The sequence below is a fragment of the Leucopleurus acutus genome, assembly GCF_964270905.1.
Source record: "Leucopleurus acutus genome assembly, chromosome: 1".
NCBI classification, from domain to species: Eukaryota; Metazoa; Chordata; class Mammalia; order Artiodactyla; family Delphinidae; genus Leucopleurus; species Leucopleurus acutus.
Window position 1 is genome coordinate 59,289,459 of NC_139142.1, and position 144,179 is coordinate 59,433,637.

The window sequence follows — 144,179 nt, forward strand, 5'->3', positions numbered from 1 at the left end:
AACTAATTATGTTCCTTTATTCTGGAATCCCAAAGTATTTTAGACCAGTCAGTCCATATCAAGTCTTCTTGCCTTCCACCATGCTCTCATCCAATGCTCTCCTTGCCTCCTCTACGATTCTGCCTCTCAGTTTATTACCACTCTCTCTACTAATGTTTGTTTGCCTTCCCCTCTCTCCTTCTCTTCTGTCTTAAGCCAAAACAAGTCTCCCCTATCCCAGGGCAAACAAAAAAATTTTACTTGATTGGAGCATTCTACATCACTCCTCTTTCGTTGCTCTTCTTTCTTTCACTTTCCAACTTGAAAAAATAGTCTATTTCCCCCTGAAATCTGGCTTTTAACACCAAATGTAATGATGCTTTTATAACCCTCATTCTACTTATTATTTTACCCAGGCATTTCACACAGATCCTTTCTATTTAGCCTTTTTTCTAAGCCTATTTAGCCTATTTTCTGTACGTAAATAGTATAATATTTATTACCTATACTTAATTGCCTTTCCTTTCATAATCATACTAATGTGCCAGATGACTAATAATAGAACACAAACATGAGTTAGAGAGACATTCTAAAGATACTGAGTCCAAAGCTCAAAATGACACACTGCCTCAATACAGTTACCTTACAGTAAATCTCAACATTCCCCACTAAAAACAGTAAATATCTTACAAATGAAGAGAAAAACAAGAAGAAAAAAAAACTGCATAGGAAATCAGTGAATGAACTAAGAAGATTCAAATTCTGAAATTTACCATTAGACAATATCCTGGTTTTCTTTAAAATACAGTGAACTTTGACTTTTAAGAGTATTAATTTGTTGCTTTGGGTCGTTCATGTCTATTTGCAAGAAAGAGAACACATTTTTGGTTAAGAAAAATGAATGGGAAAGACCCATATAAAGCATTAGTTTTGAGCCTCAAAGCTATCGGCAGAAGTAAAGAAACTAACTAATGGAGCCATATTTATAAAAAAAAACTAGCTGATTTTATTATTATCAATGCCAAACAAGTCTTTAAATCAATTAATATTTATTTAATTAAGCATAAAGTTACTTTCACATTTGTCTACAACCATAGTAAATACAGTTCTTGGAATAAAGACACAGCCTTTGGAGTTCAAATTATCCCCAACTGCAAGATTACATATATAAAACTCTCATTATTATTTATGTGATAGTGGATGTGTTAAATTAAAATAATTATACTATCTAGAATAAAATAAGATGGAAATAATTTACTCATAGGATTCATATTTAAATCATCTTTATTTACAAAATACTATCCTGAGAATTATAATTCCATTAAGCTTCAATTTGAGCAAAAATATAATCACTTAAGTAACAGCAGTTACTTAAACTGAAAATGAGAGAGAAGTCAAAATTACTTTTGAGGAAGACCCAACAATATTGTCAAGTTTCTTGCTGTGGTTCTGGATGTTCAGTAGTAGGCTCATTTGAGGGCGGAATCAGCCCTGATGGGAACTCACTTCTACTTTCAGGATGCGGGGGTGGAGGGAAAAATCCAGCTCTTGGGGGAAGATAATGAGGAAAACCTCTTGGTGGATAGACATTTCTCACTGTTCAAAGAGATTGGTAAAAGACATTTTTTAACTTTCAGCACCTGTACTGCAGCCCCAGTAAATCATTAGCTTATAACTGCTAGTACCTATCTTTATTTTCAAAAGTTGACACCAGAATAATTACCTGATCTAACAAATGAATTTTTACAACATTGAGCAACACATATTCTGTTCAACTACATGCGATTAAAGGGAATATCATTAATCTAGGTGCAACTTTTTTGTCCTATGAAAATCTAACATCTTAACACTTTTTGAAAAGGAGAACAATTATTTCAAAATCTAGTAAAACTTACTCTAAAAAAAGCTTTCATGTAATATAATTTTCACGAGACTTAAAACTCAAGTCTAATTTGATACTACCCTAAAATATTTCCAATTATATCAAAAACTGTCTTTAAATTTCCCAATTAAAATTCATTTTAATTCACCTTAAACTTTAAAAATAGAGGTGGAATGAGGGAAGGAATGACTATATTAGGCAAATGATAGGCTTTTTCCTAGTGTTTGGTAACCCTGTATTTATTCTGCTGAAACCTATAGTTCTAAATGGCAATGCATAGACATAAAAGCAATAACTATTTCGTTTTTCGTATGTGAGGCTATAAGGAATTTCAATAAATTCAACAATTAGTCCAAACATGATAAACACATTTTAGGTTTTAAACAAATAAGACTGCATGGGAGCTACTTATGAAAAAAAGATTTTAAAAAATACTTTAGCCAGTGATTTTAATGCAAAAATATAAATTGAAATTACTTTTACTAATTGACAGAGTACCCAATTTCTATCAAATAAGATACAAACAATTTTAGTCTTAACATAAGACTGCTGCAAAGAGCCAGTGATTTTCTTGATTACTGAATCATAGAAATAATTCCACATTATTAAGATGAATCAAGTTGAAGCCTCATTACTGATGAGGCCTCATTACTGATGGCTGGCTATCTTCCCAATCTGGAAATGTAATGGCACACTCACAGAAGCTGAGAAAAATTTTCCTCCACTGTATTACTACATGAATAGAAAGTAAAATTAATATTTCTGATCTACTCTATAAGACATATATTAAGCTTAAAAAAAAGCATACTTGCAAATAGAGGAGGTGCTGGGCCAGGGAAATCCCTTGGTGGAAAATAATCGCGGGAAGCTCCGTACATGCTTCCTGGAGGAGGTGGAGGAAAAGGAGGACCCCTTCTAATGAAAGGGCCCCTTGTACCCATTGGAAACAATGGGCCTCTGATTGGAGGGTGAGGTGGGGGAACCAAGCCAGGGCCAGGTGCTTCATTTTCAATGGGATGAGATGAATCAGGCACGTTTAAATTCTACAGCAAATTGACAAATGGCAGTCATTAAACAACAGCAAAATTTGCAATAGTTTTCCTGAAAAGCTTAGGCTTAGAAGAAAGCATCTAGGCACCTAGGCAGAAAGCAGTCTATGATATCCTAAAAGGCTCCAGAGAAATATTCGGTTTTCTACATCAGATGAATTTTAGCTATCATGAATATTTTATTAACTCAAAAGAAAACAGCTTTAACCAACAAAGTAATAATCTGGCTAAAGATAAAACATAAGAATAGTCCAAGAGTACCAAAATATACATTTCTTTTATCAAGCATATACTGAGAAAAAGAAATGATGCTTATGTTAATATTTCCAAGGTGACCAAAAACCAAGACTGTAAGCGCAGTAAACAGAAAACATACTTTAAAACATTAAAATAAAAATCCAAGGGGGAAAATTCAAGTTCTTGTTTAACTATATAAACTAAATCAAACCTCAAGTTTGTACCTTGTACTTTATCACCATAGGGTACAATCCAGAAAGGAAATAGCTACAATGTTAAGTACGAAGTATATTTGTGGAAAATAAAAAAGCTTTTAATCAAAAACTAGATGGCTAGCTAAATTTCTATTCTAGTAAACCAAGAGATTAGAAAGATCCTGAATACATGGATAAAATTCCACTTTCAATACTTACTCCAAGATCATCTTTGCTATCATTTCTACTGGATTCCATTTCTGAAGACACTGGCCCATCTAGACATAAAAGTTAAACCGTGAAAAATACATGATTTATCGCTCCATTCTTAGATCAAGAGATCACAAAGGACACTGACAACCAGCTTGACACCAGCATCCTGTATTAGGGCCACAAGAACAGCTTGAGGTCCCTGGAAATTTTGGCAGACTCACGAGTTCTGCAAAGGCATGTGACTGTGGTTTCCCTATCCTGTGCCTAGGCAATCCTGAAAGGAGCATCATTAAGGAAGCTTCCACGAGGTAGCATCCCTCTCCCTCCCTCCTTCCTTCATATTTCTCCTGCCTTCCTTCTTTCCTTTCTTCCTTCATTTTTCTCCCGCCTTACTTCTTTCCTTTCCTTTCTTCCTCCCTTCTTCCCTCTCATCTTTCCTTCCTTATTCCTCCATCATGTAACACAGACTAACAATTGGATTAGCCACTGTTTCAAAATAAATGTTTCTGGACTTTATCATCAAGAACTGCTCAGGCTCTAAGAACATAAATTCAAACAACCCTCTCTCGGACCACGACCACCTATCCTCTCCTAGCCTTCTCATTTAGTTACTCCCGCTATACCTGTCCTTGGATTTCACTGAACCTTCCAGTCCTCTGATCTCTCAGTTTCCTCCTTTCTTCATTTCCTTCCCTAATTAACAGACTTCAAACTCCATCACTAACAGCCCGTCACTAGTGTCCTTATCCTATTGGCCATTTTTCACATGTGCTTGACAACATTCAGCCCTGGATTAATTCAACTCTCTGCTTCCACTCTGCCTATACCTGAGCCACTTAGCACTTGTGGGGGGTAAACTACACCACAGAGCCATGTAGACTGTCTCCACTCCAGGCTGGCAGACCTCCAGCCACATTTCCAGCTGCCTATTGCCTAGCCTTCCTTCTGCATCTTCTAAGCCAGTTTTCCCTTCAATTTGAAAGCTCCATTCTCCTCAAACCTACTATACCAGTCACTTAGAAACTCCCTTAACTTTTTGTAGTCAAACATATCAGTGTATCAGCCACTATATTCCTATGATCTTACTTCCTATTATCATGGGAAAGGATTCTTCTAGACAATCTAAGACCCTGATTCTGTACTCAGAGTCCCCCTCCTCCAGCTTCCACAGGGATCTTCCTCTCTCTGTTGCCTCCCTCCACCCTTTCGGCTAGACCCATCCTATCAGCAGGTCTCTCCCAACTACTATTTTAAAATAAGACAGAAAAAGAGAAGCACCTCCTTACAGCTAGCTCTCCCCTTCACAGTGAAAAACTGTTCTATATATATTATTCAGAATGCCTCCCATTTTGTCCTCACTGTAGTGCAATCTAGGTGCAACATCCACTGCTCCACTGAAGTTACTTCCCCCAAGATAGAAAAGTCTCTTTTTTTGCTAAATTAAAATAGAACTTTTAGTCCTCATTTAATTTGTTTGTTTGTTTTTTGGCTGTACGCGGGCCTCTCACTGTTGTGGCCTCTCCCGTTGCGGAGCACAGGCTCCAGACGCGCAGGCTCAGCGGCCATGGCTCACGGGCCCAGCCGCTCCACGGCATGTGGTATCTTCCCGGACCGGGGCACGAACCTGTGTCCCCTGCATCGGCAGGCGGATTCTCAACCACTGCGCCACCAGGGAAGCCCCCTCATTTAATTTTATTTCTCACCATCGTTGACTACTCCCTCCCTCTTTAAGTCCTCTCAGCCTTCAACTACTGGGATGGCACCCTCTCTACCTCTCCTTTCTAGCTGCTCCTTCTCAGTCCCCTCGGTGGGCTCCACTGCTCCTCAGTGGTGTCTCCTCAGAGTTCCACCCTCAGCCTTACTCTCTTCTCATTCTTGCCTTGAGAAATCTCATCCACTCCTACAGCTTTAATTTGATGTATATCACTACAGACTTCCAGACGTATAATTCAGATCTAGATATTTCCCCCAGGACTTCAGAGCTTGAAATGCCTACTTGAATAGTAGTGCAGGTGTATCACAGGTGCAGCTAAGTCTGTAAGTTCAAAATGTAACTTATAATCTTTCCTGTCAAATGTTCTGCTGCTCCTTGTTCCTTGTCTCCGAACAATGAATGGTCCAAGTGCCCTAGCCAAGAACCTGAGCATCAGCCAAGACTCCTCCTCTTCCTTCACTACCACATGCCTTCAATCTTAAGTCCTCCCAATTCTATCTTTTCTGTGTCTGTTCACATCTATCTGCTCTGCTAAGTCACCACCATCAACCCTGTAGACTTGTCACAGTCCCCTAAAAAGTTACCCTCCTGGGCTTCCCTGGTGGTGCAGTGGTTGAGAGTCCGCCTGCCGATGCAGGCAGGGGACACGGGTTCGTGCCCCGGTCCGGGAGGATCCCGCATGCCGCGGAGCAGCTGGGCCCGTGAGCCATGGCTGCTGAGCCTGTGCGTCCGGAGCCTGTGCTCCACAACGGGAGAGGCCACAGCAGTGAGAGGCCCGCGTACCGAGAAAAAAAAAAAAAAAAAAAAAGTTACCCTCCTTCCAACCTTTAACCGCACCCTCCAATCTATTCCCCATAATGTAACCAGAGCAATTTCTCTAAAATGCAGATCTGATCTGATTATTTCTCTGTTAAAAGTCCTTTAATGTGTTCCTATTATCCTGCAAATAAGTCCAATATTTCTGAACAGGTTTGCAGGTCCTTGAAAACTTTATGCACTGCTTACCTCTTCACTACTTGTTTCAATATTCCCTGACGTGCACCTTCCACTCCATGTTGCAGCCATAATTTGAGGCATTCTTAATTCTAAGTCTTTAAAGATGCTATTCTTTCCTCCCAAAACATTATCAACATCACTTTGGCCCAGCTAATTTCTCCTTTAATTCTCAGCTTATACATCACTTCCTCCAAAAAGATTTTCTTGACAATCCCTCATTCAAAATACCGCCACCTAGGGCTTCCCTGGTGGTGCAGTGGTTGAGAATCCGCCTGCCAATGCAGGAGACACGGGTTCGATCCCTGGTCTGGGAAGATCCCTCATGCCGCGGAGCAACTAAGCCCGTGTGCCACAACTACTGAGCCTGTGCTCTAGAGCCCGTGAGCCACAACTACTGAGCCTACATGCCACAACTACTGAAGCCCACACGCCTAAAGCCCATGCTCTGTAACGAGAAGCCACCACAATGAGAAGCCCACACACTGCAACGAAAAGTAGCCCCCGCTCGCGCAACTAGAGAAAAGCCCGTGTGCAGCAGCGAAGACCCAACACAGCCAAAAAACAAATAAAATAAATTTATAAAAAAACAAAAATACCACTACCTCTCATCTGGGTTAGTGGCTAGTGGCCCATATGCTCCCATAACATTTTGCACTCATTACTTTTGTCACTATATAGTGCAACTGCCTACAGACCTTTACTAGACCTCAAGGTATAAGGAATGCTGACCTATTCACCACTGAAATACAGCAGCTACCATAGTGCCTATCATACAGTAAGCATTCTATAGGTATTTGGTGCATCAATGGCAGGGTTGATGCACTAAATTGATCCACTACCCTCTCATTTCAGTATAGGGATCAAGACAATGGCTCTGGAGTCATACAGACATGGGATCAAATCCTGGCTCTAATACCTCCTACCTGAGACCGTGAGCACCTTTTTGAGCTTTGGTTTCTTCATCTGTAAAATCAGGATAATAGCATCTACTTTATAGGTTCATTGTGAAGATTAAATGAGATAATTCATTTCATTCAATAAACATTTACTGAGCACTAGTGCTAAGTTAATGTATCAACCTATCTCTCACCACTCTCCTTCATGTAAATACCATAAACTGATAAACCAATAATAACATATTACATATATAGAAATTTTTCTATTTACAAAATACTTCCACACACATTAACTCATTTAACCCTCTTAAGATCTTGTATCAGGGGATTAATAGCTCAGTTTTACAGCCATTCTCCATCAATAACTCATGCTCTTTTGTTTTTGCTTATACTGTTCATTATTACTAGCACAGACCCTTACCTCTTAACTAATTTTTCAAATTCCCTCAAAAGCAGCTCAAATGCCACCTCCTTCATGGAGTTTTCCTTTATCCTTCAACTATATGGGAGCTCTCCCTTTCTGTGAACATAACATATTCTCTCATAGGACTTACTATTCTAACCAGTATTAGTTAAGCATATATATTTGTCCTTCTCTCCTATTTAATTATTAGCTTCTTACAGCTAAAAACTATACTTTACTGTAATTATATTATCTACCACGTCATGCAGGCTACCTTCCAAACAGAAAGCACTTTAAAATTATTTGCTAAATTGGATACTGTTCTATTACAAAAAAAAATGGACATGTGAAAAATTTTAAATAGCATTAGTTTAGAAACAGATGTTCAACCATACATGTACTTTCATTCCATTAAGCTTGAATTAACGAGGGAAAACAATTTCAAAAGCCAAACAATTAGAAATAATTAACTTAATTATAATAACAGAAAAACAGGCCACAGGTCTGCTTTTTTGCCTTATTATTCAGAGAAGAATGAGTTTCTAAAATAATACATGTTTCAACTGGATAAATGCCTCCCCAAAATATATACCCTTTCCTGAAGAAACCTTCAACTCATAAATTTTAATTTTCTACTAACTTTTAATCTTTTTATTTCCTTAATGTTATGTACTTCTAATAGATTCACTGGATATATATATTTCCCAACTTCAATGGGTTGCTGTGAAGTGGTTTAAGAAAAAGAGCCCCTGACAAATAGTTGATTGCTCAGTAAAATTTAAATCTACCTAAGCATGAAAGGTTTAAACAAGGTATTTGATTAACCCATCAACAGAGTATGCACTCAAATTATTTTTCTGGTAGACTGTAACATATCCATTCACACCAGCCTAATTTCCCTAATTACTAAACAGGATATATGTCAGTGGACTGGAAAAACTAGAAAATTAGTCACGGAACACAGTAAAATTTACCATCTTGGGTTCATATAGTAAACTCATTACAATGGTACCCAAACCAACCACCAACACATGTGCAGATGCCATGGATGCGTACAAAATAACAAGAAACATAAAACCAGGAAGTTCTCAGGAAAGAGACTGTGGCCTTAAGAGCTAAGCAGAGATCACAATTATATTAGTCCTTTATGCAGCTTCCAGTTCTTTAGTATGCCACCATTATTAAAAAACACATGCACACAAGTATTTCTTACCCGTTTTATCCAAAGATGGCATATTAAAACTTCTGAGTTCTGCTGGTCCAGAAAGTCTACCAGAATTAGAATAAAATCTGTCTTGCCTTTGTGGAGGAAGAACTGGATCAGGATACGGTTGGCCTAGAAAACACATTTTTAAAATATCTTCATTACAATAAAAATAAATCGAGTTTCCTTAAGTTTCATATAATGAATGTAGATATTTTTCTTGCTTTCTAAAAGACTGACACAGGGACTTCCCTGGTGGTGTAATGGTTAAGAATCCACCTGCCAATGCCCGGGACAGGGGCTTGAGCCCTGGTCTGGGAAGATCCCACGTGCCGCGGAGCAACTAAGCCCGTGAGCCACAACTACTGAGGCCTGCACGCCTAGAGCCCGTGCTCTGCAACGAGAAGCCACAGCAATGAGAAGCCCGCGCACCGCAACCAAGAGTAGCCCCCAATCGCCGCAACTAGAGAAAGCCAGCGTGCAGCAACAAGGACCCAACGCAGCCAAAAATAAATAAATAAATTTTAAAATAAATAAAAGACTGACATATTCTGGGTAGATAACAGTGGACAATTTTAGGAAAATTACACACTTTACTAAAGGCAATAACTTTGCTTTTGCAGTAAACACAAGTATAAATGCTACCCTGGAGTTTGATAGATTCCATTATTATGTGTAAATTAGAATATATGAATAGAATTTAGTTACATATATTAACTTTCAATTTTAATAACAGTGGAAGGAAGCAGATACATCAATATATCAAAAAAGGCTTTGAGAAGCTAGCTACTAGCAAAGAAAGAAAAAACAGAATATGCTGTAAACATAGCAAGAAATTTAGCAGAACTGACAACGATAAAAGAAATGGTCACCAAAGCAGAAAGAGTTATCATTGAGGTCATCAAGTGATCAAATTTTCAGCAACTTCAACATTTTGGAATTTAGCATCCCTCCAAGACTAAAGGGAAAGATCTCTGACTCAAAAGAGGAATGGAAGGTTCACAATACTCAGATTAAGGATATCTGGAGAGACACAAATTTAGGCACAGACTCTGAGGTGCTTCTACAGCCAGACTCCTTTGTCATTTACAATGACAAACTGGTAATAATTCATGGGTCTTTGTGGAACTCATCATTCTTGAAAAAATATAGGTAGTCTATCTCATCTCCGATAGGTGATGGTAGACTTTGATAGATTAAGTAGGCATTTGCCAATCTCCAAAAATATGGCAAAGGACAAAGGGGATAAACTGTGTGACTCTCCCCCACCCTAACAGATACAGACAGATGGCCTCAAACTACCTTCCATGACTGTCTCAGGCTGTGGTTCATAATGTGAACTCCATACAATGTTGGATATGTCACTTGTCATCTGACTCAGCCACATGGGACCTTATTGACACATCTTTCCCGCACAAAGCGAAGGATACCACCTGGCAACAACTAGAGTCAATGAAGAGAATTATATTTAATGAGCTCTCAAGGGTCAAGGGATGTGACTTAGAAGAGGAAGATCCAGATAGTCTTGAAGGCTCATTTCCTCCCCCTTTCAGAGCTGTCTCAATGGTCTGAATGAATTAGCCCAGTGGAAGAAAAGGCCAATAACAACCACTGAGATCTAAACTGAATTTTCCCTTTCTACTTTAAACATGGGATTAATTAAATGGCAGAGCTGGGCAAGGGGATAAGGATAAGATGGGGAAACCTGAAAACTTCCCAACTCTTTCTCAATCAGCTCTCAAGATACCATATCATTATTTTGCTTCTAAAATACATCCCCACAATATCAATAACCTCAGAAATACAAAATTTTGCTACAAGTATTATATTTTATCAATCATATGTCCACATTGCCCTCCTCTGGGATAATTAAATCTACCAGCTCCTATTATGTGCCAGGCATTAGTGATACAAAGTTGGTTTTGATACAGTCTGTGCCCTTATGGTGACAGAAACAAATAAATTAATGCCTTAAATAAAAGGGCATACAAATAATATGAGAGATGGCCTATCTAATTCTGATTAGAGGAGTCAGAAATGATATCACAGAGGAGGTAAAGCTTGCCCTGAAAGAAAAATAAGGAAGGATGAACAAGTAAACAATGGTATTCTGGTCAAATTCAAATACACATATACATGTATATGTACATGTATACACACACACACACACACACACACACACACATTTAATGTAATAAGATAAAACTATGTAGAAAGCATATGACTAATCAAAGACTAAAATACAAATAAGGACATGAATGGTTCCCTTCTTTTTTGCCTTTTTACCTTTGTTTCCTACCACCCTTCTAAGAAAAGAGCTGATTAAAAAGAAATAATGGGAGAAGGAAAAAAATCAGAGAAAAAATGAATAAAAGAGTGGGAAGGAATGTACAGTGCATTGTGAAGCAATTTCGTAAACTAAAAATCAGAAAAAAATTCAAGATGTCTAGTTCAAACAGAAGTGTTATTCATCTCTTTTCATTCCAAAACAAGTCTTGGATTGCAACAGTTCCTTGGGTAACTATTTAATAATTTGGGGGTCTATCACATAACAAGAACATCAGCATGGTTGAGAAGAGAATTATAAAGATGGATAAAGAGTTTGAATTTTTTTTAATTCAATACTGTTTGCTCATCAAGTACAATAAGCATCTTCACATAGAATGTGAAGAAATAGTTTAATCTAATGATTAAGGAATTTAAAAGGAATGGAAAGCAAAATTTCCAGGAAGTAGTTGATAAAAGCATTGATATGGATAGGTTATGGCTCTGGAATAAAGAGACCGATGGTACAGAGAAAATGTCTAAGAAACAGACCTATGCAAATATGGACATTTAAGATAAAAGTGATATTTCAAATTGATATACCAATATACAGTATTAAAACAACTGTCTATCCAATGGGGAAAAAAATAACTCTCCAACTAAACATTAAAACAAAAATAAAATCCAGACTAAAGGCTTAAAAATCAAAACAAAATTTTAAATATTTAGAAGAAAACAGAGAATTTTTTTTAATCTAAAGATAAGTCTTAAAGAAAACAAAAATTCCATAAAAATAAATTAACTTACCTATAACAAAATTTGAAAACTTGTTTTTTGATGTATAACAATAACATACATAATAATAAACTAAGAAAATATTTGCAAAATATAAAAGATTAGTATCCAAAGGATACTAAGAATTCCTATTAAGCAACAGGGAAATGGATCAGGCAATTTACAGGAGGAAATACAAATGATCAATAAATATGAAAAGAGGCTCAAGCTTACTAATAATAAAAGAACTACAAAAAATAATCAAAGAAAGAAAAATGAGAAAACTTTTAACTCAAGTGGCTGGAAATATTCAAAAAAGTTTTACATCAGGTATTGAAGCAATAGCTACTCTCAAATTCTTCACACATAACTACTCTTGAGGCCAAAGGGCAACATTTATTAAAACCGAAACTACACATATCTTACTTCCCAGCAATTTCATTAACTGGACTCATCTCTAAAGAACACATGTGTAAAACAAAAAGTGTTAATTGCAGCATTGTTAGTAATGGTGAAACACTGGAAACACCGTATATGTTCATCAGAGGAGATTGGATAAGACTGGATAAATATATTGTGGTATATTCATATATTTATTTATACAGCAATTAAAATAATAAACTTTATATTAAAATGGAAAGAATTCAAGAATATATGCTGATAAAAACTTGATAAAATAGAAAAATACTTTTTAAAAAAATCATATATAGACTGTAACTTTACACACATTAAACTCATGAGTGGTTGTCTCTGGGAAAGAAGGAACGTAATGACCTTCGGAAAGGAAATAGAATAGACTTCAACTGATATAGTGTGCTATTTATTTTTATGTTTTATGTACCCATTCTCTCTCTCCCCCTCTCCCTCCCTCTCTCTCTCTCTCACACACACACACACACAGCTACACATATATATATATACATATATATATATATATGAAACAAATATTAATATGTAAATTCTGGGAGGTGATATACAGTATTTTGCTATATTATCTATGTTTTTGTTTCTTAATCTGTAAAATGGGAATAACACTCTTAAGATTATGCAAATGATTAATTAAAGCACTTAACATAACATCTGGCACAAAGTAAGCACCCCAAAGTAACTGTAATGATAAATTAAATTTTTTATGATTATAAACTATATTAAAACATAGTATTGACTAGTCTCTTTCAAATCTAGGACCATAAGCTTCAAGTAGGTATTCAACATTGCTCTGTAATCATACCACATTTCACTGACATTTAAGCAGCTTCACTCTCCTAAATGGCTACTCTGTATCTTTTTCTCCCTCCAAATCTCTGACAATCCCCTCCTCTCCTATCCCAAGTTAATGATCTTGCATATCAAGAAACTTGATGCAGGGACTTCCCTGGTGGCGCAGTGGTTAAGAATCCACCTGCCAGTTCGGGGGACACGGGTTCAATCCCTGGACCAGGAAGATACCACATGCCGCAGAGGAACTAAGCCCGTACGCCACAACTACTGAGCCCGCGTGCCACAACTACTGAAGCCTATGCGGCTAGAGCCTGTGCTCCTCAACAAGAAAAGCCACCGCAATGAGAAGGCCACGCACTGCAACGAACAGTAGCCCCCGCTGGCCACAACTAGAGAAAGCCCACATGCAACAATGAAGACCCAATGCAGCCAAAAATAAATAAATAAATAAATTTATTTATTAAAAAAAAAGTACAAGGAGGGGAAGTGACATAATTCACCTTTAATGCATATCTCTCTACATTAAGTAGCACAAGATCTGCTGAGAATTAAGATTCTCATTCTTCTCTATTAACTTCTCTATTCCTAGAAAAGGAGGCTGTGAGGCTAGATAGAGGAACAGAAGGACACTGAAGTCAGAGCACTGAAAGATCAAGAGGGGCACTGAGAGGTCAAGAATACCAAAGGGTGAAAAAATGATAAAAACTGAAACTTTTTTCATTAAAGTATCTGTGGTTTTCTTATTTTTTTTTTAACTTAAAATTCTAACAAAATAAAGTATTTACATGAACTTAGACACAATTACTATCTTTCTTGTTAGATTCATGAATATATTAATGATTAATACCCACACTACATATTATTTGTAGATATAATTCTCAAGAATCAGTTAAAAGACTAAAAGCCAAGAATCCTGCAGATTCATACCCTGACAGTCAAAAAACTATCCTTTAAATTCTAGCATTACTTTTCTTATTTGAATTATTTGTTATTAGTATTGTTGAAACATAGTTACTAATTACAGTTTATAAAAAGCATAAGAATATTTTGATATGCATGCCTCTTAAAATGTATTAGTAACTACTAAATATGGGAGTTAAGAGATCGTATTTTAAGACTTTCTAAAAACTTGCTTAAATTATTACTCTTCAAGATTGCTTACTATGCACAGCTTTGTAAATAAGAGCAAGTACAAAGAAAACAAGGCAATTTACTTAAGTGGAACTAAACAGAAAAATCATACATTCCTTTCTTCCAAAAGGTAATTTTAATATCTAAGAAATTATGTTACCCCAATATATTTTTAAAAAGATAGTTATATAATAAGTGAAAACACATTATAAAAGTATAACCCCTCTGGGTAGACTGCATTCATGACCTCAATTCTTCACCCTTCCTTGTATCCTTGTTCTTAAGAGGTAGAATATATATCCTGCCCAATGGTTCCAAATTCTGTCATGTGACTTGCTTTGCCAATCAAATGTTAGCTACTGTGATTCAAAGAGAGGTTTTAAAAAGCACTTTCATGTGTTTGCTTTTCTACTCCTGAACTTCAACAGGATGAGAACCGCACAGAATAAAGTTCCACTTCTTACGGAATGAAACACTGAGCAAGGTAAGTCACACTGATTAAATTTTTGTTGCAGTCCAATATTTATTAAGAATTTATAATGGGCTTGTTATTTCCAGAACATTTTCCTGTTAAAATTCTAATTCTGATTACTTATGATATGTGAATATTAACTTATTTATATTATTTATCAAGAACATTTTTTCTGCTTTAATTGTAAAGATTTCTATCTAAATTCATAAGATGAATAAAAATAATCAGAAAACTGTCCCTTAATCTGAATGCTGGTTTATAGGTGTGCTCAAATTGTGAAATAATCATCAGGTTAATATGCTTTAAAACACCTGCACTTTACTATATGTGTATTGTATCCAGATAAGAAGGTTTTTTTTTAACTTTTGATTTTAAAATAAAGATTCCCAGAGAGCTGCAAAAATAATACAGAAAGTTCCTGCATACCCTTTACCCAGTTTCCCCAAATGTTTACATCTTTCACAAATATAGAGCAATATAATAACCAGGAAACTAACGTTGGTCCTATGACTAACATGTATAGTTCTTGCCATTTTATCACATGTGTAGATTTGTGAAACCACTACCACACTCAAGATACAGAACTATTCCATTACCAAAAAGATCTCTCCATGCTACCCTTTAGTCACATCCACTCTCCTCCCCCTTCCATCCCTAACTCATGGCATCCACTAATCTGTTTTCTAGTTCTATGATTTTGTCATTTCAAGGATGTTATATACATGAAATCATATAATATGTGACCTTCTGAGATTTTTTTTTTAGTCAACATAATGCCCTTGAGATCTATTCAAATTATTGCATGTATCAATAGTTCATTTCTAGCTTGATTCCACCAATGTCAGAGAACACACTATATGATTTCAATTCTTTTAAATTTGTTAAGGTTTGTTTCATGGCACAGGATATGATCAATCTTGGGGCTTGAAAAGCATGTCTATTCTGATGATGATTTATCTGATCCATAGTATTTTTGAGGATTTTTTTGGTGGTTGCCCTAGGTATTAACATAACTTATCACTGCTTACTGGTGTCAACATTTACCGATTTGATTAAATTGTAGCTTGACCTAGAACAGGAAATCTCCCAATAAGAAGTTTTTAAGAATTGAAAAAGGTATGTTCATCAATTAGGTTTAGAAAAGAATGTGTAAATAGTCTTTGGTTTTACTAACATTGCATATTACAATATGCTATTTGGTCTACCAACTAGATTGAACATTATCTAACAAATTCAGCATTAACCATTAATACCTAACTAAATTTTCTTTTTTTTTTTTTTTTTTTCCGGTACGCGGGCCTCTCACTGTTGTGGCCTCTCCCGTTGCAGAGAACGCGCAGGCTCAGCGGCCATGGCTCACGGGCCCAGCTGCTCCACGGCATGTGGGATCTTCCCGGACCGGGGCACGAACCCGTGTCCCCTGCATCGGCAGGAGGACTCTCAACCACTGTGCCACCAGGGAAGCCCTACCTAACTAAATTTTCTACTACTCAGATAAACAGATTACACAGATCACTCAGTTCATCTCTCTCACTGATATAAGGACTGAGGTCCAAAGAGATAAAACAAGTTTCAAAACACATAAAACGATTAAAAAGAGTGAAGATTAGAAACCAAATTTCTTAATTTCCAGTCCAAATACTTTTTCACCTGAACCATTCTTGCTCTACAACATGCACTCTAAATTATAAACACATAAAAGAATGTTAGATGAACATATACATTACACTGCAGAATTTTGGAAGAAAAGATGATTAAAACCTATATTGGTCTATTAAAAGATTGATTTGAAGCTAAAAATAGTGAAAATAAAATGTTGATTACTTGAAGAAACTAGATCTATACTGCTAACAAAACTTCTAAGTAATAAAAATATCTGAAATGTAATATACAGGAAAAAGACAAGCTAGAGTATATCTTTTTTGACTATATAAGGTAAGAACATTCCCCCCACCCCGAAGTATTTAACAGTGCAAAAACAAATGATTCCTTGGAATTATAGAATCATTTAAAATTATTTCTGCTTACTCTTCTTAAGTAAAGAAAAAATTTTTTAATTTTGGCCAGGTACTAACATGTTAAGGGAATATATGAATTTTACAAAGTATGCTTAATAGGACTAAATTACAGAAAATCTGAAACAACTATGGAGGCCACATCTTTCAGAAATTTAGTTATTCTCGTTGTCATTATTTTTTAACACAAGTGTTTTAAATTAAAATATTTTAAAATTTAAGAAAAATCTTAAAGACACAATTATTACTGGAAAGCAGGACTCTTCATGAGTCCTGATAATTCAACATAATATAAAATGTAGGTAGGGGGAGATTAGATTATTGCCATCTCTTATTTTATGCAAGTCCACATTTTAGAGCTGAGAAAACAGTGACAGGTAAAATGAAAAACTCAAGATTATACAAAAAATTAACATCAGTGTTATGATAAAAACCTAGGTCTCCTCCTTCCTTATTCAGTGTTCTAATTTACCAATTAGCTAAGAGTAACACAAAATAAAAGAATCAACCCAGAAACCTGTTCAGTGACTATTTAGATGAAATAGGGATGTACTGAGGGCAAACACAGAATATTTTTATAATTTTACTCTAGGTGAAAACAGGGCTAATAGCTAAATACATTTATCAGCATTGCTCCAATTCAAGTAGAATCTTAGGAGTCATTTAATCCCACTCATTCGTAAAGTATAAGACAGTCTCTAAAATTCCTTCGCTCTTTCTGTAGAGTTATCCTATTTCATTAAGATTAGCACTGGCACAGGTGCCCCTGTGTTAAACCAAATGGATCAGTTACATTATTTGGAAACACTCTCTATCGAATGGATATATATCTCTTCTATGAAGACGTTAATTCAGAAGCTCACGATTTTGAATTTTCAGTTAGACTTTGAAAATAATGGATACCAGGTTCCACTTCTAGCATGGCAGATTCAGAAGCTCACAATTTTGAATTTTCAGTTAGACTCTGAAAATAATGGATACCAGGTTCCATTTCTAGCATGGCAGAGTAAGCTCATAACAGACTGACCCTCCTACATATAATAAGTCCAGACAATTTACAAAAAATAACTACCTGAAGTGTAGTTACTATAGAAAACAGTATCAAAGTTCCTCAAAAAATTAAAAATAGAACTACCATATGATCCAGGAATTCCACTTCTGGGTATTTATCCCAAAAAAAACCAAAAACACTAACTTGAAAAGATATCTGCATCCCCATATTCACTGCAGCATTATTTACAATAGCCAAGACATGGAAACAACTTAAGAATTCATTGATGGATGAATGGATAAAGAAAATGTATATACACATACAAACAATGGAATATTATTCAGCCATAAAAAAGAAGGAAATCTTGCCATATGTGAAAACATGAATGGACCTCGAGGGCATTATGCTACGTGAAATACAAATCCTGCATGATCACACTTACATGTGGAATCTGAAAAACCAAAAACCAAACTCATAGAAAAAGAGATTCGATTTGTGGTTACCGGAGGTGGGGGGAGAGAGAAGGGAAACTGGGTGAAGGGGATCAAAAGGTACAAACCACCAGTCATAAAATAAATAAGTACTAGGGATGTAATGTACAACATGATGACCGTAGTTAACACTGCTGTATGATACATAGGAAAATTGTTAAGACAATAAATACTAAGAGTTCCCATCACGAGGGAAAAAATTTTTTTTTCCTTTTTTTTGGCTGAGTCACGGGGCTTGTGGTATCTTAGTTCCCCGACCAGGAATCAAACCCAGGCCCCGGGAATGAAACCACCGAGTCCTAACCACTGGACTGCCAGGGAATTCCCAAACTTTTTTCTTTTATTTTGTATCTATATGAGATGATGGATGTCACTAAACTTATTATGGTAGGTAATCATTTCACGATGTGTGTAAGGCAACTCATTGTGCGGTACACCTTAAACTTACACAGTGCTGTGTGTCAATTATGTATCTCAATAAAACTGGAAAAAATCAAAAAATTTAAAAATAATGAAATAAATAGCTGAAGACTCAGGACCACGAACAAAAGTAGGCAGATTTGGGAAAGGAGTGGGAACTTGAAAGAAGGGACCCATATGGGGTGAGTTTTCCTTTATAGTTTAGCCTGAAAGCAGACCACAGTCAAACTATAGCACAGAGCAGTCAAAATTCACAGAACTTTCTGGCTTGAAAAACCAAAGGACAGAGCTCATGAGAGCCAGAGAAGTGGAACCTAAAATTCTGAGTTTTCTGCCCAAGTCTATTGCTGACCCCTGAACCACACACATGTGAGGCAAACTTAACCAGTTTTCAGCAAAGGCTAAAAACTGAACTGATATTTGAGCTGCTACCCACCACAGGAGAGAATAAGTCTACAGTTTCACCAACTTAATTGTCTTGTAACACAAAACAAACAACAGTCTTCAGAGGAATACGGTAGAATCCAGAACCTCCACAATGTCTATAATACAATCCAAAATTAATATACAAAGAAACAGAAAAATGTGACCCATTCTTAAAGGGAAAATACAATCAATAGAGGCCATCCTCAAGATGACCTTGATGTTAGAATGACCATACAAGGACTTTAAAGCAGATATTGGGGTTTAAAAAATACTTATAGTGATTTTTAAAAAGTAAGAAATTTCAGCAAAGAAATCAAAACTTAAAAAAAAAAAGGAAATTCTAGAACTGAAAAATACAATATCTAAAATAAAATTGTACTGGATGGGCTTAACAGCAGAATGGAAGTGACAGAGGGAAGAGTCACTAAACTTGAAGACAGATCAAAAGAAATTATTCAACTGAAAAAAGAAGGGAAAAAAATTGGAAACAAAATGAAAAGAGACTCAGAGACCTGGGACAACACTGAAATGTCTGAAAAATTACAGGTTTCAGGCAGTTTTTAAAGGACATGTAAAATTTGTTCCAATTTTATGGATAACAGTCACTACTATTTGAGCTCTAGTCTCAGCTCCTCACCTGGCTGTTTTAACCTAAGATTGTTAGCTTATCTCTTCAGGGACTCAATGCCCTTCTCCATTTAGTAAGGGCACTGAATAGATTAGTGGTTCTTAAATTTAGCTAATCCTCAGAACCTCCTAGGGAGTTTTTTAGAAATACAGAGCTTACCTCCAGAGTTCATGTTCAGAAGGTGTAATATAAATCAACTATACTTCAATAAAATTTACCCAAAAAAAGGGTGTAATGAGGTGAAACCCAGGTATTTGCATTTTTTTTTGAAGTTCCCTAGATTATTTCTGATGATAAGCCAAGTTTGAGAATCACTACACTGGATAATACTTGGGGAGGTAGGCAGAGCATGTGACAGGGACTCTTGGTACTGACAGCTTGTAAATTCTCAAAAGGAATGTCCTCTACAAAGATATACAGAAATATGATATCCAACAAAACCTTGAAATCAAGTTCCTTAAGAAAGGGGCTGTAGTTTATTAATCTTTATTTTTATCACAGCTAAACTTTAAAATGAAAGTTACTCAAGAAAAAGTCCTTGAAAAAAGGATGTTCTATGCCACCTGCTAACAGATTCTTAAGTTTTTAAGTCATAGCATATATATTTCTAAATATAAAAACAATAAGAAAAAATATTCAGCTTTCTGTGAATTATTGGGGTATTCATTCATTCAACAAATATTTACTGGGCAAGTACTATAGGTCCAGCATTGTTCTAGGTGCTAGAGATACAGCAGTGAACTACAGTGACACAAATCTCTGTCTTTATGAAGCTGATATTCGAGTGATATCAAGCCGAGGAAAGTGATATCAAACCAAAGGAGGTACCACTTCATAGAACATACACACTATCAAAGCAAAGGCTAATTCTTGGAATTAAAGGTTTTTTTATCACAGTATTCTTACCTCCAACTCCTCAGGAAACAATCTGAACTAGTATACTTTTTTAATTGTAACTAATTTATACAAAGCAGGCACAGTTCATTTTACATAACAGTGTCTGTCCGTGAAACACTATGCATAAATAAAAGATTAGCAAGCTGAGTAATTTAAACTACATCCCTTGAGAAAGTAGGGGAGATTTTAGTTCTATCAGGAGAACAGCAGTTATTGCCTTACTTCAGGATGTTCTACTGTGAGTCTTCTGGTAAATATATTTATTTTGGCAATTAATCTAAGATATACTGTTCAAGGTAAAAAGACAATTACAGGCTTCCCTGGTGGCGCAGTAGTTGACAATCTGCCTGCCAACGCAGGGGACATGGGTTCGAGTCCTGGTCTGGGAAGATCCCACATGCCGCGGAGCAACTAGGCCCGTGAGCCACAACTACTGAGCCTGCGCGTCTGGAGCTTGTGCTCCACACAAGAGGTCGTGACAGTGAAAGGCCCGCGCACCGCGGTGAAGAGTGGCCCCCGCTCACCGCAACTAGAGAAAGCCCTCGCACAGAAACGAAGACCCAACACAGCCAAAAATAAATAAATAAAATTAAAAAAAAAAAAAAAGACAATTACAAGAAGGTGAATAGTATAACTGCACAGAAGTGATGAAGGAATTGGTATACCTAGGTTTATGAATGCATACCTAAAAGGAACTCCCTAAAAGATATAAAACTAAATTCTGGGAAGGGCATGCTTAAGATGATGAGGGGGATTTTTTTCACTTTCCTAATTATACATTTCTCCATTGTTTGGATTTTCTAACATAAATATAAACATGTATCACTTCTATGAGCAACAAAAACAATAAAGACATTCCATGGGGCGGCGGGGGGGCGGGGGGGGGCAGAGAGGACAGCCTTCTGTAATGTGAACAATTATCCCTAATTATTCTATTTGGAAATGTGTGTATTGTTGTTTTCTAATATATATCATGGCTTTTCTTAAGACAGGGCACACACGTTCTCCTCTTTTCTTCCGTTCCTGTATGTTGCACATACTGCTTGCCTTTCAAATAAACATACTAACATACTCTTTTCATACCTGATGGAGGAATCATCATCCTACGATCTTGTTCCCAGGGAGGTGAAAGGGACCCAGTGTCAGAAGATGCTCTATGAGGATCAGTTAACCTATCAGAGCTTGATTCTCCTCTTTCATTGGTAATCTGATGGTCCAGAGGATTCCCTGGGCCTCTTGAGCCTAATTAAAGAAGAAAAATACAACTATGTTTTATCTAAAAAAGTATTACAAGATCCATCATCAAATAAAATCGAGACCTTTTTAAAAAGGAAAAACAATCAGATTCCAACAAAGTTTCCCTAAGACACATTAGACTGTAACTCTATCCTACCAAAGCCATTTCTAAGACAAAAAGGAAAAAATAATTGTCATGTACATAAGCAAACACTTGCCTATAAAATATTTTTAAATGTTATCACCATCATTATTTACACATAAAATCAGTGGTTAAATTGAAAATTATAACCACTAAGTCTGAAAAATAAGGGTAGAAAGTAAATTGCAAAGCAAGAGATGTCTATACCAGATGTAATAATTACAAAATCAGGTTTTTGTTGCTTAAACTAATATGCCGATAGTCAAAAAGCACATGATGCCTTTAAAACAGTCATCTTAGAGGCTAATATACCTATTTCAATATTTCTGAAACGACTCGAAGTTTGTTTGTTTTTTTTTTTTTTTTGCGGTACGCGGGCCTCTCACTGTTGTGGCCTCTCCCGCTGCGGAGCACAGGCTCCGGACGCACAGGCTCAGCGGCCATGGCTCACAGGCCCAACCGTTCTGCGGCATGTGGGATCCTCCCGGACCGGGGCACGAGCCCGCGTCCCCTGCATAGGCAAGCGGATTCTCAACCACTGCGCCACCAGGGAAGCCCTCGAAGTATTTTTTTAGAACAACTCTTTTAGAAATGTACTCAGATTAACTTATGAGCCACTCAAAAAACTGGATCTTAATGTTGTAACATGACTCTCTACTTCTGCCCCAAAATGATTTTAACCAGTCTGATTACAAACTTTATATCTGCCAAATAAATTTGGCTTTAAATGGCTTCTAGCAATTTCTAAATATCAAATTCACCTTCAAAGACAGCTCACAACTCTGAAGGCGAGTCTAAAACAAGAGTTTCAAAAACAACAGCACTGTCAAAATAAACACTTTGAACAAGGTAACACTCATTTGGATAAGAAAAACTGACATGCTAACATTTATAAAGAAGGGGAATCATTTTAAAGTTCCTTTCCTATGATCACAGAAAGAATGGTACCTCAATTAATAACCCATATTCAATTAAAATGAAAAATATTAAAAAATTTTTAACATTAAATAACAAAATAAATTAATACTTCATCTGTCATTGAGGGGGGAATGAGTTCAAAAAACAGTTTTAAAAAAATTGTTTTAATAGAAATCTTTCTACAATGCTATCCACATTTCAGTATCTCCTTTAAAAGAAGAGACTAAAGCAGAAACTAACACACCACTGTAAAGCAACTATACTCCAATAAAGATGTAAAAAATAAATAAAATATAAACCTTAAAAAAAAAAGAGGCTAAAACTAATATGACCTTTTCATGGTAACTTGTACAAGTAAGTATAACCATTTTTTTTTTAATATGTAGTAATCTTTAAAAGTGTCCTATCTACTCTCTTTTGTAGAGCCAGGAGGCCAACTGACTTTTATATCAGAACATCAACTTTTCCTTAGTCCTTTAGCATGTTCATCTTTCTAATCAGTTCATTAGAAGAAAAAGGCTGGGAAAGCAGAAAATTAAATCAATGAGACATGTGCGAGAGTCCATTAGGCTGTTTGTCTAGAGTGAAGGACAGATCTTTAAAGGAGACATTCAAAGGCTTTCTCCTGATTGTTTACTTCCAGGGAACAAAGTACAGGCCAAGTGACTACCAGGTGAAAAACTGCAAACATGAAAACGCTAAAGGTTAAGATTTTTCATTCAGTCCAAAAGTTACATAAAATTTACTCTAAAAAGAAATCATTTTCCTATACTCAACCTTATTCAAACATCTATCTCATCCAAACTTTCAAAAAAAAAAATGATAACAAGAGGAAGGAAAGGAAAGGTCATTCTTCTCTGGTGGGTCACAGAAACTTTTAGTTCAAAACAACTCTTTTTAAGACCTGCTGATAACTTACCTAAAACTTCTGTAGCTTTTCTAATGAATAGTAAAACACACTTGCAAATGCTAACCACACTGTATCTTGAAAGTAATTTAAAAAGAAAGGAAAGTAATTTAAATAGGAGAGGAGAAATCAAAGGTAATTTTTACTGTTATTCCAAATATTCAGTTGACTACAAGCAATCCTTGACTTATGTCATTCAACTTCCAGTGATTCACATTTGCAGTTTTGCCAATTATATACCCTTATTTCTAGGGCACTGTTTTTCAGACTGCTGGCTACAACCCATTGTGGTACATGAAATTAACTTAATCTTAACTAGCATTCTTTTTTAATGAAATGGAATAGAACTGAACAGAAGATATCAGAAAGCATCAAAAATAGTAAGGGTAGTGCTATTTCATGTGATTGGTTTCAATTACATTTATGTTGGTGTGTATAATATGACATGATATAAACACAGATTTGGTGCTAAAAACCTAAGACTCTTGATTTTGGAATACATAGGTTTGAATTTTGCTACAACTCAAGGGAAAATTTTAAAGTAACTTGACAAAGTAAACAAAATATAGTTGAGAGATCAAAAGAGTAAAACTCCAGATATACAGGTAACATCAGGGTAAGCGCTGATGAGGTAAATGCAGAAAGATCAATAGCTAATGCTTGGGCTTGAAGTGGCTCTGGAAATTCTCAAAAACACATAAGAAGGTAACAAAGCAGACAATTTGGGGTCAGTTTCTCAAAGTATTAACAAATGATTTAGGTCTCTTTTAGGTTCCCATCAAAACTCTGCCTTCAAGAGAGCACTTCTGAATTCCTTGTTTTTTTTTTTTTTAAAAAAAAAGGATCTTTCACTTGTTGATTTTCTACCATGAAAAAGATCATGATAATAAGGTAAAAAAGATTTTTAAAATTCCATATTCCAATAATGTTTCATTAAAATTCAATTTTATGTATCCTTTATAAAGTGATATATAGTATAATACAGTTTTTAAGAAGTTAAAATATGATTTTAAAAGATATATATCAAGTCCTTGAACAAAATGTAATCCATTATAACAGTGTTTCTAAGGGAAAAATATATTCAAATTAGATGTCACAGAGCTCCTTTTCCAAACAAAAGTAACTCAGAATAAGTGCAAGGAATGCCTGTATTTTGCAAAGGTTTATTTTAAAGATCATTTTAAAGATAAGTTGAGATGAAAATATAAAGTAAGGAAGAAATCTAGAGTAATAAAGATGTTTAAACAATATACCTCTTCCTCCTCCCCCTGGAAGCAAAGGTGAGAGTCTGAGTGGACCCTCCAACAAAGTTGGAGGGGAGAGAAAAGCTCTCATTTCAGGTGAAGGTCGACCCAATGGTGAGGGACCATATGGGGAATGCTCTGGAATAATTAAAACAGCATATTTAAATTCATAGTTTCAATTACCTACACTACAGATTAGAATCCCATTTCAACAATTACCTTCGGGTCATTCTATTGCCAATTTAAGTTTAATCCCTGTCTTAAATACTAACCATGCCTTGGGTTTTGCTGATATGGGATAGAATTAAATATTGAACCCTCTGTTTTTAAAGTCTATCTACCAAATGGACACTTCAGTCAATAAAAACATCATCTCCTTGGTAACTAATACACTTGAATAACCATACAATATTAAGCAAAGGACATCATATTTTACAGTAGTAAGAGGACTTCAGGGGCATGAAGTTTGTTTGGTTTTGTTTTGTTTTTAATGGCAGTATGTTTCCAGATATTTAAGCTGGTGAAGGTTGTAACATGGAAGGGCTCTGTTTAAATCAGGGCCAGTCCCAGATAGGCTGTGTTGGGCCATGAATTACTTGAGAAAAGCTCACATTTTGAAAAGTAGGAAAAAAAAAACCCACAAAATACTCTGAAACATCAGAAATTACTTTTGATTCATCACCAGTGAAAATTCAGTTTACATAAAATAATTCATTAAATAAATCACTTTATCTATAAACCATATAACCAAGAAGAGCCTTATCATTTTACAAACTTCACCATTCTCAAATAATGGTTATACTTTCAAAGATCAAAAATCAACAACATCAAAAAACAAACAAACTTAAATGCCACCAAAATAACACTTTTCCAAACATGTTAAATTTTATTATGTAGCTTATATAATATTCAAATATAGTTACAACAAAAGATCAAAGCATTATTTACCCTGAGACTTTTTTGCTTTAGATTCAGATAAAAATTCCTTCTGAATAATTCCCCCCACTCCAGATTTTGTTCCTATTTGAAATCCATAACAATCTTCTATTTTTTAATGTAGAAATACTTTCATTTTAATGAAACTGGACTCTCAAAAGTGATTTTTATAACTTTTCAACAGTTATTAAAGGGGGAATCTACCTATATAAAAATAAGTTTGTTTTCACTGCCCTAGAAGCTTAATTCCAATTCAACCAAAATTATTTGGAAAAATTTTAACTATTTGGAATAGTATGAGATCATAAAGATGCTAACTCATTAATGAATGGACAGAAATATTAAATACATCTTCTAAAGAACTGTTTCTTTTAGGGATAATTAAAGCAATCAAAACTCATATTATTAAGGTTTTCCCAACTTTTTAATGAATACTTTTAAATAATTTAAAACCAGTTGTTTTAATTCTTATTTTTATAATTCAAGCAAATTCCAAAGAATAGTTAATATATAAACAGTCACAATGCTATTCCATTTAAGCAATCCTTATTCATTCTCCAAAAAAATAACTAATGAGTACCTTACTATGTACAAAGCACTTTGCTTCTCAAGGAGCTCAAGGTACTAAACATACTTTATCTTACCAAATGCCACTGAGAAAAGGAGGCAGCCATTATTTACATTATTGTGAGAGAACAAAACTCAGAAAATTGGGAGACCATGAGAGAACTCAGATTAGGACCCTAGCTCCAAAATCTAAAATATTTATTAGCAGTGTTAATTCACACTAATATAAACTATATATGCAATATGTATAAAAATATATGCATTTTAAATGAAGGATTAAAAAAAAAAAACTACCTCTGCCAAATGCTGTATTTGGAACATCAAGTGCGTAAGGATCTTTTTCTAAAAGTTCAAATTTAAACTCTGTTTCAGTTAACCTGCAAATAAAGAACAAACATCTCTAAGTTACTCATCCAAGAAAAGCACCCACATTTCAAGAAACTGCCACTATTAAGTACAAGCTACTCTTCACTATCTCAATATCTACATGAGAGAAACAGATCCTTTAAAATTATTCTGACCAAAATACCTTTCCATATCCCCCACTATTTATTTTGGGGTAACAGGTTCCTTTTGGCCTAGTAATAGTGATGTTTTGTTGAGGCTTGGAATTGTTTTGTTTTGTTTCTTCAAAAACAGAGTATAAAGAGTACTATATCACAGAATCCAAATTTTAGAAAGATCTTGAAGGGTCCTCCAAGGTCAACCAGTTCAAGTCTATTATTTTACAACTAAGGAAAGTGAAGCTAGCAGTTTAAATGATTTATGCAAAATGAAAGTACCAGGATTAAAACACAGGGCTCCCAGCTCTGAGTCCCATATGCTTTCCATTATGTTATCCATATGATTCCAATCATAACATAAAATTGGAATCTGATTAACTCATCCTACTATTTTACTCCTAAATTTTTTTATCTGAAAAATATGACATTTTAAAAGAATCTTATTTCTAGTTCTTGACCATCAGATCTGAAATGAAACATTTAATCATTCAGTTTTCATTTGTGAGTAGAAAAGACAAGACGACTAAAACTAATACTGGATAATGTTAATAGTACATTCTGTCAAGAAATTATAACACTATGGGAAGACCTTCACAATCTTCATAGAAATGCGTTTACTCTTCCCTTCGATTGTACACTGTACCCTTTTATCCTCCTATTCATTTTGTTATTGTAAAGCAATGCCACCCAATGCAATAAAACCAGGGAAAAAGAGAAATAATAAACGTTCTATCCACTTATTCATTAAAAGATGCTAATACTCTGAGAGGTACTATATCAGAGAGATTCATCCTGTCTATCTCCATCTCTGGTAATCTCCTGCTACCTACACTGGTTTAAAAAAAAAAATTTTTTTTTAAGTTACTTTTTACAAAAGAATCTGTGAAAAGTTTCCTTCTGTTAGAGTAACCTCTCCAAGACAAGTGTTTCAAACAAAAATCTAGTAACTCCTAGTAAAACTAATAGATACTTTACCACTAGATATGTTGGGTTCACTGAAAGCTTTCTTGTTTATCCTTATAAAAGTATTAACTAATTACTAAAATGACAACTAAGAATAAAAGTCATAACTAAAGTTTTTAAAGTATTCCCACTAAGATACTTACTTTTGTCTGTTGTGAGCATTTTCTTTCCTTAAATCATTGAGGTTTCTTTCAGTAGTTCGAGCTGCCAACTTAAGGAAAATAATATATCTTTAAAAACATTTATGAAAACTTAAAATGAAAGATAAGCATATATAAATATCTCAATAATGGCATACAAATATCCCAGTCACTTAAGTAACTAAGTATCCATTTCAGTAAACTCAATGTAAAAAAATTCTAATTCAGAAAATTATTTTAAAAGGGAATGAGTTTCATATAACCAGAAGACATGAGCCTAAGGCTGCAGTTTAATCATGTACTTGCAAGAAATGCTTTTAGCTAGATGTGAAGTCAAGGATTAGCATTATTTGGTGCTGTAAATATCCAAATAAAATGACAAGAGCAATGTAACAGGACCCAAGCTTAGGAATTGAGACTCAGGATCATTATGCATGGCCGCATTGGCTATGGAACAAAGTAACCGTCTCTGGAAAGACATCACTATAATTCTGTGAACCTATAAAGGTCTAAAACAGTTTCAGAGCTGGTAAAGGCCATTTTTTTTTAATGGCTGAATATAATCAAAGCATGCTGTGTGTTTATTAAGTACACAGCACTGTATAGATACATTCCTTTAGTCTTTTACATTTGCTTAGAGACACTTTCATTTAATAAAAATCAGAGTATATATGTTTTAGAAAAAAAAGCTTACACTTATACCAAGAACATGCAATATACCCAAATAGTTGTGGGCAAAATTAAGCTTGTATAGAATACTGCATGTTTCCCAGTTATTCTGTGGACTCTCCAGATTACAAGCAACAGGGTGTGGAACATCAGACCTGCCAGATTAATGCAATCCACTAGAGCAAATGTAACGATCACAAAAAGGTAGGTAAATTAACTCAGTCTGTAACTTTTTACAAGTAAAAAGAACTATATTATCAAATGTGTTCACTTAAAATGGTGAACTGCACCTGAGAATTGACTTTAACTGGGCAAATATTCACCAAAAATGTAGCTTAACCACATTTTAGCACTCAATATCAAAAAGATTCCATGTGTAAATCTTTTTCTGATATATAATTATATAATCAATTTTGTACTAACAAAAAAGAATACTACACCATAACAATTTTAGTTAACAAAATACCAATTCATTTCACTTTTAATAATGCAGAACTAAAATCATTTCTAAATGTTGTCTATAGTGTAACATATTTACTATTAAGCATATGGCAAAAAAAATGCATAGTTAAGTCAAAAGTAAGTTCTACTCTGATTATAGTATTGTATATATTAAAGATATACCTACAACAGAGAAATATAAAAATAAACTGATGGCAATGATTCATACTTGAAAAGTTTATACCCAAAGGTTAGCAAAAACTGTAATTACAGTGAATAACTGCACTGTATTCCAAAACATTCGTATTCAGATATTAAATATTTACAATATGCAAAAAAGATTCTATTAGGAACAGGTGTTATGGAAAACGAAACAGTCCCTATAAGCTTAAATCTGTGGTAAGGACAAATATAAATGACCATAGTACCTGCCACGGGATACAAAAAAGCAAAGTACTATGACAGTTTGAAGGAAGAAAAGATTAAATCTAACAGGATGGAGCAAAGAAATGCTCAATAGAGAAAATAACATCTGAAATTATGAAATTATTTATAACAGTAAAATAGTGGAAACAAACTAAAAGTTTATAAAATGAGAAAGGTTTATATAAATTATAAAACATTCATAAAAAATATCTGTGATACATTAAGAAAGCAGGGTATAAAACGTTAATATATGATTTTGTTTTCTTAAACATATATGTGTGCTTTATGTCTAAATGTATCAAAAAAGTATGGAATAAATTAAAGTAATACTGCTGATTACTTCTTTGTACTTTTCTACATGGTATGAACTTTTGTTCAATAAGTATATATTATTTTTATAAAATCTGAAAAATATCTTTTCAATTTGAGACATGAAGGGCATATTTTCTGCATGTTTTAATTTAAAGTCAATGTCATTATTTACTAAACAAGAGATTCAATGTATTGAAAAGAAAATGTACAAGACTTATGAATCTGAAAGGTCAATTTTTCAATTTCCAATCTTCCCTCTCTAATCATGTGACCTTGGGCTATTTCCTCACCAGTAAGACCTGAATAATAATACCTATTTTACAGAGTTACAGTGTGGATTGAATGAGTAATATATGTAAAATGCCTTTAAGTACAGTGCCTAGAACATAAGAGATATTAATAAACATCAGTTCCTCTCCATCTTGAAAAAGTAATTTGCATCTGAGTATTTAGAAACTGGTGAGAGGGCTTCCCCGGTGGCGCAGTGGCTGAGAATCCGCCAATGCAGGGGACACGGGTTCGATCCCTGGCCCGGGAAGATCCCACATGCCACAGAGCAACTAAGCTCGTGTGCCACAACTACTGAGCCTGTGCTCTAGAGCCCGTGAGCCACAACTACTGAGCCTGCGTGCCGCAACTACTGAAGCCCATGCGCCTAGAGCCCGTGCTCCACAATGAGAGAAACCACTGCAAAGAGAAGCCCACGCACCACAATGAAGAGCAGTCCCCGCTCGCCGCAACTATAGAAAGCCTGTGTGCAGCAATGAAGACCCAACACAGCCAAAAATAAATAAATAAAATTTTTTAAAAAAAGGTGGAGTGGTGAAGAAGACTAAATTCATTTCCAAGCCCAGCTTATTAATTCAAAAACAAATCTTCACTTGACCACTCAATACAGAAGCATACAAAAATCTCAAAATTGGGAAGGACCTTGATATTCAACACATATAATCTCTCACTGTAAGTTGAAATCTCCATTCCAAGAAACATCCATGCCTAAAAACAAAAATACCTTCCAAGCTTCAGTATAACAACAGTGATAATTTAACAGTTAATATCTACTGAGTGCTTACTATATGTCAGGTGCCTGGCTAACAGAATTATCTTATTTAACCATCACAATAACTCTATGAAATAGGTACTAATGATATCTCTGTCTTTAGGTAAGGAAACTGGTGGTAGATGATAGAGTCAGAATATCAACCAAGACAGGTTGACTCCAGACCCCATATTCACCCACTGCTTCCCCTTGAAGACTGCAAGGGACAAGTCTTCCAAAGGCCAGCTATTAACAATAGTTCTTCATTTTAGAGGGATCATCCTGATCACTAGTCAAAATCTACATGCTTATCACTTCCTCATACAGTTCCTCTGGAGCACTGACATGTCATTTCTCATGATGGTCTTTTTCTTAATGTGTAACAAGTAATTCAACAATGAGAATCAGATACCTGAATTGTATAACTTTTAGAATTAGGAGGGGCTCTAGATTATTACTTAGTACAGTCCCATTGTTTTACAGATGAGTAAACAGGCCCAGAGAATTTTAAGTAATTTGTCCACAAGTAATTAGTTGACAATCCAGTGCCTGAAACAAGTCCATGAACACTACCTCACCTCCCGCAAAGAGTATAAGCTCCTTGCAAAGAAGCAATGTGCTGAAAGCGGAGAAGGAAAGGTCAGATTTTGTGAATAACTGTATCATAACAAAGTATGTTCATAAGGAACATAATTTCACTACTGGTGAAATTAAAAGAAACTGATTTCTTTAAACACCACCTTTTTGCTCAGTTTTAAAAGTGTACTTTTTACACTGCTCATTTAAATTAGGAAAAAGAACTATTTGATGAAAAAGCCTAAGAAAATTTAATACTTACCCAATTATCATGTGCTTTTTTCTCATGAGAAATAATCTGAAAAAGAAAGTCATTAAAATAGTACTGACAACAATTTTTTTCAGTAAAAAACATTCACACCTACCACTATGATTTAGTACGCAACTCATAAACTCAAAAATAACTCAAGCATCTCTAAAAAGTCAGCAAGTAACATTTTAAAGCAAATTTTCATATACATATGATCTACTCTATTATACTTTTAAACAAAAACTGAATGTAAAAACAACTTAAAATTTTTGTCTAGTAACATTTCTATTTTACACAATTATCAACTACAATAGGAGGTGCCAATTAAGAGACAACTAGCCAGACTAAACAAAGGCCCCAATGCTGATATATGTTTATTTATTTATGCAACCCAAATTCCCAAATCAGCATCAGTTCACATGGCAACTTTAAACAATATCTTTTGTTCCAGAGTCTCTGCCTACCTAGAAATGTTCCACAGCCATGTGTAAAACCTTAAGAGAGTAACTATACTCCTGCATCAAAACAGATACCAATTCAAACAAATCACAACTGTTTTAAGTCACACACATGCACGCACATACCTACCTGTCCTTGATAAGAATGAATGGTTCTCTCCAATTCTTCTTCTAGATCTTTGGCTCGCTTTCTATAAAGAACAAATAATCATTCTACTATTAACATATACTAAGAAATTATAGAACACACTATCTCTACTGAAAATATTAATTAAAACACCTAGAGTGCTTTGTTTCATGTAACTCTAGAACTCCACATGTTAATCACCTTTACGAGGTTCTAAAGTATATTTTTTCCTGATATAATTTCAACATTAATTAAGCTTTAGGAGTACTACTACTTGGGTTTACCTAAATCAAGATCATGAAAAGATTAGATGGTATACTGGCTTATTTTTATTTTTAAGAAGCATAGTATTGGGAGATTTATTCAGACTTCATATAATCTTAATAGAACTCTAGGAAATTAATGATCTATAAGAAATAAATTGTTATTTATTACCTTTATAAGACTAAAAAGACAATTCCTTCTTTTGGATAAAATTCAAGCTTACTCTTCCCGATGTAAAATGAAGTATCACAACTATTTGGAATACTGTTGAATCTTGCCACTTATTTTCTCTGGGTTTTTATTATATCTATTATTTTACCTTAGCTCAGTGAGGATTGAGCTAAGGTAAAAACCAGACTTACGGTCTTATAAACACTTCTTCATAACTTTAATTAAGGCTTACTCTCCTTTTGGTGGCATACTTCTCAAATTGATTAACATTATATACATTCTTCCCCATGTGAACCAAAGAGGAAAGACCTTAAAATTAATCACATTCATAAAGTTCTTAATATTAACATAAAACAGGATCGCTCATATTCAAATCCAACTAATGTGAGAGATTTAAAATCGCACACACTGAAAGTGCGATTCCTTTCTATATTTTCTGTGTAATTGCATAATAGCAAGACATCTAAGGGAAAAATAATGAATCAAAAATATGTTGGGTTTTTTTGGTTGCTTTATTATTTTTTCTGGTATTGGGCTTTTGGATACTCTTCCCACCTCAAAAGAAAGGGGTAAAATATATTCAATACCTATAGGTCTCCAGCTCTTCAGCTGCATGGCTGATCTTTTCATCTGCTTTGGAAAGTTTCTCCTCTTTCTCTAACCGGTAGTTTTCCTCTGCTGTTAACTTCCTTAAAACAAAAAGTGTTTTATTTCTTTTACTATATGTCATAAAATAATCAATAATCAATTACTGCTTCCCATAAAGCAATCTGCAAATACCAGTAAAAACATCACATGCAAGAAAAAAATGTACCTGAGTGTGGAATTTAATATTATAAACTCAAATTGTAAAGCACCTTGTCTAATACAGTACTAGTAATACAGAAGTTTCAAGAGTTTTCTATAAGAATTTATCACAGAAATAAGATTATCAAAGATAAATATTAATAAAAAATATTATGACTCTATTATTTACCAAGCTTTCTAGTATAAAGTATTACATTTATTAGACAAGAAGTCACCAACTAATGAACTATGTTTCAATAATTTTTAAATTGATTGTTAGTTGTTAAAATAGTGATTGGGCTTCCAGGCCAGGACACACGCACATGCGCGCGCACACACACGCGCACACACACACACACACACAAATGAACCCAAAGTAAATAAAATTTAGTGTCCAACTTACTACTTCTACTTAACCATAATAGCTAATTTAATGAGCCCTTGAGCATGTGCCAGAAACTCTTCTTTCACCTCTATATATATTATCTTATTTAATTATCACAATAGCTCTACAAGAAGGGTACTGTTGGGCTTCCCTGGTGGCGCAGTGGTTGAGAGTCCACCTGCCGATGCAGGGGACACGGGTTCGTGCCCCGGTCCGGGAAGATCCCACATGCCACGGAGCGGCTGGGCCCGTGAGCCATGACCACTGAGCCTGCACGTCCAGGGCCTGTGCTCCGCAACAGGAGAGGCCACAACAGTGAGAGGCCCGCGTACCGCAAAAAAAAAAAAAAAAAAGAAGAAGGGTACTGTTTACAAAAAGAAAAATGAAGCCCAGAGAAACTAAATAACTAGACCAAGGCATACAGTCAGCAGTTAATGACTCCATTATACTACATCACCCATGTTGTTTCACACGGTATCATTAATAACACTGGTCCCTCAAGATATACTTGTTGAAGGCCACAGGAAAACATATTTGGAGTCCTACCTATGGATGCCTCACCTTTTTCATGAGCTTTGGGGAAGAACATGACAAACCACTGAAGAAATTCTACATGTCAACAATAAATGTTTTATATTCCACACACTACATTACCTATTGCTTAGGAAGCACTCCCCAACTCAATCGATTCACAGGTGTTATAAGAAAATAAGTCATCTCCTTAGGAAAAGCATGAAAGTGTAGTGGGCTTGGAGATGGAAGAGAGATGTGTTCTTACTGTATAGACTGTATGATTTAAAATGGCCAGAAATTTATGACACCCCTCCAGCTGAGAGGTAAACTCTATGAACCCTCCTCTTGAATTTGGGTGGGCTCATAAAGGATGGAAATTGAGAACTGAAAACATTTCAAACTAATAAATGAAATCGCAATGTGAATAACAAACACGCATACAGCTAGGATTTCTGCTCAGCTTCCCATCCTTGCTTTGAGTATCTATACAGAGAATACTTTTTTCCTTTGAAAGTTTAAACATCACTCATTAAATTTCCATAATCAAACATATATTTTTTTGTTCAGAAGATACACTCAAAAGTATTCCTTTCACCTCAAATAATCCGTTATGTCCAAAATTTACTCACAGTATCTTTCATCCTAATCCAAAATTTACTCACAGTATCTTTCATCCTAATCCTAATGAGAAGGACTCATTCCTAGGTTTACTGACAGAAACCATGAGGCTACCCTCATGGTAGCTCTTCCATTTTGTCAAGTTTATTTCTCTTTTATGCCTGGAGCAGTCCCCAGTGGCCCAGAAGTCCATGATGAATAGAAAGGTTGTAAATTCTGAACTGAATCCAAAGCATGATTGAAGTACACAGCTTGGTAGTCAAAGAGCCTAACAAATCACCTAGCATCCTGATGTCAGTGGAGTTTTAATATTCTCTACCAGTTTCCGAACACATACAATAGAATCTCGTTATTTCCGCTAGTTATGGTCTATAAAGTCACCACAAATCCTAAATTAGCAAATACTGCTCCTAGGGGAAATACAGGGTTAGATTCCTATGAGCTCTGATCACAGCACTTTTATCATTAATACATAACCCTGTTGTATGTGTTTCTGATTAAAGACACCTTATTTAATATATACTGCTGATTCAAAACAAGGAACTCATGGCCCACAGCATTATAACTCATGCCTGAACAAAGTTTATCTGCACATGTATTTTCTCTAGAAGGCGCACCCCTGCCTTCCTGCACTTAGCAACGCTAGACAGCACTTCAGTACTACACTTGGGGACCATTTTAAACGGCTAAATCACCAAAAAGTAAAAAATTAAGATGTGGCCCTAAATAAAGAACACTTGTTTACAGAATGAGAGCTGAAATGAGAAGGCAGAGTTCTTGTTCGACCTCAACTGGGAACATGCACACTGGGCAATTCAAATTTTCTGCCATTCTGTGCAAGTTTGCAAATGACCACTAAAGCTTTGCAAGTACTGATTTTTTTTTAAGATATTTTTATATACATGTTTATTTATATTTATTTATTTTTGGCTGTGCTGGGTCTTCATTGCTGCGCGTGGGCTTTCTCTAGTTGCGGCGAGTGGGAGCTACTCTTTTGTTGTGGTGCGCGGGCTTCTCACTGCGGTGGCTTCTCTTGTTGCAGAGCATGGGCTCTAGGCGTGTAGGCTTCAGTAGATGCAGCAAGCGGGCTCAGCAGTTGTGGCTCGCGGGCTCTAGAGCGCAGGCTCAGTAGTTGTGACGCACGGGCATAGTTGCTCCACGGGATATGGGATCTTCCCGGCCCAGGGCTTGAACCTGTGTGCCCTGCACTGGCAGGAGGATTCTAACCGCTGTGCCACCAGGGAAGTCCCACTAGTATTGATTTGGGGTTACAAATAAATTTTCACAAGTAGGTGAATTTACAAATACAGAATCCTCGAATAATGAGGATCAACTGTAAAAACTTGCATTAAGTTATAAAGAGGCTTGAAAGTCTGTTACATTTTATTTCCTTTAATGACAAAAAAACATGTGATATAGTGTTATTTGGAAATCTGGTGTCTCCAGATATTTTATTTCCTTTAATGATGAAAAACATGTGATATAGTAGTATTGAAAATCTGGTGTCTCCAGATAGATATCTCAAGGGTCTTCTGTGTATCTATGCATTCAAGCATCAGCATACATACGCACACACACACACACACACACACACACACACACAAACACAATCTTTCACTACAATATATAAAAGCACTAAACATATTTATTCATATATTTAACAAATACTTATTGAATAACTACCATGTGCATAGTTTCAGGCACTGGGAATACAGAAGAGAAGAGAATGAAGTAATTATCTCATGGAGTTTACATTTAATGTGGGGAAGATTAAAAAAAAAGATAATCAATCATCAGAGGATAATGAAGAAAAATAAAGCAAGATACAAGATAAGGGGATAGGAAGGGGCAGGTATTATTTTAGTTACAGTAGCCAGGGAAAGATTCTTTGAGGTAACATTTGAACCTAGACTCAAGTGAAATGAAGGATTGAACCTTACACAGGGGAATAACCACTCCAGGCAGAAGGAACAAGTGCAAAAGGCCCTGAGCTACAGATGTGCTTGGCATGCTAAAGATCATCAAAAAGGCCAGCATGGCTGGAAGATAGTGAGGGAAAAAGAAAATGAATAAGCTAAAATTAAAGAGGTAGCAACAGGCCAGATCTTATAGGGTCTTGGAGGCCATGATAAAAGCTGTGGATTAAATTCTGAGTGTGATGTGCAGGCACTTGGAATTTCCAAGCAAGAGAGTGACAATACCCATAATTTATGTTTTAGAGGGCTATGCTACTGAAAACACATGCAGGAAGTTAAGAGTGGAAAGATGGAGACCACTCATGAGGCTACTGCAATAAACCAGGTACTAACAGATGATGGCTGGGATCAGAATAGCAGTGTGGAAGGTGGTAGAAAGTGGTCAGATTCAAGACATAGGAAAGCTGACAGAATCTGACAATTGACTGAATGAAAGAGAGAAGGCAAGGATGGCTTAAGCACCTGCTCTGAACAATTCAGCAAATAACACTGCCTTTTACTGAGACAAGGAACACTGGGCTGCAGCAATTTACACAGGGGAGAGGAATCAGTTTTATATATATCCGAGATGGAATTAATGGATACTTCAATTAGTAAGATGTCCACCCAGATTCCCAGACCTAGCTTGCAATATTGGGAAGTTTAATTAGCAATAATTTGCTGACTACTTATTAGAAGTTAAAGAGGATTTTGTGAACCAGCCTGGAAAGTCTACTATCATTTATATTTTCTTCCTTGAAGAAAAATGTGTCAAAATCAAATAACTTTCTTAAAAATAAATTGATGAAAAGCAACCCAGTCATAAATTGAGAACTGTGAATAATCACATAAGCCGCATGCATATGCAACATTTTTAAGCTACTTTACTTCCCACTCAGTGGAGTTACCAACATAATTTTTATTACCTGTGAAGTGTCATTTCATTTTCTTGATACAGTTCAGTCATTACTTTAAGTTTCTGCTGAAGCTTTTGAGTCTCACTTTCAAACTGTGTATTTTCTGACTGTAAAGATGCTTGTTCAGTCTGGAGATTTTTAATACACTCTACAGAAAAAGTTTTTAAATCACAGTTAAAGGAGCAAATATTCTAAGTTGCACAGTAACATTTCATAAAAATAAAGATTACCAAAAGTAATTAATAAACTAAATTCTTTGCAACAGAAAATTTATAAGGTATTTTGTTCACCTAAATACCTTTTAACATTTTAAAGAGCTATATAAATTATTATAAATGTTTTTATTATTTAAAGATTTACTTTAAAAACAAATTTCCTAAAACCTTCAATATTCTAATTCTAGCATCTAATTTTCAGTTTAGCAGACAAAAGCCACTAAAATTCTCAAAGTTTTGGTGATGAGGGTTTTGAAGGCAAATATTTTTGTTCAATATTTTCCATGAAACTACTTCCACATGATGAATAATGCATGTTTTTTATCTAGTAAAAATTTATCCATTAATACTTAACTTCAACCCAGCCTCTTTTTAAGCCAAAATTTTGATATGTGTTATAAATCAAGCCAGAAATTTGGATCTTCTGATAACAAATGCTCTAAAGTCTTGCTAGTTTAAACCATATCAAGACTGGAAAGAAAAATACCAATTTTAGCTTTGTTTCAACCTAAAAGAATTATCTATGGAACTAAAATTAACAATTCTAATTAATTATGAATATTTTATAATTAGTGCAGCCACTGTTTTTAAAACCTTATTACTCTTCCAACATAACTTAACTCAACTCCTCTAAGACTGAGGTGATATCTCCCCAAAAGTGTGTATGAATCACCACTATACCATATATCTTAAAACAAGGCAAAACACTCTGCCTAAAGAGGACAGTTTCAAAATCATACTAACAAGCATTAAAATTTTATTTACATGTAATAGTATATAATTATTCTAAAACATCTATTAATTAAAGGTACACACCAAAATGATAGTTTAAGTAAATACCTTAACATTGAATCATTAAATGTGCAAGAAATTGTTCACATCTGTCTTTCCACAGAAATTTTTAAATCTGTATCAGTTAAAAAGTCTGTTGAGCTACGCTTTAAGCCATTGCCACTGTTAAGTCTTAACAATTCTTAACAAGCCACTGTTAAGTCATTTAACTGAAATTAATGTTGGATATTATCTCTATTAAAATTGGATCATCCCTACTTTTTTTAAAAAAAATTAAACCAACAGTTAAATCTTCATTATATTTTTGTACTTCTACCTTAACTATTTTGTTTCAAATCCTCTGTATCTTAAAAGAGGACTGTAAATGATTACTGAAAAAGGCAAGATCAAAGGAGAAACAGTTTAGAAGAAAACTTTCCTGTTATGAATAGAAGATCAATTATAGAAATTTATCTTTCATGACCCATTAAAAAAAAGAAAGATTTGGAAGAAGCATACAAACACAAAGTCTCCAAATACTACTTTTAGAAAATAATAATTTGCCAAGAAATTTTATTAAGTGATGGGGTAACTGGTGAGCAAATTCCTTGCTTTTCTAGCACTTACTAGAGCTCCTCACTGAGAGCCTGTTAATGTACTAAAATATGGCTTCCTTGAAAGCAGGCTCCATATCTTTTCCTCCTGTAAATCTCCCATGGCTTTTAGCACTATGCTTTACATATAGCAAAACGTTATTTTTAAGTTAATATTAATGTTTTTCAAAATCCAAAAATAATCCAACTACCAGTATCGTGTGAATAGGGCAATGATAATTTTTTAAATAATCTGTATCTCTGGTGGTTCAATCTTTTCAAAAAGTGTCTTATTATAAATACAGTTCATTTATTTTAGAAATTATTGAAAATACAGATAAGTACAAAGAAAATAGAAATCTGTCCCATATTCAAAGAGAATCATGGTTGACATTTGAGAATGTCCTTCCATTATTTTTTTATGCTAACAGTTACAGTGATTTTTTTTACAAAATGGAATGTTACTTATATCAACTTTAAAAAATTTCAAACATAACTAACTGCATTTGTTTACTTTAGGGAAAAAACACTATCAGCAAAATAAATAAAAATCTTTTCAATAAAAAAAAACTTCAGCTCTACAGGTCTAACATCATTCCTGTATGTGCTAATATAGTATGCATGTACATTAAAGGAAAAAACTATTCTGTAAAAAGTTCTGTAAAATACAGTAGTACCACTACTAAAAATCAATTTTGCAGTCAACAAAGATTTTTTTTTAACATCTTTATTGGAGTATAACTGCTTTACAATGTTGTTAGTTTCTGCTGTATAACAAAGTGAATCATCTATACGTATATATATATCCCCATATCCCCTCTCTCTTGCACCTCCCTCCCACCCTCCCTATCCCACCCCTCTATTAACATTTTTAATTTGCTACTTTTTAACAACTAAAACCATACCATGCGTATGACACTGAAATTCAAAGGTAAGTAGTTTACATGTTTTTTAAAATAATGCCATTAATTTTATATAAATATGGAGAAAATGATATGGCTTTACCAACAACAATAAAACCTCATGACTAACTTTTCAGATCACGGACAAAAGTAAAAGTAAAAAAAAAAAATCAAATTGTATCTCCCCATAATTGATTCAATTAATATACCATTCTCTATAAGATGTATTTATTTAGAAAAACTTTATAAGTATGTAGATTACCTACCTGTAAGCTCTTCTTTTGTTTTATCAGCTTCGGATAATTGAGTGTAAATTTGGTTTCTTTCTCCTTCTAGGGTTTTTAAAGAAGCTCTTAACTTCAAAGAATGGGAGAAGGAGAAGGAAGAAAAGCAACATTAATCAATTATACCAAAAAAACAAAAAAATCTCAATACACCATCCCAATCCCTTGAAGCTCTTTTACACTCTGATGAAATTATTGCCTAGACTACACAAACCAACAATGTAGCTTCCATTCTGGAAAGTTAGCAAAGTCATCAATAGTTGTAAATCTCCAAAAAGGAACAGAGAAGATCAGTGACAGATGCTTGAATAGTGGCTATCTGCTTTCAGCACATAAGATTTTTTTTTCGTTTTTTGTATTTTTGTGTTTTTTTTTTCCTCTGCAGTAGAAGCTTTGGAGTCTTAATGACTGGACCGCCAGGGAAGTTCCAGCACATAAGTGTTAATTAAAGCAACCTTCAAACCACATTACCAAGACTTCACATAGATCAATAAAGATCAGGATACCACTACTAGGATGAAAAAGGTTAGGGATAAACCACAAGAAAATGAATCTAATACCTACTTCTCAAAATAAGATATTAGGCAATAGAGGATCAGAAAATACTGAGACCAGAGGATGAAGAATGCACAAAGAGGGAAGTATGGGAGAATATATATAGTAAACATTCTTAATATATTCCTTATCCAAAGAAATGAGTGTATACCTTGAAAAATTTTATGATAAATTCTAAAAATTAACAATATGAATTTTATAATAACAATAGTTACTATAAAAAAGAAAAAAGCAATTGAAGAAAATTCTGATCACTTCTAAAAATTCTATCACTTCATGGTAACTATAAAATGGACTTTTAAAAGTTACTAGGACATATGGATGTTTACTTCTTTGTCTATATTCTTTACATTTCTGTAGTAATGCAAACCTTAGCAGCATGAATCAGTTTCTTCAAAGCTCCTTTTGGTTGATTATCTATAGTGAAAAACAAAAACATAGTAATAAATTGAGAAAACAGTGCAATGCCACAACAGACATTCAAATGATTTTATTAGTTCACTCAACTAGAGCCTTATAATCCCTCTTCTTGCTACAATAAAGAATTTAATATAAGGCAGAACAGCCTCAAACCTGCTCCCAGGAAGCTAAACTAAAAAAGCACTGGGGCTTCCCTGGTGGCGCAGTGGTTGAGAGTCCGCCTCCCGATGCAGGGGACGCGGGTTCGTGCCCCGGTCCGGGAGGATCCCACATGCCGCGGAACGGCTGGGCCCGTGGGCCATGGCCGCTGAGCCTGCGCGTCCGGAGCCTGCGCGTGCGGAGCCTGCGCTCCGCAACAGGAGAGGTCACAACAGTGAGAGGCCCGTGTACCGCCAAAAAAAAAAAAAAAAAAAAAAAGCACTGGAAGTACCATAGTATCATCTAACAAGGTTCTTCACCACTAACTCCAAGAACAGAGTTATAACAGGGATTTGGTATTCACCTAAATCCAGCCCACCGTCTCAATTATTCTTAGAATCTTTCAGCATACAAAATATGAATGGAATTGTACTCCAAATTAAAATAACATTAAAAAGCATGAGTTTTCTCATTAGAAAAAGAATTATTTCTTACAAGATAAAGCAGAAGTGAAAAAGTATAAACAGAACTATACGTATTTACTTTAAAATGTACTTTTCTTCCAACACATTAATGCTATCATCAAAGAAAATCTTTTAAAAAATCACACCTTCTCCTTAATATTTGTTAATTATACAGGGGATGGAGGGAGAGAAAAGAGAAAGGGCACAAAAGTCAAAAGAACTATCATTGGGGGAAACTGGATGAAGATACATGAGACTTCTCTGTACTGCTTTTACAACTTTCTGTGAGTCTATAATTATGTCAAAACAAAATGTTCTTTTTTTAAGTCAAAGGAATTGGTTTGAAAATACACTAAGTGGCTACAGTGAACCTAACTTTTGATGAGTTTCCAGACTGCAACCGGCAATGGCAATAAGAATTTGGGATGGCCAAGATTAAAGTACTGTAAACATCTGAACCATCTAAAAAAAGAGGTATCCTGAGGCATTCATTTACATAACACTCGTTTTTCAAACTACTCACCCAGCCATTTGATCAGTTTACAGTACAGGGAAAAACAGGCATGGAAATGATTATGACGCAATGGGAAGAGTGCTGTAATGTACAACATATAAAAAGAATAGAGAGGAAGAAGACTGACGTCTATCTGAGAGGCTGAAAAAAGATTTACTGAAAAGGTGTTATCCCAGCCGAAACAACCATAAGGGATAGTGAGAGAGGGACAGAATATTACACAAGTATATAAAGAACATGGTGCACATGGGGAACTAAAAGGAAATATAAGAGCCAGTCATCGTTTTCGGTAAAAGAGGATAAGTCATGACTTAATACCTAAGTGCGCACCATTCCCTGAATCACTCTTCATTTCCAATTCCAAGTTATCATCATCTGTTATGTCTTCTCCAAGCACAGCAGCCCAGTCTTTCATCTTTTGTAAGCGCTCAGTCAGAGACTTGACATTTAGCAACAGGGGGAAAAAAAGAGAGAGGGTAATACCTTATGCTAACAGCTTTACAACTTCTGAATGCACAGTTGTAGTCTAAAAATCAATCCACATAGATGACGGTACAGGAGCTCTTATTCTCCACCTGGCATAAAATATGTAAACACTCTCAAAAACTAACATTTATTTACTATTAAACTCTGCAAGTTAAAAATCAAAACTGGTTACTCCTAAATCAAATACAATACTTGATAATGGCCCATTTTTGCTAAAAGTATCACATGACTATAAAGCAACAAAACATATATTAACGTGATGTTTCTCACTTGCCATAGTAAGAGTGGACATTAACATGAGAGTCAATTTTGTGTGAAGTCAAACAAATCCTCAAGTGAGGTACATGATATATAAAAAAATCACAGATTTCACAGATTCAATTTATTCAAGTAAACAACTAGCTGAGGAGCTCAACTGACATAAAGAAAAGGAAATTATAAAAGAGAATCTGAATTGGAACATTAGAGGTTTTCCAACAGTACTTTTTTGAATTTTCTTAAATAAAGGAAGATTTTCTTAAACCACAGAGAATAAAATAGACTGTCCCACATATTTCTGTGTAAGGACCCACCTAAAAAAACCCATTCTGCTGTACAATTTCCACCCTTCGATCTCCTCCCTCTTGAGTTCCAGGCACAAATATCATGGCCTACAACTTTGAGTAGAGCTTGAGATTAGCATCTCATTCTTGTTCTGTTAGGAAGAGTCCCAAGTTCTTTAGTAGAGTAAGTTTAGGGAAAAAAAATGAAACAACAAAACAATAAAACAAATAAAACAAATTATGAATACAAATCCTAAAGATGGAATCTTAAAAATATCCTTAGTAGCAATGTAAATAGCATAAATGTACAGCTTCCAAGATGAAAACATCCATTTCACTGTGTAGATTACAGAATGTTAATTGTACAGCTTATTACTTAGTATTTATACTTGAGTATCTGTTTGCAGTTTGAAAGTGTAAGATTTAAAAGGGTAGGCAGGTGGACATATATACACTACCAAATGTAAAATAGATAGCTAGTGGGAAGCAGCCGCATAGCACAGGGAGATCAGCTCGGTGCTTTGTGACCACCTAGAGGGGTGGGATATGGAGGACGGGAGGGAGATGCAAGAGGGAGGAGATATGGGGATATATGTATATGTATAGCTGATTCACCTATAATGCAGAAACTAACACACCATTGTAAAGCAACTATACTCCAATAAAGATGTTAAAAAATTAATTAATTAAATTTAATTAAATAAAAGGGTAGGCAGGAAAAAGTGGTAGGAGGGAGAGACAGGGCATAGGAAAAAAAAAATCAACAAATCCAAATAGTAATATCAACTATTTTATTCCTATTGGAGTCAAATTTCAATTAGATTTACTTAAAGTATTCCTCTCTGTAAAAAGTACATGTATCAGTTAATCTAGTATTAAAGACATTCACCTAATACACATAACCTCATTTGTCCAGTTTATAAAATTCTTTCCAACCTCTTCTTTTCAACAAAAAAGATGGCAATCTTAAGATAAAAGGTAAAATCCAATACCCTTTGTCTTTCTTCACTAAATACCCAGGCTAAAATACAGAGGAGAGAAGAAAAAAGGACACAGGGAATATAGATGTATATATACTACAAATCTACAAAGTCTTCAAGGAACATTAGGCAGCAAGGATATCAACACTGGTACAAATTGGAATGTATGCCCAAAAGTACACTTCCTCAAATTTGGCCAAATAAATTATCAAAATAAAAGCTGCTAAAAACAAAAATTTTCAAATTCCATAAATTAGTATAAAATTCTAGCTTAACTCATTCACTAAACCAGCAGGGTCATTTACCTTCATCTGATTTTCTTTATCACATAGAACTTGTTCCACATGTACTTTGGAGTCTTCGAATGTTATTTTCTGTTTATTAAGTTCATTCACTTTTTCTCTCCATTCTTCAGCTTCTTGTAAAAGCTAAAATTCAAACCCCAAATAAAAAGAAAAGCAACTCATATTATCTCATCATACTTATGTGTAGGTACACTTATTTATATATCTAAGGTGTATCATTAATAGAACCTCACAAAAAGGAAAAGTACCTCATTATCTTATCATATGTAGGTGTAGATGCACTTATTTATATACCTAGGTGTACCACTAATACATATGCAACACAATGTGTTACTGAGAAGGGAGAGAGAAAGGGAGGGGGGGAAGGAGAGAGGAAGGAAAGGAGGAATGGAATGAGGAAAGAAGGGAAGGAAGGAAAGCGGGAAGGAAGGAAGGGCTCCTGTTTTCAAAGAACTTTCAAAACAGGGGTAAGGCAAAATAAGACACTTAAACATTCGTCAACTGATTTACATAATAAACTTATATCAAATAAAAAGGTTTCTAAGACAAGCATATTTGTTAGATTTGGCCATTCCTTATATCCCATATAACATGCCATACCTTACTTGTATTAAAATTTATTTTTTTAATCATGTGCCATTTTGTGGTTAATTAACCTTCAGAATACCATTAATCTAGAACAGGTCAAATTCTGCATAAATAATCTTTTACTGTATATACTTTTACAGGAGAGGAAACATTTTCTCAACATGAATAAAAGATAAAGATTGTTATAAAAGATAAACTTAACTACATACTGCTTAAAAGCTTTGCAAATCAAAAAATAACAGAAATAAAATTTAAAAACAAGTAACGAGAAAGAAATTCTTATATATACCAAAGCGTTAATAACCTTAACATTCAAAGAGCTCTTAGAAGTCATTAAGAAAAATAGCCCCCCCCAAAAAAATAGAATCAGCAAGCAATTTACAAAAGAATCGGCATATATATATATATATATATATGAAAAAAAAAGGCCAATTTTATTTAGTCTTTAAAACTCTATTCTATCAAATAGTAATTACTGGGTTTCTCTGAAAAACTAAGGCTTCATTAGCATATTCCCTAGCACAAGAAAAACCAATCCTTCTCCATGCATGTATAATAGAATAAGACAACACTGACAGATTAAAAATAAATAAGAATTGAAGAATGAAAGATTTGGTGATTGGCTGGTCTCTAGTGATTTACTAAAGGCACTGCATACACAGCATGCAGTCTTATAAGGTTAAAGAAGGAATGTGTTAGAACATGGAATCAGTGAATACAGAATAGTTTATTTCAAGAACTCTGGTGATTAAAAAGGAATTAGATGAAAGCAGTTATAAAGAGTAAGACAATCTAGGTGAAATTTTTTTTTCAAGGTACAAAAGGTCACTTTTGATTATATTGATAACATAGCAAAATTAACACAGGGTGTACTTTCTCCTGAAATCTACTAAGATGACAGTAAAGAGGTTTAAGGGAAAAAAAAGCATAAACCCTCAAGGAAAAAGAGAAAACGTGATGAGGAAAAAGATAATTCTAGAAGTGGAAAGTGGAAAGAGATGGAAGCACAGTAAAAGACCAGACAGAAGTGAAATCTAAGGCAGAAGATGGGAGACTCTAAAAGCAGGTTGACTTGATACAACTCAGAATGGCTTATGATTTGGAGGCACAAGTACTACAGTATATGTGGAATGAAAAGAGGAGGACTACTCAAAAGTCTTTATGAAAAGCAGTTAGAAAATCCCCTAAGTTCTCCCCACACACATATACACACACTCTAATGCTCAATCCATCCCTCTCCCCCACACACACCACTGTCTTTCACATGCATGCACACATGCACGTGCACAGGCACACTCCCACACATACACACACATCTGGCAAGAACCTGGAAGGTTATTCTCTGGAGAGCTAGAATCTGAAACTCTGGGACACATGACCCAGGTAAAGGTGTGAGTAACAAGCTGAAAACATAAAACCATTAAGCAAAAGTTGACTTACTGAAATGAAGAGTGAGATACCAGCCCTCCTGACCTCACTAAGCTGCTTACCTCACTGCTGGCAAACAGGCTTATACCTCCCAAATGGGAACTATGGAGGAGTCATCCCTGTGGAAAATGGTCTTTGAATACCAACAATCAGGGATCCTCCAATGAAATACCCTAGCCAGATTACCCTATGGAGGGGTCCACAAAAAACACACACAGGGCTTCCAATTAGATTTGGAGAGCTTCACTATTAAATGAGCAGACACCCAAGAACCATCAAATACCTGAAAAAAGAAACTCTTAGATAAAAGACATAGACTAAAACAGAAAATAAAGGAGCTCAAAGGAAACAAGGCAACTCAGGGAAGAACATGTCAAAAAAGAGAAAAAAAAAACCCATAATATCCTCAGCAAAGTAAGACACTGCACCCATGAAACCAGAAAAAGGCATAAGCAAAACAAAGAACTCTTACAAGTGAAAAATAGCAGAGAATAAGTGAATGAAAGTTCCACAGACACAAAGAAACCAAAAAAGACATTTTCAATAATTTCATATATCATACAAAATACACCCCAAAAACTATGAAATAATTTAAGTAAATTTCCCAGAACTGAATCAAGAGCAAGTTTCCAGACTGAGAGTATCCAACAAATGTATAGAAAAAGACCCACACTAAGGCACACCATCGTGAAATTTTAGAGAACTGGAAACAATGAAAGATATTAAAATTTTCTACCGGAGAAAAGAGTAGGTCACAAAAAAGGTTCAGTAATCCAAATAGCACTTGACTTCTCAAAAGTAATACTGGAAAATGAAGACAATAGAGCAATTATGTCAAAATATCAAGAAAAAAAAATTTCAACCCAGAAGATACCCAACCAAAATGTTAACAGTATGAAAGAAGAAGACAGTCTAAGTCATGAAAGTTTTTTAAAAGTTACCTCCTATACCTTTTCTCAGGAAGCTAATCAAGGAAATTCACCACATAAAAGCACAGGTAGGACACAGGAAATAAAAGATCTAACACAAAAGAAAGACAAGGGAAAGGATGGGGGTGAAGTGAAATCTCAGAACAGCAGAAGTATAACAGACCTAGAGAACAAGTTCCTACTGGACCAGGAGGATGGAAGACCCCAGGAAGGACTGCTTCAAGGAAAAAATGAAATTAATAGATTAACCAAAGCATTTGAACACATAAATATTTACATAATCTCTAAAAGAGAGATATATGATTGAACTACAGATGAATTACAGATAGGTATAAAAAGAAGACAATTATTAACTCTAGAGCAAATAAAATGTTGAGTGAAACAGAATATATAATCAGAGCACATCATGTGTCTCAGCTGTAATATTTAGAAAATCATAAATAATGTAATCATTAAAAAATTTTCCCACTGAAAAATTATAACTGTATCGGGACAACAGTTGGAGAGGAAATATATTTGGGTATGTGGCAGTGTACACATATGGGGAGGAAGAGGGTAAAAGTTAAATCCTCATTAGATCTGCCACAACAACTGCTTCTGTCTTCAGGGCCCAGACACACAGCTGCAGTAACTCTCACGGTATTCTCTGCCCTCCTTCAGTCTGGCTTTGAAGATTTGTGCTAAATGCTATTTGTTATTATTATTATTAAAATGCTGAGTGCCCGGGCCTACTTTCACTCTTGGGGGAAGAGGGTTCCAGGAATACAGACCTCTGTATCCTATATAAAAGAGACACCATAGGATACATAGGAGATTGTCCTGATCTTGTGGTCTCCAGAAAGAGCCTACTTTTGCCCCTAGCATGGGTCAGTCATGACTATGCCCAGAACGTTTATAATTACATACTCACAAGCTGGAGTCCCTTTACAGTACAAACCTGTTTCTGGCTTTCCTGAAGTTGAGAATTTTCACTCAAAGCCTCTTTTATAGCTACCTTAAGTCTTTCTTCATTCATCTGAAATATTTTGAAGGTTGTTTTGGCCTAAGTAAAATACAACATATTGAGATTACAAGAATTAGTTTAATACAATAGCTCTTTTTTACACACGCTCCCTGAAACATGGAATTAAAGTCAAAAACATGCCAATATTAATAGGAGAGGCAGCATGCTGTAGCAGAAAAAAAGTCTGGCCTAGACTCAAGGTCTAGTCACTCAAGGTCTAGTTGCTCCGCCACTAACTTGCCACATGACCTTGGACAAATGATTTAACCTCCTGTAACCTTCTATGTACTACGCGGCAAATTCTGTTAACTTTCTACTCTCTGTCTCTCTTACCAGAATTTAAAATCCACAAGAGCCTTTCTATTTTGTCTACTAATATTAAGTGCCAATCACCTTCAACAGTGACCAGTACATAGCAATGGCTCAATAAATACTGTCCAATGAAAAAAATGAACTTTCCTCAGATACCCTGTATTTTTAAAATATATCTGAATTCTATTATTATAGCTTATTCTTTAATTATAAAAGTAATAGTAAAATGTAAGTGATTTTCAAAAGCAACAGAGCTATTAAAGTAATTCAACTTACTTCAGATACTTGTGATTTGAGGGACTTTGACTCATCTTCTAGGGACTGTATCCTTTTTGAAATATCCACCATCTAAAAAGGCAGTATAAATCAATAAACAAGTATATACTAAACTCCTCCAGTTTCCAAGATGCCATATATATTAACTATATTATTAACCTAACACTTTTGCTCCAAAAGTGAGGGTTCAAATTAAGAAACATTCTCAGCCATATGCTTAAAGGGATTTCATACAAAAGTTACATAACAACAGTATTTCAACTCATCTTTAATATTTCGTAACACTTAAGTTATATAGGCACAAAAGAAGTCCACTAGCATCATATCTTACTAAATAATCTCACACACATCAAGATCATCCTTAAGACAGATTTTAAAATAGAAAGACAAATAAAGGAAAGTTAAAGTTCTTAATACAAGTTTTGAGTAATTTAAAAAAATCCACTATGTATGTGACTGTTCAACTTAAATTATTTGTGTGAGCTACTTCCATAGTGCAAATAGAAAATTTCTATAAGAATATGAAAGAAATGTAACATAATAATGGTAACCTCTAACAAATGAAAAGAGCTAGTGGATCTAGAAATTTTTATTCTCCACTTTACAGCCTTCTGTACTCTTTGGATTTCTTTTTTTTTTTTTTTTTTACAGTGCATGTAATACTTTAACCAAAATCATATCATTTTTTTTAACTCAATAACTTTCTTTTTCCTACAGTTTCCTCAGACACAAAAGTCTTACCAATTCATCTTGTTCCGAATGTTTAGATTTCTCTTCTTTTAACTCTTTTTCTAGAATGAGTATTTCATCCTCAAGTTCAGATGTGGACCTAGTCAGCTTTTCACAGACTGCCTAAAAGAGGAAGCCAACTTTATAAGACTGACATGGGAATTTTTGGTCAAGATAAATCAGATGAGTGTAATCAAATGCATACACTATAAGTTAAATAAGTCTAGTTTATATATTTGTTCATTTTTATAACACTGAAATAACAGCAATACTAGCAGGTATCGCCAATTTTTTCTATAAAGAGACAGAAAGTAAATATTTTAGGCTTGAAGGCCACATAGTTTCTGTCCCAGCTATTCAAGTGATATGCATATGTAGTGAGAAAGCAAAGGCTATATGTAAATGAATGAGCATGGCTGTGTTTCAATAAAATTTTATTTACAATAACAGGTGGAGAGCTCAGAGTGTAGTTTGCCAATTTCTGCTCTAAAGCATTGTAAAAGAAACGATAAGAAAAAAACCAAATTTAATATAAATACATAAAATAAAAAATAAATTCAAAAAACAATCAAGATAATATTCTACACTGAATTAAGACATATTTTCTGTGACCTTTTTAATTTAAAATGATTAGTTGTTGGATTATTCCAATTGGATTTTAAATACTGTAATAAACATACCTCTGATATTTGTGATCCTTCAACAAACTTGTTAAAAAAAAAAACCAAAAGATTCAAAGAATTTAATGCAGGCCAAAATAAAAGTAGCACAAGTACATACGATATCATACTGGTTAAAAAACTCATTTATATATATATATATATATTTCCCCAAATTTGACTATCTGATTATATGAATTCTCTGACTTGAATCAAAATTACTCTATTGTTTTGATTTTATCTATAGATTCAAACATCAATTTTTGTAATTATATCACATTATAGTTTATATTCAACTATGTTTACCAATCTTGAAAATAAACACTATATGTTTAAAAAAATTACTAAAATTAGAGGAAAACTTCCAAAATATTCATTATAAAGTAAAAATTTAGCTAATTTTATGGCCAGATTACATAAATTCAATGCCTGAGAATAAATCGGTGTGTTTTATTTTATCCACAACATCACAAAGCTTGAGTAAATATTTTTGCTACCAGTTTTTGCTGTTTTGTCAGCATATTAAATTCCTTATAAAATTATCTTTTAATCAATCTAATAAATTACTACCATAACAGCAGTTAAAACAGAGGGTCAACAAATAAAATACAACAATTTTAACAAGTTCTTAAGAATATTAATAGGTAACAAATGAAGAAAGAAAAGGTTAAGAAATTCATTTCATTTGGAATTCAATTTATAATTTCCTTTGGACTCTACTAAGAAATTTTGATTCATGATACATATGCTTTCTGATGATTACAGACATCAGTGATTGAGAACCACCAAGCTGAACTGACTGAACTCGTACAACAAAGGTACAAAGTCCATTGTTTTCTACTTTAATATTAGTATGCTTTTTACAACATTTCCATCTCTAAAGAAATTGCTATTACTTACCCTAATCTGTCGTAGTTTAGCTAAATGACAAATTATCACAGTTTCCTTCCTTACTATTACCTAAATCATGCCTCACTCAGGAGAGCTGACTCTTTATCTCTTCCAAACTCCACATTCAGTGGCATCATGTTGGTACCTTGAAATTGGTCAAGGTGGGAGTATTTACACAACGGAACCCAGCAAATGCTACAAACAAAGGCTCCTGCTTTCTAAAGAGCCAGTTGTTAAACATTTACCAGCACACCACTGTGTATAACATAAATCTTTGGTCTAATTCTAGTCAGCTCCTAATACATTGGTATGAGGTAAAGGCAAGTACTGCCTCAACTTACATAATTTTTCACTGCCAACTATTCCTAAATTTATGAAAATAAATCCTATTTTTCCTTCCTAGAGCAGACTGAGTCAAAAAATAAATGGTTACCTTAATACACTTCCCAGGAATGAAGAATCAAGAGCTTCTATATAGCTCTAGGTTACATTGAACTGAATATGCTTCACTCAAAACAAGTTATCAACAAGAGCTCAAATTTTTAAAATACCTTATGCTACTTACTAATATTCTGTTTCCTATATTTAACTTCTTAAGTTTTAACATCTAGAGATACTCTTTCACATTTCCTTTGAAATGTGAGTTTTGAGAAGATACATGACTTTCAAAATTTATGTTATTTAGTAAGAATCTTCCCCCTAACTTTTATAATTATACTATTTGTTTTTACCTCCAAACTTTGTGCTTCTGTTGACTCCTTCTCAAAGCTGGCATCCTTTAAAGATGACTCTAAGCCTTCATACTGAAAGAAAGCAACACTGTAAGTAAAAGGGCCGTAAATTTTATTCCACTACACCTGCCCTATGACCCACCAATTCCATGAGAAGGAAGAGTAAATCCTCACTGCAGAAAGATAACATTGCCCAGTTTCAGATTTACCACTATAATTTCTGTTATACTATTACTGATACTCAACATAAAATAATCTGGCATTCAAGAAAACAAGATCTGACTGAGAACCAAGAGAAAAAAATGAGCAAGAGAGCAGACTCTTGGAGGATTCAGGTAATACAGTTCTCCTTCAGACATTAAAATAAGTAAGCTTGATATGTAAGAGGAAGCAAAATAATTAAACCAGAAAAAAAGAACTACAAAAACAGCCACACAAACTTTAGAACTGAAAAAGGAAATAAATGAAATTAAGATGGTTTAAAAGATGATTAGACACAGATGAAGACAATTAGTAAAATGGAAGCTAGATTAGAAGAAAACATCTAGACTGAAGTGTGAACAAAGAGATAAGAAACCCAGAAAAGAACATAAGAGATACATGGGATATAGTAAAAAACTAAAATACAAGTATTTAAAATTACAGGAAGAGAAAAAAAAGAAAGCAATAACAATATTTGAAAAGGTTATGATCAAAAGTGTTACAAAACTAAAGAAAGTCATTAAGCCACAGATTCTAGAACATCATGAAGCCCAGGGATGATAAATAGAAGAAACCACATCTAGACAACTAGTAACGCTGCTGAAAATCAAAGATAAAGAGAAAATCATAAAAGTAGCCAGATAGTTTCTTATAAAGTTATACAATACCTGCCCTATGACCTACCAATTCTAATACTAGATATTTACAAAAGAGAAATGAAAATATATACCCCCACACACACAAAAAAAGATAGAATGATCATAGCAACTTTATTCATAATAGCCAAAAGCTAGAAATAACCATATTAAGTGGTAAATGGATAAAAAAAATTGTGATATGTTGATGTAATGCAAATTTACTTGCAAGTTAAAATTTAAAAACTACTAGTATATGCAACAACATAGTGTCTCAAAAATACAATGCTAACTGAAAAAAGGCAGAAACAAAAGTATGATTTCATTTATACAAACTTTGAAACAGACAAAACTAATTTATGGTGATAGAAATAAAAACAGTGGTTGCCGGCAGGGGTAGGGGACTGAGTGAAAATGAGCACAAGGGAAATATAAGGGTGATAGAAATGTTTTATGTATTGATGGGAGTGGTAGCTTCATGGGTGAATATACCTGTCGAAATTCACAGAACTGCATATTTAAGAATGTCCTTTTTATTATATGAAAATTATACCTCAATTTTTAAAATTGAAAGAGAAAAAATACAAAACAAGATCACCAAATTGCAATAAAACTTATAGCTGACTTTGACCCACAAACAACATACCAAGGAAAAAAATCAGTAAATTGAGATGTCCAAAGTGCTTAAAGAAAATAACTGCAACTGCCAACTCAGACTTCTATAAAGAGCATTATACAAAATGGAGAAATAAAGACGTTATCAGACAAACAAAAACTAAGAGAATTTATCAACAGTATATTCCAGAAAAGAAAAGACCAGGAAGTTTCTCTATCCTTCAGGAGGAAGGAAAATCATCCCAGATAGAAGGTGGAAACGAAAGAAAGAATAAAGAACAATGGAAAGAATACATGTGTGGATAAATCCAAATGAATCTTGACTGTTTCAAAGAATAATAAAACGATTTGGAGGTTTATATAAAGTCAAAATACAGTGCAACAGGGCTTCCCTGGTGGCGCAGTGGTTAAGAATCTGCCCGCCAATGCAGGGGACATGGGTTCGAGCCCTGATCTGGGAAGATCCCACATGCCACGGAGCAACTAAGCCCGTGTGCCACAACTACTGAGCCTGCGCTCTACAGCCCGCGAGCCACAACTACTGATGCCCATGTGCCTAGAGCCCATGCTCCGCAACAAGAGAAGCCACCACAATGAGAAGCCCGTGCACCGCAATGAAGAGTAGCCCCCACATGCAAAAACCAGAGAAAGCCCGCGTGCAGCAACAAAGACACAACGCAGCCAAAAATAAAAATAAATTAAATAAATTAATAATGAGAAGAAAAATACATATATATATACTGCAACAGCACTTAAATAAAAGGGGGCAAGTGGAATTAAAGCATTCTAAGATCTTTGCATTATCCAGTAAGTAGCAACAGCACAAATTTATATTAGAATTTAATAAATTAAGGATACATGTTGCAATCTCTAAGGTAACCATTAAAAAAATAAAATCTATAACAAATGCATTGATGTAGAAAATACTGAATTAATAAATGACTATTTCAATCCAGAAGAAAACAAGAGAAGAGAAAAAGCCACATGGGACAGGTGGGTCAAATAGAAAATAAACAGTTAAGATGGTTGATTTGACCCCTAATAAATTAGAAATTACATTAAATGCAAATGAACTAAATAATCTAATTAAAAGATTTTTTTAGACTGATTAACAAAAGCAAAACCCATCTGTAGGCTGTTTCCAAAAGAGACAGCTTAAACAAAAGTATATAATAAGGTTGAAAGTAAAATAATGGGAAAAGATCTACCACGCAAATGTTCACCAAGTGAAAATTGGGATTGTTACACTGTATATCAGACAAAGTCAATTACTACAAATACAAAACAAAAAGACAACCTTCAGAATGTGAGAAACTACCTGCAAACAAAGCAACTAACAAGGGATTAATCTCCAAAATATACAAACAGCTCATGTAGTTCAATTAACAAAAAAAACCAAATAATCCAATCAAAAAATGGGCAGAAGATCTAAATAGACATTTCTCCAAAAAAAGACATACAGATGGCCAAAAAGCACATGAAAAGATTCTCAACATCACTAATTATCAGAGAAATGCAAATCAAAACCACAATGAGGTATCACCTCACACTGGTCAGAATGGCCACCATCAAAAAATCTACAAACAATAAATGCTGGAGAGGGTGGGGAGAAAAGGGAACCCTCTACACTGTTGGTGGGAATATAAATTGGTACAGCCACTATGGAGAACAGTATGAAGGTTCTTTAAAAAACTAAAAATAGAACTACGATATGACCCAGCAATCTTACTCCTAGGCATGTACCCGGAGAAAACCATAATTCAAAAAGAGTCATGCACCCCAATGTTCATTGCAGCACTGTTTACAATACAACAGCCAGGACATGGAAGTAACCTAAATGTCCATCAACAGAGGACTGGATAAAGAAGATGTGGTACATATATACAATGGAATATTACTCGGCCATTAAAAAGAATGAAATAATGCCATTTGCAGCAACATGGATCGACCTAGAGATTGTCATACTGAGTGAAGTAAGTCAGACACAGAAAGACAAATATCATATGATATTGCTTATATGTGGAATCTAAAAAACGGGGTACAGGGGCTTCCCTGGTGGCGCAGTGGTTGAGAGTCCGCCTGCTCATGCAGGGGACACGGGTTCGTGCCCCGGTCCGGGAGGATCCCACATGCCACAGAGCGGCTGGGCCCAAGAGCCATGGCCGCTGGGCCTGCATGCCTGGAGCCTGTGCTCTGCAACGGGAGAGGCCACAACAGTGAGAGGCTCGCGTACCGCAAAAAAAAAAAAAAAAAAGGGGGTACAAATGAACTTATTTACAAAACAGAAGTAGAGTCACAGATGTAGAAAACAAACTGCTTACCAGGGGATAAGGAGAAGGAGGGATAAACTGGAGACTGGGGTTGACATATACACACTACTATATATAAAACAGATAACTAGTAAGAACCTGCTGTATAGGACAGGAAACTCTACTCAATACTCTGTAATGGCCTATATGGGAAAAGAATCTAAAAAAGAGTGGATATATGTATATGTATAACTGATTCACTTTGGTGTACACCTGAAACTAATACTACATTGTAATAAATCAAATATACTCCAATAAAAATTTTTAAAAAAGGAATTACTACAAATAAAACAGGGGTATTCATAATGATAAAATGGTCAATCTAACCAAGAAAATAAATAATTTTAAATCTATATGCATCTAACATAGCCTCAATATACATAAAAATAATAAAACTAAGACAAAAACGAATCTACAATATTAATGGGAAATTTTAACATATTTCTCTCAATAACCAATAGACGATATGAATAAAAAATTAACAAGTGACAATTTTTATATTTATATACCAATAAACTAGTAAATAAAATGGTATGGTATTGACACAAGGATAATAATAGTATATATGTATATTGTATATGAAACATTTACCAAAATCAATCTTATGCAAAGCCAGAAATTAAGTATCAACAAATAAAGGAACAAAATCATACAAAGGATATTCTCTGAATTAAATATAATTAGGTAGAATTAGGCTAAAACTTAATAACAAATAAACTATTGGGAAATCCCCATATGTTAGGAAAGTAATAAATATCCTAACAAATAACCAATGTTTCAAAGAAAATATCACAATAAAATTTTTTAAATATTTTACACTGAATGATCAGTAAACCATGACATATCAAAACGAACAAGATGCTTTAATAAAAGCCAAACTTGCCAAGTAAATTATAACTTTAATGCAGAAATTATAAAAGAAGGCTAAAAACTCAATGATTTTAGTATCCATCCAAGGAAGTGATAAAAAAGAAAAGTAAACCAAAGAAAAGTTAAAAATGAAGTAATAAAGATAGTAATGAATTAGAAAGCAAATAAAGTAAAAAGAATCAACTGAGCCAAAAGATTGTTCTTTGGAAACACTAAAAAAGTTGATAAACCACTGTCAAGGATAAGGTGACAAAGAGAGAAAGATGGACAATCAACCTAATAATGTCAGAAATAAAAGAGCAGACCTCTCTGAAGTTCCCATAAATGTTTAGAAAATAACAAGAGAATAAACACTATACCAGCAATTAGCAAATAAAAGATAATTTTTTAAAAATTCCATTTGCAGTAACAGCAAAAAGAAAAAATACTTAGAAATAAATTTAGCAAAAGAAGTGTAAACCTGATACTCTGTGAACTACAAAATATTACAGAAATAAAGAAGACCTAAATAAATGGAAAGGCATCCCATATTCATGGATCAGAAGACATAATACTGCTAAGATGGCAATAACCCCAAACTGATCTACTGATTCAACATAAGCCCTATCAAAATCCCAGCTAATTTATTTGCAGAAATTGCAAGCTGATCCTAAAATTCATAGAAAATGTAAAAGGCTCAGAATGATCTTGAAAAGTTGGAGGACTTATACTTCCCAATTTCAAACCTTACTGCAAAGCTACACGAATCAAGACAGTGTGAAACTGGCATTAAGGATAGACATATAAATCAATTAAATACAACTGAGAGCCCAGAAATGCACCCTCACAATTATGGTCAACTGATTTTCAACAAGGATGCCACAACAATTCAATGGGGAAAGATTAGTCATTTCAACAACAGTGCTAAGACAACTGGATATCCACATGCCAAAAATAAAGCTGGACCCCTACCTAACAGAATATACAAAAATTAATTCAAAATAGATCAAAGATCTAAACATAACAGCTAATCACATAAAACTTTTAGAAGGAAACACAGATGTAAATCTTTGTGACCTTGTTTTAAGCAACAGTTTCTTAGAAATGACACCAAAAGCATAACCAACAAAAGAAAAAATAGATAAACTGAGCATCACCAAAATTAAAAAGTTCTATGCTTCAAAGATACCACCAAGAAAGTGAGGAGAACATGCCACAGAATAAGAGAAAATATTTGCAAATTACATATCTGATAAGGGGCTCATATCTATAATATATAAAGTTAGAACTCAACAACAAAGACAAATAACCCTATTTAAAAATAGGCAAAGGGGGCTTCCCTGGTGGCACAGTGGTTAAGAATCCGCCTGCCAATGCAGTGGACACGGGTTTGAGCTCTGGGCGGGGAAGATCCCATATGCCATGGAGCAACTAAGCCCATGTGCCACAAATACTAAGCCTGCACTCTAGAGCCCACAAGCCACAACTACAGAGGCCGCATGCCACAACTACTGAAGCCCGTGCGCCTAGAGCCTGCGCTCTACAACAAAGAGAAGCCACCACAATGAGAAGCCTGCACACCGCAACGAAGAGTAGCCCCCGTGCACCGCAACTACAGAAAGCCTGTGCGCAACAACAAAGACCCAACGCAGCCAAAAATTAATTAATTAATTTTTAAAAATTAAAAATAGGCAAAGGAACTGAGTAGACATTTCTCCAAAGAAAATATATAAATGCCAATAAGCAAATGAAAAGATGTTCAACATCACTAGCCATCAGGGAAACGCAAATTAAAACCTCACTGACACAACACTGTAAACCAACTATACTTCAATAAAATCAAAAAAAAAAAAAGAAACACCTCATTGAGACACACTTCACATCAACTAGGATGGCTATAATCAAAAAGACATAATAACAAGTGTTGGGAGGGAATTCCTGAGGGGTCCAGTGGTTAGGACTCCACACTTCCACTGCAGGGGGCACGGGTTCGATCCCTGGTTGGGGAACTAAGGTCTCACATGCTGCATGGTGTGGCCAAAAAAAAAATAAGTGTTGGGAAAGATGTGGAGAAAACGCAACATTCACAAACTGCTGGTGGAAATATAAACTAGTACAGCCACTGTGAAACACAATCTCGCAGTTCTTCAAAAAGTTAAATATAGATCCAGCAATTCTACTCCTAGGTATATGCCTCAAAGAATTTAAAACATATATCCACACAAAAACTTGTACAAGAATGTCCACAACAGCATCATTTATAACAGCCAGAAAGTACAATAACCCAAATGTCCACCACCTGAAAAATGGATATATCAGTTGTGGTAGGGAATATTATTTGGCAAAAAAAGATATTAAGTATTGATACATAGTACAACATGGATGAATCTTGAAAACATTATGCTAGGCTTAAAAAGCTAGTCACAAGGAAGCACATGTTGTATCATTCCATTTATGTAAAATGGAATCTAGAGTAGGCAAGTTTACAGAGACAGAAAGTAGATAAGCTGTCTAGGGCTTACAAGTAGGGGAGATTGGGTGAAGGGTGACAGCTAAAGAGGTACAGGGTTTCTTTGGGGTGTAAAAAATATGTCTGAAAATATTTTGTGGTGGACATACAACTCTGTGAATATACTAAAAGCCATTCATTTGTACACTTTAAATAAATAGTATAGTATGTGAATCATACCCCCGAAAAGCTGTTAAAAAAACTATACTATTTATAATAGTTTCAAACCTCATCAGATACCAGGGAATAAATCTAAGAAAAGATGTACAAGACCTCAACACAAAAATGTAGGAACAATACTGAGAGAATTTTAAAAAGACATAAAAAGAAGGATATAGCCCACAGATAAACACTCAACACTGTAAAAAGGTAAATTCTCTCCAAATTAATCTATATATTCAATGCAATCCCAAACTCCTAAGAGGCTATGTGTATGTGTGCATGTGTAAACTGATGAAGTGATTTAAAATTTACACAAAAAGACAAAGTGCCAAGACGGCCAAGACAATCTTGAAAAACAAACCTGGAGGTTTATATAGTCAGACATCAAGACGTGCTAGGTAGACTTTAAAAAGCATGATATTCCAATAAACATGTTAAAAAAATTAAAAAATTAAAAAAAATAAAAAGCATGGTATTGGTGCAAGGATATATTTTTTTTAAAAAACAGACCAACAGAATAGAAAATATTATAGAAACAGACTCAGATATATACAGTCACATAACTTAAGACTATGACACTACAGAACAAAAGGAAAAGATGGTCTTTTAATAAATGGTACTGGTAAATTCAATAGCCACATGAAAAATATTGAATACTGGGCTTCTCTGATGGCACAGTGGTTGAGTCCGCCTGCCAATGCAGGGGACATGGGTTCGTGCCCCGGTCCGGGAAGATCCCACATGCCATGGAGCGGCTGGGCCCGTGAGCCATGGCCGCTGAGCCTGCATGTCCGGAGCCTGTGCTCCACAACGGGAGAGGCCACAACAGTGAGAGGCCCGCGTACTGCAAAAAAATATATATATAATATATTGAATACTAACCACCAATCACACCATCACAGATTCAATTCTAGATAGATTAAAGACTGATTAATTTAGGGCTGAACTGTTTCCCCTCAGAATGTGTATGTTGAAGCCCCAATACCTCAAAATGTGACTGTATTTGGAGACAGGCCCTTTAAAGGTCATTAAGTTAGGACTTCCCCGGAGGCGTAGTGGTTAAGAATCCACCTGCCAATTCAGGGGACACGGGTTCAAGCCCTGGTCTGGGAAGACTCCACATGCCGCAGAGCAACTAAGCCCGTGTGCCACAACTACTGAGCCTGCGCTCTAGAGCCCGCGAGCCACAACTACTGAGCCCACATGCTACAACTACTGAAGCCCACGCACCTAGAGGCCGTGCTCCGCAACAAGAGAAGTCACCACAATGAGAAGCCAGCGCACCGCAACAAAGAGCAGCCCCTGCTTGCCACAACTAGAGAAAGCCTGTGGGTAGCAACAAAGACCCAACACAGCCAAAAATAAATAAAATTTTAAAAAAATAAAGGTTGTTAAGTTAAAATGAACCCCTTGGATTAAGACAGGCCCTAATCCATCTTACTGGTGCCCTTACAAGAAGAGGAAATTTGGACACACTGAGAGACATCAGAAACGTGCACCTGCACAGAGAAAAGACAATGTGAGGACAGGGCAAGAAGATGACCAGTTATGTCAAAATGATAAGCCTCAGAAGAAACCAAACCTGCCAACACCTTGATCCTGGACCTCTAGCCTCCTAAACTGTGAAAAAAAATTAATTTCTATGTAAGTCATCCAGTCTGTGGTATTGTGTTATGGCAGTCCTAGCAAACTAGTACAAAGACTAAATGAGTAAAAAAATTAAGTTTCTAAAAGACAACACAGAAGAATATCTTTATACTCTTGAGTACACAAAAAAAATTTAAGTAGGAAACAAATAACAGTCATCATAAAGAAAAGACTGAAAAATTAGACTATGTTACAATTAAGAACTTATGCTTACCAAGACACCATTTGAAATAAAAAGGCAAACCACAGAGTGCAAGAAGATATTTGCAATACGTATATCTGACAAAGGACTTGTATCCAAAACATAGGAAAAAATCCTACATATCAAAAGGAAAAAGAGAGATAAGCATACTTTTTAAAATGTGAAAAAAAAAAACTAGGCAACATGACAAAAAGGATATCCAAATGGCCAATAATCATGAAAAGGTGATTAACCTCATTAGTCAGGGAAATGAAAACTGAAACCACAATGAGACATCACTATGCACCTACCACAATGGTTAAAATTTAGACTGGTAATATGAAAGCCACTGAAGTCTCACACTTTGCAAACAAAGCATGAGTGATCTTCAACTAACACAGAAGTAGCTGCATTGAAAAGTATCAAGTCTTCTGATTCTAACATGAATGTCAACATTTTCAAAAACGTCTTACCTCCTTTTGAACAACACTAAATTTTTCAAGTAGTTTACATTTTTCTTCGATCAGTGTAGAAAGTTCTGCAGCAAGCTTTTTCTCTCTTCCTAAAAACAGAGTTAATGCTATCATGTTTTTAAGTTGATTTAATTGTAAACAACAATGATGAGATCTAAAATAGAAAAAAAGAGCTTACCCACATAGAGCCGGCTTCTAACCTGAAACAAATTTTTAACAAAAATTACATTAAAACACACACACATGCAAGCACATATAATTTATTTAACTTCTATTGCCAACTTAAAAACAAAAGGTTTGTTATTGCCTTAGTGTAAATGTAAGTTCGCCAAAAAGTGTTCTATCCCCAATGAGAAAAATACATATGAAAGTCGTCCTACTGAAGTCACATTGTGTATTAGCATATTAAAGCCTCTGAAATAAGTCTACCTTAAAGATATCTGTTTCATTTCATTTAGCCCACTGCTCCTCAAACATATTTGACCCTAAAACAAATTACTTAAGGAAGCCCCTATATCATCTCCCCAGTAATGATATCCAAAATAACAGTTTGAAAAATGTTACCATGCGGCCATGGATCTGCTGACTATAAAGTAAAAAAACTTTTTTCTTCTTTAACCTCTCTCTCAAACAATGAAGGAAAAATTCCATTTATAAGGGAAGCAGGTTTAGGACTAAGGTAATCTAAGTAGAGAAAACAGTGGGGACTTAAATGATCTACAGAAGATATACAGGAATAAAATTAAATAAAACAAGTTTTAAAAGTCAAGGTACAGGGTTTACGTGGTGGCGCAGTGGTTAGGAATCTGCCTGCCAATGCAGAGGACACGGGTTCAAGCCCTGGTCTGGGAGGATCCCACATGCCGCGGAGCAGCTAGGCCCGTGTGCCATGGCTGCTGAGCCTGCGCTCTGGAGCCCGTGAGTCACGACTACTAAGCCCGCGAGCCACAACTGCTGAGGCCTGCGTGCCTAGAGCCTGTGCTCCGCGGCAGGAGAGGCCACCGCAATGAGAAGCCCGCGTACCAAAGCAAAGAGTCGCTCCCACTCGCCGCAACTAGAGAAAGCCCACGCACAGCAATGAAGACCCAACGCAGCCAAAAATAAAATAAAAATAAAATAAATTAATTAAAAAAGAAAGTCAAGGTACAATATAGTAGGTATAGATGAGGAACAATTAGTGAACTGAAACATCAGATTCAGAAACTATCTCAAAAGGTAACAGTAAACCATTAAAAAAAAAAGAAAAAAAGTTAAGAGGGAAGTGAGAAGTAGAAGAGCCAACATCTTAAAAAAATAATAGTTCCAAAGAGGAAAAAAAAATGTAAAATGCAGAAGAAACTTCCCAGAATTAATAAAGATAAAAGATTTCATATTTAAATATTCAAGAGAATTTAAAGAAATAAGAAAAAAAATCAAACCTGAACATATTATATTGAAATAAGGATATCAAATTAAAAGCCTCCACAGAGAACAGATCACTTACAAATGAATAAGAATCACATTGACACTAGACCTTTCAAAAAGTAACATTAGATGTAAAAAGACAAGGAAGTAAAAGGATAGAACTTTGCACACAGAATGCTTGTATCAAGCAAATTATCATTTCAGTGTGAAGACTTAATTCAAACATCCTCAAGCATACAAAAGGTTTGCCACACAAAGACCAACACTGAAAACAATCTAGAAAGTATTCAAATATGGGAAGAATTAAATTCAGGAGCCCCTGCAAGAGATATGTCAATTATGGGTGATCAAATATCTTGGTAATATTTGTTGTTGTCTTGAGGACTGGAGAAGGGGTGGAGGAGAAAGTAAAAAACAAAGAAATGGAAAAGGAAATATTTTTAGAACTAAAATTCTAGATTATACCAATATGAAAGGGGATTGGAAAGTGAAAGAGACCAAGGGATGTGAAAGTATGCTAAATAAGGTTTTTGTTTTCTCAGAAGGAAGATTTACTTACAAATGTAGAAAAGAAACATTAAAAGTGGAACAAATTAATAAAGTATGCTAGAAGAAACTGGTCCAAATACAACAGTAATCAATAATCATAATATATGTAGATACACTAAACTCAGTGAAAAAACAGAGATTTTCAGATTATATAAAAGAAATTCATACAGAACTGAATTACTTTGCTGTACACCCAAAACTAATACATTATAAATTAACTATACTCCAACAAAATAAAAATAAAAAAAGAAATTCATACAGGACATACATTAAGTAAAAGACCGGAAAATATAAGGATGGAAAAAGACACATGAAATATTACCAAAAAGAAAACTGGTCTGGCTATACTAACATCAGATAAGAGACTTTAAGACAAAAGCATCGGAAGAGTTATAGAGGGTCACTAGTTATTGATAAAAGATTCAATCCACCAAGAAGAGATGTAGCAATTCTAAACATGTATCCACCTAACAAAATATCCTCAAAATATGTAAAGCGAGAATTGACAAAACTACAGAAAGTAACTGATAAATCCATCATGACAGTGGAATTCAGCCAACTTCTCTTCACTCTTGACAGATGAAGGAAACAAAAAAAGAGCAAGAATATGTAATACACGAACACCACAAATTAGATAATTAGCAAGCTTGACCTAATAATGGATGGATATAGAATGATATACATGTATCTGCTTTCAATAATAATCAGGAGCATAAAGAGCACAGAAAAAGTCTACATGTATGTGGAACTCTCATACGTAGCATGGCAGATGAATGGGAAGAAGGGAGACTATTCAATAAACAAAGCTGGGGAAAAGGTTATATTGCGGGGGAAGGGGGGTGGGGAATTACACCAACTCCTTACCCCACACTAAACAAAAAATCAACTCAAGATGGATCAAGCAATTCTGTGCTAAAAGAAAACTGTTTTAATTAAGAATTTCTACTCATCACAAAACATCTTAAGAAAAATGAAAAGATGTTTCGTACTGGGACATATGCAATATAGATAATCAACAAGAATATCATCAAGAATATATAAAGAACTCCTACAAATAAAAAAGAAAACAAACTACTCAAAAGAAAAATGGGTATAAGACATAAATATTTCCCTGAAGAAAAAATACATATGGACAATAAATTTACTGAGTTTTCAATCTCACTAGTGATCAAGGAATACAAATCAGAACCATGGTTAAGATACCATTCAAGTGGCAAAAATAAAGAATTTCAACAATAACAGGTGTTGGAGATGACACAGATCAAATGGATCTCCAGGACCTCTTATATACTACTGTTGGGAGTATAAATTGGTACAGACAATTTGGAAAAGAATTTGGTACTATGTTTTAAAAGCAGAACTTCCAATATACTATATAACCCAGTAATCTCACACCTAGTATATTCCCAAGAGAAACTTACAAATATACAACAGGAGACAAGTATAAGAAACTACCCAGCAGCATTATTTGTAATAGAAAAAAACCTGGAAACAACTCAAAGGCCCAAGACCATAAAATATATAAATTAATTGTAATATATTCTTACAATATAATATTCTTAAAACAATCAAAATGGGTCAAAAATATGGATGAATCTTAGCAATATAGGATGGAGTAAAACAGTTCCAAAACATGACATATGGCATGAGACTAAGCAAAATTACTACACTTCTGAAGGATTTGTGTACATATGACCAAAAAACATTTTTTTTAAGGCATGGGAATAATTAACACAGGATCCAGAACAGGATTACCTCTAGTGCAGGGAGGCAGGGGGATGAAATGAGGGAGGATCACCTAAATATAGGTGACAGTCAATATCTTTGATTCCAGGTTGGGTGGTATATTCACAGATGTATAGTATACTGTTAAAAATAAACACAGACCCCAAATAATAAGCAAGTAAGAAATAAAGGTAGGTTTTGCTGTACACCTGAAACTTACACAACATTATAAATCAACTATACTCCAATAAAAATTTTTTAAAAAAAAAGAAATAGAGGTAGGGTTTTAGTATTAGTGTGGAATACTCCTACAGAGAATTTTTACACTTTAAAAAATTCCTCTAAATCCATATTCAGTTTCTAGCAGCCACACATTAACATGAGTAGCCCACATAACAATAACCTGTTTCCTTAAAACAAAAGATATGTTTCTCATATTACTTGTTCAACATGAAGACAGAACGAACATTCTCTTAGTATACAGAGCACTGGTTACTTACCGATCGAAAACTTCTCCACAAAAACAAAAGAATAGCAAAAAATCCAACAACAGTTGCAAATATCACTAATTCCCATGGAAAACCATAGAAGTTAGAACCTGGTCTCATATCTTCAGGCAATGCTGCCACAACCTTCAAGACAAAGAAAATTAACCTCTTAAAAATACACTTTTGATAAAAATTGTTGATTACAAACTGCTAAACACTGAATTTTTCTGTGTCCCCCTGCAACCCCAAAATTCTTATGTTGAAACCTAATCCCCAATGTGATGGTATCTGGAAGTAGGGCCCTTTGGAGGTGATTAGGTCATAAGAGTGGAGCCCTCAGAAATGGGATTAGTGACCTTAGAAGAGAGGCTCCAAGCTCCCTTGACACTTCTACCACGTGAGGTTATAATGAGAAGACTATGAACCAGAAGTGTGCCCTCACCACACACCAGATCCGTGGCATCTTTATCTTGGTGTTCCCAGCCTCCAGAACTGTGAGAAAAATGTTTGCTGTTTAAGCCACCCAGTCTATGGTATTTTGTTATGGCAGCCCCAACAGATTAAGACACAAACGTAAGTACAAGTTTACATGTAAATACTATTAACACCCTTTTCATGAAATGGGTACCAGACTATCACCAAACAGCAGGTATCAGAGGGTATTTTTCTGGCAATTTTCAACCACTATCACCAAGTGATGAAGGAAAGTAGTATGGTGAAATTTAATGATTTTTCTGACCAGAGTTCTACAGAGATGCCTCAGAGCTTCTGAAAATGAGAGTAAGAGGAAAGAAGGCCAAAGAAAGACGCTGAATCAGGTGGTCTTACCCTGATTCAACCAGTTTAGGCTTTTTCCATAGAGTATATGGGGTTCCATATAAGATTCCCCTATGGGGGGGGAAAAATGGATCTGCTGCTTTATTAAAGTTTGAAAACCACTGATGAAACCTTGGATTTAGAATTTGAATCCCTCTACCCTACCTCAGTGGCTCCCTTCTCTTATCTGTAATAGGAATAATGCTGTATGAATATGGAGTGCAGGTACTCAATAAAGGTAGCTGTTTCTATTAGTCCTCCTCCAAAGACCATGATCCTATAACCACAGCCTTTCCACATTATTTCTCTCCCTAACAAGTTTTCAGCACAAAACAGCTTAAGGCTTTTGCAGTTGCTTCTGTATTTCATCTTTCTCTGGGTCAGTTCATTATTCACTGTCATCCAATGAGGTTATTTTTCTTTGTTACCAGGCCCCACATATTATTCAATCACATAAAAAGGTGAAAAGTAGGGGGGAAAAAATACCCTTTTTTAAAAACAACCTCAAGTCTGATCAGGTTTGATTCTTTCCAGGGTTCAACCCCAAACCTCTATGGCAAATCTTCCCTTTTTAGGCCCCTTCTATCTAGAAAAACACCTTTTAATATCTATTCTCTTCTCCAAAATCTTTTTTGTAACTGTGACCCATATATGCTATCAACAGTTCATTAACCTGTATTAAATAAACCTGATTATACCTTTTCTAAAAAAAAAAAAAAAAAAAAACCCCTTTACCCTGATCTCTGCCTCTGCCTTTCCCTACATTACCCTTGTTACCAGCTCACAGAATTGTGACATCGCTAGAAACAACCAGTGATTTAAAAAAAAAAAAAAAAAAACTATTTCTGTCTCTGAGTAAAAGAGGCATTTGACACACAGTACTGGGAAGAAAAGATGCTTTCTTTACAGTTTACATATTCTCCAACCATCTTACTTTCAGCTAACTATGTCAAAACATAGAATGCACATCACTTCAAAAACCTAATAATCGGAATGATTTCTTTACAACACTACAACACTTTAAGAGACAATTCTAAAAGCATCTCTCAGATTAAACATGTAATTATCTTTAGTATAGTGATATTTCTTAAATCCAATAACATTTTATCAGTCCTTCTATTCTAAAAGGAGATGGTAAATTCTACATTAAAGCCTTGAGCTGGTGGAATCTGGTGGGATCTGGTGGACTGAGGAATAGCAAAGAATCTGAGTCTCAAGAATGCATCTCAAATCCATTGCTCAGGTCTTAATTATGCTGGTTTTCTCATGGAGATTTTTCACCCTTAAATTTTAACTAAAATATAGAACCCTATCTCACAAAAGTATAGAAAGAATAACCAAATTTATCAAACATCAATAAATATAATGCAATACACAATTACACATGATTTGATAAACTGGTCCTAAATTTTAGAATAGGTAACCCTACATACAACATGGTAGTGATTAATCACGGAACACTTAAAACCTATTCCACTCCCAAACATGAGTATTAAAGGAATTCTAGACCACGTAACTTAAAAGAAGCAATTAATCAAGCTGACAAAATACAGTGAGGTTAAATTAAAATTATTTTTCATTTTACCTCAAATAAATATTATATTAATAAAAACAACATAATAAGATGTCAATATACAGGCCCTGATAATACTTGACTGTAATGCAAAGTTTTATGAACCTACACTCTACAATACATAAAACTTAAAAAATAATTTCTACTTTACATAAAGAGATTTTTTCCTGTAATTAGTGATAAACCACCAAAAAGTTTAAAAGGGGCACTGATTCACTCATTATTCATAATCAAGTTTGATAAAAACTATTTTTAGTATATCCCTTTCTTAAATTTTTTTCTTTACAAAAAATGTAAACTTGTAATCATTAATAATTCTCTCTTTAAAAGGGTATCAAAAGAGCTTTAGAATCAAATGGTCTAAAAAGAGCTAAGGCAGAATAAGAGTTCAACCCAAACAAGATGAAACACAATCTGTAAAATTAATAATTACCTCACAAGAAGCAGTTAACATTCGTTCAGTCATTCATCCATCTACCCAGCAACTAATTCCACATTTATTAACAAGTTACATTCCAGACACTTTTAAAAACATACTCTTTTCATTTTATCCATTTCCATTGTTTTAACGGAAACTAAACACTAAAACCACTATGCTAATAACTCACAAATCTGTGACTCCAACTCTGAGTTTTATAATACCAGTTTATTGGACAAATCTACATGGATGTCCTGGAAGGGTCACTGTACAGAAAGATCGTCTGATACAGTCTATGTTCCACTGAAACGGGAAAGTTTCCTGCAAATAGTTATGATATCATCCTTAATGTGGTGAGGGAAGTGATCATTCCCAAAGCCAACCATACAGATAAAGGGAGAGGACCTCTAAAAGGAAACCAGTATCTGATCTTAAGCTGGTAAAACAACTATTTCTACTTCGGTCATTCTCTCTTGGGACCTAGACATTGAGGAAGGTAGGAGTAAGGATGGGTGCTAAAATGGTACCTAGCCCATAAAAATATGCCAGGTCCTGGGACTTCCCTGGTGGTCCAGTGGTTAAGAATCTGCCTTCTAATGCAGGGAACACAGGTTCGATCCCTAGTCAAGTAACTAAGAGCCCACATGCCACGAGGCAACTAAGCACACACACTCTAGAGCCCATGCACCACAACTAGAGAGCCCGTGTGCCACAACTAGAGAGCCCGTGTGCTTCAACAAAGAGCCCATGTGCTGCAATGAAAGATCTGACGCAGCCAAATAAATAAATAAATATTAAAATATATATATATGTCAGGTCCTAAAATGGGACACAGGCTGAGAGGAAGGTATATTATTAAGACTAAACTGTCTGATTCTTATTCTTCTCCTTTCTTTTTTTTACCCTCAGTATAAAACCACTTAGTAAAGGTTTACTTAAATGTTTCAGTCTTGTTTCAGCCTTTTTTCAGCAGCCTTATCAGATACTAGGCTTAGCCTAATGTTCTAAATAAAAGCAGGGCAGGGTTATAAACACATTTTTGTTTATAACTCCCTTTTTCTCTATCTAATTTAAAACACAACTGCATAATGCAATAATTAGAAATTTATTTTGTTGGATGTAAAATACATAAAGATGTAAATTGTAACAAAAACAGCATACAGAATGCAAGGATGGAACTATATAGAAGAAAAGTTGTTGACATTAAGTGGATTAACCCAAAGTAAATGATTATAAATCAAACACATACAGTTAAGGGGCGGGGGGGGGAACACTAAAACGGCACAGTATAAAACATCTATATAACACAAAAGAAATGGAGGAACTAAGAAACAAAAAAGACCTAAGAAATATAGAAAATAGCAAAATGGCAGAAGTATCACTAATTATATTAAATGTGAATGAGTTATACTGTCCAACTAAATGGCAGAGATTGGCAGAATAGACAGAAAAAAAACACGTTCCAACTATATGCCATCTACAAGACACACACTTTAGATTAAAACACATAAATAGGTTGAAAGATGGAAGAAGAGGCAAGACTAGTTCAAGATGGCGGAGTACAAGGACGTGTTCTCACTCCCTCTGGTGAGAGCACTGGAATCACAACTAACTGCTGAACAATCATCAATGGGAAAACACTGGAACTCATCAAAAAAGATACCCCAAATCCAAAGACAAAGGAGAAGCCACAATAAGATGGTACGAGGGCTCAATCACAATAAAATCAAATCCCATAACTGCTGGGTGGGTGACTCACAAACTGGAGAACAATTATACCACAGAAGTCCACCCACTGGAGTGAAGGTTGTGAGCCCCACGTCAGGCTTCCCAACCTGGGGGTCTGGCAATGGGAGGAGGAATTCCTAGAGAATCAGACTTTGAAGACTAGCAGGATGTGATTGCAGGACTTCGACAGGACTGGGGGAAACAGAGACTCCACTCTTGGAGGGCACACACAAAGTAGTGTGCACATCGGGACCCAGGGGAAGGAGCAGTGACCCCAGAGGAGAATGAACCAGACCTACCTGCTAGTGCTGGAGGGTCTCCTGCAGAGGCAGGGGGTGGCTGTGTCTCACTGTGAGAACAAGGACACTGGCAGCAGAAGTTCTGGGAAGTACTCCTTGGTGTGAGCCCTCCCAGAGTACACCATTAGCCCCACCAAAAAGCCTGGGTAGGCTCCAGTGTTGGGTTGCCTCAGGCCAAACAACAACAGGGAGGAAACCCAGCCCCACCCATCACAGACAAGTGGATTGAAGTTTTACTGAGCTCTGCTCTATAGAGCAACAGCCAGCTCTACCCACAACCAGTCCCTCCCATCAGGAAACTTTCACAAGCCTCTTAGATAGCCTAATCCACCTGAAGGCAGACAGCAGAAGCAAGAACAACTACAATCCTGCAGCCTGTGAAACAAAACCACATTCACAGAAAGAGAGACAAGATAAAAAGGCAGAGGGCTATATACCAGATGGTGGAACAAGATAAAACCCCATAAAAACAACTAAATGAAGTGGGGATAGGTAATCTTCCAGAAAAACAATTCAGAATAGCAATAGTGGGAGAAGGGGAAGAAGGCGGAAGAGTAAGACGCGGAGACCACCTTCCTCCCCACAGATGCATCAGAAATACATCTACACGTGGAACAACTCCTACAGAACACCTACTGAACGCTGGCAGAAGACCTCAAACCTCCCAAAAGGCAAGAAACTCCCCCACGTACCTGGGTAGGGCAAAAGAAAAAACAATAAAGAGAGACAAAAGAATAGGGGCGGGACCTGCACCAGTGGGAGGGAGCTGTGAAGGAGGAAAGGCTTCCACACACTAAGAAGCCCCTTCGCGGGCGGAGACTGCGGGTGGCGGAGGGGGTAAGCTTCGGAGCCGCGGAGGAGAGCACAACAACAGGGGTGCGCAAGGCAAAGCGGAGAGATTCCCGCACAGAGGACTGGTGCCAACCGGCACTCACCAGCCTGAGAGGCTTGTCTGCTAACCGGCCGGGGCGGGCGGGGCTGGGAGCTGATGCTCAGGCTTTGGTCGGGGCACAGGGAGAGGACTGGGGTTGGCAGGGTGAACAGAGCCTGAAAGGGTTAGTGCACCATGGCTAGCCACGGGGGAGTCCGGGGAAAAGTCTGGACCAGCCAAAGAGGCAAGAAACTTTTTCTTCCCTCTTTGTTTCCTGGTGCTCGAGGAGAGGGGATTAAGAGCGCTGCTTAAAGGAGCTCCAGAAACGGGCGCGAACCGCGGCTAACAGCACGGACCCCAGAAACGGGCATGAGACGCTAAGGCTGCTGCTGCCGCCACCAAAAAGCCTGTGTGTGAGCACATATCACTATCCACAACTCCCTTCCAGGGAGCCTGTGCAGCCCGCCACTGCCAAGGTCCCAGGATCCAGGGACAACTTCCTCCGGAGAACGCACAGCACGCCTCAGGCTGGTGCAACGTCACACTGGCCTCTGCCGCCGCAGGCTCGCCCCACACTCCGTGCCCCTCCCTCCCCCCGGCCTGAGTGAGCCAGAGCCCCCGAGTCAGCTGCTCCTTTAACCCCATCCTGTCTGAGCGAAGAACAGACGCCCTCCGGCGACCTACACGCAGAGGCGGGGCCAAATCCAAAGCTGAGTCCTGGGTGCTGTGCGAACAAAGAAGAGAAAGGGAAATTTCTCCCAGCAGCCTCAGGACCAACGGATTAAATCTCCACAATCCACTTCACATACACTGCATCTGTGGAATACCTGAACAGACAACGAATCATCCCAAATTGAGGAGGTGGACTTTAAGAGCAACATTTATTATTTTTTCCCCTTTTCCTCTTTTTGTGAGTGTGTATGTATATGCATCTGTGTGAGATTTTGTCTGTAGAGCTTTGCTTTCACCATTTGTCCTAGGGTTCTATCTGTCCGTTTTTTTGTTGTTTTTTTTTTACTTTTAAAAAAATTTTTTTCTTAATAATTATTTTTATTTTACTAACTTTATTTTATTTTTTCTTATTTTTATTTTCTTTTATCCTCTTTCTTTCTTTCTACTTCTCCCTTTTATTCTGAGCCATGTGGATGAAAGACTCTTGGTGCTGCAGCCAGGAGTCAGTGCTGTGCCTCTCAGGTGGGAGAGCCAACTTCAGGACACTGGTCCACAAGAGACCTCCCAGCTCCACGTAATATCAAATGGCAAAAATCTCACAGAGATCTCCATCTCAACACCAACACCCAGCTTCACTCAACGACCAGCAAGCTACAGTGCTGGACACCCTATGCAAAACAACTAGCCAGAAAGAAATACAACCCCACCCATTAGCAGAGAGGCTGCCTAAAATCATAACAAGTCCACAGACACCCCAAACCACACCACCAGACGTGGACATTCCCACGAGAAAGACAAAATCCAGCCTCATCCACCAGAACACAGGCACTAGTCCCCTCCACCAGGAAGCCTACACAACCCCCTGAAGCAACTTTAGGCACTGGGGACAGACACCAAAAACAACGGGAACTACGAACCTGCAGCCTGCAAAAAGGAGACCCCAAAAACAGTAAGTTAAACAAAATGAGAAGACAGAAAAACACACAGCAAATGAAGGAGCAAGATAAAAACCCACCAGGCCTAACAAATGAAGAGGAAATAGGCAGTCTACCTGAAAAAGAATTCAGAACAATGATAGTAAAGATGATCTAAAATCTTGGAAAAAGAACAGAGAAAAAAGCAAGAAACACTTAACAAGGACTTAGAAGAACTAAAGATGAAACAAGCAACGATGAACAACACAATAAATGAAATTAAAAATACTCTAGAAGGGATCAATAGCAGACTAACTGAGGCAGAAGTATAGATAAGTGACCTGGAAGATAAAATAGTGGAAATAACTACTGCAGAGCAGAATAAAGAAAAAAATGAAAAGAATTGAGGACAGTCTCAGAGACTTCTGGGACAACGCTAAACGCATCAACATTTGAATCATAGGGGTTCCAGAAGAAGAAGAGAAAAAGAAAGGGACTGAGAAAATATTTGAAGAGATTATAGTTGAAAACTTCCCTAATAGAGGAAAGGAAATAGTTAATAAAGTCCAAGAAGCAGAGTCCCATACAGGATAAATCCAAGGAGAAACACTCCAAGACACATATTAATCAAACTGTCAAAAATTAATTATAAAGAAAATATATTTAAAAGCAGCAAGGGAAAGACAACAAATAACACACAAGGGAATGCCCATAAGGCTAACAGCTGATCTTTCAGCAGAAACTCTGCAAGTCAGAAGGGACTGGCAGGACATATTTAAAGTGATGAAGGAGAAAAACCTACAACCAAGATTACTCTACCCAGCAAGGATCTCATTCAGATTTGATGGAGAAATTAAAACCTTTACAGACAAGCAAAAGCTGAGAGAGATCAGCACCACCAAACCAGCTTTACAACAAATGCTAAAGGATCTTCTCTAGGCAAGAAACACAAGAGAAAGAAAACACCTACAATAACTAACCCAAAACAATTAAGAAAATGGGAATAGGAACATACATATCGATAATTACCTTAAATGTAAATGGATTAAATGCTACCACCAAAAGACACAGACAGGCTGAATGGATACAAAAACAGGACCCATATATATGCTGTCTACAAGACACCCACTTCAGACCTGGAGACACATACAGACTGAAAGTAAGGGGATGGAAAAAGATATTCCATGCAAATGGAAACCAAAAGAAAGCTGGAGTAGCAATTCCCATATCAGACAAAATAGACTTTAAAAGACTATTAGAAGAGACAAAGAAGGACACTACATAATGATCAAGGGATCGATCCAAGAAGAAGATATAACAATTGTAAACATTTATGCACCCAACATAGGAGCACCTCAATACATAAAGCAAAAACTAACAGCCATAAGAGGGGAAATCGACAGTAAGACATTCATAGTAGGGGACTTTAACACCCCACGTTCACCAATGGACAGATCATTGAAAATGAAAATAAATAAGGAAACACAAGCTTTAAGTCATACATTAAACAAGATGGACTTAATTGATATTTATAGGACATTCCATCCAAAAACAACAGAATACACATTTTTCTCAAGTGCTCATGGAACATTCTCCAGGATAGATCATATCTTGGGTCACAAATCAAGCCTTGGTAAATTTAAGAAAATTGAAATTGTATCAAGTAACTTTTCCGACACAACGCTATGAGACTACATATCAATTACAGGAAAAGATCTGTAAAAAATACAAACACATGGAGGCTAAACAATACACTACTTAATAACGAACTGATCACTGAAGAAATCAAAGAGGAAATCAAAACATACCTCGAAACAAATGACAATGGAGACACGACAACCCAAAACCTGTGGGATGCAGCAAAAGCAGTTCTAAGAGGGAAGTTTACAGCGATAAATTCCTATCTTAAGAAACAGGAAACATCTCAAATAAACAACCTAACCTTGCACCTAAAGCAATTAGAGAAAGAAGAACAAAAAATCCCCAAAGTTAGCAGAAGGAAAGGAATCATAAAAATCAGATCAGAAATAAATGAAAAAGAAATGAAGGAACAATAGGAAAGATCAATAAAACTAAAAGCTGGTTCTGTGAGAAGATAAACGAAATTGATAAACCATTAGCCAGACTCATCAAGAAAAAAAGGGAGAAGACTCAAATCAATAGAATTAGAAATGCAAAAGGAGAAGTAACAACTGACACTGCAGAAATACAAAAGATCATAAGAGATTACTACAAGCAACTCTATGCCAATAAAATGGACAACCTGGAAGAAATGGACAAATTCTTAGAAATGCACAACCTGCCAAGACTGAATCAGGAAGAAATAGAAAATATGAAGAAACCAGTCACAAGCACTGAAATTGAAACTGTGATTAAAAATCTTCCAACAAACAAAAGCCCAGGACCTGATGGCTTCAAAGGCGAATTCTATCAAACATTTAGAGAAGAGCTAACACCTATCCTTCTCAAACTCTTCCAAAATATAGCAGAGGGAGGAACACTCCCAAACTCATTCTACGAGGCCACCATCACCCTGATACCAAAACCAGACAAAGATGTCACAAAGAATGAAAACTACAGGCCAACATCACTGATGAACATAGATGCAAAAATGCTCAACAAAATACTAGCAAACAGAATCCAGCAGCACATTAAAAGGATCATACACCATGATCAAGTGGGGTTTATTCCAGGAATGCAAGGATTCTTCATTATACGCAAGTCAATCAACGTGCTACACCATATTAACAAACTGAAGGAGAAAAACCATATGATCATCTCAATAGATGCAGAGAAAGCTTTCGAAAAAATTCAAAACCCATTTATGATAAAAACCCTCCAGAAAGTAGGCATAGAGGGAACTTTCCTCAATATAATAAAGGCCATATATGACAAACCCACAGCCAACATCATCCTCAACGGTGAAGAACTGAAAGCATTTCCACTAAGATCAGGAACAAGACAAGATTGCCCACTCTAACCACTCTTATTCAACATAGTTTTGGAAGTTTTAGCCACAGCAATCAGAGAAGAAAAGGAAATAAAAGGAATGCAAATCGGAAAAGAAAAAGTAAAGCTGTCACTGTTTTCAGATGACATGATATTATACATAGAGAATCCTAAAAATGCTACCAGAAAACAACTAGAGCTAATCAATGAATTTGGTAAAGTAGCACGATACAAAATTAATGCACAGAAATCTCTGGCACTCCTATACACTAACAATGAAAAATCTGAACGTGAAATCAAGAAAACACTCCTATTTACCACTGCAACAAAAAGAATAAAATATCTAGGAATAAACCTACCTAAGGAGACAACAGACCTGTATGCAGAAAATTATAAGACACTGATGAAAGAAATTAAAGATGATACAAATAGATGGAGAGATATACCATGTTCTTGGATTGGAAGAATCAACATTGTGAAAATGACTCTACTACCCAAAGCAATCTACAGATTCAATGCAATCCCTATCAAACTACCACTGGCATTTTTCACAGAACTAGAACAAAAAAATTTCACAATTTGTACGGAAACACAAAAGACCCCGAATAGCCAAAGCAATCTTGAGAACGAAAAATGGAGCTGGAGGAATCAGGCTGCGTGACTTCAGACTATACTACAAAGCTACAGTAATCAAGACAGTATGGTACTGGCACAAAAACAGAAATATAGATCAATGGAACAGGAGAGAAAGCCCAGAGATAAACCCACGCACATATGGTCACCTTATCTTTGATAAAGGAGGCAGGAATGTACATTGGAGAAAGGACAGCCTCTTCAATAACTGGTGCTGGGAAACGTGGATGGACAGGTACATGTAAAAGTATGAGATTAGAACACTCCCTAACACCATACACAAAAATAAGCTCAAAATGCATTAAATGCCTAAATGTAAGGCCAGAAACTATGAAACTCTTAGAGGAAAACACAGGCAGAACACTCTATGACATAAACCACAGCAATATCCTTTTTGACCCACCTCCTAGAGAAGTGGAAATAAAAACAAAAATAATCAAATGGGACCTAATGAAACTTCAATGCTTTTGCACAGCAAAGGAAACCATAATAAAGACCAAAAGACAACCCTCAGAATGGGAGAAAATATTTGCAAATGAAGCAACTGACAAAGGATTAATCTCCAAAATTTACAAGCAGCTCATGCAACTCAATAACAAAAAACAACCCAATCCAAAAATGGGCAGAAGACCTAAATAGACATTTCTCCAAAGAAGATATACAGACTGCCAACAAACACAAGAAACAATGCTCAACATCATTGATCATTAGACAAATGCAAATCAAAACTACAATGAGATATCATCTCACACCAGCCAGAATGGCTATCATCAAAAAATCTAGAAACAATAAATGCTGGAGAGGGTGTGGAGAAAAGGGAACACTCTTGCACTGCTGGTGGGAATGTGAATTGGTACAACCACTATGGAGAACAGTATGGAGGTTCCTTAAAAAACTACAAATAGAACTACCATATGACCCAGCAATCCCACTACTGGGCATATACCCTGAGAAAACCATAATTAAAAAAGAGTCATGTACCAAAATGTTCATTGCAACTCTATTTACAATACCCAGGAGATGGAAACAACAAAAGTGTCCAACATCAGATGAATGGATAAAGAAGATGTGGCACATGTATACAATGGAATATTACTCAGCCATAAAAAGAAACGTAATTGAGGTATTTGTAGTGAGGTGGATGGACCTAGAGTCTGTCATACAAAGTGAAGTAAGTCAGAAAGAGAAAGACAAATGCCGTATGCTAACACATATATATGGAATCTAAGGGGGAAAAAAATGTCATGATGAACCCAGGGGTGAGACAGGAATAAAGACTCAGACCTACTAGAGAATGGACTTGAGGATATGGGGAGGGGGAAGGGTAAGCTGTGACAAAGTGAGAGAGTGGCATGAACATATATACACTACCAAACGTAAAATAGATAGCTAGTGGGAAGCAGCTGCATAGCACGGGGAGATCAGCTCGGTGTTTTGTGACCACCTAAAGGGGTGGGATAGGGAGGGTGGGAGTGAGGGGTAAGTGATATGGGAACATATGTGTGTGTGTGACTGATTCACTTTGTTATGAAGCAGAAAATAGCACACCATTGTAAAGCAATTATACGCCAATAAATATGTAAATAAATATATATATATATATATTAAAAAAAGAATAACAAGAGTGAAGATGATCCAGGACCTCGGAAAAAGAATAGAGGCAAAGATCGAGAAGATTCAGGAAATGTTTAACAAAGACCTAGAAGAATTAAAGAACAAACAGAGATGAACAATACAATAACTGAAATAAAAACTACACTAGAAGGAATCAATAGCAGAATAACTGAGGCAGAAGAACAGGTAAGTGACCTGGAAGACCGAATGGTGGAATTCACTGCTGCAGAACAGAAGAAAAAAGAATGAAAAGAAATGAAGACAGCCTAAGAGACCGCTGGGACAACATTAAATGCAACAACATTTGCATTCTCCTTCTGGGGTCCCAGAAGGAGAAGAAAGAGGAAAAGGACCCAAGAAAATATTTGAAAAGATTATAGTCAAAAACTTCCCTAACATGGGAAAGTAAACAGTCACCCAAGTCCAGGAAGTGAAGAGAGTCCCAGGCAGGATAAACCCAAGGAGGAACACACCGAGACACACAGTAATCAAATTAACAAAAATTAAAGACAAAGAAAAATTATTGAAAGCAGCAAGGGAAAAATGACAAATAACATATAAGGGAACTCCCATAAGGTTAACAGCTGATTTCTCAGCAAAAACTCTACAAGCCAGAAGGGAGTGGCATGACATATTTAAAGTGATGAAAGGGAAGAAGCTACAACCAAGATTACTCCAAGATTACTCAAGATCCGGCAAGGATCTCATTCAGATTCAATGGACAAATCAAAAGCTTTACAGACAAGCAAAAGCTAAGAGAATTCAGCACCACCAAACCAGCCCTACAACAAATGGTAAAGAAACTTCTCTAAGTGGGAAACATGTGAGAAGAAAAGGCCCTACAAAAACAAACCCAGAACAATTAAGAAAATGGTAATAGGAACATACATATCAATAATTACCTTAAACGTGAATGGATTAAATGCCCAACCAAAAGACACAGGCTTGCTGAATGGATACAAAAACAAGATCCATATATTTGCTGTCTACAAGAGACCCACTTCAGACCTAGGGACACATACAGACTGAAAGTGAAGGGATGGAAAAAGATATTTCATGCAAATGGAAATCAAAAGAAAGCTGGAGTAGCAATACTCATATCACATAAAATAGACTTTAAAATAAAGAATGTTACAAGAGACAAGGAAGGACACTGCATAATGATCAAGGGATCAAACCAAGAAGAAGATATAACAATTATAAATATATATGCATATATATGCACCCAACATAGGAAAACCTCAATACATAAGGCAACTGCTAGCAGCTATAAAAGAGGAAATCAACATTGACACAGTAATAGTAAGGGACTTTAACACCTCACTTACACAAATGGACAGATCATCCAAACAGAAAATTAAGAAGGAAACACAAGCTTTAAATGACACAATAGGGCCTTCCCTGGTGGCGCAGTGGTTGAGAGTCCGCCTGCCTACGCAGGGGACACGGGTTCGTGCCCCGGTCCGGGAGGATCACACAAGCTGCGGAGCGGCTGGGCCTGTGAGCCATGGCCGCTGAGCCTGCGCATCCGGAGCCTGTGCTCCGCAACGGGAGAGGCCACAACAGTGAGAGGCCCGTGTATCGCAAAAAAAAAAAAAAAAATGACACAATAGACCAGATAGATTTAATTGATACTTATAGGACATTCCATCCAATAACAGCAGATTACACTTTCTTCTCAAGTGCGCACTGAACATTCTCCAGGATAGATCACATCATGGGTCACTAATCAAGCCTCAGTAAATTTAAGAAAACTGAAATCATATCAAGCACCTTTTCCAACCACAACGCTATGAGATTAGGAATCAATTACAGGGGAAAAAACGAAAAAACACAAACATATGTAGGCTAAACAATACGTTACTAAATAACCAAGAGATCAGTGAAGAAATCAAAGAGGAAATCAAAAAATACCTAGAGACAAATGACAATGAAAACACGATGACCCAAAAACAGCAAAAGCAGTTCTAAGAGGGAAGTTTATAGCAATAAAATCCTACCTTAAGAAACAAGAAACATCTCAAATAAACAACCTAACCTTACACCTAAAGCAATTAGAGAAAGAAGAACAAAAAAACCCCAAAGTTAGCAGAAGGAAAGAAATCATGAAGATCAGAGCACAAATAAATGAAATAGAAACAAAGAAAACAATAGCAAAGATCAATAAAACTAAAAGCTGGTTCTGTGAGAACATAAACAAAATTGATAAACCATTAGCCAGACTCATCAAGAAAAACAGGGAGAGGACTCAAATCAATAAAATTAGAAATGAAAAAGGAGAAGTTACAACAGACACTACAGAAATACAAAGCATCCTAAGAGACTACTACAAGCAACTCTATGCCAATAAAATGGACAACCCAGAAGAAATGGACAAATTCTTAGAAAGGTATAACCTTCCAAGACTGAAGCAGGAAGTAATAGAAAATATGAAGAGACCAATCACAAGTAATGAAATTGAAACTGTGATTAAAAGTCTTCCAACAAACAAAAGTTCAGGACCAGATGGCTTCACAGGTGCATTCTATCAAACATTTAGAGAAGAGGTAACACCCATCCTTCTCAAACTCTTACAAAGGCTCAAGAGGGAGGGGATATGGGGATATATGTATACATATAGCTGATTCACTTTGTTGTACAGCAGAAACTTACACAACACTGTAAAGCAAAAATACTCCAATAAAGATAAAAACAAACAAACATTGGTTTTGGGGGGGGGAAGAAAATCAACAAAATCTAGCAACAAAATTGACAAATCTGTAGCTAGATTAACCAAGAAAAAGAGAAGACTCAAATTACTAAAACCAGTAAGTAAAGTATTACTAGCAATCTTACAGAAATGAAAAAGATCTTGAGAACAATAGTATGTCAACAAATTACATAACCTAGGCGAAAATGACAAATTACTAAAAACACATAAACTACTAAACCTAACTCAAGAAGAAATAGAAAATCTGATTAGACCTAAAACAAATAAACAGACTGAGTTAGTACAGTTGTCCCTTCATATCCATGGGTTCTACAGCCACAGATTCAACTAACTGTAGATTAAAAAAAAAATTTTTTTTTCATTTCCAGAAAGTTCCAAAAAGGAAAACTTAAATTTGCCACACATTGGCAACTACTTACATAGCATTTACATTTTATTCAGTATTATAAGGAATCTAGAGATTATTTAAAATATACAGGAGGAAGGATGTGCATAGGTTATTTACAAATACTATGTCATTTTATGAAAGGGACTTGAGCATCCTCCGATTTTGGTATTCATGGGGGTCCTGGAACCAATTCCCTGTGGATACCAAAAAGAATAACCCAGGGCCAGTTGGATTCAGTAGTGAATTATACCAAAAGTTTACTGAAGAATTAACACCAATCATTCTCAAACTCTTCCAGAAAATAAAAGAGGAAGAACTCTTCCTAACTCATTCATTCTATGAGGCCAGTATTACCCTGATATGATAGTCAGACAAATACATCTCAAGAAAAGAAAACCACACATCAATATTTGTTATAAATATAGATGCAAAATCCTCAACAAAATACTAGCAAAGCAAATCCAGCAGCATGTAGAAACAATTATATATCATGAGAGTGGAATTTACTCCAAGAATACAAGGTTGGTTCAACATACAAAACTAAACCAATAAACACAATATTAAAAGAATAAAGAAGGAAAAAACCCATGATCACTCAACAGACAAAGAAAAGAGATTTAAGAAAATCCAACACCCTTTCAGGATCAAAGCACTCAACAAACTAGGACTGAAGGGAACTTCCTCAACCTTATAAGGGGCATCTATGAAAAACTCACAGCTCACATACTTAACAGTGAAAGGCTGAAAGCTTTCACCTTAAGACCAGTAACAAGACAGGGATGTTCACTCTCTCCACATTGATTCAACATTGTACTAGAGATTCTAACCAGGCAATTAGGCAAGAAAAAAATAAAAGGCACCCAGACTGGGGGAAAAAAAGGTAAAACTATCTCCATTTGAAGATGATATAATCTTACACATAAAAAAAAAATCCTAAACCATACATACACACACACACACACACACACACACACACACACACACACACACACAAACTATTAGAGCTAACAAACAAGTTCAGGAAAGCTGTAGGATACAAAATCAAAAGAGAAAAATCAGTCATATTTCTATACAACAGCAATGAGCCACCTGAAAATGAAATTAAGAAAACATTTCCATTTACAATAGAAAAAAAAAGAATAAAATACTTAGGAATAAATTTAACAAAGTTAAGTGGAAATCTTATTCTGAAAACTACAAAACACTGTTGAAAGAAAGTAAATAAGATCTAAATAAATGGAAACACATCCCATGTTCATAAATTGGAAGACAATATTGTCAAGATGGCATACTCTCCAAATTTATGTACAGAGTCAATGTAATCCCCATCAAAATTCCAAATGCCTCTTTCGTAAAAACAGACAAGCAGATCCTAAAATTCTTATGGAAATGCAAGGGATAGCATTTCCTTTTACAGAGATATATAGTCATAGATACATACAAACATACATACATATGGCTGTCTATCTATCTATCTACACACATATTAGCCAAAACAATATTGAAAATGAAGAACAATGTTGGAGTATTCATACTTCCCTATTTCAAAACTTACTACAAGGTTACAATAATAAAGACAGCTTGGTAATAGCCTAAGGAAGGACATATAGACCAATGGAGTAGAAATGAGTATCCAGAAATAAACTTTTAGACTTACTGTCAATTATGATGGAAAGTTATACCATGTTCATGGACTGGAAGAATATTGTTAAAATAGCTATACTGCCCAAGGCAATCTACAGATTCAATGCAATCTCTATCAAATTACCAAGGGCATTTTTCACAGAACTAGAACAAATAATTTTAAAATTTGTATGGAAACATAAAAAAACCCGTATAGCCAAAACAATCTTGAGAAAGATGAACAGAGCCAGAAGAATCACGCTCCCTAACCTCAGACTATACTACAAAGCTATAATAATCAAGCCAGCATGGTACTGGCACAAAAACAGATACATACATCATTGGAACAGAACAGAGAGCCCAGAAATAAATCCACACACTTATGGTCAATTAATCTATGACAAAGGAGGCAAGAATATACAACTGGGAAAAGACAGTCTCTTCAATACGTGGTGCTGGGAAAACTGGACAGCTACATGTAAAAGAATGAAATTAGAATATTTTCTCACACCATATACAAAAATAAACTCAAAGTGGATTACAGACCTAAATGTAAGATCAGAAACCATAAAAACTCCTGGAAGGGGGCTTCCCTGGTGGCTCAGTGGTTAAGAATCCACCTGCCAATGCAGGGGACATGGGTTCAAGCCCTGGTCCAGGAAGATCCCACATGCCGTGGAGCAACTATGCCCGTGCGCCACAACTACTGAGCCTGCTCTAGAGCCCGCGAGCCACAACTACTGAGCCCACGTGCCACAACTACTGAAGCCCATGTGCCTAGAGCCCATGCTCCACAAGAGAAGCCACTGCAATGATAAGCCCGTGCACCACAATGAAGAGTAGCCCCCACTCACTGCAACTAGAGAAAGCCTAAATGCAGCAACGAGGACCCAACACAGTCAAAAAATAAATAAATAAATAAATTTAAAAAAAGAAAAAAAAACAACAACTCCTGGAAGAAAACATAGGCAGAACACTTTTTGACAAAAATTATAGCAATATTTTTTGGATCTGTTACCTAAGGCAAAGGAAACAAAAGTAAAAGTAAACAAATAAGGCCTAATTAAACTTAAAAGCCTTTGCACAGCAAGTGAAACCATCTACAAAATGAAAAGACAACCTAATGAATGGGAGAAAATATTTGCAAATGACCTGACCAATAAAGGGTTAATATCCAAAATATATAAACAGTTCATACAATTCTATGTCAAAAACACACACAACCCAATTTAAAAATGAGTGAAAGACCTGAAAAGACATTTTTCCAAAGAAGACAAACAGATGGCCAACAGGCACATAAAAAGATGCTCAACATCACTAATCATCCAAGAAATGCAAATCAAAACCACAATGAGATATCTCCTCATACCTGTCAGAAAGGTTATTATCAAAAAGACCACAAATGCTGGCAAGGATGTGGAGAAAAGGGAACCCTCGGACACTGTTGGGAATGTAAACTGGTGCAGCCACTGTGGAAAACATTATGGAGGTTTCTCAAAAAAACTAAAAATAGAGTATACCATATGATCCAGCAATTCCACTCCTGGGCATACATCCAAAGAATACAAAGATTAATTTGAAAAGATACACGCACCACAATGTTCATTGCAGCATTATTTACAATTGCCAATATATGGAAGCAATCTAAGTGTCCATCAACAGATGAATGGATAAAGAAGATGTGATAGATACAGATATAGATACAATGGAATGTTACTCAGTCATAAAAAAGAATAAAATTTTTCCATTTGCAACAACACAGGAACCTGGAGGATATTATGCTTAGTGAAATGACTGAGACAGAGAAAGACACTGTATGTTATCACTGTGTGTGGGATCTAAAAACATAAAACAAGTGAATACAGCAAAACAGAAACTGACTCACAGATATAATGAACAAACTAGTAGTTACCAGTGGGGAGGGGGGAGGTGCAGGAAAAAGGGAGGGGGTTAAGATGTACAAACTACTATGCATAAAGTAAATAAGCTACAAGGATATATTGTACAGCACAGGGAATAATGCCAATATTTTATAATAACTCTAAATGGAGAATAATCTATAGAAGTTCTGAATCACTATGTTGTACACCTGAAACTAATATAACATTGTAAATGAACTATATCAATAAAAAAAAATTATGGTCAATTGATTTTTAACAGCAGTACCAATAAAAAATTAATGAGGAAAGAGGAGTCTTTTCAACAAATGGTATTGGGACAAGTGAATATCCACCCACTAACAAATGAATCTGTACCCATACTTTATACCATATATAAAAATTAATTTTAAATGGATCACAGACCTTAATGTAAGAGCTAAAACTCTTAGAAGGAAGCACAGATGTAAATATTTATTTATGACCTTATTTTAAATACTGGTTTCGTAGATATAACACCAAAAGCATATGCAACCAAAGGAAAAAAAAAGGATAAACTAGATTTCATCAAAATTAAAAACCCTGGTGCTTCAAAGGTCACCATCAAGAAAGTAAAAAGACAATCCACAGGAGAAAATATTTGCAAATCATATACCTGATAAAGGTCTAATTTCGTTAATGTATAAAGAACTCTTATGACTTCAACAGTAAAAAGGCAAATAATCCAATTTTTTAAATGGTAAAAGAACTGAAGAGATATTTCTCCAAAGAAGAAAACACAAATGGCCAATAAGCACATGTGAGGTTGCTCAACATCATTAGTCATCAGGGGACTGCAAATCAAAACCACAACGAGATATACCACTTTACACTCATCATTAGAGTGACTATTTAGAAAAAAAAAAGTATCGGAGAGGATGTGGGAAATTCGACCCTCATAAACTGCTGGTGGGGGTGTAAAATGGTACAGCATCTGTGGAAAACAATTTGGCAGTTCTTCCAAAAGTTAAACGTACAGTAAATATGATCCAGTAATTCCACTCCTAGGTATATACCCAAGAGAACTTAAAATATTCATTAAAAAAATTTGTACATGAATGTCCATAGCAGCATTCGTCATAGTAGTCAAAAAGTACAAACAAGGGCTTCCCTGGTGGCGCAGTGGTTGAGAGTCCGCCTGCCGATGCAGGGGACGCGGGTTCGTGCCCCGGTCCGGGAAGATCCCACATGCCACGGAGCAGCTGGGCCCGTAAGCTATGGCCGCTGAGCCTGCGCGGCGTCCGGAGCCTGTGCTCCACAACGGGAGAGGCCGCAACAGGGAGAGGCCCGCGTACCGCAAAAAAAAAAAAAAAAAAAATACAAACAACCCAAACATCCATTAAACTATGAATGAATATTCAAAATATAGTATATCTAGACAATGAAATATTTTTCAGCCATAAAAAGGAATGAAGTACTGTTACATGGTACAACACGAAAGACTCTTGAAAGTGTGCTAAGTAGATGAAGCCAGACACAAAAGGCCACATATCGTATGATCCATTTACATGAAATGTCCAGAATAGACAAATTCATAGAGACAGAAAGTAGATTAGTGGTGGCCAAGGGATGGAGTGAGGTGAGAATTGGAAATGTACTAATAAGGACAGGGTTTCTTTTTAGGGTGATAAAAATATTCCAAAATTGTGGTGATAGCTGTACAATATAATGAACATAAAAAATAATCACTGAATTCGATACTATAAAAGGGTAAATTTTATGTTATATGATTATACCTCAATAAAAAAATTATTTTTTAGCTTAAAAAAAAAATTAAAAACAGCAGTGTTGTGCTATCCTAGGCCCCAGGCCAGTGTTGTGAGCATAGTGCATTTAGCCAAAAAAATCATCCAGATGAAGATATTGTTCACAGAGTTGTTTTTCGTGAAGAAAGGGAAGTATGTGCAATCTGAAATTCTCTCTCATCCCACAAATCCTTATCTTTCTATATATTCTATCTCTTTGAATGAGTAAGTTTCCATAACCAGAAACTGGGAGTCATTCTAGATTCCTTTTCTCTCTCTGATCCTTTGCATACAATCATTAAATTCCTACCCACTATAGTTCTTAGCTACTAAATATTTCCCATTCAGTACCCTCTTCTCTACCCCTACTTGACGACTCTGTCACCTCTCCCTTACACCCTGCTTCTAGTTTTGTTGTCCTTACACCTAACCTACATACTACTATCAGGAAGATCTATTTAAACCAAAAGTCTCACCACTGCAATACTTCAAGGGCTCTCCAGCACCTACATCACTTGGAACAAACTTACATCTCCAACAAGCATCACTGCACATCACTCCCTGAGCCCACTTTACACTCTAGTAATACTGCTCCCAGTCTGCTGTACACAAGAAACCGATCATCATAACTGCCCCAATGTTTAAACGGGCTTTTGACATTTTTAATGCAAATAGTTTTTTTAAAATACGGCGACATAAATGCCCCTAAACATGTCAACAAAGACACCTGTAAATACTTAGTGAGAAAAATCCCTGCAACCTGATTATAAACTGAACCTAAAAAAAAAAAAAAAAAAAAGTAAATTGTGAACACTGGGAGCTCAGTATCTCCAGATTTTACATTAACATGACCTCTCACATTAACAAGACACAGAAAGAAACGAAGAACAATCTCACTTACGGTAAAGCATCTCAAAAAAGCATTCTTTATTAAAAGAAAACGCAGAATTAGAATACCGATTCCCTACCCAGGCTTAGGTGTCTTTTCAAGCAACCTGAAGTTTCAGTACTACAAGGAACTCATTTCAGAGGATCTGTCCTCAAGTTTCTCACTGTCGGGGAAACCACGTGTTATTGACCTCTGTTCAAAATAAATAACACGACCGAAAGGCTAATTCATTTTAGGAATCGGGAAACACACCCTTCTTTGCAAAGTCCTCCTAAGCTAATATGCTCTGTTCACCTTCCTGATCTCCAGGTCCCCTTACACCACACAAAAAAACCGCCCAGGCATCCTAGGAACCTGGCTACTGTCTCGGACACAGGCCGTAGCCCGGCGACAGGTGAGAACTGGCTTCAGGACCTCCGACCACCGCCGCTGAGACCCCAAAGCCAAAGTCGGCTGCTACCTTCCCCGGGCGTCTCCCGCGACCCCTGAGCCAAGTGACCCGGATCGCGCCTGGACTCACCCGGCGAAGCTTTCCCAGGACCAGCCCCAAGTGCGGCTGAGAGACAGTCCCGGGGCCCTCCATGGCGTCAAGCCTGCCCTGGCAGTCGGCACCGTATCCAGGGCCTGGCCGAGCCACCACCAGCGGCACCGGACACGCAGCGTTCGGTCCGGAACCCAAACCCGCACCCGGCAACCGGAGCAGACCACTGCGAAGCCGGCTGCGGGGAGGTGCCAGAGATGAAAGGCGCCTACGGGCCTCAAGTGTCCACGCTGCCCAGCCGGGGAGCTTCGGCCCCTAGGTTACGCTTTGCGTCCTGAAGATCCGCAGGTCCAAGCCCGCCCGCACGAGCCTGCGACCGGCACTCTCCTCGCCACCCTACCCCTCGGTTTGGTTTCGGCCAGACCTCCGCACGGAGGCGGGGTCGCGGGGACTCCGTTAATTTCCCCTCCTACTTCGCGCGAGGTTAGTAGACGTGTCCCGGTCGTTCTCTCTTAAAGGGGCCGGGGCTCTACCTGGCGGAGCTACCCAGCCTTGGAAATCGAGAGGCTTGGGGCTGAGAGAATGGGATTCGACCTCCGGGCCTGCTCTGTGGTGTGGGCCGCACCGCCCCGAACGTCAGGACTAGGTCTCAGGAGTCCCCACCTCGGGTGCCAGCGGCGAGGCTTCTCCCGGAAGCCCCTCGGCGTAACCCGGCGGGGTGAGCGCGACGCGCCCCCTCGGCCCGGGTGCCGGCGCCTGGCCCAGCTCCAGCCCCCATCGCTTTCCTCTCGCAGCCCCGCTAGAGCCTGCTGTCCGCACCCCACGGAAGCCCTGACGGCGTCGTACCCTGGGGGAGCCCGCCGGCCCAGGGAAACCGGCCGCCGTCTTCATTTCTGTCAGAAAATGGCTTGCAGGGCCCGCGCCTCCTGCCAACCGTGTCCGGACTTTGGACAGGAAGGCGTCTCGGGTCAGCTGTGGTCTGGGCAAAGTTTAACCTCTCCCACGCAAGAGGACATCGATCGGGCCTCCTCTGCCCAGCGAAGGGTTCGAGGGCTTTACTCACTTTTACCTGAGTTACCTGGGCACTTGCTGGGCAAAACTCTTTAAACTCCATGAGCTCCTAGTTACCCAAATGCTAAATCAAACCCGTATGGACCTTAGCTGGGCGCGTGCTGTTCTCCTCTGAGGAAGGGGAGCTAAAAGTAGCATCTTGCCCTCTAAATTTAGGACCCTATATTTAGGTCTGTTGAATAAAATACCCAGGGCTGGATCTGTTCTTGGGGATGGGTTTTAGCTAACACAGGTGTAAAGGATCACCCATCTCTGAGTCTTCTAATTGAAGTCCTTAATGAAGCAACTCAAAAAGCCACAGATACTTCTTCCTAAACAAATCACCCGAGAGAACTCAATAATTGAACAGAATCTTAGTTCCTTAGGAAACTTCCCTAATGTTAAGCTCTAGCAGCAACAGAACTATTGTGCCAAAAAGAATCCAGAAATGGCCCAAGTTCACGGCAAGTGATTTTCAGGACCAAAATGCAGGCTAGTTTTTTGGAACTCAAAGTGCTCTCTCTCATTTGCCACATCAGCTTAAGGAGTTTCAGGAACTTTCACAAGTAGCAAAGAGTAGCAGAAATTGCTTGATGATTCTCCATTTTTAAGGTATTACACAACCTTCATATGTGTTGGACAGTGTGTGCTGAAACTAAACTATGTGAATAGCTTACTAAAATCAGAAGATAAGGGGCTTCCCTGGTGGCGCAGTGGTTGAGAGTCCACCTGCCGATGCAGGGGACGCGGGTTCGTGCCCCGGTCTGGGAGGATCCCACATGCCGCGGAGCGGCTGCACCCGTGAGCCATGGCCGCTGAGCCTGCGCGTCCGGAGCCTGTGCCCCGCAACGGGAGAGGCCACAGCAGTGAGAGGCCCGCGTACCGCAAAAAAAAAAAAAAAAAAAAAGAATCCGCCTGCCAGTGTAGGGGACATGGGTTCGAGCCCTGATCCGGGAGGATCCCACATGCCGCAGAGCAACCAAGCCCGTTCATCACAACTACTGAGCCTGTGCTCTGGAGCCCACGAGCCACAACTACTGAGCCTGTGCTCTAGAGCCCACGCTCCGCGACAAGAGAAGCCACTGCAATGAGAAGCCCGCGCACTGCAACGAAGAGTGGCCCCCACTCTCTCCAACTAGAGAAAGCCCGCGTGCAGCTACGAAGACCCAATGCAGCCAAAAATAAACAATTAATTAAAAAAATCTAAACAGAAGCATAACCAAAATTTAGAATTTCAAAGGATCTTAGAACAACACCATATGCCTCAATTAAAACACTGTATTACTGAATGAAAATTCTTCAGTTTGTTCATGTTCAGTCTGAACATTTTCAGGGAACTCCAGAATCGTTAGCTTTCAGGATCTATTTACAATGTAAAACATTTTTTAAAAAATCGCTTTGCCCTCCCTGAGACAGTCTGTGTCCTTTTCTAGTTTTTCAATAATTACCATTCCAAATATTAAAAACAGAGCAGGGACAAACGGATAAATGAAATTTAAAAGAAAAATCTACTAGTTACCCATAGCAAAAACAGTAAAACTTAAACTCAATGCCAGATTCAAACCTAATTTCTTTTCTGCACACTTAATAGTCATATAGAAACTTACCTCTTCCTCTAGATGTTTCAATCCCATTTTTTAAAAGGTTCATGTTAATATATTCTAATATGTAAATAAAGTTCTACTAAGTTCCTCATATCCTTGAGAAAGATTTCAGATTCTAATACATCATCCTGCACTCTTGTGTTTCCACGCTGTGATCCTGCTTTGACACTTGTGTGGCAAAGGGGTGCTATTAGGTGGAGTTGTGACTACCAACCCATAATCTAATTTCATGGACATAACTCCTGATTAATTCTTCCTTAAATGTCATGCATAGTACTACCCTCTTAAAATCTACAATTGAAAAGAGAAATACTAAATTAGGTAACTGATAAAAATAAAATTGAATGTTTTATTCTATATTCATATAGAGTACATGATTTTTACCATGTGAAAGATATCAAAGTTTGTCCTCCTTAAGTAGATATGGGATTTTGCCATCTTATATAAGCTTACTTTAAAGGAAATGGAGAACAAATGCAGTTAGTGTTTGTGACAGCTGCTAGAAAGCATACAAGAACATTAGAAGCATGCTAACCAGTAAACCTTGTCCACAACCTAGAAACTGATTTCCCTTATGAAGGGCCCTGTTGCTAAACTGTAAACACTAGTTACTCCCATTTAATTAAACAGTCAGTGTCACAGGCTGTAGATCTAGTCCTTCAAAAGAAAGTCAACAAAAAAAAAAAAAAAAAAGAAAGAAAGAAAGTCAAACATACTGAGCCACATCTTCATTCTCTGCACTAGTGATGTAAGAGCTGTTCTCAGACATACTAAATCAGGAGCTACCTGTTGAACAAGAGCTGGGTAATTTCCATTGTTTATTCCACATATAAATGAATATATTTATATATATTTTTTATTCTAGTTAAGAATATATAAAGGTTAGAACCAAAAGAGCCTCCTCAATTATAAAATAAAGTAGATTAAAAAGTGGTGTTGATTCCTATTACTTAAACAATTCAAAAAAAGTATTTTGTATACAAAATCTAACTAAAATTATCAGCGAATAGAAACAATTACCTGAAGCATTTAGGCAAGAAGAAAAGGAAACACTTTTGCCTAAATTTAACTGGAAAATTGCTCAAATTTTCCATTTACTGTAGCTATTATGGATGTTTAATAGACCCACTAAGACTTAGAATTCCTGACCTGGCAGAAACTCTTCAGACCATTTAGCCCAAACATTATGAACTTAAAGCCTTATAGAGGCCAAACAGTTGAAATAAGTATAGGGAAATGAAAACCGCATGTCTATTCAATGCAAGCGCTATTCAGCTTGAGCTTCTTGTTGCCACAGAAGAATGGAAGACTATGTATTACAGTCTTCTACTTTTTCAAGAGAACGCAGAAATCCAGATTTTTATATGAACTAACCTTTGAAATGTAGTCAGCTGGTTCATAATTTTTAAACAATGCTCAAGCCAGCCAGTGACCAGTCTGTCATCTAGTCTCTGCTACTGGTATTACAGTTTTAAACCGAGACTTCCCCAGAGAAAAAGTGACTCTCCAAGGTCACAAGATAATTAACAAATTTAAATTCAATATTTTCATGTCTGAAGAATTTCAACCAAAATGGTTCAAGTAAAATGTATTTGATGATATTTAATGAGTCCACAAAAGTAAGCTTACTTAGCATAGCCTGTATTAAGTAAGCACTTTATATGAAAGGTGAATATGGTGTACTAATAAATTATTTTTTAATTTAGTAACTTCACTGGTATAATTTATGGGAGAGGGGGATGACTAGTGAGGGCTATGTCAGTTGGACATACTAATAAGTAGAATTAATTAAATGGGTAGTTGAAAGTTTTATTATGACTATGTTTATAAATTACATCATTATTATTAGTTTTCCTTTTCTCCTATGCTAGAACAGATTTTTAAGTAATGTTTTTAATCAACATCTTCAACACCAAATCATACAGAGTAAATTAATCACTTCTCTGAACTTAGTTACCAAGTAATGTCAACTCTCTAGAAACCAGCAAAGAAATAAAGTAAGGAGGAAGCCTCTGAAAGCAAAACAATATGTGTCATTAAACCTAGTTTTCACAAATACTCTTACAGTCAGTGGCACCTGGTCACCATAATTAAAAATCTGGTAAATTATCCTCACTTTTCCATTTTCTTCTCCTTGCTACATTCGATCAATCATTAAATCCAATGAATCTTATCTACAAAAATCTACCTAGTTTGTCCTTCCAATCATTTTAAAAACCACTATCAGATATTAGGCCAAAGGTTAAAAAATGTAGCTAGTGGGCCAGACCCAACCCACAGAATGCTTTGTCTGAACTGCATGATATTTTTTCTAATCTAAATATTTGCCAGCATTAAAAATTGGGAGATTTCACACAGAAGAACCCAGATTTCCAACTTTTCTTGAAATATCAGAAGATCTGGCAAAAACTAGGCTGAAGGTAAGTAGCAGCTACATGTTTCAGAGAAAGCATACACTCTCCAGTTGGTTACAGCTCTCACCTTTACCTGTGCTGCACTCATTTCATTTGAGTTTATAAACCCTGTTTTAGACCTTCACCATTTATTTCCTGAACTAAAGTGATAACTTCTTGATTGGCCTCCCTTTCTCTGGTCTTTATCCGGTTCAATTCTTATTTGACAATGTTGACAGATAGACCTTAAAATGAAACTTTTTCAGTTCACTCCCTACTTAAATTCGTCAATAGTGCCCCATCATTTAAAAGATAGAGTTCAACTTCCTATCATAACGTGCAAAGCTATTTTTTACATAATCCCAGTATACAACCTCAGTCCCACTCTGTATTCAATCAGACTGAATTGCTTATAGATCTCCAAAAATGCCAAGCTCTCTCCCACTTCTGTACTTTTAAAAATGCTCTCTCCTCAACCTAGAATGTTTATCCTTTCTTGCCTGGCTAACTTCTACTCTTTCTTCAATATCAGCTCAAGTAAGATCTCTTCTGGGACATTTTCCCAGGCTCCTCCTCCCCACCCTCTCTACCTACCACTTCCAATCAGTCTACTAGGCAGCTCCTCCTGTATATCAGTAGCATCCTGTGGCTATTACAGCACCATATTATAATTATTGCATTTTTTTTTTCTGGTGTCCTCCAACTAGAGTGAACTCCTTGAAGGCAACCACTGTTAAATTTCATCTTAAAATGTAAATGAGAAGACAAAAGTGCTTCCTCAATTATTTATTTGGTAGCAGTGGATGAGAAAAGGAACAAACATTTGTAAAAGGCCTCATGTGCCAAGTACTACAGCTAGGTCCTTTTGCAATATTTAATTTACAATAAATGAGATAGAATTTAATAGGATTTACAATAAAGGAAAAAGTGGACAGATTTTAGAATTTCAGTTATGACTTGGTTAAATTTTGAGGTACTAGTTGCTTTTGCAAGATTCTCACATTACACCATTCTGAGGTCACAGCTGTCATTCAAATACTAATAATTTGCTTGAGATTAATTTTCAGTTCATATTATTTCTGAGTTAACTCTTAGTGTAATTTCCCCTGATCTGAAAAAAAGGGGAAGGAAAAAACCCAAATGCTCAAGATCAACAAAGCTTAAGGAACGTTTTAGAAAAAATCCTTAACAACATCCATGCAACAAAACATTCATGTAAGGAGAAAGCTTACATGTAAAATCTTATGTAAAGAGAAATATTATATAACACTCACATAGGAAGGATTCACTCAAACATAATTTTCAGCTGTTCCTATACTTAGTAAAATAGGTAAAATTATTGAAAAACATCTAAAACGTCAACTTACCCTTTCTGTAAGAACTACAATTGGTGAAAACGCAGAATTCAGGAAATCATAAACATCAATTTGAAATAAATATTTCAGAATCTGACACTCAGAAGCATCTTCTGTCAATTTATAAATAAAAATATGTTAACACTTGATGCGATGTAATTTTGAATCTAATTTTTTCCGTACCTGCTGCATTGGAGAACAAATAGCTTGTTTCTTACCTTTTAGAGCAACATAATTTTGAGAAGACAAAGAGTAATCAGTTGAAAAGATCTGACTGTTTGACAGGGTATTTTCCACAAATGTGTCTATTTCCACTTGAGTAGGTCTTTCAGTGCCTAGTGATGTTTCTGATTTTTCATCATTATTTTCAGAAGATAGAGTTTTGAAATGTACTTCTTCGTGAACTCTCATAGATAACTCTATTTTAGAGACCATATCTGTAAATAAATAAGGAGAAATGTTTGGGATTTTTTTTTTTACATGCTTGCTTTGTTGTGGGCTTCCCATTTTTTTTCTAGGCAGGTCATTCTTTGAATCTCGTGGGCATTGTGATACTTCATTATGGAAAGAATTCATTAAAACATAAATTTGTAGCCTCTATTAGTTGCTACTTTTGATGTAATAAATTACCACACACTTAGTGGCTTAAAGGATACAAATATATTCTCTTAGAGTTCTGGAAATCAGAAATCCTACAACCAAGGTTTTGGCAGGGCTGTGTGTTCCTTCTGGAGGCTCTAGAGGAAAATCCATTTCATTGCCTTTTCTACCTTCTGGAGGGCATCTGCATCCTTTGACTCATGGCCCTGTATATATGAAGATATATACGTACATCTCGAGAACCTTCATTTAAAAAGGATTACCAGGCTTCCCTGGTGGCGCAGTGGTTAAGAATCCGCCTGCCAATGCGGGGAACACAGTTTCAAGCCCTGGTCCAGGAAGATCACACATGCCGCAGAGCAACTAAGACCGTGTGCCACAACTACTAAGCCTGTGCTCTAGAGCCTGCGAGCCACAACTACTGGGCCTGCGGGCCTAGAGCTCATGCTCCACAGCAAGAGAAGCCTGCACATTGCAACGAAGAGTAGACTCTGCTTGCCGCAACTAGAGAAAGCCCGTGTGCAGCAACAAAGACCCAATGCAGCCAAAAATAAATTTAAAAAAAATTTATTTTAAAATTTATAAAAAATAATAAAAAATAAAAAGGATTACCCTTCCCCAAAATAAAGGAAAAAAATTAATTTGAAACATATATGTCATAATTTTACACGTTTGTAATGTTGCATCATATGCATACCATGTCATCATATGCATACATGTGCATACCATGTCAAATAGCCATCAATTTAAGACAATTCAATTTTCAAACATAGTTTAAACTGATCACCTGATTCAATGAACTAATCAAACAGGATTAAAAAAAAAAGTTCTAAGTAGTCCTAGCCTGAGCTATAGTATTCAAGTAAATTGTGGGATTTATTCCTCAGTTACTTTTTAAGACAAGGATAGAAAAGTATCAGTGCAGCCCTGAAAAACAATATTAAAGAATAGTCCTGGGCTTCCCTGGTGGCGCAGTGGTTGAGAGTCCGCCTGCCGATGCAGGAGACACTGGTTCGTGTCCCGGTCCGGGAAGATCCCACATGCCGCAGAGCAGCTGGGCCCGTAAGCCATGGCCACTGAGCCTGTGCGTCTGGAGCCTGTGCTCCGCAACGGGAGAGGCCACAACAGTGAGAGGTCCGCGTTCCGCAAAAAAAAAAAAAATATATATATATATATATATATATATATATATATATATATAAAATAAAAAGAAAAAATGAATAGTCCTAACTGAATTATTCAATGTCTATCTTTGCTCTTTGAGTTATGAATTTAACACATGGCTTTGATGCTGTCACTTACTTAGCATTGTTTAAAAGATGAAAGTCCCAAGTAAGCAAACACATATCTGTAATTTACTCATGCCACCTGTGGACATTAAACTTAAAAATGAACAATCAACTCAGGAGTCTGAATACAATAGAACTGTTGTAAATACAGGACTCAAATAGTGATCTACAGTTATGTTTAATGGCATTAGGGGAAAAAAAGGCTTATTCGACAATTAATTACACCAAATTTATATGTGCCTAAATTGGTTTATTTTAAATATTGTTTTACACTGCATTTGAAATAAATACATGTGAATAAAATGAAAATTTCCTATAATAATTTCATATTTGATTATACTTTTGAGGTATTATTTTCACATTACTTAAATCTAAGCTTTAAGATTTACATTAGAAGCCAAAACAATGTTGAAAAAGAAGAGCTGGAGGAATCAAGTTCCCTGACTTCAGACTATACTACAAAGCTACAGTCAAGACACATGGATCAGTGGAACAGGATAGAGAGCCTAGAAATAGACCCATGCACTTATGGTCAATTAATCTAGAACAAAGGAGGTGAGAATATACAATGGAGAAAAGACAGTATCTTCAATAAACGGTGCTGGGAAAACTGGACAGCTACATGTAAAAGAATGAAATTAGAACATTCTCTAATACTATATACAAAAATAAACTCAAAATGGATTAAAGACCTAAATGTAAGACTGGATACGATAAAACTCCTAGAGGAAAACATAGGCCGAACACTCTTTGACATGAATTGCAACAGTATTTTGGGGGATCTGTTTCCTAGAGATGGAAATAGAAACAAAACCAAAAGTAAACAAATGGGACCTAATTAAGCTAAAATGCTTTGCACAGCAAAGGAAACCATAAGCAAAACAAAAAGACAGCCTATGGAATGGGAGAAAATATTTGTGGATGATGCAACTGACAAGGGATTGAGTTCCAAAATATACAAACAGCTCATAGAGCTCAATATCAAAAAAGCAAACAACCCAATCAAAAAAATGAGTGGAAGACCTAAATAGGCATTTCTCCAAAGAAGACATCTGGATGGCCAAGAAGCACATGAAAAGATGTTCAATGTTGCTAATTATTAGAGAAATTCAAATCAAAAGTACAATGAGGTATCACCTCACACCAGTCAGAATGGTTATTATCAAAATATCTACAAACAATAAATGCTGGAGAGAGTGTAGAGAAAAGGGAACCCTCTTATACTGTTGGTAGGAATGTAAACTGATACAGCCACTATGGAGAACAGTATGGAGGTTTCTTAAGAAACTAAAAATAGAACTACCATATGATCCAACAATCCCATTCCTGGATATATATCGGGAGAAAACTATAATTTGAAAAGATATAGGCACCCCAATATTCATAGCAACAATATTTACAAATAGCCAAGACATAGAAGCAACCTAAATGTCCATTGACAGATGAACAGATAAAGAAGATGGTATGCATATACAATGGACTATTACTCAGCCATAAAAAAGAATGAAATAATGCCATTTGCAGCAACATTGATGGACCTAGAGATTATCATATTAAATGAAGTAAGTCAGAGAAAGACAAATATCATATGATATCACTTATATGTGGAGTCTAAAAAATGATACAAATGAACTTATTTACAAAACAGAAATAGACTCACAGACAGAAAACAAATTTATGGTTACCAAAGGGGAAAGGGGGGAGAGATAAATTAGGAATTTGGGATTAACAGTTATACACTACTGTATATAAAATGGACAAACAACAAGGTCTTAATGTATAGCACAGGGAACTATATTCAATACCTTATAATAACCTAATATAGAAAAGAATCTGAAAAAGAATATACATATATTCTTATACATATATATTCAGTTATATATGTATAAGTGAATCACTTTGCTGTACACCTGAAACATTGTAAATCAACAATACTTCAAGTAAAAAAAGTACATTAGATACAGATATGACTTTCTTATAATTGTTAATAAATTAATAAACAATTTTAATTCAAATAAAATAATGAATAGTTTTCATATTTAACTGTACTTGGGAAATTCATTATTTAAATAAGCTCAGTTTGGAGTCCTTTTGTAAAATAGAGTTCTAATATCCTAATATTCCCTTAGGATCTATTAATATTGTAATATAAATAATTGTTCCCTAATTTATCTGTTTTGTAAATTCTTATCTCAGGATATTAGCTTTTTATAAATGTGGTTATCTCAAACCTCAGCTTTTCACAAATACTTTTTCAAGATCAGTGATTCATTTTCCTTATGCACTCTTTCTAAATAAGTCAAGTTTTCATTTGTTATTCCCTAAAAGAGTTGTTGAAATTATCTGAAAATATTGGCTATTTTAGCTATTTCTCCAATATTGAGAAAATAGAGTCTGTGATTTTATCTGAATCCCTCTTTCAGTATTCTTCTTTTTTTTTAATATTTGTTTATTTATTTGGCTGTGTCGGGTCTTAGTTGTAGCACTCGGGATCTTTGTTGCGTCATGAGGGATCTTCCGTTGCCACGTGCCGGCTCTTCGTTGGGGCTCTTAGGCTCTAGAGCACGCGGGCTTAGTTGTCCTGCACCATGTGAGATGTTAGTTCCCCAACCAGGGATCAAACCCACGTCCCCCTGCATTGGAAGGTGGATTCTTAAACACTGGACCACCAGGGAAGTCCCTAGTATTCTTTTTTTAAAACAAATTTTGCATGACCCCAGCTTGTTTTTCATTTAATTAATAGTGAAATGTTTTGAAGTATTTATATAGTAAGACATCTTTTTTCTGAAACTTAAAGGAATTTCTTAACATTTTTATAAAAGTCCCTCAAAATTAGTTATAATTGAATAAATGCCCTGTTCTCATTTGACTATCTACCAAGTTATTCATATTTATAAATTCTCCCAGCATCACTATATGAAATGATAAATTCTACTAAAATGATATTCAGAATGCCCTGAAGTTTCTATATATAAGCTCTAAAATATTTTTATATATCTATATTTTGAATACTGTATTTCTGGGTCTGATATTGTTTTCTTTTAGTCTCTCTTCTTTCCAATTACCATCTGCTTTTTCACAAATACTCCCTTAGGATCTAACAAGCTTAGAACAAAGTAATTTCCTCTAGCCTTTGAAAATCTAGGTCTCTAATGTTTTCTGTCATGAAAATCATCACACCACCTTATTTAGAAAAGGGTTAGAATCTAAAGTCTATATTCTGGTTGAGGATGTTGATCAAGTAAAGAACTCATATTTTGTAGAATATTAAGAAATAACATATAGTTCTTCTGGAAATTCAAGATAATCAACCAGCACCAGTGAAATGTGTTTCCTTCTGAGTTTGCAACATTGTTGATCTCTTCTTGTGAAAATTTTTCTGTCATTCTAGGATTCGATTGTTTCTGTATTATTGGCCAATATTTGTTGAGTTTCTAATCTGTCCATCATAGAGACATCAGAATGGAGATGTGGGAAAGTCATGTTATATAATTCTTTACTTAAAATACTATCTACTTGTTTTTAATCATAGGAGTTGCTAGATACCTGGACATCTAGATCTAGAAGTATCCTCTGATACTCTGCTCTCTTCTATTGCCCTCTGTTGATCTCCCAGAATTGAGAGGCTTGAGGAAGAAAGCTGAAAACTTTTTACATTGTTTTTGCTTGAGTTTCATTATTATCTTGTACACTTAAAGAAAACCCTTGTTATCATAGATCTTCTTGGGGGGAGGAGCTATAGATCTAGAATAAAATATCATTCAGGAATCAAGACGATTTTAAATTACCTTAGCTTAGGTTTCTAAGAACACAATTCAGATATAGCTATATTGGGAAGGTGTAAATGAGCTAAAAAGTGAGTGCAAATAAGAAAAAATTCTCACCTAACGGAACAGAAAGTCAATGAACATCATCTAAAATAGGTTACTCAAAGAAGAATATAAGTATTTTATTTAGAAAATAGAGATAAACACTAAAAGAAATTTTCTTAAAAAAATAAAGGAGGGCTTCCCGGGTGGCGCAGTGGTTGAGAGTCCGCCTGCCGATGCAGGGGACACAGGTTCGTGCCCCGGTCCGGGAAGATCCCCCATGCCGCGGAGCGGCTGGGCCCGTGAGCCATGCCCGCTGAGCCTGCGCGTCCAGAGCCTGCGCGTCCGGAGCCTGTGCTCCGCAACGGGAGAGGCCGCAACAGTGAGAGGCCCGCGTACCGCAAAAAAATAAAATAAAGGAAATTATTGTCCCTGGGACAGAAGTAGAAGTAGAAATGGACAGAGGGAACAGAAATTGCTTTTGTTAAAAAAAAAAAAAAAAAAGCCTTAGCACTATTTATATTTTTAACCTGTTTACGTATAATAGTTTGATTAAAGCTTATTGTAAAAGACCTTGAGATCTCCTTGAAACATCCATGTATAGCCAATCATTCTTTGTCCCTTGGGATTTTATTTTATGATATTAAGATCTACTAAATCCCAGAGTAAACCAGAAATTGATAAAAGGGTGATTGATAAAGTTGTTGTTGATTATTGAGTATTTTGAGAAATATGGATTCCTGGATGTTTCATGTGATTTTCACTTTTTAAAATAGATTATGTTTAATGTATGGACACCAAGTGAGGAAAGTGGTGGGGGGGAGGGGTGGTGGTGTGATGAATTGGGAGATTGGGATTGACGTCTATACACTAATATGTATAAAATAGATAACTAATAAGAACCTGCTGTATAAAAATTTTTTTAAATAGATTATATTTTAAAAAGAAATCATATTATAGATATTTTTATACTAACCTGGCTGACCGTATCCGTTTTTCAACATCATATCTTCCGTATTATCTGTGGGGTAATACTCAACTGAAAATTCTCTTTTATCATTTTCACCTCCATTATTTTCATCCAGTGTCTCTTTGGGAAATGGCAATTCTGTCTCCTTTGGAATGTTCTGGAAGTTCCAGGGGTTGTCAAAAGTATACAAGAACCTTTTAAAATATGGTAAAGTATCAGAATCGTCTGTTTTCTCTAAGACCCTTTTCTTGCCTATTTGATTTTCAGTTTCCATAATTTTTATTATTTTTATTTCTTGTTCCTTATCAGGGTCAAATTCACTTGTTGGAGGATGTCCATGTTTATCTCCCCCACCTTCTTCTTCATTTTTTCCATCATCTGATATAATTTTATCTTCATTAGCATATGAAAATCCTAGCATAGCAAAACCAAAATCAAACCAACTTGGCTCGAGAATTGAGCTATCATTAGTGATTGTGTCTTCTTTTTCTGTTAATATTTCTGTATAAGGAACGGTGGGTTCTTCCTCAGAGGATATGGAACTAGGAACATCTTGTAAAGGTGGGTTGCTTTCTTTGGACAGTAATTCAAGCCCTGTATCCTCACCCCCAAAATCAAAATAACTTGTAAATCCACCACCAAACCAACCAGTGTCTTGAGGATTGAGGATGTGCTCTGACTCAGACACTAGTTCAGACTGTTTCTTTGGCACTGAATCAAATTCTGATTCAAGTTCTTGCTTATGTTCTCTTTGGGGCTCACCATTGTTTAATCCCTCTGGGTCATTCTCATCTTCCACTGTTATTTTTCTATTTCGAAATGAGCTTTCTTCTTGAGGTTCAGTAACTGATTCAAAAGTCTTTTCTCCAGCTTGGTCCTTTCCAAATCCAAACCATCCTTTCACTTCAGGAATAGCTGAGGATGGTAGGACATGATCCCCTTCTGGAATAGGATACTGTTCCACATTTCCAGCTTCTACTGCTTCCCAATCTTTTGATTCACTGGTACTTCTGATATCTTCAGGAGCCTCTGATGCTGGAAATTGGTCTTCAAACAAAGTACTTTCAGAAGTTGAATAAAAGCCGAGGTCTATCTGAAAATCATTTTCATACACTCTAGATTTGGGCTCCTTGCCCTCTTCATATGGATATATATTTTCACCATTACCACTGTTTAACTCACTATCTTCATTTTCAAATGTGTAGCTTATTCCAAGAAGACAGAGAAAGTCAGATTCCTGAAAGAAAAAAAGTTACGATTGACATTAATATATAAAAACTCCTTGTTTCTCTGAAATCATTTAAAATGGATGAGTATGATTTTCCCAAGGCCACACAACTAGCTGAACAGCAGAGCAAAAACTCCTAATCTCAAACACTTGTATCATAACTGACTTTTCAGGGTTACTGATATAAACCTAAATGAAAATCCTCTTGCATTAGGATTTATTTATTATCAAATAATTGAAGAAATTAAGAAGCAGAGGCAATCAAGTAGTGAGTATATTCTGCAAATAAACTCTAGTGAACAGACGTACATGGCCACAAAATCTTGCTCCTGGTAAGGGTACACTGAATGGACATATGTAGCTGTGCAGCACTTTCAGGGAGGGGAATGTACAGCACATGGTCACAGCTCAGACAAACCAAAGACTCTAAAGCATGAAGGCCTGGTTAGAAGTTGCACTAAAAAAACTTCTTTTTTTTGGCTGCGTTGGGGTGTAGCTGCGGCACGCGGGCTTCGCTCTACTTGTGGCATGCGGGCCCCAGGGCACATGGGCTCTGTAGTTCGCGGCACGCAGGTTGAGCCGCGCGAGCTCAGCGGTTGTAGTGTGCGGGCTCAGTTGCCCCGTGGCATGTGGGATCTTAATTCCCTGACCAGGGATCGGACTTGTGTACCCTGCATTGGAAGGCAGATTCTTTACCACTGGACCACTGGGGAAGTCCCCACTTAGACTTCTTTTATTGAGATATTGCATGTAGCTGATGGAAGCAGTGATCCCCTTGCTCATCTCACAAAACAACGAAATCATCAAGAAGAAAAATGGTGAAGCTATTTTTTTTTAATCTGAAGGTATGAAACAGTGATATACACTGCTCTTTGGATATCACCATTATGAAATGAGAATAAAGCTCAGAATTTTACAAAAAGAAATTTCAGAATTGCAATTTTACAGTATTTTTGGGCATTGCAACATAGTAGGTGATTAACAACAGACGCTGGAGCCAAACACTCTGGATTCAAATCCTAATCCTGCCGTTTACTAGCTCTGTGACCTTGGGCGAATAGGATGACCTTTCTATGCCTCAGTCTCCTCAACTGTAAAATGAGAATAATGACAGTACCGACCTTATAGGGGTGTTGTGAAGATTAAATGAATCAAGTAATTAAAATAGCAACTGTCTCTAGTAAATACTAGCCTAACCTAGCCCAAGGTTACACTACCCCAGATGAACCAGTCATGCAAGGATAAAAAGGCCCAACCCTTTGCCTCTATTCAGGACAACCCTGAAAGCCCATTCCAGCTTCAAAGCTCCTTATGGAATCACCTGAAACCTTTGTTGCAACCGGATCACAGTTCAACTTCTCTGTCTGCCCAATCCTGCTTTTTCTTGTATTCCCTCACAGGTGCTATTCCCAAGAGTACTCCCTAGTAAACCTCTTGGATGCAAAGATCCGTCTTGGATTCTATTTCCCAGGGAACTTGACCTAAGAATTTGGGCCTTCTAGGGACTTCCCTGGGGGTTCAGTGGGTAAGACTCCACGCTCCCAATGCAGGGGGCCCGGGTTCGATCCCTGGTCGGGGAACTAGATCCCACATGTATGTCGCAACTAAGACCCGGTGCAGCCTAAATAAATACATGTTTTTTAAAAATTTGGACTTTCTATATGCTTACTATGTGCTCTGCACTGTGCCAGGTGCTGAAATTCTACAGTAAACAATAGAAAAACGTAATTATAAATTGTGATAAGTGCTATGTAGGAAGTAAACAGGAAGCTGTGATTAAGAAGCGGTAATTCCTTTAGAATTATCATGGAAGAGCTCTCTGAGGCACTGATGTTTCAGCTGTGACCTAAAGGATAAGAAGGAACTAACCAGGTGAAGAACTTAGGGGAAGCATTCCAAACAGAGGGAAGAGCCTGTTTGGGTTTCTGGGCTAGGAAAGAGCTTGGCATGTTCTAAGAACTATCAATAGGCCAGTGTGGCCAGGAGCATAGTGAGTGCAGGGAGAGTGGCACGTGACAGGGTCAGCAGCGGGAGCAGCAGCAGATCATGTAGAGCCAGGGTAAAGAGTCAGGGCTTGATTCCAGGTTCAATGCAAAGCCATAAAAAGGCTTTAAACCAAGTAAATGACATCATCTGATTTCTTTGTTTTTGTATCTATAAGATCCATTGCTGTCTGGAGAATGAATTGGAAGAGGGCAGAAGTAGGGGCAAGGAGACCAGTTAGAAACCTACTACAGTGTTCTACTCAAGAGACAATGATGCTTTGAATCAGGGCTATGGGGAGAGTAAAAATGAAGAGAAGACAGATATATTTTGGAGACAGAACTGACAGGACCAGTAGTTATACAGTGAATAGACATTTAATCCCAGAATTTGTGCTGGAAAAGAGCCAGATAATAGTTTACTTAACTAGGCAGACTGACTTCACACTGACCTCATGTAAGGTAAATAGGCTTAACCTGGAATGTGAATTAAATGGGCTAATCAAATTCACATATTGAAGAGTCACCTTCTGATTCCCATTCTCATTATCAAGCCCAGCATTATCAAGCTCATTTAAAACTCCAACAGCAAAAGAGGTTTACAGATATGAGACCTAGAGAGTGTGATGGGAAATAAACTCTGTCCCAGTAGGACAATAACATTAGTAATAATATCTAACACTTACGTAGCACTTACTAAGTGCTGTTCTATGTACTTTACATATGCTAATTTTTTTTTTTTTTTTTTTTTTTTTTTTTGTGCGGTACGCGGGCCTCTCACCGCTGCGGTCTCACCCGTCGCGGAGCACAGGCTCCGGACGCGCAGGCCCAGCGGCCATGGCTCACGAGCCCAACCGCTCCGCGGTATGCGGGATCCTCCCGGACCAGGGCACGAACCCGCGTCCCCTGCATCGGCAGGCGGACTCTCAACCACTGCGTCACCAGGGAAGCCCAATATGCTCATTTTTTGCTCAATAAATTTGTTAAGGTAGCACTATATTATAATCATCTTCATTTTACAGATGAGAAAAAAGGCACACAAGACCACGTGGGAACTAAGTGGCTGAGTCAGGCTTTGAACCCAGTCCACTTCCAGAATCCATGCTCTTAACCACTATACTTTACTGCCTGTTAATTTTTCAGTAAGCAAAATTCTTGTCATCAATCTCGTCTTACCTGATTTTATTCACATACTCAAACTATTCCTAGAGTGAGTTTTCAGACTATTTTATATATCCACTATATAAGATGTATAACTGATGGGCACTTATACCACAGAAAACTGTTTTAGCCAAAAATTTTTAAATTCAGTTAATAACCGATAAAGCAACTATACTCCAATATCAATTAATAAAAATAAATAAAGTAATACATTCATTAAAAAGAAGAAGAAAAAAACTATTGGTAATTGGAAAAGAGAATTCTTGGGTGTTTACAACTATTTCTTTTGTTAGAGAAAATAAAATACAAATTTTCTTTAATAAATAAATAAATAAATTCAATTAATAACCGAAATGAGTTTACTCACTTTTGTTGATATTTCAACTTCCTCAGATATGAACACCTCTTCAATCTGGACTGCATCTTTGGGAAAATACCCAAAATCCTTTCCTTTCTATCAAAATGAAGAATGAAGATTAGCAAGGAAGAGTGATCAGAGCAATAATGGCCATTGAGCTTAATTTTGTTTCATGTCCTTGGCTTTCATCTATTTCAAATTACAAACATTAACGGCTTTCATTTACCATCTAAAAGAAAGCCAGTGAAATCATATTCCTTTTGCTACTCGACAAAACAGCATAAATCTGAGGGAAAAAAGGGCCAAGCTATAAAATGCCACTTTTTCAGATTTCAGAGGGAAAACCACACATTTTCTTTCTTTTTCTGTTCTTAATGACCTTTCTTGCCCAGGTGGACCACAGATTTACACTAGTAAACCCGGAATATCAAAAAGCAAGAGAATTGTGACTGTAGCCAAGCAAGATGGAGCTGTGACATACGCAGCATTTTCAGGATGTCAAAATTGGGTAAGATGTTTAAACTCTGAAGGGCTGAGGTGGATTCATCAAGATAGTAAAGATCTATGAGTCTTCCAGGGTACATTTGGTTCCATACAACTTTTCTGAGGGTGCCTTGGTAACAGAGATCCTCTCAATCGGTTTAAGTGCATACAAGATGTCCCCCAAGAGTGAAGGCTTCACATAACCACTCTCGGCCCATTTCCCACCCCTGTCAAAGTTTAAAGAGCATATTTCTTTTGGCCCTTTGATTCAGCACCATTATACCTCAACTGTGATTCTTCCAACTCTCCAATTGCTGCAATTATTTGGAAACTGATGGAATGAACTCCACAGTGTGGCTTCTTTTTCTTGGCCATGCCAGTGGGGCTTGCGGGATCTTAGTTCCCTGACCAGGGATTGAACACGGGCCCTCTGGCAATGAAAGCCCAGAGTCCCAACCACACAGTGTGGCTTCTTAAACAGTTATCTGCCTGGACTAGACACCTAAGGCACAAAACCAAGTGTGCTTGAAACGTCACCCTGGCTCCACACATTACATGCTGCTTTTGTGTGGAACTATCATTTTCACACATAGTAAACAAGAAAGAATGCTTTCTTTTCCTCTTATGATACTGTGTCATTTTCCTTATAGTTGCATTGGATACCTCCTATGCATTCAAGACAGAGAAATGGCATGTTTAAGGCACCATAAGCAGTAAGAAGTCTTGGGAGCTGCAAAGTCCAGGTAAACAATTCTGGCCAACAAGAGTCTGAGGTTCAGTCATGTAGTCCCTCATGCTAAAAAGCAGGATAGACCCAAATAGAATCTGCTCCTTCAAATAAAGATCACAGAGGCTACACAGGGAAGAGATCTTATGCATACGCAATATGGAAATGATGTATGTATCAGGTTGGTCATGCTTGTTCAGCTTGGGAGTAAAGTCACTTGTCACGGTATCTTTTCATTCTGAGGCATGATATAATCTAAGATAAGACCTATATTCAACTGAAAATATTAATCATTAATTTTTCTATCTGTATATTCAGAGAGGTGATTGAGGCATCTAGGCATTTCAGTGTAATAGGACTTTGGGCCAAACAGTGGTCTCTCTCAGTTATTCTTTTTCTCCACGAAAAATTCATATACCTCTCTTCCCTAGGTTACTGATCTTTCTAAGGATCTCTTCAATAGCAACTCAGTCCTTTATTTGCTCAGAAAGACATGTCTTTTTTTTTTTTTCTTTTTTTGGCCAAGTGGGATCTTAGTTCCCCAACCAGGGAATGAAACTGCGTCCTCGGCAATGAAAGCGCAGAGTCCTAACCGTTGGACCACCAGGGAATTCCCAAGACATGTCATTTAATCTGATTAACTAAAACTTCCCAGTCTCTCTTAAACTTGGCCATTGGTAGCACCAAGGGATGGCTGGGGTTACCTAGTCATCCCATAATCTCCACTGGCACCTCTAAAAGTTTCTCCAAATAAATATAAAACCTAAGTTCAAACACTATGCATGCTGTGTAAAAGTAATTTCAAGGCACTCTTAAGCCTTCATCCCAACCAGACTGGCTTCCCCAAAGCTACTTTTTATAGAAATTCTGTAACCAACACTGAACATGACCATATTTTGTTTGTTTGTTTAAATATGTTAAGGGTTTTTAATAGATATATAAAGTACTTTGAAATTCTTAAAGTTCCTTTAGAGATGAACACCAGGCATCCTTGTGCAAGCTAGTCATTTATTCTGTATTCAATTTGTAAGATTAGATACTTACACTTCCTGCCCACAAATCTTCACTTTCTCCTGCAAGTTTAACATAAACAGATATCTCTTCTCCCTTAGTGAAGTTCAGGTATCGACAGTCAGGTCCTCTGTAATCTCTTATGGCTAAAACTCTGCTTATTAAAGCTATGTAAACATGCAGAGAAAAACACACAGTAGAGAAGGGAAGGAAAAGATAATTAGTTTTCTTCTGGCACCTACTATACTCCAGGCATCATGATAAGCTCTTTCATACCTTTTATTACTGCTATTATTAAATCCTCAGAACAGACTTATGAGATAAATAATCTCATCTCAGACTAAAAAATGAGCCTTTAATTAAGTACCAAAGAGTTGGTCACACACCTGAAAAATGGTGGAGCCAGATTTGAACTGAAGTTCTTTTCACTGTAACATCCGCCTTCGGTATTCTGAGTTTTCTTTCTGTTTTTTCCTAAGCCTTTCTAAAAACCCATCAGTCTCTCTTCATGGACAACTCATATCCTACTTCTGCTATAAGACATCCCTAATTGGTCCATCCTACTCTGCCGCTTCTCTGAATTTCAATATTATCTATTATCCTTATGTTGTATTACTATTTACTGTTTCATATTGACCTGTCTTGTCATCATTCACTAGAATGAAAATCCCTGGAGGACAAGAAACTTACCTTACATTTCATTTTATCCCTCTTAGATACACACCCCTCATCCCCCAGACCCAGCACATAATAGGCCCTTAATAACTATGAAAGACCATAACCACATATGCTAGATTTAGCCCTTCAGCACATAAAGTAATATACATACCTTATTAACGATTATAATTATACTGGCATATGTAAAACATTTTCATTAAGTCATGCAATTAAAGTTAAAATAACCTTTATCAATTACTACAAATTTGAATGTTGTCTTTTCATGTTATGTGCCTAGCCCTAAGGAAACTAAAATGAGGTTGTAAAGAAGGAAAGAAAAGTTGTTATAAGAATATTATTATAAAACATCATCTAGCAAACATTCTCTATATATTAAATTATGTATCCAAATGATTAAGGAAAATGTTTACACATAAAAAATTTACTTTTAAATCATTTATGTTCATACTAATAATATTTTGCATTTTTAATTACATGTTGCAAATTCGAAGTAATTCTCATATACTGGAGGGATAGAACAATATAAAGCAATTCTAATATACTGGGATGCTATTCATTTTGTACCATAATGCCAATTTCAGAAAATAAGTTCTTAAGCTATAAAATGAAAATTAATTTCTCTTTGTAGAAGACGGAAGTTTAATATTCAAAGATATAAATAAAATTATGTATTCCTAACACTGATTTCAGTATTTTTGCATAATAAGGGAACACAGAAATAATTAATGTTTGATAAAGTTTACACAATAGATCATGATGGTTTGAAATAAAAACAGTCTTAGAAAACTCATGAGAATCAGAAACTTCTGATTGTGAAATAGAAACTAAAAAATGTAAGGGCTTCATAAAAATAACTATCAAATGGCTTGATATCTTTTTTAATACAAATCAATCACATTTATCTTAAAAAATAGTAAAAGTGCTAATTAGTTTGTTTTTGAGATCTGGATTAATATCCTTAAAATTTCTTATATATTTATATATCAGGCTGATCTTTGCCCCTTTGTATATTTACATTAAAAACGATCACAAAATACTTTGCTTCCAGCATTTCTCTTTTATAGTGTACTATACCTTATAAATATTTCTCAATGATATTAACGTTCATTTTTATCATACACGTCCACAGTAATAACATTTTACATTATTTCAGAGCCTCATTTTAAGAGGAAAAGAAGGGAAAAAAAGAAAAGCGACTTACTTTCACATTCCAAGTCACCACATTTTTTTAAGTCTGCCAGCAGTTTTGTGCCCTCCAGACATTTTGTCAGAGAAATAACCAGAAGGAGGATTCTGTGAACTCCAAGATCCGCCATGCTAAAACAAGCAGGAATCCCAAACAAGGTTTAAACCAGTTGTTTAGGCGCTAGATATGCCAGCCAAAACAGGAGATACCCCACATCCTTTACTAAATATAAGAGGAAAAATTTGGGGTTTTTTAAATCCCTTGATAACTACCTTTTTCTACTGGTGTTTAGGCTTAACTTGAGGGACAAAAACTCTCTGTTCTCAATCTGCAGTATCAGCAGTGTCAGGTATCCAGATTATACATAAGGGTTTAATAATTAACAGGGATTTTTAGTTGGAGTCATGTTTTATAAAGCCAGTGCAGTAAAACTCTCTTGCTTAAAGGCACCTTGCATTCCACAGAACAATTCTTAAAGAGGCCTTCATAAAAAGGTAGTTCATCTCCTTCTGTTAAAGTCTTCAGGTAGATCAGTCAATAAGTTCATAGTATTTGCTGCATGCAAATACCAGCGTCAGTGGAGATATAGTTATATGTAGAAGCAATAATAATTTATGTTAAAAGCGTGGTTTGGGATTATCATGATGAAAGTTATTTGAAAAAAATATCCCACGTTCGTATTTTAACAACCTTCAGTGTTACTATGAAGTTGAAACTTATATTTAGTTAAGATAGTTAAAATGTATTAAGTACTTATTAGGTTGCAGGTACTGTCAAACAATTATGTGATCTGATTTTACTCTCACATCAACTCTCTGAGGTGGGTAATATTATCATCCCCATTTTTGCATTATGAGGAAACCTAGGTACATAGAGATGGGTTAAATCACTTGCCCAATGTCACATAGTGAGTGGAGAAGAAATTAAAACCTAGGCTCTGTGACTCCTCCTACCCACAACCACTATGCTTTACCACCAAGAATCAAGTCATCTGCCACAGAAAGATGTCTACTCCGTCTGCAACAATACCATTCCGGAAACAGAAGGTACAATATCATTTTATGTATTTAAATTCATATGCATATTTCTGTATATATAGAGAGAAAGAGAGAGATGTCTGAAAGAATCCTCCCCCATATGGTGGGAATATATCATGTGAGTTCCAGTTGTGTTCACTTTCTTCTTTGTATTTTTCTCTATTGTTTGACTTTCTTTTTAAAAATCAGTGAGCATATATAATTTTTAAATAACAATAAGGTTTTGAAAATCAAATTATTTGAAAGATATTGTCACTAAAAAGGAATCAAATCCCTATATTGGGAATTTTGGTGTAAAACACTAGATCACAGTAGATTTTTGGAAACCAAAGTTGTCCTATTTTAATCTCAGGAATATATTTTTCTAAGCCCTTCTTTGCTGTACCTTTTCCCAGTATCTGGGCATGCCAGGGTATACATACTTTGCAGAATGCAGCACTTAATGACACCACGCTCCCCTCTAGCGCCTGAGCAAGCTAATATGAAAGACTGTTCCTTTCAAAGTCCTAAAAAAAAAAGACGTGTTTTCTATTTGTTTGTTTTCCAGAATCAATAATTAGTAAGAAGCCTGCTCTCTGAGATCAAAGATTTTTTTTTTGCAGTACGCGGGCCTCTCACTATTGTGGACTCTCCCGTTGCGGAGCACAGGCTCCGGACGCGCAGGCTCAGCGGCCACGGCTCACGGGTCCAGCCGCCCCGCGGCACGTGGGATCTTCCTGGACCAGGGCACGAACCGTGTCCCTTGCATCGGCAGGCGGACTCTCAACCACTGCGCCACCAGGGAAGCCCAAGATATCAAAGATTTCTACATCCTCAGAAAGAATCTGATAGAGCATGGGTTTGAGGATCCTTTGGTTTACAATCAGAGCGCTGCATAGCTGTACACGTGCACACTCAAAAAGGTGTAGGTTGAAAACTTTTGCAAATCTATAAACTATGTTGTCAAGGACATTAAAGAACAATTAGCTCTTCAGCTTCAAATTTTGGCACATAATTATTTACATAATCTATAATATCAAATCAAGAATATTTAATAACTGGGACTTCCCTGGTGGCTCAATGGTTAAGACTCTGAGCTCCCAATACAGGGGGCCCAGGTTCAATCCCTGGTCAGGGAACTAGATCCCACAGGCATGCCGCAACTAAGGAGCCCACAATCCGAAACTAAGGAGCCTGCCTGCTACAACTAAGACCCGGTGCAACCAAATAAATAAATATATTTTTTTAAAGAATATTTAATAATTAATGTACTTCATCATTTTTGTATTCAATACTAAAGATGTTATGGCTAAATTCTGAACTAGTTAATTTAATTGTGTTCTAAGTTAAGATAGAGAAGAACCCAGATAAATTTAAATTTGCCTGTTCATTTGAGTCCAGAAAAACAAGAGAACAATCCTTGCTTAAGATACCAGCTTGGAGGGCTTTGCTCCTGCTAGAAATGTTCCCACTTTCTTGATACTTAATGCACTCAAATGATCTCATTTTATGTCCAGATCATTACTCAAATATATTTTAATAGGATATCTGAAAATGTGGGTAGCACAATCTCAACTATCTCTAACAGATCCAGATGAAGAGGTGGTACATGAAAGGGATAAGAACATTTAGTTTAAAGAAACCAAAGCATCAGGAGTTCCCTGGTGGTCCAGTTGTTAGAACTCTGCGCTTCCATTGCAGCGAGTGTGGGTTTGATTCCTGCTCAGGGAACTAAGATCCTGCAGGTTGCTGCGGTGTGGCCAAAAAAAACCCAAAGTATCAATTTTCACCATAAAAACAGTCATATTGACTTAGCCAGACATTATATAATGGCTGATGCATTTTGCAACTCAAGTGTTGTGTCAATATTAAAATATACTACTACTGCTAAGGAATGGTAAGAGTCAGGAATACGGATTTGGAAAGCCTATAGCTTTCTTCAGAAACCACATAGGAGGTAAGAGTACCTACTGCACAGAGCTAAAGAATTAATTGTCAAAGCCACACGTGTTCAGTGTCTTAGAGGTAATATCACAAAGCAACCCTTTCCATGAGTGTATACAGACAGAAGCATGAATGCTGCACTTCTATTACTTGGTGATGTTATTTCTGATACTATATAGTACTATCTTTTCTCTTAGTACCTCAGATTTCCTAAAGTGGGAACATATTTCTTCAATCAGCTGCCTGTTACTTTGGCAGTTTATAAGATAGAGAAACTTGATTACAGTGGTGCCATCTTATCCACAGTTTCACTTTCCATGCTTTCTGGTACCTGAGGTCTGAAAACATTAAATTGAAAATTCCGGAAATAAATGAGTCACAAGTTTTAAATTGTGCACCGTTCTGAGTGGTGTTGATGAAATCTCATGCTGTCCTGCTCCTTCCTGCTTGGTCATGAATTATCCCTTTGTCCAGCATGCCCCGCCCATCAGTCACTTAGTAGCCGCCTTGGTTACTAGATCGGCTGTCAAGTTATCACAGTGCTTGTATTCAAGTAGCCCTTGGTTTACTTTTCTTTTTTTTTGGAGTATAGTTGATTTACAATGTTGTGTTAGTTTCAGGTGTACAGCAAAGTGAATCAGTTATACATAAACAGATATCCACTCTTTTTTTAGATTCTTTTTCCATATAGGCCATTACAGAATATTGAGTAGAGTTCCCTGTGCTATCCAGCAGGTTCTTACTAGTTATCTATTTTATATATAGTAGTGTGTATATGTCAATCTCAGTCTCCAATTTATCCCTCCTTCTCCTTATCCCCTGGTAACCATAGTTTGTTTTCTACATCTGTGACTCTACTTCTGTTTTATAAATAAGTTCATTTGTACCCCCTTTTTTTAGATTCCACATATAAACAATATCATATGATATCTGTCTTTCTGTGTCTGACTTACTTCACTCAGTATGACAATCTCTAGGTCCATCCATGTTGCTGCAAATGGCATTATTTCATTCTTTTTAATGGCTGAGTAATATTCCATTGAATATATGTACCACATCTTCTTTATCCATTCCTCATTATCCATTCCTTCTTTATCCATTCCATCATTCCTAAATGATGGACATTTAGGTTACTTCCATGTCTTGGCTATTGTATTGTAAATAGAGCTGCAATGAACATTGGGGTGCATGTATCTTTTCGAATTATGGTTTTCTCTGGGTACATGCCTAGGAGTAGGATTGCTGGTCATATGGTAGTTTTATTTTTAGTTTTTTAAGGACCCTCCATACTGTTCTCCATAGTGGCTGTACCAATTTACATTCCCACCAACAGTGCAAGAGGGTTCCTTTTTCTCCACACCCTCTCCAGCATTTATTGTTTATATATTTTTTGAAGGTGGCCATTCTGACTGGTGTGAGATGATACCTCACTGTAGTTTTGATTTGCATTTCTCTTATAATTTGTGATGTTTAACATCTTTTCATGTGCTTTTTGGCCCCAAAGTGCAAGAGTAGTGATGCTGGCAATTAGGATACGCCAAAGAGAAGCCGTTAGGCGCTTCCTTTAAGTGAAAGGGGGAAAGTTCTCTACTTAATAAGGGAAGAAAAAACATCATATGCTGAAGTTGTTAAGATCTAAGGTAAGAATGAATCTTCTATCTGTGAAATTGTGAAAAAGGAAAAAGAAATTTGTGCTAGTTTTGCTGTCACACCTCAAACTGCAAAAGTTACACTCACAATGTCTGATAAATGCTTAGTTAAGATGAAAAAGGCATTAAATTTGTACAATAATATTGAGAGAGAGACCACATGACTTTTATTACATTGCATTGTTATAATTGTTCTATTTTATTATTAGTTATTGTTGTTAATCTCTTACTGTGCCTACTTTATAAATTAAACTTTATCATAAGTATGTATGTATAGGAAAAAACATAGTATATATAAGATTCAGTACTGTCCGTGATTTCAGGCATCCACTGGGGGTCTTGGAATGTATCCCCCATGGAGAAGCGGGGAGTATTGTAGAAAGTACTTAGGATAAGTTGAACTAATTAAGCTGGGGTGTTTCTTACTAGGGAGGAGGCATTAGAATGGAGCCTTTGGAAACAGTTCCTGTGGTAGACAGGCACACAGTGAGAGACTGGGATCAAACTGGTGTGGAAGATGTGGGGATGGCACCCCACATCCCATCTTCAAGGTAAGACTTTCTGCCCAGCTGCAGGGAGTGCAGTGAGCTGGCAGCCTCCGGCTGGCACCTACTTCCATGTCTGCCTCAGCTACAGAGAGCCACTTTACCCAAGATCACCCTTCCTCGGTGATCTAGTGAATCTAGTTAATAAATGACGAGCGAGTACAAAGGTAGGATCATCTCGGCCTAATGTGGGACACTCTGACAGGCATTCCTCACTCTAGAGCTCCCTGTTGGGTTGACTGAAGTTTTGTAAAGCCTGAATTGGAGTTTGACTTCCCCCTTTTCCCAGCCCTGCCTTCTCCCCATTCCTTTCATAGGTGTTGATCCCTTCAACCCAAAATTCCGTCTCAGTGTTTACTTCTAGAGGACCCAACCTCAGATGCTAGTAATCCATAGATGCAGAAAGAGGAGATGGCAGAACTTGCACATTTTGGCGCTAGTCACTCTATGGCTCTTCTTACTTTTGTTGCTTTTCTGTTGCTAAAGGCCAGGTTTTAATTCTGCCCACTTTTTCTCATTCTATCAGTCAGAGTTCTACCAGGAAACAGATGGGTATTCCATTTTGAGGGAGGCGCTCTTCAATGACTGAGGAGTTTCTAATGGACTGTTAACAAAGGTGTGGGCAGGGTTAAGGAAGACCAGCAGGGGATGTAACACCTCCAGGCATGAAGGAACAGTAACCACAGCCTGGAGAGAACTCTAGGAAAGGACTGCCCAACAGAAACTTGAAGCCTTCAGGGAATTCCCTGGTGGTCCAGTGGTTAGGACTCCACACTCCCACTGCAGGAGGCATGGCCCTGGTCAGGAAACTAAGATCCCACAAGCTGTGCAGGTAGCCAAAAAAAATTCCTTAAAACTAATCCAGAACATAAAAAAATAAAGTTTCCCAATTCTTAAAAAAAAAAAAGAAAAAGAAACTTGAAGCCTTCAGTAAAGGAACTCAGTCAAGAGAATATCACTCTTTTTTCTCATCTCCTGACTGTACCTCCCTGGTGTTGTACCATACCCAGTCAGATGCCAGAGAATAAGGGAACCCTTCAAAGCAGTTCTAAAGGTCTGTGCTCTAGGGACACAGAGCAAAGTGGCAAAGAGTGGACTGAGAGGAGCAGAAAGAGAACACCCCACACGTCGTCTTTATTCCTTTACTCTGTGTTTTTGAATAATATTATGCAATATCCTCTATATCCAAGATGGTATGTGTGTGATATTTGTTGATCAGGGGACTGAACTGATGAGTCTCATCAGTGGGTAGGAAAGGAATTTAATGTTTGTTGAGTACCAACTTTGTGTCAGTGAGCTTAATATTTCACATGCAAATCCCATCTTCCAGGATAGGTATTATTTATTGAATGCCCATGTTGTGTCAGACACTATTCTAGGAGCTAGAGGTACAGGAGTGAACCGGACAAAGTCCTGCACTCATGGACTTTGTATGCTAGTAAAGGGAGACAGAGAAGAATAAACAAGCAAATAAATGAACAAGAGGACTGCAGTGATAAGTTATGGAAAAGTTCGTCATCTGCTTAGATAAAGCTGTCAGGAAAGGCATCTCTGGACAGTGACATTTGATTTAAGATTGGAGAGTAGGAAAGCAGAACATTCTGTGCAGAGGGAAGAATTCATGAGAAAGTCGTACTTCATTGTCTGAAGTTTGATTACCAAAGATTTAAAGACAAAAACGAAAGAGGCATATTGAATGCATTCTAGTATGTCAGAAACAAGGCTCTAAGGTGGAAACTAACTTGGCATATGTAAACAAGAAACACAGAGGCAGGTGGAGAGTGGTCAGAGATGAAGTAGAAGACACAGACAGAGGTCCAATCATGTAGGGACTTTTGGCTGTGGAAATGAATGTGAGCTTTATTCTAAGTGTAGTGGGAAGCCATAGGAAGTTTTAAGGAAGAGAATGATGTTATTTGTGTTTTTTATCATATAACTTCACTTTTTTGCTTTACTAACTCATTATTCAGGTCTCTTAGGTTAAATCAATTAATGAATACATCACTCAACTTTTTATTGAATGAATAAATGAATGCATTCATGATGAATAAGTGAATCGATTGCTTTTCAAGGGCAAGATTCTTCATGCCCCATTACTAAACAAAGTTCTATCTTCAGCTGTGTAGCTCAACGGCTTCTCTTTCTCTCATTTCAAAAAGAAAGTCAAGCAATCCTTTTGATTAAATTTTCTCTTTGGTAAAAAAATTTTTTTGAGAAAAAGAACTGGATCTCCTATTTATCTTTGTCATTGGGTTGATATTAGTAGCAGCAGTAAAAGTCTAAATATCCAGCAAGCAAAGCTATGAAAAGCCTTTGGATTCCCAGATAGCGTAGAGGATGCTTGACAATTTGCAATAGATGAGTAGGTTAATGAGCAACGGTATGAAAATATTTAGTATCCTACTAATTTCCAATCATCAATAGCCTGAATGTCTTTTAAGAACCCATATGGACCAATTTTATGTACTCTTACACCATCTCCTCCAAAATCATCCTCCTTCACTCCCTGCTGCCATCCTCTCCCAATTTATGTACTCTTTCCTTCTTGCCTCTTTTAGTGTCCATGTCCCTAACAACATCATGAGCTCAAGTTTCTTTAAGAAAAAAAAATAGGGAATTCCCTAGAGGTCCAGTGGTTAGGATTCCACGCTCTCACTGTTGCGGGCCTGCGTTCAATGCCTGGTCAGGGAACTAAGATCCTGCAAGCTGCACAACACGGCCAAAAAAAAAAAAAGAAAAAAAGAAAAAAGAAACTAACTCACAAAAACTCAGCAACTTCATGTTCCCCCAAATAATTAAATTTTAAAAGAAATTATAGAGTAAAATTTCTACATAGGAATGAATAGACAGATTCTTTATGATTATTATTTATTATTTACTTTATCCACTTCTTTCAAAGATGTATAGAATAATGGGCCTGATGCTATAATTTTCCTTATTTTTTCTCTCCTCCTTCTTCCAGATTCTCTAGGACATAGAAATAAATGCCCCCTCTGCTAGGACTTGGCAAACTACTTAGCCTCTTGAAGCCTCAAAGTTTTTGTTCATGGAATGAGAGACTTGCACTAATGACTTTCACAGGTCTTTCCAGCTCACATGACTCCTGCCATCAGAACATCAGATTGGACTTAGTGAAACTTCTGTTAATGAGGAGGCCACACTCGATTTCTAAAACTCAATTATCACAGATTAAAAATAAATAAATAAAGGAGACCTATGGATGCATCCCACTATGGTAGATACAAGGGGATGTGAAAATACCATTAAATAGCAACATACAATAAAATATGCATTCATTCTCTCATTTAGCAAATAGCTTTTGAGTGCTTGCTATGCACCAGGCACTGTGCTAGGCACGTGGAACACATGGGGAACAAGGAAGACAGTGCCTTGCCCCCAGGGAGATTATAATCCATGGGGAAAGACAAAAAAGACAACTGAATTCAAGAATATGAAGGAGATATTCAGGATAGTTGATCAATTCATTGGGAAGTGAGGGAGAAGGAAAAGGAAAGGATGACTCTCAATTTCCTAGTTGGACAACTGAGAGAGAACATGGTAGTGCCATTTGCCGAGATAGGAACACAGCAGAGGAGCAGGTTTGGAAGAGAGGAAGAAGACAATCTGTTTGGTTTAGGACGTGCTGAGTGAATAAAAGTAAAGCAATGCAAATTATTTGCAGAAAAAAATAAAAATTCAATGGTCTTGGAAAATTGTATGTAAGCCTGTTTTCAGAAGGCTTATGTTGAAATAAGTTTAAGATCTTCAGAAAAGCTGCAAATATAGAATTACTGTATACCCTTCACCTAGCTTCCCCTAATGTCAACATCTAATATAACTGTATTACAAAGATCAAAAATATGAAATTAGGGCTTCGCTGGTGGCGCAGTGGTTGAGAGTCCGCCTGCCAATGCAGGGGACGTGGGTTCGTGCCCCGGTCCGGGAGGATCCCACATGCCACGGAGCGGCTCGGCCCGTGAGCCATGGCCGCTGAGCCTGCGCGCCTGGAGCCTGTGCTCCGCAACGGGAGAGGTCACAGCAGTGAGAGGCCCACGTACCGAAAAAAAAAAAATACATATATATATATATATATATATATATATATATATATGAAATTAACATTAGCACAAAACATTAAACCATAGACTTTATTGGGATTTCCCTTTTTTTGTCCAGGGATCAAATCTAGTATACTACATGGTATTTAGTTGTCATGTCTCCTCAATCTTCTATGACAATCTTCTGTGACAGTCTCTTATTCTTTCCTTGCATTTCATGACCTGGACACTTTCAAATATCCTTAGTTTGAGTTTGTCTGATGCTTTCTCATGTTTAGACTGTGGTTGTAGATTTGGGAGGAAGAATATCACAGAGTAAGTATGCCCTTCTCATCATAGTCTATCAGAGGGCACACATAATATCAATCTGTCTAGTTACTGGTATTGTTAACCCTGATTATTTGGATAAGGTGATATCTACCAGGTATCTCCAATGTAAAGTTACTGTTTTTCTCTTCCATACTCTATTCATTTGAAGGGAGTTACTGAGTCTAGCCTACTTTCAAGAGAGGGGAATTTAGCTCTACCTCCTGGAGGGAGGAGTATCAAAGAACAGTAAGTTCAACAGTAAGAACCTCATTATCTGCAATATATTTACTTACATGTTCGATCCTAGTATATATGCAAAGTAGTTCTAAAATTAGTAATCCATACCCTGTGATAAATGAATTTACCAATCAGACTTAGATGTTTGTGTACAAGTCTTTTTGTCTATGGCTTTACAGTACCTAATCAAAACACTTTTTTCAAAGTTATTTAGGTGAGCTCCTTTCTTCCCCATCCCCATCAGTATGGTTATGTTATACATTTGCAATACAGTTAGATTTATTTGCCATAACCTACATTCCATCTTGGGCTCGTCTGACATTCAAGCTGATTTTTTAAAATTTGCATGCAGTAAAATTAATTATTTGTGGCATACTGTTCTATGGGTTTTGACAAATGCATAGTCATGTATCCACTACCACTGTACCATACAGAACAGTTCAAAATCATATTAAAGTTAACATTTAAGCCAAAAACTTATTTTATCTGAATTACGTGGAGAATTCTTTTTTTTTATTTTTAAATTTTATTTATTTTTGGCCATGCCAAGTGGCTTGTGGGATCTTAGTTCCCTGGCCAGGGATTGAACCCACAACCTCGGCAGTGAAAGTGTGGAGTCCTAACCACTGGACCACCAGGGAATTCCCTATGTGTAGAATTCTTAACTTTACCAATTCCGTTCATGAGGCTTATTAATCTTTTAGCAAACTAGAAAGATACTGAAATATATAAGACCATTGAAAGCAAAATAAATATCTTTTAATCTTTGCAAAACAAAACTCCAATAAAGGTTACCTTTGTGACTTTCTACAAGTTCAAAGTTAAGAATGTTTAAACAGATGTATCCCTTGTGACTTTTTTTCTTCAGTCAGGGATTAAATCGATCACACAAATCTGACATGGAGTATACAAAAAGAAATGCAGAATCAAAATGAATTATAAGACTCATCAAATTTAATTAAAATACATTTGAAAACAAAGTAACTGAATTTTAAAATATTGTTTCTCACAGAAGTAATTTCCATGACCCATTCTAGCTCAAATACACTACCAAACAACCTCACCTGCTTTTACATAACTGTCCTTCAACTAGGCTTGTCTCCTGATGAAGTGGTGGCATAAAGTTGCAGGAGGGAAGGAAGAGAGAAACAACAGGAAGGTTAAGAAGTGGGGTATGGGACTTCCCTGGTGGCACAGTGTTTAAGAACCCACCAGCCAATGAAGGGGACACGGGTTTGAGCCCTGGTCCGGGAAGATCCCACATGCTGCGGAGCAACTAAGCCCGTGCGCCACGACTACTGAAGCCCTCGTGTCTAAAGCCTGTGCTCCGCAACAAGAGAAGCTACCACAATGAGAAGCCTGCGCACCGCAATGAAGAGTAGCCCCTGCTCGCCGCAACTAGAGAAAAGCCCGCACACAGCAACGACGACCCAACGCAGCCAAAAATAAAGTAAATAAATTAAAAAAAAGAAGTGGGGGAAAAGCAGAAGCGTCAGTCTCTGCAGCTTCAGGTGAGGGCTGAATGAGGTGAAGTGGGTGTAGCCTGGTTCTGGGCCATGAATACTGGCCTCACCTGCCCAGTTACCTCACGGAGCAGAAGGACTAGAGATGGAATGGATCCAACAGGCGGTACCCTAATTCAAGCACACATGTCTATTCTTCTACTAAGTCTGTATCTACAGGATAACACTCAATGACTCACCACACACAAGCCTACTATTTAGTTTAAAAAACAAGAGCACAGACTTACCTTGTGGTCCAGTGGTTAGGACTCTGGGCTCCCACTGCAGGGGGCACAGTTTCGATACCTGGTTGGGGATCCTGCAAGCTGTGTGGTCAAAAAAATAAAGAATGAACAAGAACAAGAACAACCACAAAAATGTACAGTCTAACCTCAAGAATAAGCAGATGGTACCATTTTAACTTATCAAACTCTATTAACAATGTACAGCTGCTGATGAAGACAACAAGAAACCATTTGAGAAGGTTCTTTCCAAGACTTTGCCCACCAACCAGAATTAATCCACTAAATCCACTACAATTCTACTACTAAATATACCCATCCTTTTAGCCTCAGGAGTCACCATGACTTGAGCTCACCTTAGCTTCATAGAAAGCAGCCACATAACAAATGCCTCAAACTTTTTTTTTTTTTTTTTGTGGTACGCGGGCCTCTCACTGCTGTGGCCTCTCCTGCCGCGGAGCACAGGCTCCGGACGCGCAGGCTCAGCGGCCATGGCTCACGGGCCCAGCCGCTCCGCGGCACGTGGGATCCTCCTGGACCGGGGCACGAACTCACGCCGCCTGCATCGGCAGGCGGACCCCCAACCACTGTGCCACCAGGGAAACCCTCGAACATTTTGTATTACTATCACCTTAGAAGTTTATTTTACATTTCCTAAAGACAAAATATTTTCAAACACTATTTACCATCTATGATTTTTATATGAGTCTACATTTTTCATTACAGCAGGATTTCACAGAACAACCTTCTTAAGTATATGTTTCCTCCACCAAATAATATTTTACTTTACATCAAATCAATAGGATCCAGGGCAATTTTTACAGATTTATAAAGCTTTTGTGGGGCAAGGTTGCTAGTTGAGATCCCAGAAATATGTGGCATGATGTCATCCAGGCCAGTGAGTCTGAGAAGCCTGATAACTTGTGATTTTTTCCTGGATCATGTGGGATTATGTTTTGTTTGTTTCTTTATCTCCTACAATGTGATGAAAGAGATACTGGGAATTCATCTTCACATGTCACTCTATTTTGGAAGTTTCTGGAATTATTTGAATGTTGTGATTATTATGGTTGGTTTAGAATGACAAATTTTCTTTCTTGTTATAAAATTTAAAAGCGTGTTAATTATGTCCTTGTTCACGCCACAACATTGTACATCTTGATACCTCTGAAGGAAACTCCAAAGTGTCTCCACTATTATATCAACTCTACTGTTCTTAATAATTGTTTCATTCTACATGAGTTACCCCTCTGGACTAACCAGTCTTCTATAACTGGAGGAACATCTGACATCAACTCTCAGTCAACTTCATTAACAATGAGAATAATTGAGTAATAGATATTTGTATTTGGAACATATTATGAGATCCTGGGAAATAACTGTCATCACTTTTCTAGGGACATTTTTCTTGAACTTATATTAAAATGAATTTATATTCCTTTACACATGTGTGAACTGATGGCAAAAAGAACTAGCTTGAAAGTAATTTTGGGGGCAAGCAAAATTTGGCTGGGATATTAAGTTTCCTGCAAATAACCACAAAAGTAGAAATTCACTTTACAACCATTAGGTACTATGACTAACCTTGACTCTATTTTAACTTCTAATATTTTCAAGATCTCATACCTATGCCATCTTCAATATCTCTTTTTTTTCTTTTATTCTTGCCTTCTAAAATATCTCATTCCCAAAGGCAGCAGTGCAGAAATTTTGCACCTTTGCACATTTCAGCATTAGAAGCCCTTGTGACCCTTGAACTTTTAAGCATGTGCATTTTTAGAAACAACATTATGGGAGACCATGACATTGTCACTAATGTAACTATGAGATATATGATTCTGTGTCTCAGCTGGACAAGACAAAGTGCAAAAATATCCCTCTGAACTCTTGGGAGAGTAATGAATCACTCTACAAATGTCTTCTGTTTGATTATCATTCTTCATTGCCTTTATCCCTTCTCTTACCCTCACCCCACTTCCTCCTTCAAAAAAGTACAACTTTGGCTTTGTGACTCACTCACTGGTAGCCTTGATATGAATCTAGAATTCAAGACCAAATGTCATTTCTCACAACAATTGGGTGATTAAAATTCAAAAAACGGTTTTTGTTTGTGTGTTTATAAAGGATTTTTAAAAAGAATAGCAGCTAACCAGTGGCTACACCATCTGGAATATGAGATATCCAAGGCCGCAGTGATGGGAGAAAAGAGCTGGAGAACTACATTCGATACTGTCAAAGACCAGGTCTGGAAGTGGTTTATATTATTCCTATTTACATTTTTTTGGCCAGAACTACGTACATGGCTCCACCTAAAGGCAAGGGGGAGGAGGGGGGTAAAATTTCATCTACATGTCTGCTCAGGGATAATGATTACACAGCATTGCCTCTGACAGAGAGAGAGAGAGCTTCTCACACACCAAAGTTCCTCAACAGGGACATGGACTGCTGGGTAATAACCTTACAGAGTCTGAATTCTGCCAGGTTCATGAAGCTTTCTTCACCATTCTCAAGGTGCAGTTTTTACTATACTGGCCCCTTCTCACTTGACTATTTTTCTAATGTGTACTAATTTTTCATTTTATTTTCAATTGAAAATATGGGTCAGAGGTTAAAAACCATTCATTCAAACCTACAGAAACAAGGAAAATACTGAGGGAACAAACTGAAATCATAAACATTTGTGATGGTTAAGGTAGTGTTCCCTTAAGCCCTCCAGCCCAGTGCCTACAATAGTTATGTTTACTTTATGCTGTAGTCTACTAAGTGTGCAATAGCATATTATGTCTAAAAACAATGTACATACCTTAACTAAAACTACTTTATTGCTAGAAAATGCTAACCATCACCTGAGCCTTCAGCAAGTCATAATCTTTTTGCTGGTAAAGGGTCTTATCTCAGTGTTGATGGCTGCTGACTGATCAGGGTGATGGTTGCTGAAGGTTGTGGGTGCCTGGGGCAATTTCTTAAAAATAAGAAAACAGTGAAGTTTGCTGCATCAAATGAATTTTCCTTGAGATTTCTCTGTAGTATGCAATGCTGTTTGATAGCATTTTACCCACAGTCGAACTTCCTTCAAAATTGGAGTCAATCCTCTCAAACTCTGCTGCTGCTTAATCAACTAAGTTTATGTAATATTCTAAATCCTTTGTTGTCATTTCAACAATCTTCACAGCATCTTTGCTGGCAATAGACTCTATCTCAAGAAATCAATTTCTTTGCTCATCCGTTAAGAACCAAGACCTCATCCATTCAAGTTTTATCATGAGATTGCAGCAATTCCATCACATCTTCAGGCTCCACTTCTAATTCTAGTTCTCGAGCTGTTTCCACTACATCTGCAGTGACTTCTTCCACTGAAGTCTTCAACCCCTCCCAGTCACCCATGAGGGTTGGAATCAACTTCTTCCACACTCCTGTTAAGGCTGATATTTTTATGTCTTCCCATGAGTCACACATGTTCTTAATGGCATCTAGAACAGTGAAGGTTTTCAATTTATTTTGCCCAGATTCATCAGAGGAATCACTATCTATGGCAGCTATGGCCTTACTAAATGTATTTCTTTAATAATAAGACTTGATGGGAAATTCCCTGGCAGTCCAGTGGTTAGGGCTCTGCTCTTTCACTGTCGAGGGCCCAGGTTCAATCCCTGGTGGGGGAACTAAGATCCCACAAGCTACGCTGCGCAGCCAAAAAAAAAAGACTTGAAAGTTGAAGTTACCCCTTTTTTGGTGGTGGGGGGGTGCCGTGCCATGTGGCATGTGGGATCTTAGTTCCCCGACCAGGGATCGAACCCCCGCCCCCTGCATTGGAAGCGCGGAGTCTTAAACACTGGACTGCCAAGGAAGTCCCTGAAATTATCCCTTGATTCATGGGCTGCAGAATGGATGTTGTGTTAGCAGGGATGAAAACAACATGAATTTCATTGTCAATCTCCATCAGAGCTCTTGGGTGATCAGGTGCATTTTCAAAGAGCAGTAATATATTGAAAGGACTCTTCTTCTGAGCAGTAGGTCTCAACAATGGGCTTAAAATATTCAGTAAGCCATGTGGTAAACAGATGTGCTGTCATCCAGGCTGTGTAGTTCCATTTATAGAGCACAGGCAGAGTGGATTTAGCATAATTCTTAAGGACCCTAGGATTTTCAGAATGGTAAATGAGCATTAGCGTCAAATTAAAGTCACCAGCTGCTTTAGCCCCTAACAAGAAAGGCAGCCTGTCCTTTGAAGCTTTGAAGCCAGGTATTGAATTCTCCTCTCTACCTATGAAAGTCCTTGATAGCATCTTCTTCCAAGAGAAGGTTGTTTCATCTACACTGAAAATCTGTTGTTTAATGTAGCCACCTTCATTAATTATCCTAGCTAGATCTTCTAGTGCTTCTACATCAGCACTCGCTGCTTAACCCTGCATTTTGATGTTATGGAGACAGCTTCTTTCCTTAAACCACACGAACCAACTTGTGCTGGCTTCAAACTTTTTTTCTTCTTCACCTCTCTCAGCCTTCCTAGAATTGAAGAAAGTTAGGGCCTTGCTCTGGATTAGGCTTTGGCTTAAGGAAATGTTGTAGCAGGTTTGATCTTCTGTCCAGACCACTAAAACTCTCTCCATTACAACAGTCAGGCTGTTTTGCTTTCTTATCATTCTTGTGTTCCCTGGAGTAGCACTTTTAATTTCCTTCAAGAACTTTTCCTTTGCCTTCACAGCCTGGCTAACTGTTTGTTGTCAAGACACCTAGCTTTTGGCCTGTCTTGGCTTTTGACATGTCTTCCTCACAAAGCTTTTGATTTAAAGTGAGAGATGTGGGACTATTCCTTTCACTTGAAGACTCAGAGACCGTTGTAGGGCTATTAACTGGCCTAATTTCAATATTGTTGTGTCTCTGGGAATAGGAAGGTCTGAGAAGGAGAGAGACAGGGGAACAACCAGCAGGTGGAGCAGTCAGAACACACACATTTATTGGTTAAGTTCACCATCTTAAATGGGCACGGGTTCGTGGTGCCCCAAAACAATTACAATAGTAACATCAAAGATCACAGATCACCACAACAAATATAATAATAATGAAAAAGTTTGAATTATTGTGAGAATTACCTAAACGTGACACAGGGACATGGAGTGAGCAAATGCTGTTGGAAAAATTGTTCAAATAGAATTACTTGAGGCAGGGTTGCCACAAACCTTCAATTTGTAAAAAGCACAGTATCTGCAAAGCGCAATTAAGCAAAGTACAATAAAATGAGGTATGCCTGTATATGTTATGCTTTATACATTGCAGTATTCAAGGCTCAAATTGTCCCAAATTTGGCCAATGTGAACTCCTTGAAGTTGACCCCTGTATCCACACAATCTCAGTGGTATTGATAGCATTCCTGCTTTCTGGCATAGCAAGAGGTATCAAGCTCATCTGGTACATTTCCTGCCCCAGACCTAGAATCAGCCATTTTTTTCAAGGAACCCTTCTTCCTTTTGTTGAGAAATGGCTTTTAGAGACTATGATCAGCACTGGGGATGCTCACTTCTACCAGACTGTCATTATTTCTATGCCCTCTCAGTAAATAAAACTAGGAAATATGTGAATTTCAGAAAGAAAAATAAATCATGCATTCATATGGATATTTCCAATTCAAGTGAAAAATTAAATCATCGATTATTATATTTGTATCTCTTTGCTTTCACACTGAAAATCTTGGTTTTAATGACATTAACATGATTACATATTTGATTATGCATATACATATATAACGTATATTATGCGTAAAATAGTTTCAAAGCAACAATACTAGTATTACTACTAACAATAGAACTAATAGTACTAACAATAGAACTATCAATTGTGGGAATTCCCTGGTGGTCCAGTGGTTCGAGCTCCAAGCTTTCACTTGCACAAGCTGTGTGGTCAAAAAAACAAAAAGAACTACGAATTGCAACTAAATATTTCATTGTGGTTCTTTTTGCTCTCTAGGATATAACTCACCATGGAGCTACATTAAAAGTTTGAGTTTTAATGTCATTTGAAATAATTTTTTTTTTCTGTGTGGCTTATACTGTCGATTTTATATACTCCTAGGTTCATTTGTATCCATTTGTTTCAGATTTGTAGGAGTTTTTTTTTCCTTTTTGATCCAAGTTTTTTACTTATATGAAATGTTCACATGGTTCCAAAATCAAAACTATAAAACAAGGTGCAGTCAGAGAAGCTTTTTAAACACTTTTTGTCCCTCCTTTTCACAATAAAGGTGTTTTTTAAGGCTATGAAATTGGACTGACTTGTTAAAGAGAACCTGATACCAGAGGGAGATTCAACAGAGTGCATTGTTAGTAACAGTTACAGGGGGGAAATTACATGTTAATGAAATAAGCCTTATTCAAATCAGTAAACATATTATAGATCCAAAATAAATTTTACACAAAAATAAATTTTCTTGTCTTCCTGGTGAAGTGCCTCTCCTGATCTTTTCAGCTAGGATCCAATCAACTATGGGGTGGGGGAGGGACTCGGGTGGGGGGGCGGTGTGGACAGAGACACAGAAGTCTCTACTTCAACAAGAGGAAAACAAAAGAGCTTCCTGCAAATTGGAAAAAAAAATTCCAAAGTTTCCTATATACAAACAACAACTAAGTGGAAATACAGAAAAGGGAAAAATTCTTATTAAAAATATACCTGCACACAAACCCTGTGGCTAAACCTAATAAATATGTGCAGGACCTGTATAAAAAAAACTATAAAATTTCACTAAAATAGATGACAGAATAAATGGAGAGGCATACTAGTTTCTGTTTAGACAGATCAATATTCCAAAATTGTTGATTATTCCTAAATTATAAAGTCAGTGCAATCACAATCAAATTACAACTTTGGGGGGAACTTGAAAAGTGATTCTAAAGTTTTCAATTAGAAATAAATATATATTTTGGGAAATTTGGAAAAGCATAACTGGGGGCACCCCATGTGTGTCCCTAATCCCAGCTGGTCTGCCTGAGACCCCCTGAGCGCCAGACCTGGTCCCCCCACAGGGCCCCATTTCCACTCCCTCAAGATGAGAGAAACTATCATGAACCAGAAGAAACTCACAGAACTGCAGGCACAAGTGAACATTGGTGGGAAAGGAACTGCTCACAGAAAGAAGTTGGTTCATAGAACAGCTACAACAGATGATTTAAAACAAACAAACAAACTTCTCCTTAAAGAAACTTAGGGGTAAACAACATCTCTGGTATTGAAAAGTTAATGTGATGCACATTAACAACTCTAAATTTCAAGCATCTCTGGCAGCCAACACTTTCACTGTTATTGGCCATGCTGAAACAAAGCAGCTGACAGAAATGTTACCTGGCATCTTAAACCAGCTTGGTGCAGACAGTCTGACTAGTTTAAAACAACTGGCTGAAGCGCTGCCAAAATAATCTGTGGATGGAAAAGCACTGCTTGCTACTGGAGAGGATGGTGATGATGAAATTCCAGATCTTACGGAGAATTTTGCTGAGGCTTTCAAGAGTGAGACAAACTGAATTGAGTCAACTTCTGAAGATGAAACTTGAAGTTACTGGGTGCTGCTATTTTATATTAAGACTACTTTTTAAAACTTTGTCCCTGTGTCTGATAAAATATATATTTCGAATATTTTAAAGCCCAAGCCCCTTGGACACTGAAGCTCTTTTCAGTTTTTGCTTATACACAATTCATTCTTTGCAGCTAATTAAGCTGTAGAAGCCTGGTAATAAAGTTTGAAACAAAAGTTAATAAAGTTTTTCACTTAGTTTTTTTTTTTTTTTTTTTTGCCATACGCGGGCCTCTCACTCTTGTGGCCTCTTCCGTTGTGGAGCACAGGCTCCGGACGCACAGGCTCAGCGGCCATGGCTCACGGGCCTAGCCGCTCAGTGGCAATGTGGGATCTTCCCAGACCCGGGCACGAACCCGTGTCCTCTGCATCGGCAGGCGGACTTTCAACCACTGCGCCACCAGGGAAGCCCATCTTCACTTCGTTTTTAAAAAATGCATAATTGGGGGAGGATTTAGCATAGATTAAAAATAGATATTAAAACCTACTATAAAATAACTTTAAGTAATACAATACAGCACTCAGTTGAATAGACTAGGGTCCATAAATAGATCCAGGAACACATGGTAATTTGCTATATGAGTGCATTTCAATATAGGGAAGACAAAGGTTATCCAATCAATTATACTGGTACAACTAACAGAAACTTGGGAAAAAAAGAAGCTGATCCCTACCTGTTTTTGGGTGTGTGTGTGTGGTACGCGGGCCTCTCACTGTTGTGGCCTCTCCTGTTGCAGAGCACAGGCTCCGGACGCGCAGGCTCAGCGGCCATGGCTCACGGGCCCAGCCGCTCCGCGGCATGTGGGATCTTCCCGGACCGGGGCACGAACCAGTGTCCCCTGAATCGGCAGGCAGACTCTCAACCACTGTGCCACCAGGGAAGCCCCCCTACCTGTTTTTTTTAACAACTAAATAAATTTCAGATAAATTAAAAGTTAAATGTAATATATACAGTGGAATATTACTCAGCCATAAAAAAGAATGAAATAATGTCATTTGCAGCAACATGGATGGACCTAGAGATTATCATACTAACTGAAGTAAGCCAGACAGAGAAAGACAAATATCATATGATATCACTTACATGTGGAATCTAAAAAAAATGATACAGGGAGTTCCCTGGCTGCCTAGTGGTTAGGATTCCAGGCTTTCACTTCCATGGCCTCGGTTCAATCCCTGGTTGGGGAACTGAGATCCCGCAAGCCACGTGGCATGGCCAAAAAAACCTAAAAAATAAAAATTTAAAAATAAAAATAAACAAAACAATACAAATGAACTTATTTACAAAACAGAAATAGACCCACAAACATAGAAAACAAACTTATGGTTACCAAAGGTGGGAGGATAAACTAGGAGTTTAGGATTAAAATATATACACTACTATATATAAAACAGATAACCAACAAGGACTTACTGTATAGCACAGGGAACTATACTCAATATCTTGTAATAACCTATAATAGAAGAGAATGTTAAAAAAGTATATATTTATATATATTGATAACTGAATCACTTTGCTGTACACCTGAAACTAACACAACATTGTAAATCAACTATATTTCAATAAAAATTTTTAAAAAATTACAAACAGAACTACCATATGAAAAAATATTAAATGTTAAAAAAAATCCCCAAATTATAAATGTACTAGAAAATATGTTTCATTCTTTATTAAAGAAATACAAATCAGTACAAGGTTTTTATTCATGAGATTGCCAAAAAAAAGAATATAGTTGACAAAACTCAGAATTGATAAGGATATAAGGAGAAAAACAATTTCATATGTAGTTGGTAGGAGTATAAATTTGTATAATTTTCCAATATGCTTCAAAGGTCTCCTTGACCCATCAATTTTATGTATATGAATTTACTTAAGGCCAGTTTTGACACTGCCTGAGAATAAAGGTGAGGCTCACATAATAATGGAGAAAATTTGTTTAATCATTAAGATGAATTAATTTGGGGTCACTAAATGACAGGCAAGCTGAGAAAGTGCCCTTGTTAAAAGACATTATAAAGTGATGAATCTTAACATGCTCAAAAAGTATATTTAAAAAACTTAGGAAAAAACTTAAAACTTGACTCTTGGTAGTGGGGGAAGGGAAATTAGGAACACATTTTTTTATTAGCTAGATAATAAGTTCACAGGTGTTTGCTATGATTTTGGCTATTTTTTTAAATGTCTGAAACATCATTACATAGCAAAAGGTATTTTAACTGGATGAGAGACAGGGATGAAGTGAATTCTTCTTTTTGGATAAAATTACACACTGTACTGACTTTTTGATTATTTATTCCTTGTTTGCCATATTTGATTTGATGATATCTGAGAAGACATTTATTTTCAAAGTGAAGAAACTTTTAACAAGATATATGAAAATTTTGTGAACTTGGAGTCAACCAGAAAAAAATGCATAGTTATAGCCAAACCTACTACAAGCAAAACTTCAGTAGTAGCTGGCAATGAGGCTGCTATGCACTTGTCACACAAGCATGTGCAGCTTGTGTAACATTCTCTAGGAATACTTCTTATCATGAGGGAGAATGCATATTCATACATCATTTAAATATTTTAAATTGGATTTTTAACTGATAGATTATAGATATATGTGTGTGTTTGCACAATGTGCACATATATATGTACATACATAAACAAAATAAAATAATAGTGATTTGAACACTTGTATTTATAAAAGTTGATTCACTGAGGGGGAAAACATGTGTGATTCCATTACATGAATTAATGCACTAGAAGATTTATCTGAAGAAATTATCCATAATTTAGGATGGAGACACAGAGATGCAAAAGGTAGGTTCAAAGATACTGAGGAAAGACTGAGGTCTAACATACATTTAAGCTGAACACAAGGAGAAAAGGGAGAAAAGGACAGAAGGAATATTTGTAGAGATATTGGTTAGGAATGTAGCCCCCATGAAGGTAGAGATTTTGTCTGTTTTTTTCAGTACCATATCCCTAAACCTAGAAGACAGCCTGATATAGTAAGTGATTAGTAAATGTATGTTAAATGTTATTTAATTCTACTTCCAGTAGTATGGGAAGGTAAACACCTAGGCCAACCATCCCACTGAAAGCCTTCAAAATGCCTGGGTAAAATATCAAATCTTAAAAGTATTTATGAGATCCCAAGGGACTTTTTGTTAAATGAGAGGCAGAAGATGAAAGAGTTTTTGCAGGGACAAATACCAAACAACTCAAACGTTACATCTGAGAAAGGAACCAAAGAAAAAGAAATGAGGTCCAGAAAAATACCCCTTAGGAGAAATAAGCATTATATACATGATAGAGTTGATGGTTTGTTGGACCAGTAGAGTTGATGAACTGTTGGGCCAGAAGAGGAAGAAGTCACCAGCACAGCACTTTCCATTTTAACTTAAAGATCAGGTGGCTTATATACACCACAAGAAATGTGAACATACGTTTATCAAAAGACATGAACAAGTATGTCATTAACAGCACTGTTCATACTGACCTCAAATTGTGTGGAAACCACATAAATGCCCATCAACAATAGAATGGATGCACAAATTATGGGGTATTCATTCATGCAATGGAATAATACACAGCAATAAAAAAGCTACAGTTACAAGCAACAAAATTAACAAACATCACAAACCTAATATTGAACAAGTATAAAATAATCCATTTATATAAAACACAAAACAGGCAATAACCATTATCCTGATTTCTAACAATGTGTCATATTCATGGATTGGAAGACAGTATTTTATAGGAACCAAACTGACCTATAGATTCAAAGCAGTTCAAATCAAAATCCCAGCAAGTTTTTTGTGGCTATTCAGACTGACTCTAAGATTTATATGAAAATGCAGGTGGGCAGGAGAGTCAATTAAAACACGGTGGGAGAATCTGCTCTACCTGATATGAAGTATTAACATGAAGCTATGGTATTAAGACAGTGGTACTGGCTCAAAGATAGAATCATAGACCAATGCATGAAGAACCTAGGGGCAGGGCAGGAATAAAGATGCAGACGTAGAGAATGGACTTGAGGACGCGGGGAGGAGGAAGGGTAAGCTAGGACGAAGTGAGAGAGTGGCATGGACATATATACACTACCAAATGTAAAACCGGGGCTTCCCTGGTGGCGCAGTGGTTGAGAGTCCGCCTGCCGATGCAGGGGACACGGGTTCGTGCCCGGGTCCGGGAAGATCCCACATGCCGCGGAGCAGCTGGGCCCGTGAGCCATGGCCGCTGAGCCTGCACGTCCGGAGCCTGTGCTCCGCAACCGGAGAGGCCACAACAGTGAGAGGCCCGCGTACCGCAAAAAAAAAAAAAAAAAAAAGTAAAACCGATAGCTAGTGGGAAGCAGCCGCATAGCACAAGGAGATCAGCTCCATGCTTTGTGACCACCTAGAGGGGTGGGATAGGGAGGGTGGGAGGGAGGGAGACCCAAGAGGGAAGAGCTATGGCGATATATGTATATGTATAGCTGATTCACTTAGTTATAAAGCAGAAACTATCACACCATTGTAAAGCAATTATACTCCAATAAAGATGTTAAAAAAAAAAAGCATCATAGACCAATGAAATAGAGAGCCTAGAAAGAGAAACATGCATATATGGATATGTGATATAGGAGAAAGGTGGTACTGCAGAGCAGTGTGGAAGGCACAGACTTTTCAATAATTGAAGTTGGGCAATTTGACATTCACAAGGAAAAAAGAAATGAGACTTAACCCCAGCTCACACCATACACAAGAACCAGTTCCAGGAAAATGATACAATTATATATGAAAAGTAAGATAATAAAGTTTTAGAAAGTTAAAATAGAAGACTATCTTCTTGACCTTGAAATAGGGAGATACATTTTAAATAGGACACATAAAGTATCAACCACAAATATTGATAAACTGAACATTATAATCAAGAAATTCTTAATACCATTTAAAAAGTGAAAATCCCAGCTACAAGGTGGGAGATGTTTGCAATGCATACAGTTGTTCCTTGGTATCCCCAGGGGATTGGTTCCAGGACTCCTTTCAAATATCAAAATCCACAGAAATGCAAGTTCTTCATACAAAATGGTGTAGTATTTGTATATAACCTACACACATCCTCTGGTATATTTTAAATCATCTCTAGATTACTTATAATACCTAATACAATGTAAATAGTTATAAATACAATGTAAATGCTATGTAAGTAGTTGTCAGCATGTGGCAAATTCAAGTTTTGCTTTTTGGATCTTTCTGGAATTTTTTTCCCCAAATATATTCTATCAGTGTTTAGTTGAATCCATGGATGCAGAACCTGTGAATACGGAGCGCCGACTGCATACTCAACAAAGGATTCACTTCCAGAGTATATACAGAACTTGTAAAATAAAGAAGAGAAAGTCCCCAAAGAGGATATCCAAAAGGTTTAAAAAAAATAGGAAAACACACTCAACCACAACAGCCATCTAGAAAATGCAAATTAAAACCACAATGAGATACCACTACGCACCAACCACAATGGTTAAAGTTAGAAGACTGACAATACCAAATGTTAGCAGGTATATGGAGCAATGGGAACTTTTATATACTGCTCGTGATACAATGACTTCAAAGAACTGTTAGGTGTTACCTACTAAAGTGTGTGCTCCGTGTGTGTGTGTGTGTGTGTGTGTGCACACGTATTTGTGTATAACTTACAACCTAGCAATTTCATTCCTAAGTATATATCTGTGCACATGTTTACCAAAAGACAAGAAAGTTCTATAGCAGAATTATTTGTAAAACCCCCAAATTGAAAAGAATCTCAATATCCACATACTGGTGATAGTTATCTACAGTGACATACAAGAATATGAATGAGTCACAGGAACATAATGTTGGGCAAAAGAAGTCAAACACAAAAAAATACATACATTATGATTTTATTTATGTGAAGATTAAAAAACAGGAGAAAAAATAATAATGTTTAGGATGCATTCATCACTTTTAAAATGATGAAGGAAATCAAGAAAGCAATTACCAGAAAGTCAAAATAGTGGTGTTAAAAGATAAACTGAGGAACATCAAAATTTTGAAGAGTGTATTTGAGCAAACATTGATTCCAATAAGAGCAACACCAAACTGAAAATGGTTCAGTGCGCTCCTGTCAGGAGTTAGGGGAAAGGCTTTTTTTATAGGGCAGATAGGAAACAAAGCAAGGAAATTATTTGATTGGCTATAGCTTAAGCAATTGCCTTATTTGGGAAAGCCTAGTTGGCTGATTGTGACTGGTTGTTCTTAGATTTCAATTTCTTCCTTCAATGCATTTATGGGACTCTGCCTGAGGTTTCAGTTTGCTTTCTTAGGCTGACAAGCATTAGGGCCACTCAGTCTAATGACTTCTTTGATTACTTTAACAGTGGTTACTTCTGAGGGTGGGAGAGGGAGGGAGAAATCATTGGAAGGGGATATGAGAGGGGCTTCTTGGGTCCTGGCAATGTTGTAGTTTACCTGGGTGATTGCATAGGTGTTAGCACTGTGATAATTCATTAAGTTGAATATGGTCTGTTTTGTATACTTTTCTGTGTGCTCTTCACAATGAAAAAGTAATCTATTTATCCACGTATGAGTCAGGTAGCTAGGAATAAGTCTTACGAAAGATGAATAAGACGTTTTTGGGAAAGGCATTAAAGGAAATTTGAATAAATGTAGATATGCCAATTTCATAGTTTGGAATACTCAATATTGTAAAGGTGTCGATGTTTCTCAAATTAATCTGTAGCAGTGCTGTCCAATAGAAACATAATGTGAACCACAATTGTAATCAAATTTAATTTTGTTAATTAGCCACATTAACAAAAAGAGACAGGTAAAATTAATTTTAATAATGTATTTTACTTAATCCAATATATCCAAAATATTATTTTAAAATGTAATCAGTATGAAAATTATTAATGAACTATTTTATTCTTTTTGTCATATTAAGTCTTTGGAATCTGGTGTGTATCTCATGCTTACAGCACATCTCAATTCAGACTAGTCACCACCTCAAGTGCTCAACAACCACAGGGACAGCATAGATCTATCTAGACAATGCAATCTGAATCAAAGTCCCAACAGATTATCTTGTGGCATTTAACAAGCTGAGCTTAAAATTATATGGCAGTTCAAAAGCCAAAAATAGCCAAGTACCTACTGTAAAAGAAGATGCAGGTGTTTCCCTACCAGATATCATTTATTAAAAAGATTAAGTAATTAAATCAGTGTAGTACTGGTTACAGACAGAGACAAATAGACTCAGGGAACTGAATAGAGCCAACAAACAGACCCAATTAAAAAGGTCTTTCAGTAAATGGTGCTGGGGTAACTGATAATCCATTTGTTTAAAAAAAGAAAAAAAGGAAAGAAACTGGATTCCTTATACCATACTTAAAATTCAAACTTAAGGATTTAAAGACTTAAATGTGAAATGCAAATATAAAAAGCTCTGAGAATGAAGTATAGGCAAGTATGTACACAAATTCAGGGCAGGAAAGGATTTCTTAAGATGTAAATGATTTATAGCTTTGACATGTTAAAATTAAGAACTTCTGGGAGAAAATATTTGTGATGAACATAGCCAACAAAGGAGTAGTGTCTGGAATATATATGCAACTCCTACTACTAAAGACAAACAAACAAACACACAATCCAACAGAAAAAGGGGCAAGAAATAGGCACTTCATAAAAGTTCAAATTGCCAAGCAAAAGCATATGAAAATATGCTTGAATGCTTTACAAGATACTAATAAAAAAGTAAAAAGCAGAGTAACAGGAACATCCATGCATTGATGGTTGAAATGTAAACAGATACAATCACATTGGAAATCAGTTTGGCGTTATCTAGTAAAGGGGAACATATCTAATAACCTAACAATGTCACTCCTAGGTTACTTACCCTAGAGAAACTCTTGCACCTATGCAGCAAGAGATGTACAAGAATATTTATAAACAATATTTTTTGTAACAGCCACAAACTGGAAAGAACTCAAAGGATCATCACCATAAATAAAAAGAATAAATTATTTTTATGTAATGGAACACTATACAGCAATGGAAAGGATTAACTACAACAGATGATTCTTAGGAACATAATTAAATGAAAGAAGCAAGTCACAAACAAGTACAGTATGGTTTCACTTATATAAAATACAAAGTCAGGCAAAATTAAGTGATTTTATTGTATTTTATTTTAAAATTATTTATTTTTGGCTGTGTTGGGTCTTTGTTGCTGTGTGCGGGCTTTCTCTAGTTGCGGTGAGCGGGGCTACTCTTCGTTGTGGTGCGCAGGCTTCTTATTGTCATGGTTCCTCTTGTTGCGGAGCACGGGCTCTAGGCACACAGTCTTCAGTAGTTGTGGCACATGGGCTCAGTAGTTGTGGCTTGTGGGGTCTAGAGCTCAGGCTCAGTAGTTGTGGCACATGGGCTTAGTTGCTCTGCGGCATGTGGGATCTTTCTGGGCCAGGGCTCGAACCCATGTCCCCTGCAATGGCAGGCGGATTCTTAACCACTGCGCCACCAGGGAAGCCCTGATATTTTAAAGATACATTTTTAGGGATGCCATGCATAGGTTTTATAAATTTTATTTATTTTTTAAATAAATTTATTTATTTTATTTATTTATTTTGGCTGTGTTGGGTCTTCATCACTGTGCACATGCTTTTTCTCTTGCGGCAAGCAGGGGGACTACTCTTCGTTGTGGTGCGCGGGCTTCTCATTGCGGTGGCTTCTCTTGTTGCGGAGCACGGGCTCTAGGCGCATGGGCTTCAGTAGTTGTAGCTCGTGGGCTCTAGAGCACAGGCTCAGTAATTGTGGTGCACGGGCTTAGTTGCTCCGCAGCATGAGGGATCTTCCCGGACCAGGACTTGAACCCGTGTCCCCTGCACTGGCAGGCAGATTCTTAACCACTGCACTACCAGGGAAGCCCACAGGTTTTAAAATTATAAAGAAAAGCAATGACTATCACAAGTCAGAATAATGACACTCCTTGGGTGGAGGACCCAATAAAGAAAGGATGGACATACAAAATGTTGCTAAATCATGGTCGATGTTCTGTATCTTAATTCATGTGGTGGTGACATGGATGCTCACCATATTCACACTTCCATAGTTATATTTCACAGTGTATTAACATAAAATAAAAATATCATATTAATTAATCATACTAATTAATTAATTAATATCATATTAAATTTTTAAACCCTGGATAAAGTGAGTGATAAAGAGTATCTCAGAGTGTTGGTTTGTTTAGTGGACAGTTTTTCAAGGTGTTATAATCTAAATCAACAAAGGCAAGGAAAAACTGTGAATGTTTTAGTGCCTATGAAAAGATTGCGCCTGTAAAAATGAAGTCTGTATTTGGAATGAAGAGTCGACTTTCCTCTAGGGTCATTTAAAACTGTTAGTTCATTTAATATGTGAAGGAAATCACACTGCTGAGAAACTACAAGAAAATGATAAAAAAAATTACAGCATGTGAACTTATATTAAAGGAATATCATCATCAGTCATCTTTCTTCTTTCAGAAAGTTCTTTCAGGATTTCCCAGATTAGAGTGAAAGAAACCAGCAGGTCAAAAATTCTTTCAATATTTAACACTTGTCTTCTCCCCAGAAGGATACACTTATTGAACAGCTGCATGAGAACCACACACTGTAATATTGCGTTGGCCAGTAATATTACAAAAAGTTCATTTGGGTTTTTCTGTAACATCTTATGGAAAAATCCGAATGAACTTTTTGGCCAACCCAATATATTTTTAGCTTTTTTTTCTTTTAAAGTTCTGTCTCTTCATTTATAACATTTGTTGGTAAGATAGGAAGAAATTACCAGAGAGTAAATTGCTATTGGGTGAACCTATCACACACATTTTGTCCCAAAATTGATAACTTTTCATTGTAATTGATAAATGTTAAAAAGGAAACTTTTTGCTTTGTGCTCATCCTATGTTCCATTTGGGGGCATTCTTTTTTTCTCTTCTACAAATAGGAGGTATTCTGGAGAATAAATTTAAGCAGCACTGGCTATAGAATGTAGTTTGTTAAGATCTTTCACTTGAAACACTATATTCCTACTCTAGTACATTTTTTTTACCTCTTCCTGATAAAGAAAAACTACAGTAACAGAAAAAGGGGGTAACTAGAAGAAAAATTTTTTTATTGAAGAACATACAAATTTACATTTTACATTTTAAAATATGAATTTTATTTTATTTATTCCTAATCTAAAACCTAACTTAAAAACTTCTAATAGCTTTACATTTAAATGAGAAAATAATTCCACAGTCAAATCAATTTAGAACACAAAATTAATTTGAGTTGCTACAGAATTTCTCAAAGTCTTTAATATGATGATATACATTATAAATCTCTAAGGAAGGGATACACAGCTGTAATTTCCTAAACTTATTTAACCAAACCTTTTGTAGCTTTTAAAACTGAGGCTACTTTGAAAAATCATGTAGTATAAACTCCATAGGCTGTTTGGACATTCTGGACCACCTACACTATAACCTCAAACCTTTCCAAACCAAAATCAACTAAATATGATCTATTAATTGTCCCTGAAACACTGTGTGTTGCTAACATACGTTTTCCTGACTCCCTCAGAGCCAATGAATATTTGATGTATATATATATATAGTCTTCGCACTGGCACTTGGAGCCATTTGACCTTGCATACCTTGGCTGGAAACATAAAATGCCATTTCCAGGTTTAGCTCATATCCTTAGGATTCCTAAGTTTTCCACATTCTGAAGATATATAGAGATTTTCCTTGGCTTACAACAAGGTTACATCCTGATAAACCCATTGTAAGTTGAAAATATCATAAGTCAAAAATGCATTTAATACAGCTAACCTATCAAACATCATAGTCTAGCCTCGCCTACCTTACACGTGCTCAAAACTCTTACATTAGCCTACAGTTGGACCAACTCCTCTAACACAAAGTTTATTTTATAATAAAGTGTTGAATATCTCATATAATTTATTGAATACTGTACTGAAATTGAAAAACAGAAGGGTTGTATGGGTATAGAATGGTTGTAAGTATATTTGCTGTTTACCCTCATGATCTCAAGTCTGACAGGGAGCTGTGGCTCGGGCCACTGCCCAGCATCACGAGAGTATCCCACCACATATTATTAGCCTGGGAAATTATCAAAATTTCAAGTACAGTTTGGAAGTAAAAATTCGAAGTACCATTTCTACTGAATACTACATACTGCTTTCCCACCACAGTAAAGTCAAAAAATCATTAAATCGAACCTCGTAAGTCAGGGACCACCTGTACAACTTTCTTTTTCTTGTACCACCTATCTCCCAGTTAATTTCTTCCAAAAGGAAAAAAAATCTTAGACTTTTCCAAAAATTGCTCAGCATACAATAATATTTCTCATTGTAAGTACTTTTGTTCATTAAATGAACACTGTTTTCACCTCAAAGGAAACTGATTCCATGATGTAACCATTAGAGTCTTAGTTTTGCTAAGTATTCTTGTGGGAAGATTGTGAAAAATCTTTAGAAGCTAAACCACAGTGCATTGTAAACGTCTGAATCTTGACTATTCTCTAGGAAGCAGTGAGGTCTATGTGAATGCGCTCCATTTCCAGCACCAGGTGTTGAATAGATGCTCAATAAATGTAGAGTGAAAGACTATTACCAGTCCTTAAGAGAGTAAAAGAAATCAGCTTAAAGTTCTTCTCTTAGTAATGAAAGGCAAGGACTACCACTCAATCTCTAATGCCCCAAATGTCTTCCCTTTACTTAATAAATAGGCTTTCAGGGACTTCCCTGGCATTCCAGTGGTTGGGACTCCACGCTTCCAACGCAGGGGGCACAGGTTGGATCCCTGGTCGGGGAACTAGGATTCCGTATGCCGCATGGCGTGGCCATAAATAAATAAAGAGATAAAGAGATAAATAAAGAAATAGGATTTCAATAAATGTTTCCTAAATTGAATAACTCAAAAGACAAACTGAGATTGTTAACATTGATATGTTGAGAGACTAACTTGTTTGGGTTGATTTAGAAGTAGTAATGCACTTCCCTAGTGGCGCAGTGGTTAAGAATCTGTCTGCCAATGCAGGGGGCATGGGTTCGATCCCTGGTCCGGGAAGACCCCCTATGCCTCGGAGCAACAAAGCCCATGCACCACAACTACTGAGCATGCACTCTAGAGCCCGCGAGCCACAACTACTGAAGCCCGTGTGCTCTAGGGCCCATATGCCGCAACTACTGAGCCCACATGCTGCAACTACTAAGCCCATGTGCTGAAACTACTGAAGCCCAACACAGCCAAAAAAAATAATAATAAAAGTAGTAATAATCTATAAGCATCGTTGAGATGGTCTTAAGTATAACAAAGGTACAGAAAAGTGCACAAGTCGTAAGTATACGGTTCAGTGGATTCCCACAAATATAACCATTACCCAGGTGAAGAAAGAACTTTACCAGCAACTTAGAAGTTTCCTTCAAGCCCCCTTTCAATCTTTAACCTATTCTCCCTGAAGGCAGCACTATCCTGATTTATAACACCATAATTTCTAAAACCATAGATTAGTTTTTGAAATTTGTGTCAATGGGATATTGGGTTGGCCAAAAAGTTCATTTGGTTTTTCTGTAAGATGTTATGGAAATACTCGAACAAACTTTTTGGCCACCTCAATGATATGTATTTTTACCTGGCTTCTTTTGCTCAGTATTGTAGTTGTAGGAGGTATCATGTTGATGATGTAGCTGTGGTTCATTTAATTGCTGAACAGCATTCCATGGTATGACTATGCCACAATTTGTTTATTCCACTGTTGAGGGAATTTGGGTTTTTACAGATTGAGCCATCTATAAATAACACTGCTAGAGACATTATGTACATCTGTTGGTGAAGAGTGCATACTTTTCTATTGGATTTATACCTAGTGATAAAATTGCTTGGATACAGGATATGCAGAAAAATGTACTTCAGCAGATATTGCCAGTTTTCTAAGGTGGTTTTACAAATTTACTTTCTCACCAGCAATATACGAAATTTCTCTTTGCTCCATAACCTTACCAACAATTGGCATTGTCACTCTTTAATTTTAGCTGTTGTGGTGAGCATCTATTTCTGGACTCTATTTCATTTGTCTGTTTTATACTTTCACTAGTATCACAGTCTTAGTTACTTTAGTTTATAAAATAAGTCTTCACTTTGTTTTTCGTCAAGGATTTAGTTCTGTACCTTTTCTATTTCCATATACATTTTAGAGACACTTGTCAATTCTTCTACACCCCACCTCTCCCTTCCCACACACACTTGTGGAATCTATACTGGAATTGCACTGAATCTATAGATCAACTGGATGGAAACTGACATTTTTATAATAGTATTTTAATGATTGAATCTGGTACATTCTTTCACTTAATTCTTCTAAAATTTCAATTTAAACAACTGAAATTATACAGAATATGTTCTTTAATGACAGTGGAATTAAACTACAAATCAGGGGACTTCCCAAGTGGTCCAGTGGTTAAGACTCTGTGCTCCCACTGCAGGGGGCATGGGTTTGATCCCTGGTCAGGGAACTAAAGATCCCACAGGCCATGCAATACAGCCATAAATAAATAAATAAACTACAAATCAATAATAAAAAGGTAACTAGAAAATTCCCATACATTTGGAATTTGTATTTGGTTTTTCAGAAGTTTTACCATGCTTAAGTGGTTTTATTTATCCCACTTGAGGTTCAAGACTATGGCCTTACTGTGTTTCTTCAGTTGTGCAAGATCCTCAGCCATTATTCACTGACCATCTCTGATCTACCATTAAATTTGGCCACTGAATTCTTAATTTCAAAGTGTTTCTCAGTTCTAGAATTTCCATTTGGCTCTTTTTTAAAACTAGTTTTCCATTCTCTGTTTAAATTCTATTCCTTGTATATATTAAAGTTATTTTTAAAAAGTCCAGGATTGATAACACCATTATCAGGATTCCCTTTGGCTCTGTCATCTTTGTATCTGTTGTCTTTCGACTACAAGGTCTTATCTCCTTTTATTCTTAGTTATGTTTGATCATATATGAAAAATTGCATATAAACTTGAAACATTGGTGATGCCATCTTCATACAAAATTTAACTTTGCTCCTGCAAATCCCAGATAACAATCCAACAGGTTCATTCAGTCCCTTTGAAGACTGGTCTACTTCTGCTTCATCTTATTCCTAGAGTATAGCACTTTGGGGTTCCAACCCAAAGCCTGGGGCGTGGGAGGCTTAAAAGGACTCCCCTGTTTAATGGCTGTTGAACTCAAAATTTTGTCTGCCTGGCACCTTGATTCTGTTTTCAGCATCTTGGCAGCCTCTTCCATAACAGGATCTAGGGGAAAAATAACCCCAAACACCAGGCACCTGTTTGGGTTTCCTCTTTTCTCAGATTTTGGCCCTATAATTCTATAGTACCTTAATGGTTTTCTGAAGGTTTCAGATTTTCATATCTATACTTCTATACACACACACACACACACACACACACAGCTTTTCTAGTTCTCAGTGGGAGGACTGGTCCAATTTAACTACCTTAACTGGAAGTGATACATATCT

The 144,179-nt window shown here is 36.5% G+C and overlaps 1 protein-coding gene and 1 pseudogene across 7 annotated transcripts; one reads left to right on the forward strand and one right to left on the reverse strand.

Moving 5' to 3' along the window:
- Positions 1–711: 711 nt before the first annotated feature.
- On the reverse strand, positions 712–110,882 carry MIA2 (MIA SH3 domain ER export factor 2). Of its 6 annotated transcripts, XM_082836525.1 has the most exons (31): positions 110,819–110,882; positions 110,562–110,677; positions 108,716–108,849; positions 106,471–106,557; positions 101,739–102,969; positions 95,283–95,501; positions 95,077–95,177; positions 66,436–66,567; positions 62,436–62,457; positions 62,258–62,346; positions 52,677–52,748; positions 51,076–51,102; positions 50,408–50,518; positions 49,667–49,738; positions 49,013–49,117; positions 45,131–45,253; positions 43,136–43,256; positions 41,652–41,698; positions 40,709–40,799; positions 37,971–38,109; positions 33,375–33,476; positions 32,356–32,416; positions 31,780–31,815; positions 28,058–28,125; positions 26,743–26,825; positions 24,955–25,083; positions 21,582–21,740; positions 8,777–8,899; positions 3,561–3,619; positions 2,670–2,904; positions 722–1,575 (listed from the first exon to the last, which is right to left on the reverse strand). In XM_082836525.1, the coding sequence occupies exons 2-31, from the start codon at positions 110,674–110,676 to the stop codon at positions 1,409–1,411; spliced, it is 4,260 nt and encodes a 1,419-aa protein (XP_082692651.1). In that variant the 5' UTR covers position 110,677; positions 110,819–110,882; the 3' UTR covers positions 722–1,408. The 6 variants fall into 6 exon arrangements, with proteins under 6 accessions (XP_082692653.1, XP_082692655.1, XP_082692654.1 ...); XM_082836526.1 differs by lacking the exon at positions 51,076–51,102 and having other exon boundaries at positions 725–1,575; positions 110,562–110,873; XM_082836527.1 differs by lacking the exons at positions 95,077–95,177; positions 95,283–95,501; positions 101,739–102,969; ... (2 more) ...; positions 110,562–110,677; positions 110,819–110,882 and adding an exon at positions 88,702–89,460 and having other exon boundaries at positions 712–1,575.
- Positions 110,883–129,084: 18,202 nt separating this feature from the next.
- LOC309962460 (transcription factor BTF3-like) lies at positions 129,085–129,649 on the forward strand (annotated as a pseudogene). Its single transcript has one exon. The product of its transcript is annotated as a transcription factor BTF3-like (transcript).
- The last annotated feature ends 14,530 nt before the right edge of the window (positions 129,650–144,179 follow it).

Excerpts from the sequence above, each read along its gene's own strand:
- MIA2 (XM_082836525.1), bottom strand. The coding sequence starts at position 110,676 with ATGGCGGATCTTGGAGTTCACAGAATCCTCCTTCTGGTTATTTCTCTG. Across the intron at positions 25,084-26,742 it reads AAATACAGCATTTGGCAGAG|AGCATTCCCCATATGGTCCC; the intron begins GTAGTTTTTTTT and ends TAATTATTCCAG. Across the intron at positions 1,576-2,669 it reads AGCACCTCCTCTATTTGCAA|TGAGAAATGTCTATCCACCA; the intron begins GTATGCTTTTTT and ends CTCTTTGAACAG.